Source organism: Zingiber officinale, chromosome 7B, assembly GCF_018446385.1.
Source record: "Zingiber officinale cultivar Zhangliang chromosome 7B, Zo_v1.1, whole genome shotgun sequence".
In the NCBI taxonomy this organism is placed as follows: Eukaryota; Viridiplantae; Streptophyta; class Magnoliopsida; order Zingiberales; family Zingiberaceae; genus Zingiber; species Zingiber officinale.
This window is the reverse complement of record NC_055999.1, coordinates 93,385,027-93,526,652: the sequence shown is the minus strand read 5'-3', so window position 1 is coordinate 93,526,652 and position 141,626 is coordinate 93,385,027. Positions and strand designations below refer to the sequence as shown.

The window sequence follows — 141,626 nt, the reverse complement described above, 5'->3', positions numbered from 1 at the left end:
CTCCCACCACATACGTGCATCTCCGGCAAGAGGAGGCGCACTTCACCTTCTCATGTTCGGGCCAGCTCCAGTAGCTTTCCAGTGTTTTGAACCATGCCCGAGCATCCCATGGTTCATTGCTTGAGAAATTCTCTAGCTTGACTCTCTGCCAGATCAGATAGGCTTCTCTCTGCGTTCCGGCTGCTGTCGTAGGCTGGACTGGTGGAACCTCTAAGACCACTGGTGTCGCTAAGTTAGGCTCCGGGGTGACAGTGGGAGTGTTCTGCTGACTAGCCTTTAAGGTGGCTATTTCCTGTTGCTGTTCAGCTAGCTGCTGCTGTAACTGAGCCACTAGTGCTGTAAGGTCTGGGGGAGGCACTGAACTGCCTGCCTCATGCTGGGGCTCAGTGGCTGGTGCCCTTCTAGCTGGGCGTCCTCGTGCCATTTCTAAAGACATGCAGGATATACATGACTAACACAAGCATAATAGAGAAACTATTGTTATCATGTTAACTACTATCATAAACAAGCATGCTTTAGTTATCTATAACAGAAAAGCAATAAACATACAAAGTGAGAGGTATTCTTACTTGGAAGCTGCAGGTACAATGCTGATGTGTGTGTAGGAAGTATGGAACACTGCTCTGATACCACTCTGTAACGACCCGCCTTCTACTGACTAGGCTGTGAGGCCGATCGCTACATTATGCTGTGCTAAATTACTATTGCGGAAATCTGGATTGATTAAAATTTTACTAAACTGATTACTGTAAAATCTGAACTTAATATTCTAGGTGTACCTAGGAGTTGTACACATGCTAGGGAAGATAATCTATGCCTCTCGGATGTCCTGCTAGCTGTAATCAGGCATTTCAATCGATCCATGAATCGATTGGGCTGTCGGATCGATCCAGTGATCGATCCAACTTGATACTTGCACGCGGTCGGCTGACCGATCCATAAGCTATATTGCTTCTGTATGCGGCTGGATCGGTCTACCGACCGATCCAGGAGCACACTGATCGGTCGGCTGACCGATCCAGTGGCTCACTGATCGGTCGGCTGACCGATCAGTGAGCTTCTGTATGCAGCTGGATCGGTCGCGACTGGATTGGTCAACTGACCGATCCAGTGGCACAACCCAATTCTGATCGATCTGTAGATCGATCTGGGTTTCTGATTTCGAATCAGAACCCCTGATTTCAGCACTATTTCGTGCCCAACTCATACACATCAAGTCTATAACAGCTAGAAACATTTTTAACATGTATTAGCTAACATTTTAAACATGATATCACGCATGGTTCACTAATTCATGGCATGCAAATGTACTATGTGTAGAATAATAAGGTTCTAACAGTTAACTAATTTTGCTGAAAGTTCTAATGCATAACTAAAGCTTGTTAGATCCCTAAGATCTTTTATTCCCAAGTTCCTTCCACACACATCTTCATCGCATTGTCCTCCAGCCTCCGCTAGTCCATTTTCCCTTTACCTTTATCTGCAGTATAAGGAAAAAGTATCTGTAAGCTTAAAGCTTAGTAAGAAACCAGCTACCTCACAAAACATGCACACGATGCAATTTATGTTTTGAAAACATGCTATTTGAAATACGTACAGAACATAGATAAGCATGACATAGCAAAGTTACTAAGCACAAATACTGAAACATAGCATGCATATCAAAATCTAAGCATGGAGCTAACTCATGGTATCAGTCAGGAAGAACTAAACTGAACTAAACTAAGCTGATACTGAATTAAATCCTGATCACATAGGTGACTGAGAGTTTTGAAAACTGTATACATAAGTAGATTAAAATAATAATCATGCTGCTGAGGGCCTTGGCAACTGTACGTGCTGTGCGCGCACCCCTAGCTAGACCCGGGATTGCAAGTTCCAAATCTAGTAGGGTTTACTAGGTTATCTGAACCTAGGGACGACTGTGGGAGTCCAACCCAATGGATATCTGATCCTGTACAGTGCCACTGCTGAAAATAAAATACTGAATAGCTGTACTGTTTTATTTAGCCGTTTCTATGTTATCTGAACCTAGAGCTAGGTTGTCTGAACCTAGAGGCGACTGTGGGAGCCCACCCATTGAACATCTAGTCCCATGAAAGCTGTAATAAAGCTAATTAACTGGATCAATACGTCTATACGGTATTTGACTGAGCTGAATAAATGCCCACTGAATCAAAAGTTGTCCTAATCTTTTTATCGAGCATTTGGTGTGCTCTAACTCTCCTCTCTAGTAGGGAGACCACCTCTAGGCACCCGACAACGTCTAACACCTCAACTGAAGAGGGCAAACGCGTCCGGCCCATCTAGAGGTGCTTGACTAATCCCTAAAGATGCGAGGAGGGTTAAATACACCCTAGATGTCGACAAAAATCCGAGTATAACTAATCTAAAAGCATGCATTCAAACGGAAGCTACTTATACTGCAGGTGAGGGGTTTCTTACCTCCTATTCGTAATTTCTTACGATTCTAATCGCGAGATTTTCCGAAGGAGACGATCCTTTCGACGATCTTCTCGCGTCTAAGCATTCCTCTCGCGAAGGGAAACGTCCTCGTGTCGGAGATGTCGCCGGAAGGTGTCCTTGAAGCCCTAGGAAAGGAACCCTAGGTTTCTTCTTGTGGTTGGCGCTGAGAGAAGGAGAGGGAAGGGGGCGGTGTGGCTAGGGTGAGGAGAAGGAAAAGTCACGTTAAAAAAAAATAACTCTTCACCTATTAAATTCCCTATTTATATTAAGTGGGTAATTTCAGCCCAACTCTAATATAAATTTAATTGCCTCCCTTTCCTTTCAGCACGACCCTGCTGGGTTCAACTGGTTACTAACATTATCCGTAAACCGTAGGTCTCGGGTTCAATTCCCGCTTAGGCCGTTTTCGTTTTCTATTTATTTTTGCTACTTCCGTTACTCTAAAAATTCTGTAAAAATATCCTAAAATTCCAGAAAAATCATAGAATATTTCTAAAATAGTTTTGAGAATTTTCGGGCATTACATCCGCATCCGGATCCAAAGGAGAAGAAGCCACCCTTATACAAGATGGTATAAATAGTTCATTTAATAATAAAAATCATATCATATGCTTTGAATGTAGGGAACATGGGCATTACAAGAGCAAATGCCCTAAATTGGCCAAGAAGAAGGGCCAAGTGGTACAAAAGGGCAAGGAGAAGCCCAAGGAAAATCATAGAATATTTCTAAAATAGTTTTGAGAATTTTCGGGCATTACATCCGCATCCGGATCCAAAGGAGAAGAAGCCACCCTTATACAAGATGGTATAAATAGTTCATTTAATAATAAAAATCATATCATATGCTTTGAATGTAGGGAACATGGGCATTACAAGAGCAAATGCCCTAAATTGGCCAAGAAGAAGGGCCAAGTGGTACAAAAGGGCAAGGAGAAGCCCAAGGAGACCGCTCCCGGAACAAAAATGAGCAAGGAGCACATTGTGTGCTTTTTGTGCAATCAAAAGGGACATTACTGGAGCCAATGTCCCAAGGGGAAGAAGGCGGTCAAGGCTCAAGGAGGAAGCTCAACTCAAGGGGGAGCCTCCAAGGTAAAAAGGAAGGTATCATTCATTGAGCCTATCCCCCTAAATAATGGTAAAAAGCATGATAGTTCTAACTTATATCATTTTAATGCTATTTACCATAAGAATAGAGAGTATGGTAACATTAAAGAAAAACATATGGCTCTCCATGCTAAGACTACCACACCTAGGGTTAGGAAGGTAGGTAAAAGTCTAGGCAAGAACTCTAAGGATTTTAGCTACAAGCCTAGAAACAAAAATGCTCATGGATTTAATGGAAAACCAAAAACTAAGGACTTAGTGATGGAAAATCAAGTCTTGAGGTCAAGACTTGACAAACTAGAAAAGACCTTAAAAAGGATGGAAAATATCCTTAAAGGGCCAAATGAGCAAAATCTAGGTTTAGGACAACAAGGGTCATCCAAGGGCCATAGAGGTTTGGGATACAAACCTAAAATCAAAAAGGATGTACCTACTTACCATAGGGTTCCATATAGCTATGGAACCAACCCTAAGTCTAGTGGTCAAGTAAAGAATACTAGGGAGTCATCCCTAAGAGTATTTTTGCAACAAATGTGACTAAAACTTCTAAGAAGTCTAAGAAAGTCATAAAGAAGGTCACAAGGGAAGCAATTCCTAGAGTTGACCTAGAAAATGTGACAAAGACTTCTAAGAAGCCAAACAAGGTCACTAGGAAGGTATCTAGGGAGGTTATCCCTAGTGAGTACCTAGAGCATCCAAGGAGCACCAATAGGTTTTGGGTTCCTAGGAGCATTTTCTCTACCCCATAGATGGGTTAGAGAGTGTCAACTCTAAGTGAAAGGGTAGTTAACCTAATCATGTTGAAGTTGACACTAAAGGAGCATTTTCAAGGTTATTATTAACCTTTGAAAATGAAATAGATATATCATTTACTCCTTGGAAGAGTGAAATGTGCCAAATTTTGGAAATAGTGATTTTAATCTTAATTGGCACAATTTAGGAAAATCATAAGAACTACCAAGTTAGGAGTTTGGTATGTTCTTAAGAGATTAAAGGCAATCCGGGCCTTAATTTAAAGTGCTACTCTTGTGGAAAAATAAAATATGTCAACACTTGAGGAATATGATTAATTTCAATTGGGATAAATTAATCAAGAGAATTAAAAATGTCAATTTAGACTTTGGCATTGTCTTGAAGCACTTTGGGCAATCTAGGTTAGATTTAAAATTAGCTATGGGGTTAAGAATACTTAGGTAGGTAATCTAGGTATTTTATCTATGCTAACTTGCCATGCTTTGTATTGCCCATCAAATGCCATGACATTATATTTATTTATTTGTGTTTGCATTCATGCCTTATCATGAAGATACAAAAATACCATGTCATATCATACATACATCATGTAGTTATAGGAAAATTTTCTTTTAAAAATTATTTCTTTTTGATGTATGCCATAACATTATCATACATTATGTTTATTTCCTTAAAATTAAAAACAAAAGGCATTTATAAACAAGTGATCATCAATAAGTAACATCCTTGGTGGATGTTCAACACTCAAAATGTCTAGATAGATATGTATGATCCCTAGATTAGGGCAAAACTAAAGTTTACATCTCACAAAGACCTATAAGGTGACTTGTATGTGTTTTAGTACACATTAGATATAAGTGAGATGTTAGGATGATGAACAAAACTCAAGATATTGATTTAGTGCATTCTTTTGAGTTTTAAGTTCATCAAAACACATAGTTATGTGTTTTTCCATCATTGGGAAAGCTAATGTACAAGTCATGTACACTAAGCCCAAGGAACATGATGAGATATTGGTTTTGAAAATGTTTTTAAAATGATTTTAGAAAACCTTGGTGAAGACTATCTTTTGATAGTAATCACCATTGAATAGTTAGACACAAACTTGAAGAAAACACTAAAGTTTTTGCAAGTTTTCAAGTTTGTGTCAATCTTTGAAAATATGATGTATTTTCATAGGAAACTATTTTTCCATGATAAAGAAAACCCTAAATAATGTCTACACAAATTTTCACGATTTTGGATTTTTGTAGAATTTTCTAGGGGTTTCTGAAGTTGACTGAAATGGAATTTCAGCGATTATCAGAGATCAAATCGATCGGGCGATCGATTGAGGAAGGTTCTTCCGCAAGCAGAAGCTCGCTGGATCGATTGATAATAGTTGGTATCATTTGGTCACACAAATAATAGCAGTGACTCCGATGGAGAGGATACTATTAGATGTGTCTAAGTGTATACCACTACTTGACACTAAGTCCATTAATAATATTATGCCCCTTCCGTTGGGGAAGATCACACGCTCTTAATTAACTTCATATAGTCATCCAAAAATGGAAGCCTGTTCTAGTGATCCGCAAACAAGCTCATCCGTTATGGAGGAAGGCACTCAGAGCCAACGCGCAAGCTTGTTTGCATCACTTACAAACCAGTAATGGAGACCATGGGATTTACTTAAAAATCCCTCTCCCACTTAGTTATTTATAAATGAGGAATTTTAACTATGCTAGCCTACTAAACTTGTAAACTAACATGCACACACAGCACAATATAAAAGAAATAAATAGAAAATCTAATTTTCAACTATTATGGCTTTTGTCTCTAGTTGTCCTCCGTGTGTTGTCATCCCAAGCTGCTGCCATATTTGGCCACCGCCACCGGGTCTAGCTGTCGCATCCATCTTGCTCCTAGTTCCGCTGCGCCTCTGGTCCTTAGAAGGTTCCACGCGTTGCAACATTCGATCCGCGACATAAATAGAATTTTACATTTTGATCCTATATTCCATAAAAGGAATATACATGTATCTAGATCAAAAATAAAATCCTAATAAAACTAAATACAACTCCTGTTGTATTTAAATACAATCATGCACACACATATAAATGCCCTTGACATGTCTAAGGGTCCAATCACACACATAATAACTAAAAGCCATAATAGTTGGATCCTGCATCCACAAAGTTAGCACATCCTACTATTAACCTGCCTAAATTATGTATGACATGTGCATAATTAACCTAATACCAAATACACAGAGGCAAAACCCTAGCTCTGATACCAATTGTTGGTTGCTACTCGGAAAACCTATAGGTTCCACTGTACAAAAAATTTTGTACAAAGGTCTGAACCTTTTCCTAGCTACCATGTGTTCTTTTAAATTAAATTTTGGATCGCCTGCGGAACTTAACACGTTTGATCCAAAACTTAATTTATTTGTTCTTTTAGGTTTTGACTTGGATCTCCTGCGGAACTTAACACGTTCGACCCAAGTCTCCTTAAGTTATTAATTCCATTAAATATTAATTTCTAATTGGTTCCCAATACTGACGTGGCGAGGCACATGGCCTTCTTGGATATGGGAGAAACCACCACCGACTAGACAAAACCTTTTATAGAAATCTAATATTTAATTTCCTAAAATAACTTTAGGTTAACCGAAGAGAACAATCAAATCACAAGGAAAAGAAAAAACAAAAGAACACAACATCGAAAAACATATTCGAAATTCTAGTAATCACCATTGAATAGTAATCACCATTGAATAGTTAGACACAAACTTGAAGAAAACACTAAAGTTTTTGCAAGTTTTCAAGTTTGTGTCAATCTTTGAAAATATGATGTATTTTCATAGGAAACTATTTTTCCATGATAAAGAAAACCCTAAATAATGTCTACACAAATTTTCACGATTTTGGATTTTTGTAGAATTTTCTAGGGGTTTCTGAAGTTGACTGAAATGGAATTTCAGCGATTATCAGAGATCAAATCGATCGGGCGATCGATTGAGGAAGGTTCTTCCGCGAGCAGAAGCTCGCTAGATCGATTGATAATAGTTGGTATCATTTGGTCACACAAATAATAGCAGTGACTCCGATGGAGAGGATACTATTAGATGTGTCTAAGTGTGTACCACTACTTGACACTAAGTCCATTAATAATATTATGCCCCTTCCGTTGGGGAAGATCACACGCTCTTAATTAACTTCCTATAGTCATCTAAAAATGGAAGCCTGTTCTAGTGATCCGCAAACAAGCTCATCCGTTATGGAGGAAGGCACTCAGAGCCAACGCGCAAGCTTGTTTGCATCACTTACAAACCAATAATGGAGACCATGGGATTTACTTAAAAATCCCTCTCCCACTTAGTTATTTATAAATGAGGAATTTTAACTATGCTAGCCTACTAAACTTGTAAACTAACATGCACACACAACACAATATAAAAGAAATAAATAGAAAATCTAATTTTCAACTATTATGACTTTTGTCTCTAGTTGTCCTCCGTGTGATGTCATCCCAAGCTGCTGCCATATTTGTGTTGAAAATTAAACTTTATTTTTTGTTGATAAAATTTTATGGAAATAAAATAGTGATGTGGCAAGTCTTGACTAGAGATAGGATAGGGATAGAACTTGATGAATTGATAAGAGTTCGTGGAGATAGAATTTATTTATTTATTTATTTTTTAAATATCATGATTATCTCATATTAGTGCTTATCCAATAAGCCTATAAATATGTACTTCTTTTTCATGAATGAACAAGTTGAGTTTTCTATTTTCTTCTACTCCTCTTCCACATAGAGTTATTTCTCCTCTTCCATATTTTTCTTTCTATAATTCTTTTTTCTTCTCCCATAATTTCTGTTTCCAACAAAGTGGTATCAGAGCTATGGCTAATGGAGGTATGGTTCCCTTCCAAGTTCCAGTACTCAAAGCGAGTAATTATGACAATTGGAGTATCAAGATGAAGGCGCTTCTTGGAGCTCATGATGTTTGGGAAGTTATAGAAAAAGGCTACGTTGAGCCTCGTGACGACTCGACGTTATCTTCAACTGAAAAAGACAGTCTGAGAGATTTAAGAAAGAGAGACAAGAAGGCTCTCTTCCTCATTTATCAAGCTTTAGATGAGGATGGTTTTGAGAAGATTTCAAGTGCTACTTCAGCCAAGCAAGCATGGGAAAAGCTCCAAGTCTCATATCAAGGAGAAGAAAAGGTAAAAAAGGTACGACTTCAGACATTAAGAAGTCAATTTGATGCTCTTCGTATGAAAGAAGGTGAGTTAGTATCAGATTATTTTTCTAGAGTCTCTACCATTTCCAATCAACTAAAGAGAAATGGTGAGAAACTAGAAGAAGTAACTATTATTGAGAAAATTCTTCGATCATTGGATTCAAAATTTGATAGCATTACAACCATCATCGAAGAGACCAAGGATCTACAAGTCATGACGATTGAGCAACTACTGGGTTCATTACAAGCCCATGAAGAAAAGAAGAAGATAAATGAAGAAATTACTCAACAACTCCTAAAGACGACTCTTCAACCGACAAAGAAAGATGAAAGCTCCAGTAATAATAGAAGTCAACGGGGAAGAGGTCGTGGATATGGACGAGGTCGTTCTAATGAGCAAGGATGGGTCTCCAACAACAACAATGAAAGAGGAGAAAATTCAACAAGAGGACGTGGAAGAGGGTATACAAATTCGAGGTACGATAAATCTCAAGTTAAGTGCTACAATTGTGACAAATTCGGACATTATGCAAAAGAATGTAGATCACCCAAGAATAAGGTATATGAAAGAGTAAATTATATGGAAGAAAGGAAAGAAGAAGATGGCACCCTACTGCTAGCGTATAAAGATAATGAAAGAGAAGAAGATACAATTTGGTATCTCGACACTGGTGCAAGCAATCATATGTGTGGGAAAAGAAACATGTTCGTAGAGCTTGATGAATCAGTTGGTGGTAATGTATCCTTCGGAGATGAATCAAAGATTGAGGTAAAAGGCAAAGGTAACATTCTCATCCGTTTGAAGAATGGAAAACATGAATTTATCTCAAATGTTTTCTTTGTACCAAATATGAAGAGCAACATCCTAAGCTTAGGACAACTTTTGGCAAAAGGGTATGATATTCATCTAAAAGATGGTATGCTCATCTTGAAAGATCATATTGGTTGCTTAATTGCTAAGGTGCCTATGTCAAAAAATAGAATGTTCTTACTTAATATTCAAAATGATGTCGTCAACTGTCTCAAAGCTTGTTACAAAGACATCACTTGGCTATGGCATCTTCGATTTGGACATCTGAATTTCGGAGGACTAGAACTGCTTTCAAAGAAGGAGATGGTGAGAGGACTACCTTACATCAAACATCCTGATCAAGTATGTGAAGCATGCCTACGTGGGAAGCAATTTAGAAGAGGTTTTCCAAAGGAGTCAAGTTCCAGAGCTCAAAAGCCTCTTGAACTTATACATACAGATGTTTGCGGTCCAATAAAGCCAAGTTCACTTGGTAAGAGTAATTATTTCATTCTTTTCATAGATGATTTTTCTCGGAAAACTTGGGTATACTTCTTGAAGCAAAAATCGGAGGCCTTCGGCATATTCAAGAAATTTAAAGCTACCATAGAAAAGGAGAGCGGTCTCGAGGTCAAAGCTATGCGTTCTGATCGAGGAGGAGAATTTACCTCAAAGGAGTTTCAAGAATTTTGTGAAGCCAACGGAATACGACGACCCTTGACAGTTCCAAGATCCCCTCAACAAAATGGAGTGGCGGAAAGAAAGAATCGAACCATCCTTGACATGGCAAGGAGCATTCTCAAAAGCAAGCGGCTACCAAAGGAACTTTGGGCAGAAGCGGTTGCATGTGCAGTATACTTATCCAACCGATCACCAACAAGGAGTGTGTGGGAGAAGACACCACAAGAAGCATGGAGCGGAAGGAAGCCTGGGATTTCTCATCTAAAAGTTTTTGGAAGTATAGCTCACGTTCATGTGCCTGATCAATCAAGAAGCAAATTGGATGATAAAAGTAAGAAGTTTATTTTTATTGGTTATGATGCTAACTCAAAAGGGTATAAGCTATACAATCCAGATACTGGGAAGACAATCATCAGCCGAGATGTCATATTTAATGAAGAAGAAGAATGGAATTGGGAATCTCGAAATGAAGATTATAACTTTTTCCCGTGCTTTGAAGAAGAAGATGTGGAGCAACTAAGGGTGGAGCAACCAAGGGTAGAGCAAACAAGAGAGGAGCCTACTACTCCACTAGTAACACCAACATCAAGTACTCAAGAGAATTTATCTGCATCAACTTCAAGTGAAAGAGTACCACGCTTTAGAAGCTTACGGGAAATTTATGAGGTAACTGAAAATCAAGATAATCTTACTCTATTTTGTCTCTTTGCGGATTGCGAGCCTATAGATTTCCAAGAAGCTATAAAAAGCAAAAGGTGGAAAGATGCAATGGATGAAGAAATCAAGGCGATAGAGAAGAATGACACATGGGAGTTAACAACACTTCCTAAAGGACATAAGGCGATTGGTGTGAAGTGGGTGTACAAAATAAAGAAGAATGCCAAAGGAGAAGTTGAAAGATATAAAGCAAGATTGGTAGCAAAAGGCTACAGTCAAAGATCTGGCGTTGATTATGATGAGGTATTCGCTCCCGTTGCTCGATTAGAAACTATCAGACTAATCATTGCTTTAGCAGCTCAAAATAAGTGGAAAATACATCAAATGGATGTAAAATCTGCTTTTTTAAATGGAGTTCTTGAAGAAGAAGTCTATATTCAGCAACCATCAGGTTATGAAGTTAAAGGACAAGTAGACAGAGTTCTAAAATTGAAGAAGGCTCTCTACGGGCTGAAGCAAGCACCAAGGGCATGGAATAGCCGAATAGACAAGCACCTACAAGAGAAAGACTTCATCAAATGTCCTTATGAACATGCATTATACATTCAGAGTAAGGATAAAGATGTTTTAATTGTATGCCTATATGTCGATGACTTGATCTTCACAGGAAGCAATCCAAGTATGTTTGGAGAATTTAAAGAAATGATGACTAAAGAGTTTGAAATGACTGATATTGGGCTCATGGCATACTATCTGGGCATTGAAGTGAATCAAAGGGAAGATGGAAGCTTCATCTCACAAGCAGGTTATGCAAGAGAGATATTAAAGAAGTTCAGGATGGATGATAGTAAGTCTATAAATACCCCAGTAGAATGTGGAGTCAAGCTATCAAAGCATGATGAAGAAGAAAAAGTTGATCCAACATTTTTTAAGAGTTTAGTTGGAAGTTTACGATACTTGACGTGCACAAGGCCTGATATTCTTTATGCTGTTGGACTTGTTAGTCGCTACATGGAAGATCCAACTACTACCCACCTTAAGATCGCTAAGAGAATTTTGCGCTATATCAAAGGTACGATAGATTTTGGATTACTTTATTCAACATCTAACCACTTCAAACTTGAAGGATATAGTGACAGTGATTGGGGTGGAGATATAGATGATAGAAAGAGCACTACAGGATTTGTGTTCTTTATGGGAGATACAGCTTTTACTTGGATGTCGAAAAAATAACCTATTGTCACACTTTCTACTTGTGAAGCAGAGTATGTAGCTGCGACTTCATGTGTTTGTCATGCTGTTTGGCTCAGAAATTTATTGAATGAGTTAAGTTTACCACAAGAAGAGGCAACCAAGATACGAGTTGATAACAAGTCTACAATAGCACTAGCAAAAAATCCAGTCTTCCATAATAGAAGCAAGCACATTGATACGCGCTTTCACTATATCAGAGAATGTATTACAAGAAAAGAGGTGCAAGTGGAATACATAAAGTCTCAAGATCAAGTTGCTGATATTTTTACCAAGCCACTCAAATTTGAAGACTTCATCAAAATGCGATATTTGCTTGGAGTCACAAAATCAAGTTTAAGAGGGGGTGTTGAAAATTAAACTTTATTTTTTGTTGATAAAATTTTATGGAAATAAAATAGTGATGTGGCAAGTCTTGACTAGAGATAGGATAGGGATAGAACTTGATGAATTGATAAGAGTTCGTGGAGATAGAATTTATTTATTTATTTATTTTTTAAATATCATGATTATCTCATATTAGTGCTTATCCAATAAACCTATAAATATGTACTTCTTTTTCATGAATGAACAAGTTGAGTTTTCTATTTTCTTCTACTCCTCTTCCACATAGAGTTATTTCTCCTCTTCCATATTTTTCTTTCTATAATTCTTTTTTCTTCTCCCATAATTTCTGTTTCCAACAATTTGGCCACCGCCACCGGGTCTAGCTGTCGCATCCATCTTGCTCCTAGTTCCGCTGCGCCTCTGGTCCTTAGAAGGTTCCACGCGTTGCAAAATTCGATCCGCGACATAAATAGAATTTTACATTTTGATCCTATATTCCATAAAAGGAATGTACATGTATCTAGATCAAAAATAAAATCCTAATAAAACTAAATACAACTCCTGTTGTATTTAAATACAATCATGCACACACATATAAATGCCCTTGACATGTCCAAGGGTCCAATCACACACATAATAACTAAAAGCCATAATAGTTGGATCCTGCATCCACAAAGTTAGCACATCCTACTATTAACCTGCCTAAATTATGTATGACATGTGCATAATTAACCTAATACCAAATACACAGAGGCAAAACCCTAGCTCTGATACCAATTGTTGGTTGCTACTCGGAAAACCTATAGGTTCCACTGTACAAAAAATTTTGTACAAAGGTCTGAACCTTTTCCTAGCTACCATGTGTTCTTTTAAATTAAATTTTGGATCGCCTGCGGAACTTAACACGTTTGATCCAAAACTTAATTTATTTGTTCTTTTAGGTTTTGACTTGGATCTCCTGCGGAACTTAACACGTTCGACCCAAGTCTCCTTAAGTTATTAATTCCATTAAATATTAATTTCTAATTGGTTCCCAGTACTGACGTGGCGAGGCACATGGCCTTCTTGGATATGGGAGCAACCACCACCGACTAGACAAAACCTTTTATAGGAATCTAATATTTAATTTCCTAAAATAACTTTAGGTTAACCGAAGAGAACAATCAAATCACAAGGAAAAGAAAAAACAAAAGAACACAACATCGAAAAACATATTCGAAATTCTAGTAATCACCATTGAATAGTAATCACCATTGAATAGTTGGACACAAACTTGAAGAAAACACTAAATTTTTGCAAGTTTTCAAGTTTGTGTCAATCTTTGAAAATATGATGTATTTTCATAGGAAACTATTTTTCCATGATAAAGAAAACCCTAAATAATGTCTACACAAATTTTCACGATTTTGGATTTTTGTAGAATTTTCTAGGGGTTTCTGAAGTTGACTGAAATGGAATTTCAGCGATTATCAGAGATCAAATCGATCGGGCGATCGATTGAGGAAGGTTCTTCCGCGAGCAGAAGCTCGCTGGATCGATTGATAATAGTTGGTATCATTTGGTCACACAAATAATAGCAGTGACTCCGATAGAGAGAATACTATTAGATGTGTCTAAGTGTATACCACTACTTGACACTAAGTCCATTAATAATATTATGCCCCTTCCGTTGGGGAAGATCACACGCTCTTAATTAACTTCCTATAGTCATCCAAAAATGGAAGTATGTTCTAGTGATCCGCAAACAAGCTCATCCGTTATGGAGGAAGGCACTCAGAGCAAACGCGCAAGCTTGTTTGCATCACTTACAAACCAGTAATGGAGACCATGGGATTTACTTAAAAATCCCTCTCCCACTTAGTTATTTATAAATGAGGAATTTTAACTATGCTAGCCTACTAAACTTGTAAACTAACATGCACACACAGCACAATATAAAAGAAATAAATAGAAAAATCTAATTTTCAACTATTATGGCTTTTGTCTCTAGTTGTCCTCCATGTGTTGTCATCCCAAGCTGCTGCCATATTTGGCCACCGCCACCGGGTCTAGCTGTCGCATCCATCTTGCTCCTAGTTCCGCTGCGCCTCTGGTCCTTAGAAGGTTCCACGCGTTGCAAAATTCAATCCGCGACATAAATAGAATTTTACATTTTGATCCTATATTCCATAAAAGGAATGTACATGTATCTAGATCAAAAATAAAATCCTAATAAAACTAAATACAGCTCCTGCTGTATTTAAATACAATCATGCACACACATATAAATGCCCTTGACATGTCCAAGGGTCCAATCACACACATAATAACTAAAAGCCATAATAGTTGGATCCTGCATCCACAAAGTTAGCACATCCTACTATTAACCTGCCTAAATTATGTATGACATGTGCATAATTAACCTAATACCAAATACACAGAGGCAAAACCCTAGCTCTGATACCAATTGTTGGTTGCTACTCGGAAAGCCTAGAGGTTCCACTGTACAAAAATTTTGTACAAAGGTCTGAACCTTTTCCTAGCTACCATGTGTTCTTTTAAATTAAATTTTGGATCGCCTGTGGAACTTAACACGTTTGATCCAAAACTTAATTTATTTGTTCTTTTAGGTTTTGACTTGGATCTCCTGCGGAACTTAACACGTTCGACCCAAGTCTCCTTAAGTTATTAATTCCATTAAATATTAATTTCTAATTGGTTCCCAGTACTGACGTGGCGAGGCACATGGCTTTCTTGGATATGGGAGCAACCACCACCGACTAGACAAAACCTTTTATAGAAATCTAATATTTAATTTCCTAAAATAACTTTAGGTTAACCGAAGAGAACAATCAAATCACAAGGAAAAGAAAAAACAAAAGAACACAACATCGAAAAACATATTCGAAATTCTAGTAATCACCATTGAATAGTAATCACCATTGAATAGTTAGACACAAACTTGAAAAAAACACTAAAGTTTTTGCAAGTTTTCAAGTTTGTGTCAATCTTTGAAAATATGATGTATTTTCATAGGAAACTATTTTTCCATGATAAAGAAAACCCTAAATAATGTCTACACAAATTTTCACGATTTTGGATTTTTGTAGAATTTTCTAGGGGTTTCTGAAGTTGACTGAAATGGAATTTCAGCGATTATCAGAGATCAAATCGATCGGGCGATCGATTGAGGAAGGTTCTTCCGCGAGCAGAAGCTCGCTAGATCGATTGATAATAGTTGGTATCATTTGGTCACACAAATAATAGCAGTGACTCCGATGGAGAGGATACTATTAGATGTGTCTAAGTGTATACCACTACTTGACACTAAGTCCATTAATAATATTATGCCCTTCCGTGGGGAAGATCGCACGCCTTAATTAACTTCATATAGTCATCCAAAAATGGAAGTCTGCTCTAGTGATCCGCAAACAAGCTCATCCGTTATGGAGGAAGGCACTCAGAGCCAACGCGCAAGCTTGTTTGCATCACTTACAAACCAATAATGGAGACCATGGGATTTACTTAAAAATCCCTCTCCCTCTTAGTTATTTATAAATGAGGAATTTTAACTATGCTAGCCTACTAAACTTGTAAACTAACATGCACACACAGCACAATATAAAAGAAATAAATAGAAAATCTAATTTTCAACTATTATGGCTTTTGTCTCTAGTTGTCCTCCGTTTGTTGTCATCCCAAGCTGCTGCCATATTTGGCCACCGCCACCGGGTCTAGCTGTCGCATCCATCTTGCTCCTAGTTCCGCTGCGCCTCTGGTCCTTAGAAGGTTCCACGCGTTGCAAAATTCGATCCGCGACATAAATAGAATTTTACATTTTGATCCTATATTCCATAAAAGGAATGTACATGTATCTAGATCAAAAATAAAATCCTAATAAAACTAAATACAGCTTCTGCTGTATTTAAATACAATCATGCACACACATATAAATGCCCTTGACATGTCCAAGGGTCCAATCACACACATAATAACTAAAAGTCATAATAGTTGGATCCTGCATCCACAAAGTTAGCACATCCTACTATTAACCTGCCTAAATTATGTATGACATGTGCATAATTAACCTAATACCAAATACACAGAGGCAAAACCCTAGCTCTGATACCAATTGTTGGTTGCTACTCGGAAAACCTATAGGTTCCACTGTACAAAAAATTTTGTACAAAGGTCTGAACCTTTTCCTAGCTACCATGTGTTCTTTTAAATTAAATTTTGGATCGCCTGCGGAACTTAACACGTTTGATCCAAAACTTAATTTATTTGTTCTTTTAGGTTTTGACTTGGATCTCCTGCGGAACTTAACACGTTCGACCCAAGTATCCTTAAGTTATTAATTCCATTAAATATTAATTTCCATAATTGGTTCCCAGTACTGACGTGGCGAGGCACATGAGCTTCTTGGATATGGGAGCAACCACCACCGACTAGACAAAACCTTTTATAGAAATCTAATATTTAATTTCCGAAAATAACTTTAGGATAACCAAAGAGAACAATCAAATCACAAGGAAAAGAAAAAACAAAAGAACACAACATCGAAAAACATATTCGAAATTCTAGTAATCACCATTGAATAGTAATCACCATTGAATAGTTGGACACAAACTTGAAGAAAACACTAAAGTTTTTGTAAGTTTTCAAGTTTGTGTCAATCTTTGAAAATATGATGTAATTTCATAGGAAACTATTTTTCCATGATAAAGAAAACCCTAAATAATGTCTACACAAATTTTCACGATTTTGGATTTTTGTAGAATTTTCTAGGGGTTTCTGAAGTTGACTGAAATGGAATTTCAGCGATTATCAGAGATCAAATCGATCGGGCGATCGATTGAGGAAGGTTCTTCCGCGAGCAGAAGCTCGCTAGATCGATTGATAATAGTTGGTATCATTTGGTCACACAAATAATAGCAGTGACTCCGATGGAGAGGATACTATTAGATGTGTCTAAGTGTATACCACTACTTGACACTAAGTCCATTAATAATATTATGCCCCTTCCGTTGGGGAAGATCGCACGCTCTTAATTAACTTCATATAGTCATCCAAAAATGGAAGCCTGTTCTAGTGATCCGCAAACAAGCTCATCCGTTATGGAGGAAGGCACTCAGAGCCAACGCGCAAGCTTGTTTGCATCACTTACAAACCAATAATGGAGACCATGGGATTTACTTAAAAATCCCTCTCCCTCTTAGTTATTTATAAATGAGGAATTTTAACTATGCTAGCCTACTAAACTTGTAAACTAACATGCACACACAGCACAATATAAAAGAAATAAATAGAAAATCTAATTTTCAACTATTATGGCTTTTGTCTCTAGTTGTCCTCCGTTTGTTGTCATCCCAAGCTGCTGCCATATTTGGCCACCGCCACCGGGTCTAGCTGTCGCATCCATCTTGCTCCTAGTTCCGCTGCGCCTCTGGTCCTTAGAAGGTTCCACGCGTTGCAAAATTCGATCCGCGACATAAATAGAATTTTACATTTTGATCCTATATTCCATAAAAGGAATGTACATGTATCTAGATCAAAAATAAAATCCTAATAAAACTAAATACAGTATTTAAATACAATCATGCACACACATATAAATGCCCTTGACATGTCCAAGGGTCCAATCACACACATAATAACTAAAAGTCATAATAGTTGGATCCTGCATCCACAAAGTTAGCACATCCTACTATTAACCTGCCTAAATTATGTATGACATGTGCATAATTAACCTAATACCAAATACACAGAGGCAAAACCCTAGCTCTGATACCAATTGTTGGTTGCTACTCAGAAAACATATAGGTTCCACTGTACAAAAAATTTTGTACAAAGGTCTAAACCTTTTCCTAGCTACCATGTGTTCTTTTAAATTAAATTTTGGATCGCCTGCGGAACTTAACACGTTTGATCCAAAACTTAATTTATTTGTTCTTTTAGGTTTTGACTTGGATCTCCTGCGGAACTTAACACGTTCGACCCAAGTCTCCTTAAGTTATTAATTCCATTAAATATTAATTTTTAATTGGTTCCCAGTACTGACGTGGCGAGGCACATGGCCTTCTTGGATATGGGAGCAACCACCACCGACTAGACAAAACCTTTTACAGAAATCTAATATTTAATTTCCTAAAATAACTTTAGGTTAACCGAAGAGAACAATCAAATCACAAGGAAAAGAAAAAACAAAAGAACACAACATCGAAAAACATATTCGAAATTCTAGTAATCACCATTGAATAGTAATCACCATTGAATAGTTAGACACAAACTTGAAGAAAACACTAAAGTTTTTGCAAGTTTTCAAGTTTGTGTCAATCTTTGAAAATATGATGTATTTTCATAGGAAACTATTTTTCCATGATAAAGAAAACCCTAAATAATGTCTACACAAATTTTCACGATTTTGGATTTTTGTAGAATTTTCTAGGGGTTTCTGAAGTTGACTGAAATGGAATTTCAGCGATTATCAGAGATCAAATCGATCGGGCGATCGATTGAGGAAGGTTCTTCCGCGAGCTGAAGTTTGCTAGATCGATTGATAATAGTTGGTATCATTTGGTCACACAAATAATAGCAGTGACTCCGATGGAGAGGATACTATTAGATGTGTCTAAGTGTATACCACTACTTGACACTAAGTCCATTAATAATATTATGCCCCTTCCGTTGGGGAAGATCGCACGCTCTTAATTAACTTCATATAGTCATCCAAAAATGGAAGCCTGTTCTAGTGATCCGCAAACAAGCTCATCCGTTATGGAGGAAGGCACTCAGAGCCAACGCGCAAGCTTGTTTGCATCACTTATAAACCAGTAATGGAGACCATAGGATTTACTTAAAAATCCCTCTCCCACTTAGTTATTTATAAATGAGGAATTTTAACTATGCTAGCCTACTAAACTTGTAAACTAACATGCACACACAGCACAATATAAAAGCAATAAATAGAAAATCTAATTTTCAACTATTATGGCTTTTGTCTCTAGTTGTTCTCCGTGTGTTGTCATCCCAAGCTGCTGCCATATTTGGCCACCGCCACCGGGTCTAGCTGTCGCATCCATCTTGCTCCTAGTTCCGCTGCGCCTCTGGTCCTTAGAAGGTTCCACGCGTTGCAAAATTCGATCCGCGACATAAATAGAATTTTACATTTTGATCCTATATTCCATAAAAGGAATGTACATGTATCTAGATCAAAAATAAAATCCTAATAAAACTAAATACAACTCTTATTGTATTTAAATACAATCATGCACACACATATAAATGCCCTTGACATGTCCAAGGGTCCAATCACACACATAATAACTAAAAGCCATAATAGTTGGATCCTGCATCCACAAAGTTAGCACATCCTACTATTAACCTGCCTAAATTATGTATGACATGTGCATAATTAACCTAATACCAAATACACAGGGGCAAACCCCTAGCTCTGATCCCAATTGTTGGTTGCTAATAGGTTCCACTGTACAAAAAATTTTGTACAAAGGTCTGAACCTTTTCCTAGCTACCATGTGTTCTTTTAAATTAAATTTTGGATCGCCTGCGGAACTTAACACGTTTGATCCAAAACTTAATTTATTTGTTCTTTTAGGTTTTGACTTGGATCTCCTACGGAACTTAACACGTTCGACCCAAGTATCCTTAAGTTATTAATTCCATTAAATATTAATTTCCATAATTGGTTCCCAGTACTGACGTGGCGAGGCACATGACCTTCTTGGATATGGGAGCAACCACCACCGACTAGACAAAACCTTTTATAGAAATCTAATATTTAATTTCCTAAAATAACTTTAGGTTAACCGAAGAGAACAATCAAATCACAAGGAAAAGAAAAAACAAAAGAACACAACATCGAAAAACATATTCGAAATTCTAGTAATCACCATTGAATAGTTGGACACAAACTAGAAGAAAACACTAAAGTTTTTGCAAGTTTTCAAGTTTGTGTCAATCTTTGAAAATATGATGTACTTTCATAGGAAACTATTTTTCCATGATAAAGAAAACTCTAAATAATGTCTACACAAATTTTCACGATTTTGGATTTTTGTAGAATTTTCTAGGGGTTTCTGAAGTTGACTGAAATGGAATTTCAGCAATTATCAGATATCAAATCGATCGGGCGATCGATTGAGGAAGGTTCTTCCGTGAGCAGAAGCTTGCTGGATCGATTGATAATAGTTGGTATCATTTGGTCACACAAATAATAGCAGTGACTCCGATAGAGAGGATACTATTAGATGTGTCTAAGTGTATACCACTACTTGACACTAAGTCCATTAATAATATTATGCCCTTCCGTAGGGGAAGATCACACGCTCTTAATTAACTTCCTATAGTCATCCAAAAATGGAAGTCTGTTCTAGTGGTCCGCAAACAAGCTCATCCGTTATGGAGGAAGGCACTCAGAGCAAACGCGCAAGCTTGTTTGCATCACTTACAAACCAGTAATGGAGACCATGGGATTTACTTAAAAATCCCTCTCTCACTTAGTTATTTATAAATGAGGAATTTTAACTATGCTAGCCTACTAAACTTGTAAACTAACATGCACACACAGCACAATATAAAAGAAATAAATAGAAAATCTAATTTTCAACTATTATGGCTTTTGTCTCTAGTTGTCCTCCATGTGTTGTCATCCCAAGCTGCTGCCATATTTGGCCACCGCCACCGGGTCTAGCTGTCGCATCCATCTTGCTCCTAGTTCCGCTGCGCCTCTGGTCCTTAGAAGGTTCCACGCGTTGCAAAATTCGATCCGCGACATAAATAGAATTTTACATTTTGATCCTATATTCCATAAAAGGAATGTACATGTATCTAGATCAAAAATAAAATCCTAATAAAACTAAATACAACTCTTATTGTATTTAAATACAATCATGCACACACATATAAATGCCCTTGACATGTCCAAGGGTCCAATCACACACATAATAACTAAAAGCCATAATAGTTGGATCCTGCATCCACAAAGTTAGCACATCCTACTATTAACCTGCCTAAATTATGTATGACATGTGCATAATTAACCTAATACCAAATACACAGAGGCAAAACCCTAGCTCTGATACCAATTGTTGGTTGCTACACGGAAAACCTATAGGTTCCACTGTACAAAAAATTTTGTACAAAGGTCTGAACCTTTTCCTAGCTACCATGTGTTCTTTTAAATTAAATTTTGGATCGCCTGCGGAACTTAACACGTTTGATCCAAAACTTAATTTATTTGTTCTTTTAGGTTTTGACTTGGATCTCCTGCGGAACTTAACACGTTCGACCCAAGTCTCCTTAAGTTATTAATTCCATTAAATATTAATTTCTAATTGGTTCCCAGTACTGACGTGGCGAGGCACATGGCCTTCTTGGATATGGGAGCAACCACCACCGACTAGATAAAACCTTTTATTGGAATCTAATATTTAATTTCCTAAAATAACTTTAGGTTAACCGAAGAGAACAATCAAATCACAAGGAAAAGAAAAAATAAAAAAACACAACATCGAAAAACATATTCGAAATTCTAGTAATCACCATTGAATAGTAATCACCATTGAATAGTTAGACACAAACTTGAATAAAACACTAAAGTTTTTGTAAGTTTTCAAGTTTGTGTCAATCTTTGAAAATATGATGTATTTTCATAAGAAACTATTTTTCCATGATAAAGAAAACCCTAAATAATGTCTACACAAATTTTCACGATTTTGGATTTTTGTAGAATTTTCTAGGGGTTTCTGAAGTTGACTGAAATGGAATTTCAGCGATTATCAGAGATCAAATCGATCGGGCGATCGATTGAGGAAGGTTCTTCCGCGAGCAGAAGCTCGCTAGATCGATTGATAATAGTTGGTATCATTTGGTCACACAAATAATAGCAGTGACTCCGATTGGGAGGATACTATTAGATGTGTCTAAGTGTATACCACTACTTGACACTAAGTCCATTAATAATATTATGCCCCTTCCGTTGGGGAAGATCACACGCTCTTAATTAACTTCCTATAGTCATCCAAAAATGGAAGCCTGTTCTAGTGATCCTCAAACAAGCTCATCCGTTATGGAGGAAGGCACTCAGAGCCAACGCGCAAGCTTGTTTGCATCACTTACAAACCAGTAATGGAGACCATGGGATTTACTTAAAAATCCCTCTCCCACTTAGTTATTTATAAATGAGGAATTTTAACTATGCTAGCCTACTAAACTTGTAAACTAACATGCACACACAGCACAATATAAAAGCAATAAATAGAAAATCTAATTTTCAACTATTATGGCTTTTGTCTCTAGTTGTTCTCCGTGTGTTGTCATCCCAAGCTGCTGCCATATTTGGCCACCGCCACCGGGTCTAGCTGTCGCATCCATCTTGCTCCTAGTTCCGCTGCGCCTCTGGTCCTTAGAAGGTTCCACGCGTTGCAAAATTCGATCCGCGACATAAATAGAATTTTACATTTTGATCCTATATTCCATAAAAGGAATGTACATGTATCTAGATCAAAAATAAAATCCTAATAAAACTAAATACAACTCCTGTTGTATTTAAATACAATCATGCACACACATATAAATGCCATTGACATGTCCAAGGGTCCAATCACACACATAATAACTAAAAGCCATAATAGTTGGATCCTGCATCCACAAAGTTAGCACATCCTACTATTAACCTGCCTAAATTATGTATGACATGTGCATAATTAACCTAATACCAAATACACTGAGGCAAAACCCTAGCTCTGATACCAATTGTTGGTTGCTACTCGGAAAACCTATAGGTTCCACTGTACAAAAATTTTTGTACAAAGGTCTGAACCTTTTCCTAGCTACCATGTGTTCTTTTAAATTAAATTTTGGATCGCCTGCGGAACTTAACACGTTTGATCCAAAACTTAATTTATTTGTTCTTTTAGGTTTTGTCTTGGATCTCCTGCGGAACTTAACACGTTCGACCCAAGTATCCTTAAGTTATTAATGTTGGTGCAATGAGCACCAGATGATCGAACCTGAGTTTTGATTATGGCAAAGGGCTCAAAGTTAAGTGGTGGTGTTATCTAACAAAGTTCATGGAGCTTGCAGGAAAGTCCTAAGTGATACTTAGGCAAAAGTCCTAGCTGCGGTTAGGCAGGTGAAAACCCTAGGGTGTGGTAACCCTAGGTCATAGGGGGTGGTAACCCTATGCGGAAAGTCTTGGCAGGTCGATGGCTTCAGGCAAAAGTTCTAGGGGGTGGTAACCCTAGGTGGAAAATCCTGGTGTCGCGAACCAGGTGAAAGTCTGAACTGGCCGGTGAAGCGGATGTTCAGCAGAAAGTCCGGGAGCATCGAGTGCCGAGCAAAAGTCCAGTCGATCTGGAGGATCGTACTGGCAACAGGTAAAATCTCCTGAGAGGAGTAGGTGAGGACGCGTTCCCCGTAGAGGGAACAGTAGGCGTCGGGTCGACCTAGGGTTTCCGGCTGGAAATCCGAAGTCAGACCCGGACAATCCGGAGACTGTCATAATTTCTTATTCATACTATTATTTTGTGTTAACTTTGCATTGCAGGTATCTTTGGATTAACATACTTGCAGGTACCAAAAACACAAAGAAGGACTCGGATGAACAGTGTCCGAGGCGCCTCCATGGAGCTTGGAGGCGCCTCGGGTGCGAGCCAGGAAAAGGCCAGCGCAGCAGACTGGAGGCGCCTTGAATGGAGATCAAGGCGCCTTGGACCGGAGGTTGAAGGCGCCTTGGATAGGCTGAAGGCGCCTTGAACCAGATAGAGTTCGACCAGGTCAGTGCTGATCCACGCGGGTGACTCGGCTCGTTCAAGGCGCCTTAATGAACAGTATAAGGCGCCTTGAACCCCCTTTATAAGGGGTCTCGACCAGCAGCTTCAAATATCTTCTTCCAAGTGAACTGTTTGCTACAAGCTGCCTACGAGACGATCCCGAAGTGCTGCAACGATACCTCGACACCCCGGAGCTTCAGATTTAGTCTTTTGGTGTCAGTATAATCTTTTACTGCTTTGAATTGTAATTAGTTTGTAATAGTTTTTGCGAGCTTATAGTTGTTGCCCACGGAAAGCGATCAAGGATCGCGGGCCTTCGAGTAGGAGTCGATCAAGGCTCCGAACGAAGTAAATTCTCCTGTCTTTGTGTGCTTGTTTTCTTTATTCCGCTGCGTTTTAACTCTTACGATTCCGATAATCGTTGAAAATAGCCACGAGCGCTATTCACCCCCCCCTCTAGCGCGGTCTCGATCCAACAATTAATTCCATTAAATATTAATTTCCATAATTGGTTCCCAGTACTGACGTGGCGAGGCACATGACCTTCTTGGATATGGGAGCAACCACCACCGACTAGACAAAACCTTTTATAGAAATCTAATATTTAATTTCCTAAAATAACTTTAGGTTAACCGAAGAGAACAATCAAATCACAAGGAAAAGAAAAAACAAAAGAACACAACATCGAAAAACATATTCGAAATTCTAGTAATCACCATTGAATAGTAATCACCATTGAATAGTTGGACACAAACTTGAAGAAAACACTAAAGTTTTTGCAAGTTTTCAAGTTTGTGTCAATCTTTGAAAATATGATGTACTTTCATAGGAAACTATTTTTCCATGATAAAGAAAACCCTAAATAATGTCTACACAAATTTTCACGATTTTGGATTTTTGTAGAATTTTCTAGGGGTTTCTGAAGTTGACTGAAATGGAATTTCAGCGATTATCAGAGATCAAATCGATCGGGCGATCGATTGAGGAAGGTTCTTCCGCAAGCAGAAGCTCGCTGGATCGATTGATAATAGTTGGTATCATTTGGTCACACAAATAATAGCAGTGACTCCGATAGAGAGGATACTATTAGATGTGTCTAAGTGTATACCACTACTTGACACTAAGTCCATTAATAATATTATGCCCCTTCCGTTGGGGAAGATCACACGCTCTTAATTAACTTCCTATAGTCATCCAAAAATGGAAGTCTGTTCTAGTGATCCGCAAACAAGCTCATCCGTTATGGAGGAAGGCACTCAGAGCAAACGCGCAAGCTTGTTTGCATCACTTACAAACCAGTAATGGAGACCATGGGATTTACTTAAAAATCTCTCTCCCACTTAGTTATTTATAAATGAGGAATTTTAACTATGCTAGCCTACTAAACTTGTAAACTAACATGCACACACAGCACAATATAAAAGAAATAAATAGAAAATCTAATTTTCAACTATTATGGCTTTTGTCTCTAGTTGTCCTCCATGTGTTGTCATCCCAAGCTGCTGCCATATTTGGCCACCGCCACCGGGTCTAGCTGTCGCATCCATCTTGCTCCTAGTTCCGCTGCGCCTCTGGTCCTTAGAAGGTTCCACGCGTTGCAAGATTCGATCCGCGACATAAATAGAATTTTACATTTTGATCCTATATTCCATAAAAGGAATGTACATGTATCTAGATCAAAAATAAAATCCTAATAAAACTAAATACAGCTCCTGCTGTATTTAAATACAATCATGCACACACATATAAATGCCCTTGACATGTCCAAGGGTCCAATCACACACATAATAACTAAAAGCCATAATAGTTGGATCCTGCATCCACAAAGTTAGCACATCCTACTATTAACCTGCCTAAATTATGTATGACATGTGCATAATTAACCTAATACCAAATACACAGAGGCAAAACCCTAGCTCTGATACCAATTGTTGGTTGCTACTCGGAAAACCTAGAGGTTCCACTGTACAAAAATTTTGTACAAAGGTCTGAATCTTTTCCTAGCTACCATGTGTTCTTTTAAATTAAATTTTGGATCGCCTGCGGAACTTAACACGTTTGATCCAAAACTTAATTTATTTGTTCTTTTAGGTTTTGACTTGGATCTCCTGCGGAACTTAACACGTTCGACCCAAGTCTCCTTAAGTTATTAATTCCATTAAATATTAATTTCCATAATTGGTTCCCAGTACTGACGTGGCGAGGCACATGGCCTTCTCGGATATGGGAGCAACCACCAACGACTAGACAAAACCTTTTATAGAAATCTAATATTTAATTTCCTAAAATAACTTTAGGTTAACCGAAGAGAACAATCAAATCACAAGGAAAAGAAAAAACAAAAGAACACAACATCGAAAAACATATTCGAAATTCTAGAACGTAAGCCTCTTGTATTTGGTATTATTTCCATAAATAACTAGTATGATGCGGAAAGAAAAATTACTAGTTATACCTTGTAGAATACCTCTTGATCTTCTACCGTATTCCTCTTCTAAACTCGGACGTTGTGTGGGCAACGATCTTCCGAGATGAGAAACCACCAACCACCTTCTTCTCCTCCTAGCTAGGTTCGGCCACAAAGAAAGAAGCTTCACCAAGGAAGAAAATCAAAACACCAACCAAACTCCAAGAGATGCTAGCTTCCTCTCCTTCTTCTTCTTCTTCTCCAAGTAGTATCCGGCCACCACAAGAGCTCCAAGAGAATAGAAGGGTTCGGCCACCACAAGAGGAAGAGAGGGAAAGGATGGCCGGCCACACCAAGGAACAAAAGAGGAAGAGAAATAAAATAGAGGTTGTGTCTCATGAAGGCACCCTCACCCCTTCTTTTATATTCCTTGGCCTAGGCAAATTAGGAAATTTAATTACAATAAAATTTCCTTAATTTCCTTGACATGATTTAATTGAGAAAAATAAAATAAAATTTCCCCAATTGAATTCAATTGGCCGGCCACATCATGAAGAACAAATTGGACAAGTTTCAATCAACAATTAAAACTTCCTAATTTGTTTCCGGAAATTTTAAAAAATAAAATTTCTCTTCAAAAATCTATTCATGGTTGATAAAAGGAAATTTCTATAATTTTAATTTTATCAACATGTGAATAATTTTAAAAAGAAAATAAAATATCTCACCAATCTACAAATAAGGAAAGAGTTCTAATCTCTTTCTTTAATCTTTTGTAGATCTTTTATAAGAGAGATATTTTAATTTAAATTCTCTTTAATAAATTATTTCTTCCACATAATAAAAATTAAAATTAAAATTCTTTTTTAATTTAATTTGGTCGGCCCCCACTAGCTTGGGTTCAAGCTAAGGCCGGCCACCCAATTTTATACCTAGGCCGGCCCTAGCTTGGCCGACCCCCTTTATCGTGGGTATAGAAGGTGGGTATAGTACTCTATAAATAAGAGGCTACGATAGGGACCGAGAGGAGGAATTGGTTTTGGTCTCCCGATAAAATTAAGCATCCCGTGTTCGCCCCGAACACACAACTTAATTTTATCAATAATAATTAATTCCACTAGAGAACTATTATTGAACTACCGCACCAATCCCAAATTACATTTTTGGGCTCCTTCTTATTATGAGCGTGTTAGTCTCCCTGTGTTTAAGATATCGAATGTCCACTAATTAAGTGAGTTACTGACAACTCATTTAATTAATATCTAAGTCCAAGAGTAGTACCACTCAACCTTATCGTCATGTCGGACTAAGTCCACCTGCAGGGTTTAACATGACAATCCTTATGAGCTCCTCTTGGGGACATTATCAACCTAGTATCTCTAGGACCCAGTTTCCTTCTATAATCAACAACACACTATAAGTGATATCATTTCCCAACTTATCGGGCTTATTGATTCATCGAACTAAATCTCACCCATTGATAAATTAAAGAAATAAATATCAAATATATATGCTTGTTATTATATTAGGATTAAGAGCACACACTTCCATAATAACTGAGGTTTTTGTTCGTTTATAAAGTCAGTATAAAAGAAACGACCTCAAATGGTCCTACTCAATACACTCTAAGTGTACTAGTGCAATTATACAGTCAAGATAAACTGATACCTAATTACACTACGACCTTCTAATGATTTGTTCCTTTCCATTTTGGTCGTGAGCTACTGTTTATAATTTATAAGGTACTGATAACATTATCTTCTGCATGTGACACCACATGCTATGTTATCTACAATATAAATTAACTGAACAACTACAAACAAATGTAGATAATTTGACCAAATGTGATTCAAATGTTTACAAAAGCTTAGGCTTTAAGTATACACTCCAACAATCTCCCACTTATACTAATGACTAAGCTGCCATATCTTCTACCATACATCTGATTCTCATTCCTTCCACATGCCGATCGAAAGCTTTCGCCGGAAGGGCCTTAGTGAAAGGATCTGTCAGGTTATCTGCTGATGCAATCTTGGCGATGACAATTTCTCCTCGCTTCACGATATCTCGTATCAGGTGGTACTTGCGCTCTATATGTTTACTTGCCTTATGAGCTCGTGGTTCCTTCGAGTTTGCAACTGCACCGCTAATATCACAATAAATTGTGATGATTTTGGGCAAACCAGGAATCACATCTAAGTCCATTAGAAAGTTCCTGAGCCATACTGCTTCTTTAGCTGCCTCAGAGGCTGCTACATACTCAGCTTCCATGGTTGAGTCCGAAACGCATTTCTGCTTAACACTCCTCCATGAAATGGCTCCACCTCCTAAAGTAAACACATAGCCTGATGTAGACTTACTGTTATCCCTATTTGATTGAATCCGTATAACCCACAGGGAGCAGATCGTCTGCTTGGTAAACTAGCATATAATCTCTAGTCCTTCTCAGGTACTTTAATATATGCTTTACCGCAGTCCAATGTCCTTGTCCAGGGTTACTCTGATATCTGCTGACCATGCCCACGGCAAAATAAATATCAGGTCTCGTACATAGCATTGCATACATTAGGCTTCCTACAGCCGAAGCATAAGGAACTGCTTTCATGTCCTCTATCTCTTTCGATGTCTTTGGAGACATCTCTTTAGATAGAGCTACTCCATGTCTAAAAGGTAAGAAACCTTTCTTGGAATCCTGCATGCTAAAACGAGCAAGGATTGTATCTATATATGAAGCTTGGGACAGACACAACATTCTTTTCTTACGATCCCTTATAACTTTGATCCCAAGAATGTGTGCACAATCTCCTAAGTCCTTCATATCAAATTGTTTGGACAACCATACCCTTACGTCTGATAATACTTTGACATTGTTGCCAATTAACAAAATATCATCTACGTATAGTACAAGAAATACCACCACGTTTCCGTTACACTTCTTATATACACAAGACTCATCCGGACTTTGAATAAATCCATATGATTGGATTACTTCATTAAACCGGATGTTCCAAGAACTTGAAGCTTGCTTTAGTCCATAAATGGACCGGTTGAGCTTGCACACTAGATGCTCTTTGCCTTTTTCAATGAACCCTTCTGGTTGCTTCATATGGATGTTCTCTTCAAGACTTCCATTAAGGAAAGCTGTCTTGACATCCATTTGCCAAATCTCATAATCCATATGAGCAGCAATGGATAAGAGTATCTGGATAGACTTAAGCATGGCTACCGGTGAAAAGGTCTCCTCATAATCGATTCCCTCTTTCTGAGTGTACCCTTTCGCAACAAGCCTAGCTTTGAAGGTTTCTACCTTCCCGTCTGTCCCTCTTTTCCTTTTGTAGATCCACTTGCATCCAACGGCTTTTACACCATCAGGTGGTTCTACAGGCTCCCAGACCTTATTAGAGTACATAGACTCTATTTCAGAATTCATTGCCTTTTGCCAAGATGCTGCATCTATATCTTGGAGTGCTTCGTCATATGTTCGTGGATCAGGTTCATGTTTACCCGGGATCAAGTCCGAAGACTCTCCCAAAAACATGAATCTCTCAGGTTGCTTTACAACCCTCCCACTACGACGAGGCATTGTCTGTGGTTGTGTATCATGTGTGACACATGTTGCAGTCTCTTGTGGTACTTCATCTTGTACTATTGGTACTGAAGTAGACGTGTCCTCTCTAAGTTCTTTTAAAACAACTTTGCTACTGGGCTTGTGATCCATTATATAGTCTTCTTCTAAAAACTGGGCATTGGTGCTAACAATGACCTTCTGATGTTTAGGACTATAAAATAAACCACCTTTTGTTCCTTTGGGATATCCTACAAACACGCGAACTTCTGTACGAGATTCTAACTTATCAGCATCTGGTTTCAGCACATGTGCTGGACTACCCCAAATCCGAATATGTCTTAGACTGGGTTTTCGCCCATTCCACAATTCTATGGGAGTAGAAGAAACTGATTTAGAAGGTACTAAGTTCAGAACGTATACTGCTGTTTCCAGAGCATATCCCCAAAACGAATTTGGTAATTCTGAATAACTCATCATTGATCTAACCATCTCCATAAGAGTCCTATTCCTTCGTTCTGCTACACCATTCTGTTGGGGTGTTCCAGGTGCAAACAATTGGGATTGAATCCCGGCCTCTGATAAGTAATTCCTAAACTCTCCTAAGAGGTATTCGCCACCACGATCAGATCGTAGTGTCTTGATACTTTTACCTAATCGTTTCTCCACATCAGCCTTGTATTCTTTGAACTTATCAAAGCACTCGGACTTGCGGCGCATTAGGTAAATGTATCCGTATCTTGAATAATCGTCTATGAAAGAGACAAAATATTCAAAACCTCCTCTTGCTTGGACAGACATAGGACCACACAAATCAGAGTGAACCAATTCTAACACTTCTTTGGCTCTATACCCCTTGGCCTTGAACGGCCTCTTGGTCATTTTTCCTTCTAAGCAGGATTCACAAGTTGGAAAATTTTCCAACTCTAATGAACTCAAAATCCATCGGCTATAAGCCTCTGAATCCTACTTAAGTTAATATGACCAAGCCTTAGATGCCAAAGATATGCTTGGTTCATTTCCGAAGGTTCTTTTCTCTTATTAGAATTAGAAGATGAGTTATAAATTTCCATGTTATGTTTTGTGGAAGAAATTGGATTTAAAGTATACAAATTGCCAACTAATGCACCAGAACAGATAATCTCTTTATTTCTTTTAATAACTACATCGTTACTAAAGGAAACTGAATATCCATCTAAAAACAGTTTAGAAACTGAAATTAAATTCTTTCTAAAACTGGGTACATAAAGACAATTTCTTAAAACTAAATTTCTATTTCTACTAAAAGATAAGTAGACGTCTCCCACTGCAACAGCTGCCACCTTAGTAGCATTGCCCATGTAGACAGTAATTTCTCCTTCAGATAGTCGTCGGGTTTCCTGGAACCCCTGCAAGGAATTGTAGACATGATCAGTGACTCCCGTATCTACACACCAGGTGCTGGTAGATAACACTGTTAAATATGTTTCAACAACTAGAGCATGAGATATACCTTTGTTTTGGTTCCTACGAGGAGAGTCCGCCTTCCAATGTCCTGCCTGCTTGCAGATGAAGCACTTGCCCTTGGGCTTCTTCACTCCAGCTTTAAATCCCGTACTCTGAGACTTATTCACTTTCTTTGCTGAACCGACTTGTTTCTTCTTCTTCTTTCCTTTCGGTTTAGAAGTAGAACCATTTTCAGCATAGTGAATTTGAGCATTGTGACGAAATAATCCTTCTGCTGCTTGAAGTTCTGTCAGTAGTTCCGCTAATGAATAAATCCTCTTATTCATATTATAGTTTTGGCGAAACTGTTCAAAACTTCTCGGTAGCATTTGGAGGATCATATCGATCTGGGTTTCCCCATCAATTTCTCCTCCAAGGATCTGTATTTCATTCAGATAAGCCATCATCTTTAGGATATGATCGCTTACAGGAGTACCCTCTTGCATGGTGGCTGTCATTATCTTTCTCATGGCTTCTTGCCTGGAAGCCCTATCTGATGACCAAAGAGTTCCTTGAGATTATATCATAAATCGTTGGTAAATCTTGATGTCGATGTTGCAATACATTTGACATTGAAGCCAAAATGTAACACCACGCCATCTCATCTGCTTTTACCCATTTCCTATGATATTCAATCTCCTCTTGGGTAGATTCACCAGTAGGTGCTTCAGGGCACTGCTCAGTCAGTACAAATTTATAGCTTTCAGTAAGGACAATGTCCAGTTCCTTTTCCAATCTATGTAATTAGGTCCAGTAAGTCTATTCTGTAGTAGTATGATGGGTTGAAAGTCATCCTAAGAATCACAAATAACTTTTGGTCAGAACTCTAAATTTAGAATAATATTGATTCCTCAAACAATACTATTTTAAATTAACCAACACCTCAAAACACCGTGAATTTTGTATGCCACGTTAGTGTGGACGTATACTAATTCAACATTTGTAAAAGGAGGGTTTTAACCCATTAATTTTATTATCTTGTCAACCTAACTTTTTGACAAATAAAATTAATAGTTGGTATCATTTGGTCACACAAATAATAGCAGTGACTCCGATGGGGAGGATACTATTAGATGTGTCTAAGTGTATACCACTACTTGACACTAAGTCCATTAATAAGATTATGCCCCTTCCGTTGGGGAAGATCACACGCTCTTAATTAACTTCCTATAGTCATCCAAAAATGAAAGTCTATTCTAGTGATTCGCAAACAAGCTCATCCGTTATGGAGGAAGGCACTCAGAGCCAACGCGCAAGCTTGTTTGCATCACTTACAAACCAGTAATGGAGACCATGGGATTTACTTAAAAATCCCTCTCCCACTTAGTTATTTATAAATGAGGAATTTTAATTATGCTAACCTACTAAACTTGTAAACTAACAAGCACACACAGCACAATATAAAAGAAATAAATAGAAAATCTAATTTTCAACTATTATGGCTTTTGTCTCTAGTTGTCCTCCGTGTGTTGTCATCCCAAGTTGCTGCCATATTTGGCCACCGCCATCGGGTCTAGCTGTCGCATCCATCTTGCTACTAGTTCCGCTGCGCCTCTGGTCCTTAGAAGGTTCCACGCGTTGCAAGATTCGATCCGCGACATAAATAGAATTTTACATTTTGATCCTATATTCCATAAAAGGAATGTACATGTATCTAGATCAAAAATAAAATCCTAATAAAACTAAATACAGCTCCTGCTGTATTTAAATACAATCATGCACACACATATAAATGTCCTTGGCATGTCCAAGGGTCCAATCACACACATAATAACTAAAAGCCATAATAGTTGGATCCTGCATCCATAAAGTTAGCACATCCTACTATTAACCTGCCTAAATTATGTATGACATGTGCATAATTAACCTAATACCAAATACACAGAGGCAAAACCCTAGCTCTGATACCAATTGTTGGTTGCTACTCGGAAAACCTATAGGTTCCACTGTACAAAAAATTTTGTACAAAGGTCTGAACCTTTTCCTAGCTACCATGTGTTCTTTTAAATTAAATTTTGGATCGCCTGCGGAACTTAACACGTTTGATCCAAAACTTAATTTATTTGTTCTTTTAGGTTTTGACTTGGATCTCCTGCGGAACTTAACACGTTCGACCCAAGTCTCCTTAAGTTATTAATTCCATTAAATATTAATTTCCATAATTGGTTCCCAGTACTGACGTGGCGAGGCACATGGCCTTCTTGGATATGGGAGCAACCACCATCGACTAGACAAAACCTTTTATAGAAATCTAATATTTAATTTCCTAAAATAACTTTAGGTTAACCGAAGAGAACAATCAAATCACAAGGAAAAGAAAAAATAAAAGAACACAACATCGAAAAACATATTAAAAATTCTAGAACGTAAGCCTCTTGTATTTGGTATTATTTCCATAAATAACTAGTATGATGCGGAAAGAAAAATTACTAGTTATACCTTGTAGAAAAACCTCTTGATCTTCTACCGTATTCCTCTTCTAACCTCGGACGTTGTGTGGGCAACGATCTTCCGAGATGAGAAACCACCAACCACCTTCTTCTCCTCCTAGCTAGGTTCGGCCACAAAGAAAGAAGCTTCACTAAGGAAGAAAATCAAAACACCAACCAAGCTTTAAGTGATGCTAGCTTCCTCTCCTTCTTCTTCTTCTTCTCCAAGTAGTATCCGGCCACCACAAGAGCTCCAAGAGAATAGAAGGGTTCGGCCACCACAAGAGGAAGAGAGGGAAAGGATGGCCGGCCACACCAAGGAACAAAAGAGGAAGAGAAATAAAATAGAGGTTGTGTCTCATGAAGGCACCCTCAGCCCTTCTTTTATATTCCTTGGCCTAGGCAAATTAGGAAATTTAATTACAATAAAATTTCCTTAATTTTCTTGACATGATTTAATTGAGAAAAATAAAATAAAATTTCCCCAATTGAATTCAAGTGACCGGCCACATCATGAAGAACAAATTGGACAAGTTTCAATCAACAATTAAAACTTCCTAATTTGTTTCCGAAAATTTTAAAAAATAAAATTTCTCTTCAAAAATCTCTTCATGGTTGATAAAAGGAAATTTCTATAATTTTAATTTTATCAACATGTGAATAATTTTAAAGAGAAAATAAAATATCTCACCAATCTACAAATAAGGAAAGAGATCTAATATCTTTCTTTAATCTTTTGTAGATCTTTTATAAGAGAGATATTTTAATTTAAATTCTTTTTAATAAATTATTTCTTCCACATAATAAAAATTAAAATTAAAATTCCTTTTTAATTTAATTTGGCCTTCCCCTCTAGCTTGGGTTCAAGCTAGGGCCGGCCACCCCAATTTATACCTAGGCCGGCCCTAGCTTGGTTCCCAAGCTAGCTTGGCCGGCCCCCTATTGGTGGGTATAGAAGGTGGGTATAGGTGGGTATAGTACTCTATAAATAAGAGGCTACGATAGGGACCGAGAGGAGGAATTGGTTTTGGTCTCCCGATAAAATTAAGCATCTCGTGTTCGCCCCGAACACACAACTTAATTTTATCAATAATAATTCATTCCACTAGAGAACTATTATTGAACTACCGCACCAATCCCAAATTACATTTTTGGGCTCCTTCTTATTATGAGTGTGTTAGTCTCCCTGTGTTTAAGATATCGAATGTCCACTAATTAAGTGAGTTACTGACAACTCATTTAATTAATATCTAAGTCCAAGAGTAGTACCACTCAACCTTATCGTCATGTCGGACTAAGTCCACCTGCAGGGTTTAACATGATAATCCTTATGAGCTCCTCTTGGGGACATTATCAACCTAGTATCTCTAGGACACAGTTTCCTTCTATAATCAACAACACACACTATAAGTGATATCATTTCCCAACTTATCGAGCTTATTGATTCATCGAACTAAATCTCACCCATTGATAAATTAAAGAAATAAATATCAAATATATATGCTTGTTATTATATTAGGATTAAGAGCACACACTTCCATAATAACTGAGGTTTTTGTTCCTTTATAAAGTCAGTATAAAAGAAACGACCTCAAATGGTCCTACTCAATACACTCTAAGTGTACTAGTGCAATTATACAGTCAAGATAAGCTGATACCTAATTACACTACGACCTTCTAATGATTTGTTCCTTTCCATTTTGGTCGTGAGCTACTGTTTATAATTTATAAGGTACTGATAACATTATCTTCTGCATGTGACACCACATGCTATGTTATCTACAATATAAATTAACTGAACAACTACAAACAAATGTAGATAATTTGACCAAATGTGATTCAAATGTTTACAAAAGCTTAGGCTTTCAGTATACACTCCAACAGCTAGGCAGAAGAGAAATCCTAGTGAGTGAAGCTAGGTGAAAGACCTGGTGAGTGAAGCCAGGCAGAAGAGAAGACTTGGTGAGTGAAGCCGGACAGAAGAGAAGTCCTAGTGAGTGAAGCTAGGCAGAAGGGAAGTCCTGGTGAGTGAAGCCAGGCACGGGGAAATCCAGATGGGTCAAGGTTGACCAGACATCTGGTGAAAGTCCAAGTAGGTCAAAGGAATTGACCGGATACTTGGCACTAGGAGGAAAGTCCAAGTGGGTCAAAGGGATTGACCGGGCACTTGGTGAGCGAGTTCTAGCAGGTCAAGGGTGACCAGATGCTAGGTATAATGTATCAACAGGTCACGGTTGACCGGATGTTGGTTTAGGAGGCTTTAGACTTGATTTTGGGAGAAATCATAAGCTGGATCGATCAGCCGATCGATTGGCTCATGCCCAATCGATCAGCCGATCGATTAGACGAGTCTTCGCGACAAGCTTCCTCCCAATTGATCAGTGGATCGATTGGGGCGAGTGTGCGATCGCACAAAACAGGGCTGGATCAATCAGTGAATCGATCCAGAGCCCCCAATCGATCAGTGGATCGATTGGGGAGTGCGATTTCGCACGATAAGCATTGGATCGATCAGCCGATCGATCCAAGCAATTCCTGAGAGCACAGAGGCGCTCTGGATCGATCAGCCGATCGATTGGGAGCAATCCAATCGATCGGGATCCGACCGTTGGCGTCGTATTTAGCTGCAGGCGAGCGTTTCCTTCAGAACAGCTCACACGATTCATCTCTGATCTTCACCAGCTCCTCTACAGCACTCTCTAAGCTCCAGATTGCCAGTTCTTGAAGGTTCTTGGAAGCTCTTCCAAGTCAAGAGGCGGATCAAAAGCAAGAAGAAGAAAACTAGGGTTATGGTTTTTACTTCATCTCTTGTAAGCTTTTGCTTATTCTTTACTACCCTTTCTTCTACTTGTATTGAGAGTCTTGTAGGCTTCTCCGCCTTCGGTAGTTACCGAAAAGGAGTGTTTATTAGTGGAGGTGTGTGTGTGTGTGGATCCTTGGACTAGTCACCTCTTGTGAGGTGGATACCAAGTAAAATCCATTTGTTAGCATTGTTGTATGTTGTTTCTTTGTATTTCCGCTGCACATCACTTGAAGAAACAAGCAATAACGAGCACCTAGCACGCGACGAGCTATTTACCCCCCCCTTCTAGCTACTTTTCGGTCCCAACAAAGTCAACCCTAATTAAACTAATCGCTCTCTAACCTTGCGACGAACGACTTCTCCCGTCTCCACGTCGAACCTGTAGAGGCCATAGCCAGAGGCCCAGAGAAACACCGAACACGAATTGGGAGAAAAGTATCGTGTGCAACGACGCCGTCGACTACACGCCTGCAAGCTGGGGCAACCTCACAAACGCCTCCCGAAATACCCATCTTCAGAATCAGTAGTCAGTCTTTCCTCACCGGCCGACGACCATCGCCTCCTTTTCGACTTCATCTTCCTCCTTTGCTGCCGCACTCCATAGCAATCTAAGAAGCCCAAGGACCCAAGGTAACCCTTAAGGCCTTAACCCTAAATGCTTTTTTTCCTGTTTTGAAAAAAAAAAAAGGACGAACTGGCGAAGCACTTCTAAGTTCTAACTTCTGTTTCCACTTTCCACAACTCATATTAAATAATTTTCAATAAAAAGTTATCTATATATTATTTTGTTTTCTACTATATGCTGATAATGCTTACAAAATTAAGAACTACAGCCACTAATGTGATAGTTAACTATGAGATTTTTTTTACTTTTGCAATAATTATTCATATACAAGGCTGTGCACGGTTAAAAAAGTATGGATAATTATTAAATCTCTGCTATGTTAATTAAATATATAATTTTAGAATTTTGTTTAAGTTTGGATTGTTAATTCATTTTTTATTTATTTATATTAGGAAATCATTATGTCTACAATGCATAGATTTTTTTTAAAAGAAAAGCTCCGCCCCCAGGGCGTAGCGCAGACGGTGGGCGCATGATATCTCTGGCGTAATGGCCAGGGGTCGATTCTCAGGAACTGACGACCTGGGGTTTACCCCGCCATGCGCCTATGGCCTGTGTACCTGCATGAACCTCCCTCCATATCCGTGGGGTCGGCACTAGGGGGACCGCTAAGGTAGCGGATCTACCTTTTTTAAAAGAAAAGCTCCAGAACCAGAAGAACAAAATACTGGAAATGTTACAGTTGGAGAATTTGATTTTTCACAACTACCAGCAGATCCTGGACTAAGGATTCCCATTTGTTCTTATAATGCTAACATTAGGGATCAAGTTCGAAGGATATATTTGCAAAAAGGCCCATGTCAACCTTCAGGTTATGAATTCCCAAAACGAAAATTTGGAGTAAGCCAATTTAGACGATTCAATCCTTCATGGTTTAAGGAATTTGGCGATTGGTTGGAATATAGTATAGAAAAAGATGCAGCATATTGTTTGTATTGTTATCTTATCAAGACAACTAAGGGAAAACAAGCAGGAGGAGAGACTTTTGTTAGCGAAGGATTCACAAATTGGAAGGGTAAAGATAGATTAAATATTCATGTTGGCCAACATGATAGTGAACATCATAAAGCTCGAATGAATTGTGAAGCTTTGATGAATCAAGATGAACACATCTAATCAATTTTGCATAAACAGTCAAAGCAAATGCGAAGTGATTATCGTATCCGTCTCACTGCTTCGATTGATTGTATTAGAGTTCTGTTGCGACAAGGGAATTCATTTCGGGGTCATGATGAGACTGAAGGTTCTCTTAATCCAGGTAGCTTTCTTATTCAACTGGAGTTTTTAGGTGCTCATAATAAAAAGATTAATGATGTGATATTGAAAAATGCTCCTAAAAATTGTAAGTTAACATCACCGGATATTCAGAAGGATATAGTAAAGGCTTGTGCAACTGAAATAATTAATGTTATTATCAAAGATATTGGTAATTCATTATTCTCTATTTTAGTTGATGAATCTCGTGATGTGTCAATGAAGGAGCAAATGTCAGTTGTTTTGCGCTATGTGGATAGTAGTGGACATATAAATGAGCGTTTTATTGGAATTGAACATGTTACTAGTACTACAGCACTCTCACTTAAAGCTGCTATTGATAAGATGTTCGTTAAATATAATTTGAGCATATCTAATGTGAGAGGACAAGGTTTTGATGGAGCAATTAATATGCAAGGTAAATTTAATGATCTAAAAGCACTCATTTTAAAGGAGAACCCATGTGCATTTTACATACATTGTTTTGTCCATCAGCTTCAACTAGATCTTATATGGTTGATCTTTAATTTTATACCATGCATAATTTTACAATTATAAAATTTTAAAATTAGGAAGCTCAACGGGTTATTAGGAAGGATAATCCGGTTGGACAAACTCAACGGGTTAGTTTTCATTTTGTCATTTGTGGTTTAATTATTATGTCAACTTTTATGCATCATGTTCGGTTCTATTATATATTGCTTAGTCTTTGTTGATCTTTAATTTTATACCATGCATAATTTTACAATTATAAATTTTAATTTTGTTTTACTTTATTAAATATATTATATTATTGTCTACACTCAACCAATATCCTAGCTCCGCCCCTACAAACACGAATATTTTTTAATTTATTCCGATAGTCGATAAAAAAATTTCGTACGACTAAACTGATCGCCCGAAGTTCAGTCTTACATGGTTCAATATTGTTTTTAACGGTCATTTCGTCTTATGAAATTCTTCCGCGGAAGAGATGGAAGTTCGAATTTCGAATTTTTCAAGGGCGGAATAATGACGAATTGCTAAGGCAATGGTCATTTTAAAAAGTTTAGTGGGTAATGGGAAATTGTCCTTTATATATTCCGTCATTAAATAATTTCCCTCCCATTTCTTCGCGATTTAAATTTCAAAAAATAGATACGGACCTTCGAAATAAAAAGTTTCCCAAATAGGAAACGGAGCGTCTCTCTCTCTCTCCCCGACTCTCCCTCCCGATCACTCTTTTCTGTCCCGGCGATCGCCCGGAGAAAAATTTAGGGTTTCACCGGAGGATTCCGGTGGGGATGAAGTGCCTGCTTAGATGTTTTCGTCCAGAAGGCGGCGAGGTGCGACGGAAGAACCATCTGGTTTCCAATTCGATTCCATTCGCAAACAGGGTATGACTTCGATTCACGCGATCCTTGTTTTTCTGCTATTGCAATTTTGGTCAGTCATTCCATTCGATGTGCGTGGCTTACAGGCTGATCAGGACTCCTTGGTTCCGAAGAGGCAGCTGGGAACCTTTTTCTTAGGTATTTTGCCGATTCATGTATTTGCTTTGATGTTTACAAGATTTCTTTTCATGGCTGCACTTTTACAGGCCAATCAGATTGGACTCATCGAGCTGATTTTTCTTTTTTTATTTCCATCTTTAATTTTCCTTGCAGATCATGAGTGTCCCCCTAACCAAGTACAAACACCAAGTTCAAAGGATAACGCCCCTCAGGATAGCTTACTCAGGGAACTGAAGCATGAGGTATGTGACAGTTTACATTTTTCTGTAACTGACTTGCTATTTTTTGCCTTTATCAATTCCTGAATCGTGCAAAAATCAACATAATTCAATTAGTGGAGAAATTCTTGTAATATTTTTATAAAATGGTATCTATGTTGAGAGAAATTGATAAATAAGTCATTCGGCGGGGTTTTCTCCCAATAAAGACCTAATTGGTGAGTTGGATACATTTTAAATTCAGTTTTGCCAAAGAGTGAGCAACGTAATCAAGTAATCAACCACATAAATTGTAATTCAATCACTCTCTTATATGAGCTTGGTGTAGGGCCTTGGAATTTTTTTTTTCATATTTTTAATAGATGCAAAAAAAACGACTTTTGAGGTAGCTAAATGTATTTCAATTTTTCATATTTCTGCAATTGGCAAATTTTGTAGATCTTTCCTTGTTTCTCACTTTAATTTTTCCAAGTTCTCAATTTCCATTGTTTATGTATGCCTCACTCAAAAAATTGTCAATGCTGGTAACAAGCCAGAATTTCAAAGAAAAAAAAAATGGGGGCTATATAAATGCATCAGCAGTATTTGTTGAATTTTTTTTCTACTCTTCATGTCTCATCTCAAAAAGTTACAATATTGCATTGGCAGAGAAAATTCGGCAACTTTAGACTGTAGATGTTTTATAGTCTACTGAAGTGTTGTAACTGGAACATTTGCTTTTTAATTTTTAAGAATCAGCCTACAGATATTCTCTTTTGTGAAAGCTTTAGATATTATTTTCCTCGCAGTTTCTTTACCTGCCCATTTACATTTTTAGGGACAAACTAAGCCTATGCAATTGAAAAGTAGATTCATCATTTTTAGATTGATCTTTAATTTTGTAAGTTATGCATGAAGAGATGCAATAGCTTTCAGGTATGTGTTTGGGTCTCTTGGTCTTTCTTTCCATGGACTCACTGATGCTCGCTACAATATATTTAGAGACAATATTGGGAAGAAAATAACATAAAATTGTTTTAGTTGGACAATTCATCTCTAAGAAACAAAGTGATGCACGTTTTTTTTGTCCGTGCTTATAGTTAGTTCAAGTGCTTCTGGACACTATTGAATCTAAGACTGTAAGATGATTAAACAGGCTGCATTTCTCAAGAATTGTGGTGCTCTACTGCAAACTCCTGCAGAATTTCACAAAACGTCAGGAGCAACAAATGAAGCTCCTACTGGTGATGATATATCTAGCAATTTTACCTCAAAGATTTCTGATACCCTCAATTTGGAAATTCTCTGGGATGAAAAACACGAACTTTCCAGAGATCTTGTACAGGATCAACAGAATATTTGCCTCTCACAAAGTGACTGTATCAGGTAATTGTGGTTTCTCTCGACCTTAGCTAATTCACTCTGTTATACTTTTTTTCTTTTAACTGAAACCACATGTAAATTAATCATCTTAATTGATTCCAATCATAGTTGTACAGTTGTGAGTCAACCGACAATGCAGAATTGTGAATCCTCTTCTCTTTCAGTTAGTTCAATCAAGTCTGTTGTCAATGATGAAATACAAATTGAATCAGTTGCTGAACTAAATTCTAGATGCCACACCCCAGATATCTCTCCAAGTCGATATGAATCTCATATTCAGCCACAAGCTTCTGTATGTTCATCTTTTCCAATTCCATTCAAAGTAACTAAGGAGATGGAGACACAAGCAACTGTCTATCCAACCAATTTAGGCAACTTTGCAACTGGCAAAGGTACTAAGAACGGAAACCAGCATGCATATCCAATTGCAAATCCCAGGGAAAATCTAAGATGCAAGTTGTTGATTGCAGATTCATTGGAACTATGTCAATCATGTGTTTCAGATTCCAGTGAGAAAATGCAACAAAAGCCATCCCTAACGGAGCCCGAGGAATTATCTATCACCCCCGAACTTGTCTCTCCAAGCAATGACCGAAGACAAAATGATCATGATGTTATCTACACTGATAAACATGTCTCAGGGAAGACTACAAACAATTTGGAAACACCGTATACTAATAGTAGAGACATGAAAGCATTAGTCCCAGCATGCCCAGAACAAGCAGTATCCCAATGGCTAAAATCTTCTATTGCAATTGGAGTGTGCAATGAGACGAAGGAAAACTCATACTCGACGAAGAGTTCTGATGCCGACAGGCCTATTCTGGGTTTGGTTGCAGCACACTGGAAAGACGAAGCACCTGAGCATAGATCACCAAAACAGTGGGATGGAAATGGAATTCCAAACTCCACAAACAAGTACAAAGAGGTGAGACATTTTAACCACTTAAATATCTACAATTTCTCTCCGTTTTTCCATGATTATCTTTGAAGCTTTCTGTGCTGCAGGATCAGAGAGTTAGCTGGCATGTGACACCGTTCGAAGAGAGACTAGAGAAAGCACTTTCCGACGAAAATTTCTTTCCAAACAGGTATGTCAATGCATTGCAGCGGCATATCTCAATTTGATTCTGTTATGCGTCGCCCTTGTGTGACCTTCAATGCCTTTAGAATGCAATCGATTTGCAACTACAACAAGATACTGATCATGCACATGCCTAATCATTTGTCACTTTTCTTATGGCATGGAATTCTTTCTGCTGAAACCAATTATGTTCTTGAATACCAGGAATTGTCATCATGGTAAGACACTAGAGATCGAGGATGGAGAGTTAACTGATACAGCAGCATCTTAAACCAACCAAGCTATTGTCGTTGATACTTGACTGCAATTACGATGGGCAATATCCGAGCTTGTGAATTTTGGATACATCTTTCTCATTCCAGTCTAGATTTTTGAGAAATATGTGAATCGATCATTCCTATCTTGCCGCTTGCATTGTATGTACCAAAAAAGATTTATTGTGCACATGTTCTCTTTCTAGTTGAGTGCAATACAAATTTCTTCTGGTATATTGAGTTTTTCTTTTAAATAAAATAAGATAAATGTCTCCAGATTGAACGTAGCATCTGAATTTAGGAAAGGATATATTTATTATTGCCGTATACCATTTTTTTATTTTATTAGATTTAATCTATCAAATACGTCTTTGATTTTATTTTATTTTTACCTAAATGGGCTCGATGCATTTTTCTTACAACTGCACCATTCTATTCTACAAAAAGAAAAAATAATTTAAAATTAAATTATTGGTTAATCTATTTAAATTTATTCGAAGCATAAGACAATTTAAAATCAGATAATTTTGAGTTTTATCATCGCGATAGGAGTACCATTAAAATGCATATTTAATGGAAATGAAATTTCATATTAAATTTGAAGCAAACAAATATTATCAATTTGTTGATGATCATATGAAGAATTCAAGAAATATTAAAATAGAGAGGAAATTTTAGATCAATTACCGCTCTTTATTTTTATTTCGCCGTTTATAAAAAGGAACAAGTCAAAATTTTATTTCCGTTTTCACTGGCTCCATTCAACGGTTCTGGTGATCCTGGTCCCTGATCCTGTTGTATATATTAAAGTAATGACGGCGGCTCGGACATGGTATCCGCATCCATCCATCGCCCACCACTCCCCGGCACCTTCCATCCTCCTCCTCCTCCTCCCTATCCATGGCGACGGCCGCCACCTCATCGGCCACCCGCTTCGCAACCGTCTCGTCCACCGCCGCCCTCCACGGCTTGCGGTCGCGGTCCTCCTCTACATGCCACCGAGCCTCCTTCTTCCTACCCGGGAGGCCGAGACCCATCTCGCTCATCTCCCAGAGGCGCTTCGTCGCCCCCTCGGCCCTCCTCAAGTCCGATCTGCGGGTCAAGGAGGATGGGCAGCCGGAAACCCTCGACTACCGGGTCTTCTTCCTCGACGGATCCGGGAAGAAGGTATCGCCGTGGCACGATGTTCCCTTGCACTTAGGCGACGGCGTCTACAACTTCATCGTGGAGATCCCCAAGGAGACGAGCGCGAAGATGGAAGTCGCCACCGATGAGGCGTACACGCCTATAAAGCAGGACACGAAGAAGGGCAAGCTCCGATTTTATCCGTGAGAACATTTATATATTACTAGCTTGATTCGCTTTCGATGTAGTTTTACCGATATTTCCTTCGATCGTTGAAGCCCTTCTCTTTTAAACCACAAAGTTAATAGCATCCAGGATTACTATTTAGTTGGGTGCTGGGACATTAGTTCTCTCTCCTAAGGGTTTTATCGGATAAAGATCAAAGACATGAGCTGTGCATTAAATGATCCATCAACTCGTTGAATGAGGGATTTTGTATCGATGCAGTTTGGATGAACTGTGTTGACAGTCTCCAACTCGGCTATCGTATTAATAGTTACTTTGTTCCCACAAAATTTGATCAATCATCTGAGTGATCTACCTTATGTTTATACCGAGATGGAAATTTTCATTTCCGCTTGCCACTTGCCCATGTGAGGTTTGATATTGCAGCACACAACGAGAGATCTTTATTTCTCAAAAACAGAACATTTAATGTAGCGTTTGTTCCAGCAAGCATAGCTAAATGCTCATCCTAATATCAAGTTTATATCTCTAGCTGATGGGACTATGGAAAAATCAGATAATATAAATAGTTAGTTTTTTAATTGGTTTTATAACGAATAACAAATGTGTGATTTCTGTTAGCTGATCTGATCAATTGAATTTTCATTTAAATTACAGGTACAACATAAACTGGAATTATGGGTTGCTTCCTCAGACGTGGGAAGACCCATCTTTTGCCAATGCAGAAGTTGAAGGGGCATTTGGGGATAATGATCCAGGTTAGAAGAATGCCTCTATTTCTTGCAGTTATTTGTTCAAATGTTGTAGTCTAGCAAGAGCATCATGGAATGCAACAATATCATGTCCTAATATGCTTCATTTTTCCAGTTGATATTGTAGAAATAGGTGAAAGGCGTGCTAACATTGGTGATATTCTCAAAGTGAAGCCTTTAGCAGCTTTAGCTATGATTGATGAAGGAGAGCTTGACTGGAAGATTGTTGCTATCTCTTTGGATGATCCTCGAGCTTCACTTGTCAATGATGCAGATGATGTTGAGAAACATTTCCCAGTATGATTTTTTTTGTCATAAAATAACTTTTAAATATTCAACCTTTTCATCTCATTACGAAACTGAGAACTCCAACGTATATGGTTTGTTGTCTCAAGCAATATAAACATTTATTTTGTAGAATATATATGATTATGGTAAATAATGGATTTTAAGTTTTGATTTCCTTAGTGATGGAATGGAAGGTCTTAAATCTCTTCTACTTCTGTCATTTAACTATTTGGATGTATTATTGATCATGCACTTGCCAATTCATGAGAAAGGCAACTGTTTTTCTCATTTACAAGCCAAATAAAATTTAGTGTTTGCTTAAGGTTTCCATAAATGTGCGTTCATGGCTACATTTTGAATCAATTTCTCCAGCTAAACTTACGTCTCCAAAATTCTACAGCCTACTACCTACCTGTTCACGTAATCAAAACTGCATATAACTGTGTGGAATTTTTTTTTTTAATCAGCCTACCTGGATTTTGCATTCAAAGCTACTTGTGCTTAAACGCAAATTTTGTTTCTGTTTTATGTTTTGGATTTTAAGCAAGCAATTTCAAAGTTCACTGTTAGAGATCCTAGGTTAAGATTTGTTTGCATCTGGCAGTCCCATTTTAGGTATTATTTTTAATGAGATCTGCAACAAATTGAAAATGGAGAAAAATAGGTTCTTCAGAATTTTTTGAGGATGTTTAATAAACAAATGTATTGCACATGATACAGAATGGTTAAAAGTATACATTCTACTTATGGTTTGAAAAGAATGTATGAGACGGGAGCTATAAACCTTATTTTACAGTTGTCATTAATTTTTATGAAAACTAATTTGGCATTCTCTTTGAAGTGAGCAATTAATGATTCTGATGCATGAGATGTTATTGTTTACTTTTCCTTACCAACTAATGGCTTGTTTCTTCAGGGGACCCTTACTGCTATAAGAGATTGGTTCAGAGACTATAAGATTCCAGACGGAAAGCCTGCCAATAAATTTGGTCTTGGCAATAAGGCTGCAAACAAGGTACTTCCTCTGTCACTCGCTTTCTCTCCATAAAATCCTGTATCAAAATCTGCTATCTAAATGTTTGTTGATACCTCCTGATGTCTCAATACGGCATGGTTACATGCATTCACTTTTGGGATGCTAGACAAATTTATTTTATTGAATTCTCATAGTAATGTTATTGGATCTGAAACACAACAAATACTTACCATCATGAAGGAGAATATTTTTGTGTGGGATCTGCTCTTTGGGATGACATTGCAGAATAGTGTTTTGGAAAAAAAAAAACATAGTAATTGAGCATCTAATAAAGAGAAAGCTAGTGAGAAGAAATTTTCTAGTTATTGGACTGAAACTTTCACAAACCACTCATTCAAACTTGTGATACATGAAACATTGAAGCTAGCTTGTACAATGCTGTGTTCACCCTCATGGATTTGAGAGGAAAAGAAAGGAAATCTTACTTTCTGAGGATATTTCCTTTGTTTATATTCCCCACAATTTCAGAGGAAATGTACCCTAGTCAATTCCGTTTGAAATGATTTCAAGCCAAATTGCATCTGCCCAAAACATAGCGGACATGATCTGATTCTGCAGAATCACGTCCAAAAGGCCATTTTGCCAGTCTCTGTGAGGCCAATTGGTGAAGCTCAGGTCATGAGTGGAGTTTGGGCAGTTAGTGGGTGTGAGGTGAGCAACAGGGTGAAACTTGAGTATTGGCAGGGGAGTGTTAGGTTGTAATTTTGTGAGGGAGTTCACAAGCAAGTGAGGATGCGAGATTATAATTTTCCCTCTTTTCTCCACTCCATCAAAGAAGACATTATACAAGGGGACGGTGGTAGTTTCCCATCTCTTTTCCTCTCTTCTTGTTTCCTTTGATCTCCTATCTTCTAGCTTTGCAGAGGATAAACACAGCATAAGATGCTTAAAAATTATAATTGAATGCCCTAATTTGCCGTGGTTTTACTGTATCCTGACCCAAAAAACTGTTTATGTTTGGTTAGTTCAGACATAACATTAAAGGTACATTGAACTTTATTTGTAGTTAGTTATAACGTATCATTTTCTATGGTCGATAAAAGATGATATGATCCATTTGTACAACTCAACTTATAAATATGCAAGTTTGAGCGTGTTAAATATATATAACTCAATTCTAAAGCTTAATCTCTTTGTCCTAAGAAATTTATATTTTTATGTTAAATTATACTAAACTAATAATAACTTCATTTAGCAAGTCATATCAGGCCAACTAATTCATTGAATAAGTTGTACAAATTATAAATTTTAACCTGGAACATAGGTCAATAACACAATGGGTCACAATAACCCATTTGCACACCCTTTCATTTAAAGATCCACTGTTAGTAGCAAAATGTTCAATGAACTATTTCCAAAGTGAATAAAAAAATATTAGAAGATAAATTTTAATTGTTAACTTGTATTCTTTCAAATGTTTTTTTTTTAATTTATCATATCTTTTCATTTAATTTAGTGTGTAGATATATTATCATTCTATTCAGTTCCAAATTATATAAATTGATATAATCAATTATATCATCAAGTTTACTGAGTATAATTTTATTTTTAACATAAATTCTATCATACTATTGAGCATATTGCGACTAATATAATTCTTTTTGTTGTTACGTTATATTTTAGGATTATGCATTGAAGGTTATTAGGGAGACAAATGAATCATGGGCGAAATTGATGAAAAGATCGGCTCCTGCAGGAGATCTTTCACTCGTATGATTATGATTTTTAATTATTCAAGGATAGTGAGAAGAAAGACTTGTCAGTGAATTGTTCAATTTTGTTTTTTTGGATATCTATTAATCATGCAAAACCGAAGTATGGCGTGACTCATTTGATTTATAACTAGCGAATTTGCTCGAGTCTATGATTTTTGGAGTGTCAGTAACATTCGATGAATCGTATCCTTGTGATGTTATTGTTGGTGCAACATCCCTCAGGTCAAGGTTGACCTGGTTAATCAAGCTGAGTCTTGGTTTGGGTTTAGATGTTTGACAATAAGATATTGATCGAAGAAGAGTCAAGTAGGTCAAGGTTGACCGGATACTTGACTGGGAAGTCCTAACTGGCATGTTAGGCAGATGGAAAACCCTAGTGAGTGAAGCTAGGTGAAAATCCTGGTGAGTGAAGCCAGGTGAAAGTCCTAGTGAGTGAAGCTAGGTGAAAATCCTGGTGAGTGAAGCCAGGTGAAAGTCCTAGTGAGTGAAGCTAGGTGAAAATCCTGGTGAGTGAAGCCAGGTGAAAGTCCTAGTGAGTGAAGCTAGGCAGATGGAAAATCCTGGTGAGTGAAGCCAGGTGAAAGTCCTAGTGAGTGAAGCTAGGCAGATGGAAAACCCTAGTGAGTGAAGCTAGGTGAAAGTCCTGGTGAGTGAAGCCAGGTGAAAGTCCTAGTGAGTGAAGCTAGGCAGATGGAAAACCCTAGTGAGTGAAGCTAGGCAAGGAAGGAAATCCAGATGGATCAAGAATGATCGGACATCTGGTGTTGGGAAGTCCAAGTAGGTCAAAGGATTGACTGGATACTTGGCAAGGAAGGAAGTCCAGATGGGTCAAGGTTGACCAGACATCTGGTGGAAGTCCAAGTAGGTCAAAGGATTGACTGGATACTTGGCAAGGAAGGAAGTCCAGATGGGTCAAGGTTGACCAGACATCTGGTGGAAGTCCAAGTAGGTCAATGGAGTGACCGGATACTTGGCACGACGAGTAAAAGTCCAAGTGGGTCAAAGGGAGTGACCGGACACTTGGTGGGGAGTCCTAGCAGGTCAAGGGAGTGACCAGATGCGAGGCATGATGTACCAACAGGTCAAGGTTGACCGGATGTTGGTTAGGGAGGTTTGGGACTTGGTTTTGGGCAAAAACCAAGTGCTGGATCGATCCGTGGATCGATCCAGGCTGTGGATCGATCAGTGGATCGATCCAGATTCTTCCCAGAAAGCCTCTGGCTCGGTCCGTGGATCGATCCAGAGGTCCCGATCGATCAGCCGATCGATCGGGACGATACTGCTTCGCGCGATAAGCGATGGATTGATCCGTGGATCGATCCAGGCGCGTTTCCTGAGCACAGAGGCGCTCTGGATCGATCCGTGGATCGATCCAAAGCCTCCCCGATCGATTCGGAACATTCGAATCGATCGGGATCCGACCGTTGCGTCGGGTTTAAAGCCGCAGGCGAGCGTGGTCTTCGGCATCTCTTCACGAGCTCTTCCAGATCCTCCACAGCTCTCTACAAGCACGTGATCGCCAGTTCTTGAAGGTTCTTGGAGGCTTTCCAAGTCAAGAGGCGGATCTATTGCAAGAGGAAGAAGTTAGGGTTAGGGTTTTTACTGCACATCTTGTAAGCTTTTGCTTAACTTGTATTTCCCTTTCTTCTTCTTGTATTGAGAGTGTTGTAGGGCTTCTCCGCCTTTGGTAGTTACCATAAAGGAGTGTTATTCATAGTGGAGGGTGTGTGCGTTGGTGTGGATCCTTGGATTAGTCACCTCTTGTGAGGTGGATACCAAGTAAAATCCTAGTGTTAGCGTGCTTGTGTTTGTTTCTGTATTTTCCGCTGCACATCCAAGAAGAAACAAGCAACGCCAAGCAACGAAGCGCACCGAGCGAACGCGACGAGCTATTCACCCCCCCTCTAGCTACTTTTGGTCCTAACAAGTGGTATCAGAGCAAGGCCGCTCTTCACCGGAATCATCGGAAGGGTCAAGCATATCAAGAAAAGCTAGAGGGTGAAGAAGTTGGAGCAAATTCTTCAAGTTCAAGATTTTATCAAGCTCAACTTCAAGATGCAATTCCAAGATGGACTTGGATTTGACACAAGGGTGGCTCCACCATACACTTCTACAAGTTTTGATTCTTGGAGATCAAGAATCAAAAACTTTCTTATGATGGAGATAGAGCAATGGTTTGCTCTAATGGAAGGCTTCAAAGCTCCAACGAACTCCAAGGACAAGCTTCTAAAGAAAAGCAGATGGAGCTCGGAGAAAATTCAAAGGGGCGAGGCAAATGACAAAGTGACCAAGCTTTTGGTCAACTTATTGCCTAGCCACATCTTGGCTCAAGTTGGAGAATTCGAAGATGCCAAGGAGCTTTGGAGCAAATTGGCCAAGCTTCATGAAGAGATCCCCTCCACTGTACGAGATCAAGAAGAATCCAGAGAGGGAGACTCTGTGGAGCAAGACCAAGAGGAGGATTCCGAGGTTGAGAGATGCTCAACCTCCGAAGAAGAAATCCAAGAAGCTTCATCCTCAAGGGAATGCAACGAAGGGAACAAGGAGGGAGCATACTCCTTGTTTCATATTCAAGATGATGAAGCCTCCACCTCTAGGATTGAGGGGGAGCAATCCTTGGTGACACCGGATCAAGAAGAAGGAGAAGCTTCTACATCCGGGTCAAGAGAAGAAGAGGAGGAAGAAGCTTATACCTCCACAAGTCAAGAAAAATCAAATGGAGGAGAATCAAGGTCCGATCAAGAGGAAGCTTCTACCTCCGGATCCAAAGAAAAAGATGCCACCCCTACAAGCAAAGGTATAAATATTTCAATTAATAATAAAAATCATATTATATGCTTTGAATGTAGGGAACATGGGCACTACAAGAGCAAGTGCCCTAAATTAGCCAAGAAGAAGGGCCAAGTGGCACAAAAGGGCAAGGTGAAGCCCAAGGAGACCATCCCCAACACAAAGAAGAGCAAGGAGCATATTATATGCTTCTCTTGCAATCAAAAGGGGCATTATCGTAGTCAATGCCCCAAGGGGAAGAAGATGGTCAAGGCTCAAGGAGGCATTAGTCAAGGGGGAGCCTCCAAGGTAAAGAAGAAGGTAACATTTATTGAGCCTACTCCTTTAAATTATGGTAAAAAGCATGATAGTTCTAATTTTTATCATTTTAATGCGATTTACCATAAGAATAGGAAGCATGAGGGCTTTAAGGAAAAGCATGTGGCCCTACATGCCAAAACTACTACACCTAAGGCTAGGAATGTAGGTAAAAGTCTAGGCAAGAACTCTAAGGATTGTAGATACAAGCCTAGAAACAAAAATGCTCATGGACTTAATGGAAAACCAAATTCTAAGGATTTAATGATAGAAAATCAAGTCTTGAGATCAAGACTTGATAAAATGGAAAAGACCCTAAAAAGGATGGAAAATATCCTAAAAGGGCAAAATGAGCAAAACCTAGGGCTAGGAAAGTCAAAGCCATCAAATAGCCATAGAGGTTTGGGATACAAACCAAAGGCTAAGAAGGATGTGCCTAGTTATCATAGGGTTCCATATAGTTATGGAACAAACCCTAGGTTTAGTGGTCAAGTCAAGAATACTAGGGAAGTCATCCCTAAGAGTATTTTTGCAACCAAAGTGACTAAGACTTCTAAGAAGTCTAAGAAAGTCACTAACAAGGTCACAAGGGAGGCTATCCCTAGGGTTGACCTAGAAAATGTGACCAAGGCTTCTAAGAAGCCCAACAAGGTTACTAGGAAGGTATCTAGGAAGTTATCCTAGTGAGTACCTAGAGCATCCAAGGAGCACCAATAGGTGTTGGGTTCCTAGGAGCATCTTCTACACCCATAGATGGGTTAGAGAGTGTCAACTCCAATTAGAAGGGTAGTTAACCCAACTTTGAGGAAATTGACACTCAAGGAGCATTTTCAAGGTTTTTGTTAACCTTTGAAAATGAAATGGAACTATTATTTACTCCTTGAAAGAGTAAAATGTGCCTAGTGGTGAAAATTTGATTTTAATCTTAAAAGGCACATATTGGGAAATTCATAAGAGCTACCAAGTTGGGATTTTGGTATGTTCTTAGGAAATTTAAGGCAATCCGGGCCTTAACTTTGAAGTGCTACTCTTGTGGAAAAATGAAATATGCCAACATTTGAGGATATGCTTAATTTCGACTGGCATAAATTAATCAAGGGAATTAGAAATGCCAATTTAGGCTTTGACATTTTCTTGAAGCACTTTAGGGCAATCTAGGTTTAAGTTGTAAGTTTAGCTAAGGTTTTAAGGATACTTAGATAGTTAATCTAGGTATATTTTATTTATGCTAAATCTTGCCATGATTGCTTGCCCATCATATGTCATGACATCATGTCTATTTTTGCGTTCATGTTTTATTATGAAAAATCCAAAAATACCATGTCATGACATTCATAAATAATGTAATTATAGGATATTTTCTTTTGAAAATTATTTCTTTTTGATGTATGTCATAACATTATCATGCATTAAGTTTAATTCCTTGTAATTAAGGACAAAAGGCATTTAACAACACTTATTAACAAGTGACATCCTAGGTGGGTGTCTAATATCTCCAAAATGCCTAGATAGATATGCATGATCCCTAGATTAGGGCAAAACCAAAATCTACATCTCACAAAGACCTATAAGATGACTTGTATGTGTTTTAGTGCACATTAGATACAAGTGAGATGTTAGGATGATGAACAAAACTCAAGATGTTGATTTAGTGCATTCTTTTGAGTTTTAGTTTCATCAAAACACATAGATATGTGTTTTCCCATCATTGGGAAAGCTAATGTACAAGTCATGTGCATTAAGCCCAAGGAATATGGTGGGATATTGGTTTGAAAAAGTTTTCAAAATGATTTTGGAAAACCTTGGTGAAGGCTATCTTTTGATAGTAATCACCATTGAATAGTTAGACACAAACTTAAAGAAAACACTAAAGTTTTTGCAAGTTTTCAAGTTTGTGTCAATCTTTGAAAATATGATGTATTTTCATAGAAAACTATTTTTCCTTGATAATATATGCCCTAAACAATGTCTACACGAAATTTCATAATTTTTGGATTTTTGTAGAATTTTCTAGGGGTTTCTGAAGTTGACTGAAATGGAATTTCAGCAACTATCCGATCGATCCATGGATCGATTGGAGTGCCTGAATCGATCCATGGATCGATTCAGAAGGCAAATCTCGCGAGCAGTAGCTCGCTGGATCGATCAGCCGATCGATCCAGGTAGTCTGAATCGATCAGTGGATCGATTCAGAAAGGTTCAATCGATTGGAACCCAACTCCAATCGATCCAAGTTGCTGATTTTGGCTGGGAAAGCCTGATTTCAGCACTTTGAACCTATTTTTAGTCTAGGTACTCATTCCAAACCCTTAAAATACATTTGTATACATAAAAAGGGTGTTTTCGTGTTGAAAACAAGGATGGAATGGTAAAGGAAGGCTAAGTTGAAGTTTAGGTTGAGGTTTGTTTCAAATTTTGAACATTTGAACCTCAAAACTTCTAAATCTGGGTTTCCTAAAGGTTTAGGGATTCCAAGTCATTGTTGGTGCAATGACAGAAGTTACCACCATGTCTTTAGGGGGAGGGACTCTTTAAAGACATGAAAATTATTTTTCATGAACCTTGGAAGGTGGTTAACCTTCTGTTGTGAACTTGCTCAAGGTTGAGCATTTAAACTTGAAATGGGGATAAATGGGAGTGGATATCCTCATCATTTCAAGTGGCAACTCAAGTGGTTGAAAATGCTCAAGGTTGGGTATTTGTCAACATTGAGGGAGAAGTTAAGGATAATGAAGGGTATGGGACCTTCGATATTAAGTTGATCACAATGAGTGAAATTGTGATCACGATGAGCAACTCTTCAGGGGGAGAGTCTTCAACAAATGGAGTTGTTGAAGTGTGCCCAAAATTGGAGCATAGGTTGATGTGTGTCCAAAGACGGGTTGATGTGTTTTATTAGTAGGAGGTTGATGTGTGCCAATAGGGGGAGAATGAAAGGAAGTAAGTTAGGTTTTCATTACCTAGAGGGAGTTTGCCCTCTTAGGGGGAGAATGAAAAGCTTAATTTATGGGTTCATTACCTAGTGGCATGAAGAAGGAGGCTATAGGATTAGCCTAACTTACATGTGGGATTGTAAGTGTTATTGTGGTATTGTCAAACATCAAAAAGGGGGAGATTGTTGGTGCAACATCCCTCAGGTCAAGGTTGACCTGGTTAACCAAGTTGAGTCTTGGTTTGGGTTTAGATGTTTGACAATAAGATATTGATCGAAGAAGAGTCAAGTAGGTCAAGGTTGACCGGATACTTGACTGGGAAGTCCTAACTGGCATGTTAGGCAGATGGAAAACCCTAGTGAGTGAAGCTAGGTGAAAATCCTGGTGAGTGAAGCCAGGTGAAAGTCCTAGTGAGTGAAGCTAGGTGAAAATCCTGGTGAGTGAAGCCAAGTGAAAGTCCTAGTGAGTGAAGCTAGGCAGATGGAAAATCCTGGTGAGTGAAGCCAGGTGAAAGTCCTAGTGAGTGAAGCTAGGCAGATGGAAAACCCTAGTGAGTGAAGCTAGGCGAAAGTCCTGGTGAGTGAAGCCAGGTGAAAGTCCTAGTGAGTGAAGCTAGGCAGATGGAAAACCCTAGTGAGTGAAGCTAGGCAAGGAAGGAAATCCAGATGGATCAAGAATGATCGGACATCTGGTGTTGGGAAGTCCAAGTAGGTCAAAGGATTGACTGGATACTTGGCAAGGAAGGAAGTCCAGATGGGTCAAGGTTGACCAGACATCTGGTGGAAGTCCAAGTAGGTCAAAGGATTGACTGGATACTTGGCAAGGAAGGAAGTCCAGATGGGTCAAGGTTGACCAGACATCTGGTGGAAGTCCAAGTAGGTCAATGGAGTGACCGGATACTTGGCACGACGAGTAAAAGTCCAAGTGGGTCAAAGGGAGTGACCGGACACTTGGTGGGGAGTCCTAGCAGGTCAAGGGAGTGACCAGATGCGAGGCATGATGTACCAACAGGTCAAGGTTGACCGGATGTTGGTTAGGGAGGTTTGGGACTTGGTTTTGGGCAAAACCAAGTCGGATCGATCGATGGATCGATCCGCATTCCAATGAATCAGAAGCTCGGATCGATCCGTGGATCGATCCGAGGCCTAGCATTCGCGATCGATCGGGACGATACTGCTTCGCGCGATAGCGATGGATTGATCCGTGGATCGATCCGTGGCTCCGGAATCAGGCGCTCGGATCGATCCGTGGATCGATCCAAAGCCTCCCGATCGATTCGGAACATTCGAATCGATCGGAACCGTTGCGTCGGGTTTAAAGCCGCAGGCGAGCGTGGTCTTCGGCATCTCTTCACGAGCTCTTCTCAGATTCATTCCAGCTCCTCCACAGCTCTCTACAAGCACGTGATCGCCAGTTCTTGAAGGTTCTTGGAGGCTTTCCAAGTCAAGAGGCGGATCTATTGCAAGAGGAAGAAGTTAGGGTTAGGGTTTTTACTGCACATCTTGTAAGCTTTTGCTTAACTTGTATTTCCCTTTCTTCTTCTTGTATTGAGAGTGTTGTAGGGCTTCTCCGCCTTTGGTAGTTACCATAAAGGAGTGTTATTCATAGTGGAGGGTGTGTGCGTTGGTGTGGATCCTTGGATTAGTCACCTCTTATGAGGTGGATACCAAGTAAAATCCTAGTGTTAGCGTGCTTGTGTTTGTTTCTGTATTTTCCGCTGCACATCCAAGAAGAAACAAGCAACGCCCAGCAACGAAGCGCACCGAGCGAACGCGACGAGCTATTCACCCCCCCTCTAGTTACTTTTGGTCCTAACAGTTATGTGGTCTAATTCTAATATGTTTATCAGATTAACTGCCCGCGGGAAGTAGTCTACAAAGTTGAGCGCTGGCCGAATTGAGAAGACTCGGCTTGCCAGACTTTGACTACGTGCATTATGACTTCTCGCCCATCAACTTTTTTGTGGAAATCCAGCAAGGTATCCTACGCGTTGATTTGGGGGACGACCAGTCTCACGGACATCCGCCCGAACCTGGTGGCCAAATCGCCGCCGGAGGAAGCGCAGAACGCCACCGTGTAGTCGGTCCCGCTGGTGCAATTAAACGTCGACGTCGCGTCATCCGACGCGTAGCTGTAAGCGTTCGGGCAATTGCTCTTGAAGAACATGGAGTAATTGGTCGGTCGGCAATTATTCGTTGCTCGGCAGCAGTACTCGTCGGTCCCGAACACGGTGCAGGGGCTATTGCAACCGCCGGGCGCCCTCAGCTCCTCCGGGCAGCTCGCTGTGATGTCGGCCTCGCATCGTACTGCCGGGCATCCTCCGCTGGTCGGGATCAAGTTCACTGGTACGTTGAAGCCGTCGACGAGGGAGATGTCGAAGAAGTCGAGGTTTTCAAATTGGTCGAGGGAGAACTCGACCAGTGTGACCGGCAGAGACCCGAGCTCGCGAGCTTCACACTCAAGGAGGCCGGCGCAATCGCCGGTCAGGCATCTGCCGATGCCTGTGGAGTTGAAGGAGCAGCCTGTGCGCGCCCAGATCTGTCCGCCTGTTGTTCCGGGGGCGACGTTGATGGTCCAAACCTGGCCGGGGTCAAGACGGCGGCCGCCGGCAGGGATGGCGCCGGGCCAGATGGTGTAGGTGCAGAGGTTGAGTATCTGGAAGGTGGCGGCATGGGCGAGTGAGAGGAGAGTGAAGTGGAGGATGAGAGCGGTGGTGGCAGACGAAGTCATCGCAATTACTCGAGCCAAGTACCGCGGATGGACGAACGATCCAGGAATTTAAAGATCATCACCGCGTAGCAGAATGATTGTCACTGTTGCACTTTACGTGTGAACAACGGTAGCTAATTGGTCAAAGAAAAAAAAATCATAAAAGAATAATGACGAACCGTAATTGGTAATTGTCATCAAAACCATCAAACAGCGAGAGTTCTTTTCTCAAACCACCAAGTTCATCTCGCCATAACAATTCGGAAACAAGAAACAAAACTTCCAATGGCGTTTTTAATTCCTTCGGGAGTGATTGATCGTCAATATCAGCCTCATTCTTCCATGAACTCTGCCTCCGGCTGAGAAACCTTGACCTTGAGTTTTGCAGTATCTTCTTGTGGAGCCTGGAGCAGGGGAGCAGGTGCTTTGACCAAATCAATGCTCTTCTCCAGCTCGGTGATCGCTGCGCGATGCTCCATTGCCTTTTTACCTTTGAACCTGCACAAAACAAGCGATTACGCAATCTCAGACGAGTAAGTCACTGATTAGAAGATCGATAATAGCAGAAACTGACCTCATTGCGTGGTGTCTAGCCTCCCTTGCGACTCGGATTTTGTCAATCTTCTTTATAGCCTGTAGTGTCTTCTCAGTAACATTCCTGTCATATCTTTCAGGCCTGTTGCGCTTCCTTTCCAACTCAAATGTTGAGTCCTTGAGGAAGATTACAGTTGATTAGTTAATGGATCATATTATAGTGTTTTTCATGCAAATGTTTCTCACCTTAGTCATATCCTTGCCATGCAATAGCCTGTATGCTTTTGTCCATTTAACCTTCCGAGGATTTCTCTTCATTTTGAAATTCTTATGGCACTTAGATCGACAGAACCTAAATATCTGCATCACGAGAAAGGTCACAATAAACAGAAAAGGTAGCTAGCAGAAGATGAATAACTGAGTTTTCTTTGTTTCCCATATCCTTCACATCTTCAACCTCAGTATTTAACTTACTAATTATAAGAATTTTATTGGTCATCTTCAAACACTACTACTATATACGCCCTATACAAGTCCAATAACATACAAGAAAAATAACTCCCGGACATGCAAGTCTATACCACCCAGTAACATCACTTAGACTGCACTACTCTGGCGGAAAAAAAAAAGGACTTACCTTTGCGTCATTGCGAACAAATTGAATTCCATGGCCTGGATATATGGTCGAGGAGCAGAACCAGCACTTCTCTAACCTCATTGAATATGGAACTCAACACACTATTTCCTGGATAGAAAAATAAATAGTAAATAAATAAAATAAACAAATAGCATAGAGTATCATGACCAGTCCATTATAGAAAATGAATTTTAACAGAATTGATCTAAATAACAACACCTTTATCGTGTATATATTGCAATTAGTTAGCCATGTGATAACTAGCAGAGACTATAGGTAATACATGTTTGGTTAACTTTCTCAGCCAACTACGTGAGAAATAATTATGAGATACATAAGAGAGAGAAAGAGAGAGGGAAAGAGAGAATTGGAAGAGGCTGACAAGAAAATATGCTTTCTCACATGCCACTTTTAACTAGAAGATTGAACAAACATAAGATAACAAAAATAGAGTGAAGTAATAGTGCAACAATTTTTTGACTACATGGACAAATAAAATAATGTCCAATACTTCATGCAATGCTTTATCTACTTTTCATTTGCCATGTCAATTTGATTTTCTACAGGTCCCAAGAACTCACATCTATTAGATGTTGAATTAATTTGTAGAGAATCATTTAGGGTTTTTAACAATCAATTATAGAATATTAGTTGGGCAATCAGAAAGCCATATAATTACAAGCATTTTAATTTTTGACCTCACAAGTGTCCTAATTTAAAGAGTTTTATTATGTAGTGACCCTACCAACAAAAGTACCCATGTATCAATGCAATATCTACAAATAAAATCCTCAGAAAAATTCTTACCAAATCTCTTGCCTACTAATTATATTCACAGACACATGGGATCGATGCACCATTGCTAATCAGGAACACAATTAGTGGAACTAAGTATTTAACATAGTCTTTGCTTGATTTTGGTATAAAACCTAATTGAACAAACATCCTGATCAAACCAAAAGGCGTTGGGGACCAAGAGGCACAACACCAAGCTGAACTGCTGCTTAACTAGGTTATACACTTGGATAAGGCTACAAACATCAGCTTTCAGTGCATTACTATATAAGGTTGATGAACAATTACCTCTCATGTTACCATGTCACTTGTGATTTTGAAAGAATCTGTCATGTCCAACAACAAGCTGGACTTGTTACCTAACTAGAGTGTCGGGCACTCAATCAGCCCTCAGTGCATTACGCTCCTATTTTATCATGTCACTTGTATCTGATTTTTCACTAATAATCTAACCTTTTACACCAAATAGTCTTAATAGTTTTGTTAAATCAACCCCAACAATGATCATGAAGTTCAGATAACATCTCAAATCAAACAGAAAAATAAACTAGATTTTAATAAACATAAATATTCTAATTTCCAAACCAACTATACAAACAAGATAACTTTAAACCCATGCTAGACCAATCCTTATATAACTGTCATCCATGGTTCGTCGGAACGGACGTGGAACGGCCGGAACGGGCGTTCCGGCACGGGAACGCTTACGCCGTCCCAAAGTTCTGGTAAATAACGTGCTTGCTCAGAAACGCCGTTCTCGGACGTTATAACAGTAAAAAACGGATCGGAACGGCCGGAACGGAACTGATCGGAAATGATTACCTCCGATGAATCGGAAAACGACGTTGGAGGCGCTCCGGCGTAGCCTGATGGGAAGCTGGCGCGATGTCGAAGAAGGCGGCGGCGGCGGCGACGATTTAGGGTTTCGACGCGTGAGAAGTGAGAGAAGACAGAGAAGACGCAAGTTAATGGAAATTTAGAACTTAGATTTTAATAAATAAAATTTATTTTCTAAAACTATAATCATTTTAATATATAATATAATTAAAAAAAATTAAAATTTATTTTAAATTTTTAAAAATATAAAAAATTCTATATTATCATATAAATTTATTTTCTTATTAACTATTTTTATATTATTATTAATTTGACAATTTACCAAAGGGCGCACCTAAAGATTTAAATTTACCAAAAGGAGTACGCTACTTTGACATTTATCAAATAACGCATTTGTTTAAGTGCATTTCCTATTTTACCCTCCTGACATTTGTCTTTTTCTACCGTTTTCTTTTCTTCACTATATTTCTCTCTCATCTTTTTTTTAATAGGCAGAACATATAAATAACATTAGTCAATTTTTAATAATATTTTAATACATTTGAAGAAACAAAAATAAACAATAGACACCATATTTGAACTCCTGTAATTTCAGAAATCCATTGAAACTAAAATGAGTGTAATCGGAGCTCTCTAAGTCGATAAGTGGGTTTCGGTCAAAACTCACTGATGGACCTAGAGACCTCCGATTGCACCCATTTCAGTTTCTATGGATTTCTAAAATTACAAGGAGGTCAAATATGGTGTCCATTATTTATTTCGACTTTTCATAGATGTTAACATGTAAAATCAAAGAATTGGCAAAACGCCCACGCTAGTCAAAACCCACTGATGGACTTAGGGAGCTCCGATTGAACCCATTTCAGTTCCTATGAATTTCTGATATTACAAGGAGTTCAAATATGATGTTCATTATTTATTTCAGTTTTTCATTGATGTTAACATGCAAAATTAAAAAATCGACAAAAAACTCTTCGCATCAACGCTGATATGATTCTCTGAATGCTCCACAACCACCCAATTAAAAATTTATCCTCACCGTGAGGTATCAATTATCAAATTATTCATGCTCATGGTCTCTCCCAAGATAAAAAATACTCTAAGCTTGGAAATTCAGTCAGTGTTAAGCATAGGTCGATGTTACACTTGGCGTTACGATTTGTTGAGCTGTCAAATTACTCGTCTAACAACTTCCATGAAACTATTATTTTAAAGAAAACTCCAAGTCAAGGTCAACGAATTAATGTCTACAATACACAAATATTGAAAATGAAAAAAAAATCAATTAGCCTATATAATCTCTTATGAATTAAACACAGGGAACTATTCACCAATACAATGAATTATTTTCTATAATCATTTTCAGCTTGAGAATCAAAAGGGCAAACGATATACAATTTGTGAAAAGATGAAGCAAATAAGTAGGGGAACCAAAAAGATGAAAGGAAGCGAATACATCATATCAAGCCCACGTTGGGCCTAATATAGAATGATATCAGGCCCACGTTGGGCCTAATATAGAATGATATCAGGTCCACGTTGGGTCTGATATCAGTCCATATCAGGCCCAACGTGAGGTTTTTTGCCGATTCTTTGATTTTGCATGTTAACATCAATTAAAAACCGAAATAAATAATGGACATCATATTTGAACTCCTTGCAACACCAGAAATTCATAGGAACTGAAATGAGCTCAATCGAAGCTCTCTAGGTCCATTAGTAAGTTTTGACCAAAACTCACTGATGGACCTAGAGAGCTCCGATTGAGCTCATTTTAGTTCCTATGGATTTATGATGTTGCAAAAGTTCAAATATGGTGTACATTATTTATTTCGACTTTTCATTGATGTTAATATGCAAAATCAAAGAATCGGCAAAAACCCCACGTTGGGCCTGATATGGAATGATATCAGGCCCACATTAGGCCTGATATGAAATGATATCAGGCCCACGTTGGGCCTGATATGATTCCATATCAAGCCCAACGTGGGCGTTTTTGCCGATTCTTTGATTTTACATGTTAACATCTACGAAAAACCGAAATAAATAATGGACATCATATTTAAACTCCTTGCAATTTTAGAAATCCATAGAAACTGAAATGGGTACAATCGGAGGTCTCTACGTCCATCAGTGGATTTTGACCGAAACCCACTGATCGACCTAGAGAGCTCCGATTACATTCATTTTAGTTCCAGTGGATTTCTGAAATTACAGAGAGTTCAAATATAGTGTCCATTGTTTATTTTTGCTTCTTCAAATGTATTAAAATATTATTAAAAATTGACTAATGTTATTTATATATTCTGCCTATAAAAAAAGAGAAGAGAGAAATATAGTGAAGGAAAGAAAATGATAGAAAAAGTCAAATGTCAGGAGGGTAAAATAGGAAATACACTTAAACAAGTACGTTCTTTGGTAAATGTCAAAGTAGCGTACGCCTTTTGATAAATTTAAATATTTAGGTGTGCCCTTTGGTAAATTACCGTTATTAATTTCCTAAATATATTTAATTAGATTAAATTTTAATTATTACCATTATATAGATAGTGGCGGATTTACCTTAGGACTAGGATTTTAACGGGAAGAGCACAGCAACATTCGCATATTTGTACCCACTGCCAACCTTTGTTCGCATATTTCTAAATCCGACTCGATCAAATCGACCTATGTTCTTTTTTTGGATCCACTTGAAAGTAATTAAGTAAATACTGCTATAAACAAATTTGGGTGGGCATAATTCGATTAAAACCGAAAATCCCAATTAAATTAAAAATTTAGGGTGCATTTGATTTGTACATTTTTTATTTTTATTTTTTGAAAAATACACATTTCTAAAAAAATTGTGTTTGATTTATATTTTTCATATCTATTTTTTAAAAATAGATATGAAATATTTTCTGAAAAAATAGAGAATGACGAAAAATTTTCTATTTTCTAGAAAATGTACGGAGTGCGTTTGGTTTGTACCGTTTTCATTTTCATTTTCTAGAAAACGCGCGTTTTCTAGAAAATAGAAAACGACTTTTTGTCATTCTCTGTTTTTCTAGAAAACGATAGCCAATTTTTAAGAAAACGCTCGCGAAAAACGCAAACCAAACACCGTTTTTCAGAAAATGCGCGTTTTCCAGAAAATGAAAATGGAAAACGCGTGTACCAAATGCCCCCTACGTTTTTCAGAAAATGAAAATGAAACATGCGTGAACCAAACGTATCCTTAATTTTTTTGGTTTAGTTTTTTTTTTAATGTTTCAGTCAATTTCAATTTAAATTTTTTAAAATTTGATTATTCAATTCGATTTGTAATTTTAACTCCTACAAAATCAAGTAAATCGAATCAATCGTATTATATTTAAAATATAATTTTTATGGATATAGAGTTTGAAGTTTCTAATGCTATTTAAATATTTGTGGTGGTAACATAAATTTATTGGATTGACCATGAATCATAAGTTTATATTGTAGATTATAGAAAGTGGCTTTCAATTCAAACTGCGGGTGTGGTATGGTAACAATAGAATTTCAACTGTATAATTGTCTGTTTTTTTTAAAAAAAAAAAAATATAATAACATAATTAAATTATATATTTACGTATAACAAAATTTTAATATTATACTTTGTTTTGTACTTCCGTTTTAAATTCATAATTATTTTAATAAATTAATATTTTTTTCTTTATCTCTAAATTACTATTTATAGTTGTACGAAATTAATTTAATTTATTATATAAATAATATATAATTGACCATATTACAATAAAAATCAGATCAAATCATTTTAATTTTGGATGAGAGATTTTCAAAATCAAAACCATAAAAATCGAACTAATAGAATAAAACCAAACCAAATCAGCTGATCCCAAAAGTGGGAACAAGTTTTGGATCAAATTTACCATTTAAAGTTTTAAGATCTGAAGTTCTGAACCCGAATGAACCCGAACCCGAAAATCACAATATATTAATGGATCCCTCAGCCTCAGCTCGATGTGGATACGAATCCTGATCTTCCTCCTCGATCTCGCCGGAGTACATGGGGCTTCTCAGCATAATAAGGAAGATAAAGAAGAAAGAGAAGGAGATGCGAATCCTCATGGTGTACGTAATCGCTCCCCTCTTCTCCTTCACTCCTTTTCTTCTCTTGTCGCCTTTCTCCTTGAGCTCTCTCCTCTCCTGCTGCGTTTGGTTCACAGAGGACTGGACAACTCCGGGAAGACTACCATTGTGCTGAAGATTAACGGCGAGGACACCAGCGTCATCAGCCCCACCTTGGGCTTCAACATCAAGACCATCAAGTACCAAAAGTTAGTCCTATTTTTAACCCTTCTCTTTCATCATTTTGAGTATTTCGAGTGCGTAAAATGAATAAAAATGATATCTTGGCTATAAATTCGAATCATTTTTTTTATCAAACATCTGTTCTGCCATTGGAAGAAGAGACCGAAAGAAAAATCAAATCTTGGTGATGGATCTCTATTTGGCTTTGGGCGCCTTTCAGGTACTCGCTTAACATTTGGGACGTTGGTGGTCAGAAGACTATTCGGTCCTACTGGCGTAACTACTTCGAGCAGACGGATGGCCTGGTCTGGGTCGTTGACAGCTCTGATGTCCGGAGGTTAGATGACTGCAGATTGGAGCTCGAAAATCTCTTGAAAGAAGAGGTTAAGATCAATAAAATTTATTATATGCATCTTGGGTTGGATTGTAGTTTTTATTGTCACTAATACTTGCCTATATGTTTATGTAGTTCACAACTTAAATCTTTTAATAGACAAGACATAGCTCAAAGTTTTAAGTGACTATGTTACCTTTGCTCAATATATCAAGTTGTTTAAGTTTTCTTTGGAGTTGTTGCATCCTACATTGAGGGTATAGCTTTGTGCCTATGGCTGGCATATCAATGTTAGGAGTTGTCTTATTCTTGTGTTTGACACTAATTGGTGATAGAATTGAGAGTGGATATGAATTATGATCATTTTCTTTGGTGAAAAGTTGAAATTCATTGCTGGTTAGATTAATTTATCTGACATCAGTGAATGAGATAGTAGTATTCATGTTAATTTCACATTCTAACACTAGTAGATATTAATAAGAATCATATCTGACATATTGAAGGCAAATGCATCATAATATTACACCACTGCAGCAATTACTAATTTTTTTTACTTTAAATAAAAGGGCGACTGAAGCACATAACGAATAGTTACTGAGCTGTTATCAAATGGCTTGATACTTTGGAGAGAGAGACTAGCTAATTTTGAAGGGGCTGCCTTAGCATGGAGTGCGATGAATTTTAGAGAGAAAATGATAAGAGGGTTGTAAAATATTTGATGAACTCATAATGAGTGAGTATAATCTTCAAAGGTGGTCCCAACATTCTTTTTCCCTTAATGGGTGAAAAACCACCAAGAGGATAAGTGATTTTGAATCTCTGTTAAATGGAAAACTACATAATCTAATCATGTTACCTCTCATGGATATCTCAACCATTGGAGGATCGCTTACCTAAGGCTATTTCTCTTTGTTGAAAAATCACATCTATTAATTTTTTGAGATTCTATTGATAATGTCTTTCATATCTCTGTCATCCATCATTAGTTCTGCATTGCTGTGGTAGAGGCTAAGAAAGGTAAAACTCTATTGGTGCTTATGCAAGATTATTCTGTGGGAAAACTAAAAACTGATACACCTTAAATCTATTTTCTTCATCAGTAGGTTTGTAACATAGGTATCTATATATTTTTTCTTAATTTTATTTCTGATGCCTCAGGATAAGTTAAAATTTTGTTTGTAACCAATAACTTCTCCATCTTTTTATACGTTTTGGCATTAAGCTTTTTTTTTGTGTATGTGTGTGGAAATGTACGTTTGGTTCCTTAATTGTTTTGTGGATGACAAATAGATGATTCTATATGATTTTGGCAGAGGTTAGCAGGGGCTTCTTTATTGGTCTTTGCAAATAAGCAGGATATACAAGGTGCTCTCAAGCCAGAAGACATAGTCAAGGTAAATGGCAGAATGTAAACGGCTGTGACTCCTAATCTTTTGAATCATTGATGGATCGTGAAACCCAGCCAATTTCTTGATTTAAAACATTTTTTTTCTTCATATTTTAGAATAACATATTGGGTTGATTTGTACATTATTACTTGTATTTTTGTTCATGTTAAAGCATGAACCCGTTGCTGATTGGTAACAAATGCCTTCCTGATTAGCACATTCAAATGCTCAACTTTGTTGTGCTTGTGTGTTTGAATGATCTTTACATCCTTGACATGAAATTGTCTGTGGATTCATGATATCTTTGATTGATAGATAGCTCTTTGCTTATAGTCCCTCTGGACCAACATGTGATGCAACACATAGTGAAGATAGCATTTACTTCAAACCATAGTGACTTTGTCATTGTTGCTTGAGCAAATAGTAATTGTATGCTTGCAGCGCTGCTTGATCTACTTTATTGTCGTTGTTTTTTTTATATTATGGCATATTAGTTGTATTAGATAGTTCTTCTAATTCCAGAGCAATTCTCGTCGGCTGAGAATCCGCTGCATCTCCTTATCAACCTTCAAAATTGTTATTCAATCATCTATCAGAAAAATGTGTTATTCCTATATCCTTTTACAGATTCATTCTTTTCTGTTAGGTTCTGAATTTGGATTCCATGGACAAAACAAGGCATTGGCAGATTGCTGGATGTAGTGCATATACTGGAGAAGGTTTGCTCGAGGGATTTGATTGGCTGGTGCAGGATATCGCTTCGCGGATATATGTGCTTGACTAAGAATGATATTTCAAAACCAATCACGGTTAAATGCAGCATTCACTGATCTGTATTCTCAAAATTTAACCAAACCTGAATCTGCTCTGCCTGTTGATGTGCCATCAGCATTTGGCATCTTTGGCCTTATTCCATGGATGCTGAGACTGGTTTATTATCGTCTAATACTTGAGTTTATTTTTGATAATCGACATTCTGGATGATATCACGAGCAAATTTTACTTTATCGTTGTGTCAAGCCTCTCCTCCGGATAATATCACGAGCAAGTAAAAAATAATTGTATCTTCTATTCGGTAGTGACAATGGATGGTTGAGGGTGAAACTTATGTTAATACCTTTCTGATCCGATACTAACATGACTTCTTAGGGTTCTATCTCTAGTTCCTCCCGTCCAGGTTCATTAACCAGTTGAATTAATCGATCCAACCCGATCCAATTGGTCTGTTTAGAAACATGGTCTCCAACCACACCTTTTGTTGCTGGGAAAGGGCTTTTCAAAATTCAGAATCTTAGATTTTTTTTTAAAGAAAAACGTGGTGCTTTAACATAGTTAAATAGGTGATAAAGAGCTGAGGGTCAACCACTTCTTGTGATTTAATTAACAATGTATATAAAACTCCAACTAAATTTAACTGTTCCCCTGTTTTTCCTTACAGGAATCAGATTGATCGAGCTCCGAATATTGTTGTGATTGTTTGTCGAAGCTGCAATTTCTTGGATTGCATTGTTATGGAAAGATTTATCCTTCTTCTGAGTTAATTTGTAAGAGAGAAAAAAAGGGTTCTTCTTTGAAGATTGAAGCAGAAAAAGAAAAGATTATAAACAACTTTGCAGAAGAATAACTCAAGGAATTGAGCTCCCTGTTTTTGAGCTTTCATGGCAGTTATTGACAAGTATATTGTTTCTTATGGCGGGCGGCGCCGTTTTCCTCCAAGACCTCGTCTGTCGTCTTGTCGACGAAGAGGAGGAGGAGAACAGCGTTGAGGATGGAGTTGAAGACCCACGCGCCGATGCCGTTGCACCCGCCGCCCTTAGCGAAGTGGAGGAGGAGCACGGCGAGGTCGCAGACGAGGTTGCAGCCGGTGAGCGTGGCCTGGAAGGCCAGCATCAGTAACGGTCCGCTCCGGGAGGCCGCCGGCAGCCCGACGCCGACCCAGAACCGGTGGCCGAAGACGACGGCCTGCGCCAGAGTGGAGCAGAGTATGACGACGACTTGAAACGACTGCGAGAACTCCAGCCAGAGGAAGGACATGCAGAGGCGGGCGGAGTGGCGAAAGACGCCGGCGAGGGTGCGGCGGCGACGGCGGAGGATGTGGAGGAAGGTGCGGAGGAGATGGAGGAACCGGGAGAGGTAGAAGGCGTAGGACCAGAAGAAGACGCGGCCAGAGGGGCGGGTGCCTGGCGGGAAGCAGAGGAGCCAGCGGAGCGGGGTGGTGGCGGAGCGGCCGCCCCAGGACCAGCGGGTGTCGCGGATCTCGGCGGCGACGGAGAGGAGCATGCCGAGAAAGATGGCTGCGGAGGAAAGGGACATGGCGAAGGAGTGGATGGCGAGAAGAGGGCCGAGAGGGAGGGGTTGGTGGATGCGAAGGAGGCGGAGGAGGAGGTTGAGGGAGGCGGCGGCGAGGGCGTTAAGGATTAGGAACTCTACGAGGAAGGACCAGGTGGACCCGAAGGAGTGGGCGTGGCTCCACCGGAATCCGACGATCGCCGGGTGCTCCGCAAGCCAATATGTGATTCCGGCGGCTGTTGTTGTTGCTGCTCCTCCTCCTCCTCCCCTGGTCGTGCTGATGCTCGTGGTCATGCTGCTATTGATCGCCTTCATCTCCATCGATCTTATCCTTCAAAATCCAAACCAAAATCGCAGCTTGAACGCGTACGTTCATTAGATTTCGTCAGCGTCAGAAGATGATCGATCACATATAAAGTGGCAAAGGCAAGCTTTTACCCAGCGCCCACGTCAGGATAAATATGGAGGAGCTCAATTGACTGAGAAGGTAAATGGATGATTGATCACATATAAATTACAAGAAAAATACGGTCAGCCTTATCACCATCAATGAAAAAAATAAATATGAAAGATTATTCATTCGACTTTATTAAAAATTAACTTCTATCATCTCCGTATTCACCTAACATAAATTGGCAAAGCCATTAAGAGCAAACATAATCATCTTTTACCAAATTCTGTCCTCAGAAATCAACTTAATTTTACCTCGGCACTGATCGATCACGTATAAAGATCTTAGATTTGGGAAGGAAATAATAATAATAATAATAATAATAATAATAATAATGGTCAAACTTATTTTCAACGAGAAAGGCTTCGGATTTCATGTCAGGTCATTTCATTAAGTTTTGTTATCAACATCTGAAAACGATATCAAAATTTTGCATCTGTGGTGATTTAGTTTATTTAAGCTGTTGTTTATATTTTCATAAATATAAGACGTAAAAATGAAATTATCCCTATCTAGAAAATTAACAACTCCCAGGCCACGTGACCCAAATCTTTTTTGTTTATTTTCCAATGAAAAGTCAAAGTTGGACGATGAAATTCTAGATGAAATGAAGCATGTTTGAATTTCAATGCTTTGTTTTTAATAATAATAATAATAATAATAAATTATCATTCTCATTTTTTTCCATCTTATTTACTTGTTTTTAAACACGTTTATTAATTAATGAATTGGTAGAGCCATGCTTCCCCTCTGGATGCTTCTAGAATTGATCGATGACTATTTATTTTCTAGATTTGCTGAATTGATTTATCAATTTCAAAGGAAGAAGAGTAAGGTAGATATGTTTGCATAGAATTCCTTGGCCCTTGCCCAAACTCATCTAAAAACATATGATTTGTAAAGTTCAAAACGAATTATCATATCTTTTTAAAACAATTTTGACTCTTATTACATATTTTTAGAGAGCGAAGAAAAGTAGGAAAGCAAAATAAAATATCAAAAGAATTTCCTTTTTTTTTCCTTTTTTCCTGTAGTAGGATTTGGCAAAAGTTGCTATGGATCTCCCGTGGCCTCCGTTCATTTTCCAACGTGAAATCCAAGCTTGGATGGGTCGAGAGGCAGCAACCTCCACCTCTCAAAAGGCAAAGCAAAAAAATCGATCGGGTGTGACTGACTACCCATCCAACCACTGTGTCTATGTTCTATGTGCGCCTCTTAACTTAAAGTTAATCCCACATAATTATCCAAGATGATAAGTGGTAATTACATTTGCAGCTAAGAACACCAAGTCGAACCACAAGGATGTCGAGACATAAATCTCTGAACCCTGTATCTCTCACCTCATCTACGACTTTTCCTTTCGATTATCATGATTTATCTCCCTCGTGATGATCTTAGATTGAGTGCGACAGGAGCACTGGAAGGAGCAATTTCGCATTTTGCAACCTCTTAGCTTAAAGTTGCTTTGTAAACAATGCAAAGTACATTAAATCCTACCAGAGTCGCACTATTTTATTTCATTCCATGGTAAAATCTTAGCCAGCCATAACTGCAACACCTTGTCCCAATAAAGTTAAAAGTGGTCATTTTCCCTCTGCCCTAATGCCTACCAAACCTGGGAGGAGGTTGCTGCATCAGCATCAATAACAGAGAGAGGGGCATCTTCTATCTACCAATCCAATAAAAATTGATATCATACTCAATAGCTCCTCCACATTAGATTGTAGGTCCCTACTCTTGGTTCATGTTCGGTGTCAGAGAAGTAAACAGGCCAACTTACAAGTTGTAGTTTATATTTATTTTAATTGCAAACTAAAAACAATCACTTTTACCACTTTCTAGTGATAACAGAAAATACAGCAGCCGCTCGTAATTTGCTTAATGGAAGGCTATAAAGATGTGAAAAAGGTGGAGTGGTTGAAGGATGAAATGGTAGCAATAGGAGTTGGCATAGGAGCATTATATAAAGATATGAAAAAGGTAGAGAAGTTGTAGTATAAGGTGGTAGCAATAGGTTTTGAAATAAGAGAATAGTATAAAGATAAGGTGGACAGGTGAAAGGAAGAGATGGCAGAAAGGCGATTCACTCGCCTCCAATGCCTCCATCAATCCATCTCTAGATCAACACGGAAGAGATAAATCATGAATGACTACTAGCTATTAGTGCAGATGATAAGACATGAGGGGAAGCATACTCGGACATGCCAAATTTCGACCCCAAGACCTTACCCGAGAGGACAATAGGATATAAATATAGAAAGGTGAGGAATGAGTGTTAGCATAGGAGAATTGACTGTGACTTATTTATTTTCTATGAACTGAAAAGTTGTAAACACTGCCATGGATAAATTAACATGGAAACACGGCAACGAAATCCCATAACAAGGAATCAATGGCGTTATTAACTTGACATCAAAATACGAAGCATGACAAGAAGATAAATTAGGTGACACTGGAATCCAACGCATAGAAATTAAAACGTTGGTTTATGAAACAGCTCGGTCAAATTACTCATCCAAGTAGACATTTAACGTTTGAATAAACTTTAGCACATGGTTGGGATAAGTGAACTGTAATCACTAGCTCCTCTACTTGCTGAAAATACACAAACTGAATTGAACCTGAAATCTAGAAAAATAAGGAAAATTAATGTAGAGAATATTGACTATAAAAAGGGCATAAAATAGGTGCAACAAAAAAGCCAAATTTCACCAGTTTGTTTGGGCCGATCTATCTGTATTGCCAAAACTTCAGCAATTACAAACTACCAGAATGATAATTGTTTGAGCAACACATAATGAAAAAAAATCACCCAATATTGAAGATAGTGCAGTAGTTGATTACACATAATTCTTCTGCAATGATTGTAGTTCTCATCCATGTCTCCTTTCCCCAGAACGAGAGCTACCAAAATGAAATAATTTGAAAGTTGGAGAGGCATTCCACATCCAACAACAATCTCAGACGACTGACTAGGGCGACAAGCTAACTCTACTGATTGTGGGGAAGATCATGAAACCTGAATTTAGTATTTATGGGCAAATAAAGAGAGCTAAGCTTCCAAGCTTTAAGATAGAGTTGTAGCAAGTATGCAATCTAATAAATCATACAAAGTTGCTTCAGGAAGGTGGAGCAAGAAGGGATCAGATTGGAGGGGGTGATAATTCATTATGGCATTGGGCAAGTGAGCTTCACTGATGATTGCAGTTGCAATTTATGAGAAATGCAAGTGAGGATCACCAAAGCAATCTGAATTATGATATGGTCATGATTGATCCAACTCATGAACAATGGATTTCTCCAAGCAAAGACATAATTGACCAAGTTCCAGCAAGGGCAACCATATGCAGCCTCCAATGACTGTAGGTTATGAAAGATGTGCGAAAACGAGAGGAATCGAGAGGATCTAACTTATAAGGAACAAAATTCTCTACGATCACTGTCAAACAAGAAATTTCACAAATCTAAAAAGATGGGCAGATAAGGCTAAGAAAGCAAGAACCTGGAAATGAGAAGATCCATCAAAGCTCGAGCTTGAGCTCCTCCTTCTCCTTGGTCAGGAAGTGGAGGACATACGGGGCGAGGCGGATGACGGAGACCCAGGCGCCCATGAAGGCTAGGTGAGTCCTTAGCTGCTTGTAGGCCGTGGCCTTGTCCGGGCGCCGCGGCATGTTGAACATGGCGAACTCAAGGCAAAACCCTAGCCGACGATCGAAGGTTTCAAGTGCGGTTTACTGCGTCCTTAGCTAGCGTGGAATATATATAGTGTGCCCTTTTCGGCTTAATCCATGTATCGGGTTTTGGGCTGGGCCAAGCTTCCGTCCATCGAATTTGAAGCCCAGAAATATGATGTTGATTTTGCCTTGTTTGCAAATCAAGAACTTGAAGCCCCAGAAAATTAAATTAAAAGGAATCTACATATTCAATTTTTGCAATTGCTTGCATTTTGCTCTTAAAAGGAACTCGAAAAAATTTCAAATAAAACTTAAGAGTGAATCAGAACGGAAGGTGGTGGAATTGAACATAAATACAAAGAGGGGATGCACAAGCACAATAACAGAACCATTGCCAGAAGCATATTCATTTTCTTAAACAATTCGACACACTTAGAGACGTGAATTTAACATCAAGTTGACAGGCATACAAGTAGACCAAATTATAGCCATATTACCCGTACCATCAATATTTTTTCTCCCATAACTAATTTGAATTTCTTTTGTTTACTTTGAGTCTTGCATTACTACTGCTTAAGGTGGGGGAAGCACTGATAGAGATCATTCTTGGGATGCTTTGCTTCAGCGTGCTCTCTACACTTGACTTCTGACGTAGTACACATAAAAGTCTGCATGCATACCTTGCACTGGATTCACATCAACAAGCGTATAGTTAGAAAAAGAACACCATCAGCTTATTAAATAATAAATAATGAGACTTCTACTTAAATGGTTGATAATGAAATAAGAAATTAATTCACAGATAGCAGTAGGTGAAAGGACTTCGACATTGTTGATCTCCAAAAACTGAGCATTGCTTCAAGAAATATGGTAGTAACTACACTACATCTTAAAACAAGCAAAACAAGGGTGCATTTTTTTTGTTTTAAAAAAAACATTAGCTTCATCTTTGATTTTAAGAAAAAAATGGCATGCCACAAATCATTTTAAAAGGGATGTGTAAAGGAGTTGTATCCAAGTTACATTGCAGTAGTCACATAAGCTGGGATAAGTAGTCGTTTAACAAACACGAATTTGGTTGGACAAGACAAACACAAAAGTTACCAAACATATGCATATATTGCAAGTGATTTTTCGGAAAAAATGATAGAAGCATGGAGCTTGATGAATCTTTAACCGGTGCTTTACACCTATCTTCCCTTTAGATATATTGACTCTTTGCGATTGTAACAAACATACAGTAAATAAGTAACCTCTCTTTTTCTAAAAACAATAAGTTGGAGAGTATTACTGTACTAGCAACTAGTTTGGTCAAGATGCCCAAATTGAAGATTGAAGTGATAAGAATATGGTAGTGCATAAGCAACCGCATGAACGACTTGTACAAAACAATGGATCAAGTACTAGTTGTATCTTATACTGATATTACTTACTAGATTAATTATTACACAATAAATGAAATTTGCGATAGAACTTAATACGAATATTGTAGCTGCTGCTAACAATTAAAGCTAACTTTCATAAATTTCAGGTTTGTAAAAAGCTTAGAGGTTGCATCGTAAACAAAATGCATTCAACAATTATATGACAACAACAACAACAAACACAGTTATTAACAACTACTTGGGGTCGGATACACGGATCCTTAGATATTGAACTATAAGCAAGGCTAATATCTACGGAAGATCCATGCTACACATTTAAATTACCGTCTCACGAAAAACATTGATTAAACACTCCATACGAAACTGACAACGAATTTGCACAATTTTGGCATGGATAGTCCACAAGCTTCCAAATACGCATCCACTTAATCTAATTCAGAATCAAAATCCAAGTAATTCCCTCCAACTATATCCCAAATCCTCCATACTCCAACCAGAAATCGAATGAGACAAAGGCAATCTAAAGAAAAAGAAGAGCGACAATAGAAAAATACAAGCAAAGGAAGCAAACCTGGATGGTCATAGACTTTTTGTTCGATTCCAGCTGACTCCCTGCCCAACGAAACAAAAATGATGAAGGATAAAAATAAATCAAATCCTCCGGCGACAAACAACACGGATCTGGAGTTACCCTTGGTAGGCTTATTCTTCTCCATGTTCTTCTCGCGGGCTGCCTTCGACTTCTGGCCATTACCGCCCCCCATCGCCGATCTCTTCTTCGCAGCTCTTTTTTCCTTTTTTTTTGGATCGAATCAAAGCCGATCTGTCGGCAAGGAGAGTAGAATTTGGTAGGAAAGACAAAAGCGTAGGTTGGGCGAGGGATAAGAAGAGCGGATGCAAGAGAAGGAGAAGAGACGTGTGCCGTTAAAAAACTGTGGGCGATGCGTATGGACGGCTCCGATGAAGCAATATATCGCGGCCTGGCCTTGGTTGATTTGATTAGGCTCTCATCAATGTGCGTAAGGTTCAAATTTACTTGGTCTCCCTTTTATATGTATCTAATTCATTTATTTAAACGGGTTAATAAATACATTTAATCTGACGTTCATAACATATTTTCTCAAACATATTCAAATTTTCAAAAAAAAAAAGAGTAAATATAACTAACGTTGCATGACGAATTATTAGATAAATTTTAAAAAGAATAGGTTACATTTAACATATCTTTTTCCCCCTGAATAAATATTTCCGTAGTTTGCGAGGAAATTAGAACACAAAATTAATGGAATAAAAAGCACGTAAAATAACGCCATTTTCTTAACCTTCACAACAAATATATATCTATTTTGATCAACCTTTTCAAAATACTCTCCGGGATTTTTAGGTTGTCAAAATATCCCTAAAGTTTTCAGATTCTATCATTTTATCCTCCAACCAAGACCGTTAAGTTAATCCAATTATGAAATGACAACTTTTATTCCAATAAAGTGATGCTATGATTGCCACATTATTACTCCATTACTGGATGAATATATACAACAGTTATTTAAGTTCCTAAGGGAGCATATACCTTCCAATGCTAAACTCCATTACCCTCATTCGGCAGCTTTGCGATAAACACATAGCATGAGAGTTCTTGGAACCGTCTAGCAGATATAGTGGCCAATGATCTGCATTGCATTTGTCGTATCAAGTTGTGTTTGCTCCAAACTATTTGGAATGCTGGACGAAATCAGATATGACATTTCACTGTGCATAAGACGAGCTTGAAACTCCCCCAACTATATAGTAGTTGGCAAGAAAGCAATATAATGCTTCAAAATTTCCATGTTTCTTCAGGCTATTTCTGTAACCCAACTCACTATCAATGCAATCCCACGAAGGATATGCTTAGTTGAACCTGTTCAACATTACATGCACTTTCAGAAAAGTTGCTTGCATTATCATGATTTTAGAAAAAACAAATGGCTCAAAGAATAAGGTTAGTTTCAATCAGAGCAAAGGAGAAAGAGGGATTCAATACCCTGATCGTCGTCTCAAAAATGAAATAGTTTCTCCTTTACTGGAACTTCAAATTATATCCAATTATGTCATCTGCTGCCACCATCGGCGAATGCTAAAATAATAAGGCTCAAAAAAATCCTTAATTTTCCTTTGGCTCCTTTTTGCATGTTCAAGATCTAATGTCCGGTACGCCAGAGCAATCAAATAAATAGCAGGATGTAATCTCCTGCATTTAGGTTAGCATGAACCATAAGATTACTAGTTATAGATTCTTATTAAACATCAGCTGTGGAAAGATAAAGTTCTTCTGTGATGCCAATAAGGCCAATGGATACAGTTTTCTACTTGAAGTAAACAAAGTATTACAAGTTCAATTTCCAATTTATAAAAATGTAATTCAATAAAAACGTTCAATTTCATCTAAGCATTTCTCTGCTCGTTTCAGATAACATATAAAGGAATTGATGTGTAAATAGAAATCATGTTGGAAGTTTGCATATCATATAATGCAATCTGAGGTGTAACCTACACATTTCATTCATCAATAAGAAGGAAATGGAATGACGAGAAAGAATCATTGTTAACCATAAAATCCTCACAGAAATGAAGGGTGAGATAGACACCAGTGATTTAATTACATAGTGAAGTGCATTCATAAATGAGATAAGCAGGTGCTTCATACAATTATAAAGTATGAATTGTGGTAATGACTAGTAGATGAATTATATATAAAAATATGATTCTAATTTTTTAGGTATACTCATTGTAGAAGAGATAGGAAATGAACATCTGAGAAATTATGATCTAAACAGAGTCCATGGACTTACTTTTCAGGGTGTTCAATCATACCATCCCACTGTCTTCTAGATAGGATGGTCTTTCCCTTCTTGTTCCGTCCATATGTTTCAATATACCAGCCACCAATATCATGAAGGCTACATCGAGGTTCAAACAGCCAATATCTGTAACAACATCTTGTTAATACCAAAGACAATCAGGAATACTGTGCTGCTAAACCATTACAACTAGGAAGTAATAGTTCAATATTACAGCCTTAAAGATTTTCCAATTTCAAATTCAACTAGGACCGGTCCAATACTGAGTTTGAACGTGCAATTTTGAGGCAAACTACTCCAAGAATTGTCACAATTACGGAAGATTTCTTCATTGTTGTCATCATTGTCAAGTAATTGTTGCAATTACCAATGGGTAGTAAAATAAATCTCATCCTCCACTGGCCTCTGTATAACACCATATCACTTGTAATATTTCAATCAATTTTATCATTTTATTTCAATATATGTTCACCAAATCAAGTATCAGGCACAATGCTAGATTAGAAAATAAAAAAAGCATTTGCACAAATTTGTGTTTGCGTTCAGATGATCCATCCATCTTTACATTTTGAATCTAATTTGTATTTTAGAGTTTAGATTTATAACCTTTATTATTTTCCTATATATATATATATATCTTTTTATCATTTTAAATGTTTTATCTAACTTTCTATCTTCATTCATTAGTTTTGTTCTAGGCTTAACCCAACAGGAGGGTTGATTAGCCACCTAGGCTAGTCCTACTTTACATTATTATCTTAGAAATATCCAACATCATGATGGTATGGGTCATCTAAAGATAAAAGTGATTGATATGCAAGAATCAAGTTGAGTAAAGAAATTAATGTCAAAACAATTCAAGAATCCATTTACAAAATATTGATCAAGAATGGTCACACTTGGTACAGAAATATATATCTCATCTTTTTCAATAAATAAATAAAGGCCTTTTCCAAGTCTAGCAATCTTTTAAAGTATAAGGAAAATAATTTTCATTTAATGCCTACCTGCAACTATAAATTTAAAGACAGAAAACTAGTTTTAGTAAACCTGAGTAAAAGTCCTCATGCAGTTTATGTAACAAATAGAACCATGACTAACATAATACCTACTTGCTAGGCGGTAAGCAAGCTCTACTACATCGACACTCACAAGTTAAAGCTTCATCTTGAACTTGAAACCAATGCATGTGTTTAACCTGGGATTATGAAGGCAATCTCAAAGCGCAAATTGCAGTAAATAGATCAAAGTGAGAGATGCTGAAACAGAATGAACAAAAATGACATCTGTCCTGAAAATAACCCAAAGTCAACTTGCATCTTTTACCTTTATCATACCAAGTGAATCACAAACTAATCTGCTTGATACAAATGATTTTATTTTCAATTGTTACAGATGTTTCTGCATCCTATGTGGTTCTAACATACTGTCTAAAAGTGAAGTAATGAGAAAGAAATTCTTATCTGCAAAACAGAATAAATGAACAGTACATCATGTAGGAAAATTATTGTATTAAGTTTGGTATGATGCATTAGAAAATGCAAGTGAATAATATTAGATACATGATCAACATGTAGCTGTGCACCACAAGAAAAGGATTGCTTGTATAAACAAAAGAGAAGGACAAAAGAGACTTGTTATACATGAAGCATAATAAAGTTCCAAAAAATTGCAAAATATATGCACTTAAAATAAAACAATGATATCCATGTTAAGCAGTGAAGCATAAATACTGCACTATATCCATGTTAGAGACCAAAAACCGGCCTTTCTTTTTAAACATAAAGTAGCCTTGTTGTATGATATAATTGTTTGTAAAATGTATTGTTGAATTTTAAAAATAAACTACTACAATTAAAAAAAGGCAGCCCGGTGCATGAAGCTCCCGCCATGCGGAGTACCGGGGAAGGATCCATTGTACGCAGCCTTACCCTGCATTTTGCGAGGTTGTTTCCAGGATTCGAACCCGTGACCTTTTGGTCACATAGCAACAACAATTTTAAAAATAAACTACTACAATTGCGAATACAAAAAGGATTCGAATGCTAAAGATCATTTGAACTGCTTGTCCCAAAAACTTCATCTTTTAGCAAAGGGCTCAAATTGTAAGGATGAAAGTATGTGCACAAATGTACCTGCCACATTGCATTCCTATGAAAATCCATCTAGCCTAAATTGTAATGATAATTTTTTGCATATATGCCCAAATCCAGACATGTTTAAATATTCAAGAATCCAGATAAATGGAGAGATTCCAATTTGTTGTTGAATAAACTAAAAACAATTACTATTTAGTCAAAGTCCAGCATAATATTTTCTATGTTCCTTTTTCATTTTTACCTTTTCTTTAAACAATAGAAACCAGGTTTTTATATTAGTTTCCCATTTTTTAGTTTTACCTGTCCTATGCTTACAAAATATCTTCATCAATTCTCACATTTTGACATGACTATTGGATGAAAACTCAATGGACATGGACAGGACCATTGACAGGCTTGGACAGCAATTTTTGAAGCAGAATAATACTGATGGACAAAAACTGATGTCCACTTTAAGTCAGTATTCAATCCATTTTCTACCTCAACTAAAAGGATAAATGGGAAAAAGACTGTCAATTGTTCCACCTGTGACCTTGTCTATGATTTGTTCCACTACTGGTGTGGCATAGACGTATTCAACCTGCATATTATAACCATTATAGAAATTTAATTATTTAGAAGTATAACATATTGGTATTTAAGTACACAAACTGCAGGAAAAATAAGACCAAAAAGAGGTAGCCGATGCATAAACAGGGAAAGGCACAAACCAGTAAAGTTCTATGCTTCATAATCACGTGCGTTTTAACCCCAGTTCTATTATAAACAGAGCATGAATCTTCCTCCGTGCTCGTCCCAAGTCCAGTGACTATTCCCAGTAAAGTTCTTGATCCTGAGGAATCTGACGAAGCTGAGTTTTTGGCTCCATCTGTAGGCAGAAAGATATGTATATGGTCTTCTGAATCCACTATGGGCAAGTCGATGCATTTGCATCTCTGACTTCTGTTTGCTACAGCAACTACTCTCCCAAAAATATGGAGCTCAAGGTCTTTATAAGCATCTGATTCAGACACACTGCTTTGAGCCATTTCTGTCCCAGAAATATTGGCATTCCTTGAATGAGCAACCTTCCCTTCCACGATAGACTGCTCAACATCTTCATGAGCTCCATGAACCATGGAATAATCAAAATTGGTTATTTTTTCATGGAAAATATAAGATAATTCAGGAAGTCTGTCCACCAAATTAACAATTCCAAACAAATCACGTCCTGAGACTAGCTGAAGGACCTCTGAAGTTTCATATCCAGACCTTTCTTCAGCTTCAAAACAATCAGGAAGTAGTTCAATAGACTCAATTGGTGGCCCATAATATGCCATCCGTATTGCCGAGTAGAATTCATTTTCTAGTTTATCAAAATAACTAGTGCCCGTTGCTACTCTCCTCTCCATAATAATATCATCAACGGCAAGTCTGTACCATTTTAGCCATTCCACTACGTTGGTATGTCTTGCCATCGTTAGTGAGGAGCTCTGGGAATAGATGGGTGAAGCAAATCCACACCGTTTTTGAAATGTTTGCCTTTGAGCAAGTAAATAGCTATCATAGTCAGCTCTTTTCTTAGAATCGGAAAGAATCTGCAAACAATCATAATGGACATTGAGTACCATTTTACATGTTTCAAAACAAGGTTCAACTGGATGCCGGGTAATCGTGTGTTGTACTTAATGTTTATTTCTCAAGACAACAATATAAAAGGATTATGGATAATGAAAAGCCCAAAGATATATCCGGACTGCATTAATCAGATGTTCGTCAAACGAATTAAAGAAACTAGAGACGACTAACGAGTGAAAATAGTTCATCCATTGATGTTCTGGGCTGAATCATGCTGTTCAAATTCTAACGATATGCCAAACAGACTACGATCCGCGAGAATTACCTCATAAGCGGCGAGGACGTGGAGGAAGCGATCGGAGGCGGCAGCGTCGTCAGGCGAACCCGATGCGACCATATCAGGGTGGGTTTCCTTGGCGAGCTTACGGAACGAGGCCTTAATCTCCGCAAAGGAGCTCGACTCCGGTACCCCTAGCACCTCATAGGCGCTTCCGCTGAGGAACTCGCCGGAGGCGCCAGCGTCAGCGGTGCTCAGCAGCCGCTTCCACCTTCCCCCGAGAGGAGCGGTGGAAGCGACGAGACGAAGGATCCTGCGGAGATCGAGCGCTCGGAACTCCATAGCCGTCGAAGTCGTGGTAGCCAAGCGCCGGTCATTTCATCCAGTTGGTGGCTACGCGGCAGCCATTCACTGATGGGCTTTTTGGCCCATTTGCCATTTTTTTAATCTTCTCGTAGTAAAGTTTTTATTCTAATAAAAATATATTAAACTATTATTGTGCACTTTTTCACACGTTGAACAACAATTTATTATTTATTATTTATTTTTATATTTCATTTTTCAATTTTGATTCCAGACCAATAATTTCAAAACTGATCGATATTATTAATTTATTTAGAACAGAAATAATTTGATTTAAAATATGCAAATGAAAGAATAATTAGCAATCTCATCGACACGTTAAGTGCCCCAAGGAAAAAAATATATATCAGTGGGCCCCAACCTTTTTCTACGCATTACGTAAAGTATTTGTTATCGCCTGCATCTCTTCTTCTTCTTCTCGCTGCGAGAAAAAGACAAGGCCACCGTCACCGATGGCACGCGACGCGACATCGACGTGGTCCGATCTCCTCGGCGGCGTCATCTCCGAGTCCCACCGCATCGTCGCCGCCCACTCCCGTCACTTCCTCGCCCTCTCCGTCCTCTTTCTCCTCCCTTTCTCCTCCATCCTCGTTGCTGCCCCTTCATTTTTCTTCACCTCCGCCCCCTCCACCTCCTCCCTCTTCTTCTCCCATCGCCACCGCCTCCCATCCCTTGTACCTCCTGTCCTCTTCTCTTTCGCCGCCCTATTCCTTCTCTCCGCCTCCGCTGCTATCTCCGGTAGCGCCCACCATAGCTTCTACGGCCGCCCCGTCAAGATCCTACCGGCCCTCCGCTCCCTCCCCGCCCGCCTCGCCCACCTCACCGCCACCCTCGCAGCCGCCCTACTTCCCCTCGCCACTCTCTTCCTCCTCCTCGCCTCCCTCCTCCTCCTCTCCCTCAAAGCCCTCACCTTTCTCCGCCTCCCCCCTCGCCTTTCCCCCTTTCTCTACTCCATCTTCGCTGCCTTCGCTTTCCTCGCCCTCCTCCACCTCCATCTCACCTACTTCCTCGCCGGAGTCATCGCGATTTTGGAATCGAGTTGGGGTTTTGCGCCGCTCCGCCGCAGCGCCTACCTGATAAAGGGGATGCGGCCCGCTTCCCTGTGCCTCAATCTCTTCTTCGCGGTCGCCATCGGGCTCACTCTGTGGGGCTGCGCTGTGGGAAATCCGGGGAGCATGGCGGCGGCGGCGGCGATCGCCCGCACGGTGTTCGCGACGGGGATCACGGCGGCGTTGCTGCTGTACTGGATGGTGGCGGCCGTGGTGGCGTACATGTACTGCAAGGCGCTGCATGGGGAGCTCGCCGGGGAGATCGCCGAGGAGTTCGCATGGGAGTACGTTTCCCTCCCGTTTCACGACCGCTCGGTGCCGCATGCTGTTTCGGTGATTCGCCGGTGAGATCGCAGTGGAGTTGTTGAAGAAAGTACAGTCAAAGGAAGATCTTATCGAATCTTAAAAGATCTTTATGCGTAGATTTTAAGAAGTATCTTTGTAAATTTTTTCATGATCTTTGGTTCTTTCCAGGCCTCTCAAATCAAATCACATACACTGCTGTTGTTAATCTCCGACTTCAATTTTCATTTTCATATATAATGTTTTAGCAATTAGGGTAAATCTAGTGGACTACTGTGCTAAATGCATAATGATTTTAAAGGCAACTGATTTATGGACGGACTTCAGCGTAATCAAAGTTTTATTTTAATAATAATAATTTCAAAAGTATACCGATAAAACATATGAATTATAGTCTTAAAAATATCCGGGGTTATGGTTTATGTTCAGTTGTCTCCTAAATACACCCGATTTGATGGATTCAATGAGTCCTTGCTCATAATCACCGCAGCTGAATAAAAATATTAAACTGAAAGTCTATGCAAAATGAGCAATTGAGAAAAACAATGTTGAAGATCGTGGTCGGTTAAGGGGAGATTAAATAGTTTGGTCATCTTAAATTGATTTTCTTTCTAAAATGTTGGTTGTATAATGGAATAATAATAGAAATAAAGTAAAAGAGAAATAAATTCTAACAAGATTATGTAATATGATTATGCTCCTATTCCACAATTTATTTTTAAGGTGAACGATCCCTTAATTTTTTGGTGGATTAATCTCCAGTAATCTTTAGCTAAAGCTTACTCTTTTTCGATGAAGTAAAACCTCTCACAAATTTCTCTTTCTTTTTACAAGATAGAAATTTAGATTAGAAGGAAGAGAATTAGCTTGGAAGTTTCAAGAAATGACTTGGAGTATTCTAGCAAGAATTAGTAATATCCTTCATCCCTCAAAGTTCCTTTAAATAGAGTGGAAAGAGTTGATCATATATCAACTCAATCCCTATTCACTAGTCGACTGGCAAACTCATCAGTCGACTAATGTCATCGTTGGATACAGCCAACAACTACTTCGCAGAATCAAGGACTCTACTAACGGTCACCAACGACTACTTACCAGTCAACTGGTAAAGATACCAGTCGACTGATAAAGATATCAGTCGATTGGTAAAGATATCAGTCTATTTGTCATTGCTGGCTGAGCGAACAGAATACTTTTGTTCGCTCCCAATTATCTGCCCAGTATATTGAACCAGTCGATTGGTCCCGGTTACACACTCAACTCTCATCCTATCCGGAGTCACCTTAAAGCTCTCTTCCTCGGCCTTCGTCCCTCAGACGCACTCGAGCTTGCAGCTCCTCTCTGTATTATCCTTCACGTTGCCTTGAAGTTCGCTTCCTTCTGATCCACTCCATTGTTCCTCGTCCTGTGATCTCTCGGATGCACCATCCTCCACCGATCACAAGAACCCGAGCCATAGGATCAACTTTCCCTAAATTTGGTTGCATCAAGCTTCTCATTTGTGATTTTACCGAGTCTTGCATAACTCAAACACACATATCAAACATATATAAAACCTAACTTAAACTCTTTAACATACACATCAAAATCATGATCGTACCCAATTAAACCTAGGTCAATTGCTCCTTAAAAAAAGACCATATGCAAATAATGAAGAATCATAAGACTGAATTACCTGAAATGTATGTTCCTATAAGAAATCTCGGAGCCACCCATTAATAGTAATAGAACTTTGCGTAAAGTTTTCTCTTGTAATATAAGTTACTACTTCTTGATCACTTATAGTACCTCAAACATCCGACTGTATTTTCCAACTAAAATGAAAAATAACTATCAAAATAAAATTGTACATCCAGAATAGACCTAAGAAAAATGATAAACTCAATTAATCTTATTGACTAGTCCTGGAGATGACCTAGAATAAATCTAAGAAGCCATGATCCCAGGTGAATACTTGAGACACACCCCTCTTCCAGATCTATCGTAAGAGAAATGAAAACTAAGACTTACTTTATCAGGGATCCAACGAAAACTACGAGTAACTAAAATACCTTTCAGCGGTATCAATATAGTTACATGGATCATAAATACACCAATATGATAGACTAAAAAAATCTACCGTTCCTAATAGAATAGGTAACAAAGCAATTTTACTGACTACTATTACCACCAAGAGTTGTTATGCCAAGTGCTAAAGCATGGGTATTTTAGACGCATTGAGCAAGGATGGATTAGAAGGGGAGGCTTGATGCAACACTGACGGCCTAACTGACGACCGTTATGTTGTGCATCTTTTTTTTTAGCAAGGATAGGCCAGGGATGCGTGTAAACAGATATTTTCATTTGCATATTTAAATATTAATTTTATATTTAGATGAATGTAAAATTTTTTAAAATAGAAAACCTTAGATTTCATCAAGATCTTAAACCCTATCAGTACCATACTTCACGCTGCCTCATCGATTCAGGTTTCGATCGCCTGCCTCCTCTTCGCTCCATCTCCTCCACGGATCGAACTCATCGGCTGTCTTAAATTTCATAGGAGATGTGCGGAATTGCTCTCCTTGTTTCAGGAGTCGATATCGTCGGTTGTGATCTCTGCAGGGAATCCCTCGACCCCCCATCATTCGACGACGACGAGGTGAAACTCTTATGAAATCTCTTCCTTGCTCAAACGGTGAAATCTAATCGACAAGATGGCAACTGACTTACGTTTTTTAATTTCCCCAGCCAGCTCTGGTGGTGGAGGATCTCAAAGACGCGATCGGAAGAAGAGGACCCGATAGCCTTGGCTCCAAAAAGGTTTTCCTTACATTAAAAAGTGCACAGTCTTCTCGTAAACACGGTGATATATCTGTGGACATCCTGTTTAAGTGTTACTTCCTTGCACATGCTGCCGATTGTATATACTTGTGGCTTTTAACTGGGAAAGACTTGAATTTCAGATGAAGGCCGTGTGGAGGAGGATTTGGATGTATGTATTGAGACAGATGCAAATGAAAACCTCTGTTCTAGATTTGAAGGTGTTAAAGTACGTGATCATAGTAATAGCCAATCATATGGGGAACTTTATTTCTTAGGCGCAACACTGCAGCTGAGGGGTGTAAGTCACATTATTCAGCCATTGGTGGATTCATCTGGAAATATTCTCCTCTTTAATGGTGATTACCAAATTCTTTCTGGCATGCTGATTATTTACCATTGCATTCACCATGTAAATTGTTCTTTCATGTTCTATATGATACTCTTACTTTGCTGTGGATTGCAATAAGAATGACCTCCTGATGTTACTTGTCATCTAAATGCCTATGACTTGGGACATTGGTGACAGGTCCGCAATATTGCTTGTAAGTTGTAGCCAAGCTATAATCGTGGATTTTAAAGAAGTTGAAACCTTCTTCGTTCCAAATTCAAGGGACAGATGCCAAGGACATAGAATCCATTCATTTTAAATCCTCAGTTGAATTTTCTGGACTATCATCTCCGTTAATGATAGTAAAAATTTTCTGTTGATGGCTTGACATGTTGATCAATAATTGATACTTGTAATAATGATACAGAATTTCATATAGTTACAGCTTGGATTATTGTAATATGTCATTCTTTCTGAAGGTATAGCTTGTTGGCTAGAGTCTTGGGATGACTTAACTGTAAATTGGTCAAGTGCCTAGGTTCCCTATTTTATACTCACACATATGTGTACGAATGTATGTATACTTATCCGCATATCCAAGGTAAATTGTAGAAGATTGACAATGCCTGCATTATGTTCTTAGGCTTAGTTCAAGCTTGTTGTACAGTTATTGCACTAGATATTTAATACTTGCCTGGCTACCTGGATTATTGTTATATGTGAAAAATGTTGATTCAAGTAATGTCGCTTCAAGTAATGTTGCTTTTAATTTTCCTCATCTAATGCTCCTTCAGATCTGTTTTGTGCTATATTTATTTTTTCTTTGACTCAAGATTGGTTCTTTGTTACATTTTTCATTTCCAAAGGTGAAATATTTGGTGGAATTCATGTTAGTGATGATAGAAATGATGCTGAAACTCTTTTGCATGTATTGGAAAGACATTGCTGCTGCAATGACAATGGAAAAGAAAAAGTTTGTTCATGCAGTGAGGCCAAGGTGCAACACATTTCTGAGACTATTTCGATGATCAAGGGCCCTTGGGCCTTGGTATATTGGCAGGTAGCTTAGTTATTCTGTTTTCTCTAGCATACTCTGGATGAGATTTTTTTGATGCTTTTTGTATAACTCTCTACTGAATACACTATTCACACATTTGACTCATAGAGAAAATCAAGAAGCTTGTGGTTTGGGCGAGATGTATTTGGAAGGCGAAGCCTCCTTGTTCACTGGCCTACTTTGGGTGACCCAAGACTTCTTCTATCCTCTGTATCACCAGCTTCAGCTATACGGAAGGCTTCTTGTAAGTATAATATTTTGGATTCATTACTAATTAGTTTCATAAAATTTCCTCATTGCAGATTCATAACTATTTTTATTTAAGCTAGCTGCATGTTCTCTTAGATATTTGGATCCTCTTTTCTAATTGTTTTATGGAAATATTTTGTTTATAGTTGTTGTAATATGATCTTTTCAGTTACTTTTGTTAACCTCCTTTTGTCTTTCTTATCATTGCTTATATGCTTGTAGGCACCCAAACCAGTCTAGATACTGAAGCTGAACATTCAACTACTATAGGTTCTTACTGGGAAGAACTTCCTTGTGGGATATACAGTATTCATTTTAAGGCTTTTGAGACAAGTGTGAATCTTGAGAAAAATCTTGCTGGTGAGGTTAGAAAGCACAACTGGATTGATACTTCATTAAATAAGCTAGTCAAATGGGAAAGAACATCCATAGATCCAAAGATGGAATTGTTTTCCTCCAAACATCATCAAGGTCAACCAGAGCAACTTGCTTTGCCTTCAGCCTTTCTCAAAGGAATGAATCATGCACGAGCAAGTTCAGATGTTCATAACCACATGCCAGGTTGCTAATGCTGGACAAACTGTTTCTTTTACCATTTGAAAGCATTTTTCTAGTTAAAACCTCTTGAATGCTGGTATTGGTGGTCAGGTGATGTTCAACCAGCAGAAAAAGTACTCAGTGCACTAAGAAAATCTGTGAGGCGACGGACTGTAAACAGATTCATTCAGGTAAAAGTCATAAATTATTATATTGGGATTTTCCAATAAACTCCTTGCCAAATGTTTGCTTTAACTTTTAATTTGTAGTAAGCATTCATAATTTATCTGGCTAAATTTTCTGAATCCTGTTAAATTAATTAGCATCCTTGGCTTTCTTAAGCCATTGTTTCATCTGTGCATGCCTGTGGTCCTGTGCTGTCATCTTTTTTATTTTATCTATTATGTTAATGTTGACATGATCACAATATAATTGAATAGCTGTCTAAATAAAATTGAATGATATGAATTTAACTTATCATGATTCTCATCTTGATTAATCTGTCTGGAAGCTAGCTAGATTGATTATTCAACCTTGCTGTAGAATGGGCTGAAAGGGATCCATTGTCTCTTGTTTGTCTGATGATGGAGATCAGTATGCTCATTTTTTTATAGACGCCCCAACATCAAGTTGGTTTTCCATGTGCCTTCTAGAAATTTTAGTTTGTGACCAGCCATATTTGAAAATTACAACCCTGCATGTAGAACTTGTGTTTTTAAGAAAATCTCCTAGACACCATGATTTTCTATATATATATATGGTGTTATTATATTGAGGAGTGATGTAATTTTAAATCATGATAATAAAAGTTTTCCAACAGTAGGCAACTTGTCAGAAAGACAAAATGGATGATCATGCACCTATTGCTGTTCTCTTCTCTGGTGGGCTGGATTCCATGATACTTGCAGCAATATTGGATCAATGCCTTGATCCTGGATGTAAGTTCATCTTAAACACATTTCAATGACATGCATCTTATGCGATTTCTCTTTAAATTAAATTTCATCAATTTGCCAATAATGTATCTTAGAAGTCATTGTTTCTGTGATTATGTTAGCTTGATCATTGTGCATTATTCCTGATGACATATTCATATTTGTTTCATTTGGATACATTTTTTATCATAATAAATTAGTTTTTTTTTGAACTTGTCATGAGATACTTCAATTTTGGATGTGATTGTACTAGATCATGGGTCACTTCTCTATGACATCCTTCATTCTTGGATGCGATTATGGTAGATCATGGCTCACTTTTCTATGGAACCCACACATACGTATTGTATTTTATACACTCTCAATTTGGCGATAAAATGCTTTTCTACAGATATAAATGATTTGTCAAAATAAAAGGAAACTCTAGTTGTCTTAATAGTTTTAATTGGTAGTTGATTGCTTCAAAAAAATGGGACTTTTTTCGTTCCTTTTCTAATCTTGCTAGAATAACTTCTATGGACATAGGAGTTTGTGAAATGAAAAGCCAAACACATTGCTGTGTTACCCAAATCACAGTTCAATTTGTTCACAGTATGTAAATGAGTGTGCAATGATATGTTTCTTTATAACAGAGTGCACACTGCTTTCTTTCAGTCACTTCTATAGGCTGCAATTTTCTTGCTCTATTTCATGTGTCCATATCATCCAGCATAGCTAACTATAAATATCACATACTGAACTACCTTTTACACCATATATGGAGATATTCCAGTAAGAAACTTAGGCCTTCTATGCCTGGCTTGCTATCTTCTGTGCTTTGTGTAAATTTTCAAGATTCTGATATTCTTTCAGTTCACAAGCCCCTACCTCTTTTTTTTGGCTTTTATTTGATAGAACAAATTTTCTTTTCGATTGTATCCTTTTGTTACTGCATGTTCCTGATGGAATCTTTTAACAATCTGGAAATTTCATCCAAACTAAAATGGTGAAGATCTTTTGCAACTGATTTGTATTATACACTGTAGAGTAGTATCTTAATTAACTTGGAGTCCTTTGCAATTGTCTTTTTTTATTTTTTTTTTCACTTGTGTGTGGGTGTGTACTATAGCTTCATTTCCTCTTCATAAGAATTTTAATATGTTTTTTATCTGTTTCATTAAATACTCTTTTTTTGTCAACTAAGAGTGAAGACTAACAGCTTGTTGTTATATTCTTTTGCAGACACAATTGATTTGCTAAATGTGAGTTTTGATAGCCAGCTTGCTCCTGACAGAGTTTCTGCTAGGACAGGATTGGCTGAACTTCAAAAAATTGCTCCACATAGAAGGTAATTCTCCACCAGTGTATATGTATACTGTGACTTTGTCCAAGAGAATGCATTTACAAGTCTGCTTAAAATAGTACTCTTTTGATGTTTTGATGTAAGATCAGATGTTATTTGTACATTGTCCATACAAAATGTTCATTTCAAGAAACAAACGCATGATAGGATGTTTTTTTTGGCTGGTATATGCAATTTGTGTATCTTAATCACCCTACTTGGAGAATTTTGTTTCTTTTGTCCTGTCAACTTTGAGGTCCTTCCAGAACCCTGAAATCCTTGGAACCGCAGGTACATCAATGTACATGCATTGAATCATTAAAAATCAAGATTACAGCTTGGTGACTTCTTTACTATGAAACAAACGTCACCATTTTTAATAATTAATCCATGTGCTTCGCAATGTAAGAAACCAAGAATGATTGTTAGAAACTATTCATTGTTAAAACCTGGCAACTGCCTGTTTACTTGTTTAGCTTATATAATTTCCCTTGTTCATGATATTAGTCCATTTTACCATTTTATATGGCTGTTCTTCACATTCTATCTGCTTAATGGCTGTGGATGCGCAGGATTGACCTTCAACCATTGAAATATGCCTTTTATGTACCATATCACCAGAGTTCAAAAATTTCTCCTCTACCATTATAAATCCTAATTAGCGCATGTCAATTGGAAGATTCAAATTGTTGCTCCTTTTTCCAAGAGCAATTATATATTGTTATTATTTGACTTCTTCTTCCCTTTGTCAGACAGGGTTCTGTTAGAGACTTAGAGAGAATACAAAGAGACTTATGATGTCTCTAGTTGAGGGGAGGAAAGAGGGAGAGAAAGGAATAGTGTCAAGGGAGGGAAGAAGGGAAGGAAGAGGCATTGGAGCTGTTTTGTTTGTTTTGCCTACTTAAAATGATATGAAAGAAGAGAATATAGGAGAAATGTCGAATTTAACCTTTTCATTTTGCCATTTGCAAGACTTGCAAGCTAAACTAGTAAATTAAGACTTTTCATCTCCCTCTATTTGGGCTTCCTCTGTTTTGGGCTCTTCCATTAAATGTTTTTCATATAACTGGTGATGTTTTTAGATCTAACAAATAAGGTATCTTGTGATATAAATCTGCTTATTTCTCATTCTGATTATTGGCATATTTAGATAACAGGTGGAGGCTGGTGGAGATTGATGCTATTCTCTCTGATTTGACATGTGAAGCAAAGCATTTATTATCATTGATACATCCAGCAAAGACCTACATGGTATCTCTTTCATTGATGTTGTTAAGAAATATGTTTCTTATCTTGTCCAGTTTCTCTCAACCCTCTTGTTTAGATTGTTTCCAAATCTTGTTCTTGTCGGTTCTTTTATTTTACTTATACATGAAGGTTGTTCTATTCTGTTTGGGTCATAATTAGACTTGAGTCTGTTTTAGTCAGGTTGTGGAAAGTAAAAAACTAAAAAAAGCTTATATGAGGGTTCAAAGTGATTGCTTGAGAAATTTTAGCATTGAAAATTGTTTGAGTTACTGAAAATGTTGTTTGTTTATCTCTAAGTTAATGTATTTGACAATCATGGAATGCAGTAAATCCTTGAATTTGTTATCCAAGTAGTGGAGTTGAGTGATGCAAAGTAAGGTCGTTAAAGTAATGGTTAAGTAGAGTTATGATCAAAGGAGAACTGAATTATAAACCATGTATGTTGGTGTATTATATACCTCAATGAGCAATACTTGATCATGATTAACTCAAAACTCCAAAAAAATCCTCTCTATCTCTTATTGAAGGAGGCATGTGGTTCCCTTCTCAAAATGAGCCACCTGAGATCTTTTGTTCTCTCTAAATGCTATATATATCTTATTTGTCAGTTCCCATTCTTGTCCGTAGGCAATTTGCATTCATGTTTAACATGCCATGACGATCAGAAAATGCTTTTGTAATATAACAAAGGTTTGGTTATGATGGTTGTTGTCTCAGGATCTTAATATTGGGATGGCATTATGGTTGGCTGCTGGTGGTGATGGCTGGGTGGATGGGAGGCTTTGTAATTTACAAAATAACAACCAGAGATATCGATATAAGTCATCTGCCCGGATTCTTATAGTTGGCTCTGGTGCTGATGAGCAATGTGCTGGGTATGGCAGGCATAGGACGAAGTATAGGCTTGGAGGGTATGTTTGGCATGGGATAGATGCATTTTCCTGTTCTTTCTCCAATTTCTTGATTATATATACCTTTCCTTGCATTACTTAATCTTAAACTCAACACTCTATGTACATTCTACATATACTGCTGCTAGGCATGACTTCCATTTCTGTTTGGCATGTATTGACTTTGTTCATAAAATCTTATGTAGTTAATATTTTTTTATTCTTGTGCTGAAAAGAGTTTATACCTGTGATCTATTAAACTTATAATTGATCTGTTACTTTGTTTCACTGCATGGTTCTTTGTGACTAGTTTGGATCCTCTGTCCCGAAATAACTCTATCCCCATGTCCCTTGTCGATCGGACGGTTATGACATCCTTAAGATGTGTACAGTATCCTCATGATATGCAAGACATCCTTGAGATGTAATCTGGTCCATCCGATCGGCAAGGGGACACAGGGACAGAGGTATTTTGGGACAGAGGATCCGAACTCACTTTGTGACATCCACTTCCCAAAGCATAATGCTTGCTTCTTTTTTTTTTTCTGTTTTTTTTTCTTTATACTTACTCAAATATCGCATCCAGTAATCCTTTAATGCAATTTTTTTTACATTACTTTGAGCCTTCAGTTGGGTTGCACTTCATGAAGAAATGAGATTAGATGTGCAGAGAATTTGGAAAAGGAATATGGGTAGGGATGACAGATGCATTTCTGATCGAGGAAAGGAGGTATTCTTTTTGTTCCATTAACACCAAACCTCCTATTGCACCTTTTTTGCTTATACCATTTTTCGCTTTTCAGGCTAGATTCCCATTTCTCGACGAGGATGTTATTAGAACTCTACTGGAGCTCCCTCTGTGGGATATTGCTGACCTTGATAGACCTGTTGGGATAGGTGACAAGAAGATCCTTAGAGAGGTTTGTCCTGCAATTGGAATTTACAATTCGTTTAATTGTTGTAGATTCTCTAGTATATAATAATTGTCTTGTAACTCCTGTAGGATATTCAGATAAAAGCATTTTTTTTATATGCATAATTTTAAACATTGACATATATATATATACACATTTGAAAAACAGAAGATCAATGAGAAAATATAGGCTGATTATGAAAAAGATGACTGATAGAGTCTAGTTACGAGAATATAATCTATTATGAGGCGTGTGCCAAATTGAGTGGGAAAAACAAATAGAAGGAAATAAAGGGTAACCCAGCAAGATTCTCTTGTCTACATTCGATAGAAGAGGAAAACAACGAGACAGGATGGAAGAGTGTAGGAAACATTGAATATTGATGGAAACACTAAAATCCTGCATGTTTGGGAATGACAAAAACCAAAGTACTAATTATGTTCTTTTCTCTCATTTCTTCTTTCCTCTCTTTCAAATAGATAAAATGAAGGAAACCCCTCACCTCTCCCTTCTTCTCCATTCCCAATTACTCTTCCTTTCTGTCTCTTTCTCCTACAAGCAGACACACAGAGTAGAAGCTATAGAAGATAGAAGTAGACAAAAAAAATAAAAATAAATATGTAATAAAAAGTAATTTAATTGATTTGAATATTACTAACAATCTTGCATAATGGTCAAATTAATGTAACCAGTTCCAGATAGTAGAGACATAATTTGTGTCAAGGTGTGTTGAATTTGGTTGCTTTATCTCTTCAAGGTTTCTCGGTTGCTTGGATTAGAGCAAGCTGCTGCAATGCCAAAGAGGGCCATCCAGGTGCTTTTTTTTTTTTTTTTTTTTTTTTTGTCTAGATTGACGTTAGCTTCAGCTGACCACCAATTTATTTTGCATCCAACTAAGAAATTGTGAAATCTTCCTGTACTGAACTCTTTGCAGTTTGGTTCGAGAATTGCAAGAGAATCTAATCGAAAAAACTTCGGAAGCAACCGGGCAGCAAACCAAGCTTCTGCTGGCAGTGTTGACATCCATCAGTTGATAAACTAACACTAAGTTGGAGCTTTGTTAGCTCCATCTGAGCACCGTTTGATTCTGCATCTAATTATCTCTCAAAGTTTCAGACGTTGCAAGTTCATCTCATATTGAACTCTTTACAATTTGATTCAAGAAAAACTTTGGAAGCAGCCGGGCAGCAACCCATGCTTCTGCTCGAACTGTTACAAGATCCATCACTTTGTAAAGTAACACTAAGTTCGAACTGTATGAGCTTCAGCTGAGCCCCAATTTGTATTGCATCTAGTTATCCTTTGGAGTTTTAGACACTCACTGCCATATCATCTTGTGTTGAACTCTTTACAGTTTGCTTTGAGAATCACAAGATAATAGAAGAAAATACTTCCGAAGCAATCATCTTGTGTTGTTGTCTTGAATGAATATCCTTTTCCTGATGAAATCTTGTGTAAAATATTGTCTGAGTTATCTCACAAGTATCCTGATGAATTAACCTTAGTCAAACAATTCTAGTTATTATTTTATTTTTTTGAAGTTAATATAACTTGCACACCATCTCAAGCAAACAAAGCTCTAAGGCTCTGTTTACCTGCTGAGGAAGAGAAGAAGATTTGATCCCTTCAGACCCCTTTTACATGCAAAGAGATAAGTCAATCATTTTATTTCACTTCCTTTTTCATGGTGGCAAAAAGTGAATATGTTTATCCCTAATGTCCTTCAATTTGTCCCAGGGTCAACACGAAGGGGGTAAATCATGGACGGCTATTAGCATTTGGAATAGTGACTAACACATAAGGGAGGTATTTATCTCGATTTTATCGAGATTCGAACTCCAGATTTCATGATGACAACACTTCATGTGCTAGCCACTACACTCATTCGAGGGAAGCATTTCACTTCCTTTTTCATGCTTCAAATCAGTGTCAACTGATGACCATAACATCTTCGTGGAGTTATTCTCTGCTAGGATTGTATTTTCTTAACCAAAAAGGTGAGAAAAATAAAAGAAAAAAAATTGAAGACGACGAGAAGAAACGTACATCCAACGACAAATGTAACAGTTCGTATTCAAACCAGGCCAAAAAATGCCATAGTCAATTGAACATAAGTATTTAAGATTAAATTTTACTTTTATTTATTTATTTGGCCTTTATTTTTTGTTTACCATGTTTTCCAAATAAAATATAATAAATTTAGAAAACACATCCTTTTATTCTCTCTCTCCAATTTTTTTTTTTTAAAGGTAGATTTATACCATTCTTTTCCCTTCAAAAAACAGCACAAAAGAACCATTTTGTACCTTCTGGTTCCTCACATTTCTATCCCTCGTAGGAAAGAGACTACCTGAGTTTTGATGATGGGTCTGAAATTAAACAAACTGGATCCATAAATTCTAAAGATGCACACAAACTGAAGAAATTCTCCATCTCTAGTTTACAAACAAAACCTAATAACTATCAGAACTACATCTCCTACACCTACAAATAAGCAAGCACACACATTGCTGCTACAGGTGAATTAGAATGTGAACATCATAGGTGTCACCTAAAGTACATGCCACAGCATTACATGAGTTAAGTGCGAGTTCCATATGAGTGTTAACTATTCTGCTTCATTAATGGCCTGCACATTCTCAGTATCTGTCTCATTCTTCATCTTCTTCGTCCTCAGCTTCAGCCAATTTGGTCAGCTCCTCTTGGATTATGAGCTTTATCGATGCTTTCCGGGGGTTCAGATCCACTATATAGTGCGTAGCTGATGGAGAATTGACAAAATTATAACATTGTAGAAATTGATGAAAGAGAAGGAACAGATAAGGGTTCTAAAGTACATACCAAGCAGCTTCAGAATATCTGTGAAAGTTGCCTGAAACAAACAAATAGGACGCTCAAAGTGATTAATAAGATCCAAATTCCAAAGAATTAGAAAGTTATCTGGAGATGGAAGAGAGCACAGATACATAAGATTGGTATTTACCAAAATGTGGTCCAGTAAATTTTTTTTTATTCAAAAGGTGCCCAGAGTTCATTTTTCTCCATAATAACCAAATTTACCTCCAAAAGAAGCCACAAAGTGACTTATAACTATAAATTTATCTCATATTTGGTACTGAGGCATTTCCAAACTTGTAGATGTTGAAAATGAATTTTTTGGCTCTAAGTTTTGCTGTGAATTGATTTGCAAATTACCATACAGCACATTCTTTTATCACAATGCAACCTGATTTGGAAATTTGATTGAACCACAAAAATTATATATTTAACAGATGTTCAACCTTTTTTTTCTTCTAAATTTTGAGATGAACCGATTTGCAAATCGCCTTGCACAGTCAAATAATAAATTTATTACATGTTTAGTTTTGAGACACAGACACCCCAAGTTGCACATTTCAAGTTTTCAAATGTCTACATATATCTTTTGGCCCTAAATCTAGCCATTTGTAGATCAACTCCAGCAGGTTTAGTGTCATTTTCCACCATGAACTTAATTCAAAAATCAACTTGCATTATAAAATTTACAAAATTATCTTATATTCACCTTTGACACACCTCAAGTTGAACAGTTAGGTTTTTTGATATCCAAAAATGTTCTTTTTTTTACCCAAATTCTTGTTGCAAGCTGATTTATGAATCAACTTACACGACCTGTCGAAGAAAAATTAAATCACTACCAAAGCTGTCATAGGGGAAATTAGATTTGGGTTGCCTTTTTGGTTAAAAAGAAATTTGTAAGGATGCATTTTGGTGAATACCAAGTAGAATCTGTGATCCTCCTCACTGTCTATTTGAGTGTATTTAAATATTATTGCATTGTTACCTTCGTACTGCTCCAAAGAAACAATTGAAGTGCATTTCTGGAACAATCTAAGTAATCTACATAAACAAACAATCTTAGTAGACGTAGCTCACCGTGTTAAAGTCGACTTCCTTCAGAATTTCACATATTTTCTTTCGTAATTCCTCCTTGCTTGGTTGTTGGGCTTTGGATTTTGCTTTATTATCTTTACTAACCCTTTTACCTTGATCAAAAGTGAAATGCATTTCAGAACAAATGCAAAAAAAAAAAAAAAACTAACTGTGCTAAAATCCAAAGCAAAATTCATTGAAACTTGAAGCTCCTCTAAAAACAAGGCAATTTGTAACAAAATGGATTTGCAACAGAAGTACTATCAATGATTTAAGCAAAATTTCCAGAATAGTGTTGCAATATCATTATATATAAATTCCAGCTTAAATGACATAACTCTATTTAACAGAGAAGGATAGTAAAGACAAGGGTGAAAAAAAAATGTCCTAGATCTCCTGTAGCCAGACAAATTATAATGACAACTTATGGCTAATAGATTACCAGTATCCTTTTCTTTCTTTGCTGATCTAATGTTTGACTTTTTCTTAGGTGAATCAGTCATTTTTTTCTTCCTGGAGAAGACCTTTGTACGTACATCATCAGCAACATCCTTTGTTTTGGTGTGTAAGGAAGATGATTGTCTAGTAGAATCCTTGGCAGTTGCAGCAACTAACTCTGCCTTAGAGTTGGTCCTCACAGTTTCCATACCAATAGAATCCTTCTGTTTAGAAACTCTCTTCTTCTCTTTGTTCCCCTTTTCTAGATCCTCTTTTTCATGTTCATTTTCTTTGGACATGTCATTAGTTTCATCGTCATCTTCACTCTCAGAAAGCTCAACTGATTTGCCTTTGAGAGGATCACTTTCATTGACTTCATCTCCATCGTCCATTTCTGATAAGCTTTTATCTCCTTCACTCAGAGAGGCATCATCTGTGTTCTCTTTCTGCATGTGAAAGAAAATTAATCGTCAAAGAGGACATAATCTAACTTTATCAATCACCATAACAAACCTACATGATGAAATATGAACTGAATAATAATAAAAAAATATGAAGTTTAAGTGCAAAGGGAAGGACACAGAATGATACTGCTGAATGTTAGATCCATTTTTTTCTGATACAGACCTTTCTAGACCTCTTTGAATGTGCACCTTCAATTCTCTTTGAAGAACTTCCCTTGGCTAGTCTCTTGCGTTTTCTGGATTTTGTTGATTGCTACAAAAAAAAAAAGAAGTATACAATGAGCATATGAATGAATCCCATCCATCAACATTAAGATACTAAGAAATAATCAAATAAAGCATAAGAGAGTTGTCTGATTCAGAAATAGTACTTCATTGTTAGGGTGAGGGGCAACCAAGAAGTCCAACAACTTTTCTACAAGTTCTTCCTGCAATATGTCATCCAAATAATCAATATGAGACAATCAGAAGCAAGCATAGATGAGAAGGCAATTTCACTTTAGATTAGAACCTTAGAAGTGGAAGATCAACCTACCTTTCTAGAATTGGCTTTGGAAGCCGGTAAATCAAACAGATCGCATAGATCCAACAGTGTATCTTTTACATACTTGTCAAGTTTCTCCTTCATTTTATCTCTCTGCTTTTCCTGGAGAAGATGAAATTTAGCTTGTGAGGAAAAATGAATAAAGAACTAGCACTAGGGTAAGTGCAAAACAAGTTATTCTTGAAGAAATGAGCTCTTACATCACTTTCATGCCATACAAAACCTGAAAACTGGAGAATATGATGTTTGAAATTCACTGCCTGCACTAAAATAAAACAATATCTTTCAGAAAGGCATTGGTAATGGAGACTGATGGCATCATGTCTATAGGTACAGACAACCGTAGCATATTTCCAATTATTCAAATTTGCAGCACTTACTAGGGTTACACCTTCTTTCAAGACACTCACTAGATTGAAAACATTAAGTGGAAAGCTTTGATTTAAAGCACATGAACAATACAAAGCAAGAGCAACAAAAATTCCCACAACATTCTCGTATAGACTCAAAGATACCATTCTTAAATTTGTTTAGGGATGTAAACATGGGCATTAAAAACCTCAACAGATAGTGACACTCATGTACATAAAAAAGAAAGTAACACAGAATGTACACCCTAGTCATTGTGGGAAGCTTTCAACTAATGGAGGTAAAAGGCCTGCCAAGTTACCATCTTGAGAACCTCCATAATTGAAGGTAATCTTATTGCATTGCTCAGTATCTAAAAAGAGTATCTGAGAACGTTCGTTCAGATTGATTACTGTTTAATTATACAGGTTATTAGTATCCTAAGTACCCTATACAAGCATCTATAAGAGAAGCTAAAAAATAAGAAAGCAAAGATAAGTATCCTTCTGTGTTGATTTTCTACTTCTCTAGACTCTGGTTTAGATTCTCTGTGGATATAGTAAGAGGTTGGTTTAGCCCTAGCAATGACTATTAACCTGGCAAGGTCTTCAAGAATAAGGGTGGGATGACCTATATTAGGCTGCCACCCCTTTTGGTTCATTTGTTTTTCTATGCAAGGAATCCATTTGATGAACTTCAAAAAATTTATCTAATAATAAATTTCAATTAAATGAAATATAATGTGAAAATTTTGAAAGTAAAACAATGTGTCTCACAGAAACACTCATTTAATGCAAATAGTATTGTCAAAAGGTTAATAAATTTTTTTTAGGAAAACTAAAAATATACAAAGTGAAAAATCACAACTTTATGCAAAGAACAAAGTTCAAAATAATTTCGAATAAACCAAGAAGCATAGGCATGCAATATAAATTAGCTAGCTATTCACAGCAACACTTTTGCACTCGGATTGTAGACCATTGAGGCAGCATCAAATCTTTGAAACAAACATAATCACTACAAACAAATTATAAGGCAATCAGAAAATGATACTTATGTTGCAAATAACTTAGGCTACTACTTAAGCCCTAAAAGTGCACCACGCCTGAACAAACCATAGAAGAAATTAGAAAGAATGACAAGATATTATAGAGAATAAAGAAAGCATACTCCGCACCTTTCCTCTCCTTCCAAAAAGAGTATGATGAATCAATTTAATATCATCAGGTTTCTTCCTTGCTAGCTTGTGAGCCACTGGAGTGAAGAACCACACGTGCATGAAATATCATATAGTTAGAACATACTTGAGATATGAAGGAAAAGAAAAGTAAACTGTAAGATATAAAGATGTGGCCAAAACTATAATACAATTTTGGATTTTAGATGTTAAATTATTAGAATCTTGACAACAATATTTACTTTTGGATTTTAGATGATAGCTAAAAGTTTTCTTCTTGTTTAAGGGAATAGTTAATGTATATAAAATAAATAAATTAAAATTGGTGAATAAGTATTTAATCAAGTGGTAATGGTATCCTACAAATACAATTGAGAATAATTTCTACATGCATCCTTTCAATTTGTTTTGTCTATTTTGCCAGATAAATCTAATACACCAACAAGTTGAATAATGAACATACTTCTAATTGACCAGTGAAGAGCAACAATAAAAATGTATATCATATATAAAAGGGGAAACAATGTTGCATGACAACTAAGTGAAGCATGAACAACCATCTCTAAAGGAAATTGTGTTTATCTAACAAATGTAAAGCAAAACAAATTTGACAAGGAGCAAAACAATCAATGCATAAGGAATGTTGGTTACGAAGATAAAGAACCACAATAAATGAATTGGTAACAAGACATTTAAGCATATAGACCAACTGATAAGGACAGTCATATACAAGAAGTTCCTCCAAATACGAGACAATTTCTTGGTGCAAAAAGGAAACACACAAAATCATACATAATCGGGAAAACAATGCTGCATGACAACCAATTGAAGCACAAACAACCATTTCTAAAGGGAATTGTATTTATCTAAAAAATTTAAAATAAAACAAATTTAACAATTAGCAAAATAATGAAGTCTTACAAAGTTAATGAAACAAAAAAAAAAAAATGAATTGGCAACAAGATACTTGAGCACATACTGATAAGCTCAGTCATATATAAGAAATTCCTCCGAATACGAAACAATTTCTTGATGCAAAAAGGAGAACATAACAAAATTCAAGAAAACAAAAGGTTTCCATTTTAATGTCAATATGAAACTTCTAAATTGGAATATATCATAAATAACATACCACTTGGTATATCCTTCAATGGAGTGCCACGTCCCTGTAACAAGAGATATCTCAGATATCCATTGATTAAAATAGAAACCTCAAAAGGCAAGATTAAGAGAAAAGTAAATGCATAATAAAACACCTTTTCAACTTGGAACTCCCTTGATGCCTCATTTTCAATTACTTCTACCAATCTCTCTACAGCTTTTCTTTCACGCACAGGACGTTCAATGGATGAAGAGATAGGACTATTTAGTAACTCCTTGGCTTTTGTGACACTTACACCTCCTTTTCTCTTTTTAATTTGAACCTGTGATCTTTTTCTTTTATACCCTACAGCTTCATTATCCCTGTTATCCTTCTGTTTAGTATTACCATTTTCTTCACCCTCCATATGATTTTTTGGTTCTCCCTGCTTTGGTTCTTGCTTCACGCCCTCCTCTTCTTTTTCCACTCCCTCATTTTTTTCATCCTCTGCATCTACCATTTCCACATCCTCAACCGTGATTGCTTTATCACCTTCCACAACAATCATTTTTCCATCCTCAACAGCCATTATTTTATCACCTTCCGCATCAGTCTTTTTCCCATCCTCAGATTTGGCAGTACTTGGGTCCTCAGTTCTGATACCTTCTTTTGATTCTTCTACATCATTTGATTTTGCAGTGGTAGTTGTCACACCCTTTGCTGCTTTATCACCTTCTTCCTCAACCATTTCCGTATCCTCAATAGTAGCAATTGTATCGTCAATCTCATTTTTGTCTTTTGTTTTTTTTATATCATTCTGTTTGGCCATTGTATCCACACCCTCAATTCTATTGTCATCTTTCGATTCTTCTGTAGTAATTTCTTTTCGCAGAGGTCTTGCGTCCTTAATTGTGTCGTCTTCTTTTGATTCTTCTATAATACTTTCTTTTTGCATAGGCCGTGCATCCTCAGTTATGTCGTCTTCTTTTGATTCTTCTACAGCACTGTCTTTCTGCACAGGTCTCGCATCCTTAGCTGTGTCATCTTCTTTTGATTCTTGTGAAGTACTTTCTTTTTGCACAGATCCAGAATCCTCAACCATATCATCTCCTTCCGATTCTTCTACAGTATCTTCATTTTGCACTGGTCTTGCATCCTCAATTGTGTCATCTTCTTTTGATTCTTCTGCAGAACTTTCCATTTGCAGAGGTCGTGCATCCTCAGTTATATCATTTTCTTTGGATTCTTCTATAGCTCTTTCTTTTTGCACAGGTCTTGCATCCTCAGTCGTGTCATCTTCTTTTGATTCTTCTAAGGTACTTTCTTTTTGCACAGGTCCAGAATCCTTAATCGTGTCGTCTTCTTTTGGTTCTTCTACAGTATTTTCATTTTGCACAGGTTTTGCATCGTCAATTGTGTTGTCTTCCTTTGAGTGTCTGATATCATTTTCTTTTGCAGTGTCCGTTTCTTCAATGTCCTTCTGTTCACCATTCTCCTCTACTATATTAACTGCACAGTCATTTCCCTTATCTCCAGATTTGAACACAGCATTCCTCAGATCCGGAGGACCAGATCCATTATCTATTGTGGCCTTATCCACCGTGCCACATTTAGGTTTAGTGTCCAACTCTTCAGAATCAACAGATACCAAAGTATTACCTTCAGGAGACAGAGCAGACCCACTTTCCGTCATAATTCCCCCCACTTCAGATGATGGTTTGTCTTCTGCCGTCCCAACAGGTTTAGACGCTATACTCGATCTAAATAACATGGAAAGATTGAAACTTTAATGCAGAGGAGCAATGTTATGCATCGGCAGAACGAAAACAGTTGAGTTTAGGATATGAAGAGCAAATTAAAATGCAAACAAAAACAACAATTTCTAGAGAAACCTAATTATGGAACCCTATCTCCTCCACAATTCATCACATACACGAAACGCGAGGCGGACCTAGGGTAAACCAGAAGGGGAAAGAAAAGACTAGTCTCAAACGGCCGTTTCCAAAACCCTAGCTGGATCAAACGTCATCGATCTTGTTCAAAACAATATCTAAATCATAGCAAAAACGAGGAAAACATCAAGAATAATCTGATTGAAGCCACTAGAGGAGGCACCTGAGGAAGATACTCGAGCTGAGAGCGACAAAAGTTGGGGCTTCAGAGAGCAACAGTTCAAACTCGCCCGCTACTCCTTCCCTCCCTATCCATTTGTACGAAATCTCTGCTTGTCAGCTGCAGCTGCCGCGGAGAAATAGTAATAATAATTCACTTCGGCCCCCTAAACTTATTAATAGTTTTACAAACCCTTTCAAGCTTTAAAATTATCAAAGTAGTCCTTGAAAATTCTAAAATAAAGTAGAACGAGTTTAAAATTCTAAAAATATTTTGGATTCGTTCAGCCAATCATCCATGCACCCAAGGGATCAAAATGAAATTATATTAATATATACTTTCTTTCTACACTAAAACTAATTTTTCTCTAATTATTTTTTATATAAAAAAATATCTATGATCGTGATTCTATTTAGTATCACATTTTAGATTAATAACACTGCAAATAAAAAAACTTTTATAAATATCTTGGACTTATAATATTAAAAAATATACCTTTCTCTTTTGACTATCAAATATGATATTTATTCTTATTAGTTTAATATTTAATATAAAAAATTAAATTATTTTTTTATGAGGATGAGTCATCTTTGAATTGCATCATTGCATTGGCATGACACATCCAATTTATAGGACACTAATTTATGACACCTTTATCAAGTCTAATTTATAAGCATAAGATAATAATTTACATTTAAGTTTATATAAAAAATATATATTGTCATAATTTTATAAATACTTTGGATCATGGAAATATATTTTAAACTTTTTTATTATTAGTTTTTTTAATTAAAATAATTTTATTAATTATAAATTAAATCTATTTAATTTATCTCAACAATGATTAATTGACTAAAGTTTTAATAAAAACTAAAATTAACCAACAAAAAAAAAGACAGAAGTCATGACAGAAATCGTATGAAATGAATCAATCGCCTCACACCACCATTACTGTTGGTGCAACCTTAGGTCAAGGTTGACCTGGTTGACCTGACTCGAGTTGACCTGACTCAAGTTGTGTTTTGATGTTTGACGATGTTTGACGAGAAGAGAGTTGTATTCTTGATGTTTGACAAGAATAGGTGTTTGGGAGATGCAACCTTAGGTCAAGGTCGACTGGACCGATTCGGAAAAGTCAAGCAGTAGCTTCGCAAGTATGGAGACTTGCAGGGAAAGTCCAAACAGGAGTTTGACACAAGGAAAGTCCCAAGTTCCGTGAGTGAAACCAGATTGGAAATCTGGTGAAACCCTAGGTGAAAGTCCCGTGAGTTAAGCAGGCAGGAAAATCCAGATGGATCAAGGTGATCGGACATCCGGTGTTGGGAAGTCCAAGTAGATCAAGGGAGTGATCGGATACTTGACACGAAGAGGAAAGTCCAAGTGGGTCAAAGGGATTGACCGGACACTTGGTGGGGAGTCTTAGCAGTCAAGGGAGTGACCGGATGCTAAGCATGATGTACCAATAGGTCAAGGTTGACCGGATATTACGACGCAACGACTATATTCCTTCGTGTTTTTCTTCGCAGTATAAATCTAGGTGAAGGGCTTCGTTGCTCGCTTTTTTCTTAGAACTTCTGTTCTGGTGCTCTAGAGCTTCTGCTCTTACCTGCTATCAGAGCTTTGCTGAGCTCCTCGCTGCTGAAGCTTCGCGTGAGCTTCTCGACTGGATTCTCGTCAGCTGCTGCTGGTGTGAGGTTGCTGCTTCTTCACTCCAGTCAACAAGAAAGGCAAGCAAGTGTTTCACATTGTCTTTTGCTTTCTTGTATCTGTTGTACTCCTTTCTTGTTGTTACAAGTATTGTGGCGAGGTTTCTCCACCCACAAGGAGTAGTTATTAGCCGGTTCTCCGGGAACTCATCCACCGACGGATTGGTAGGCTTCGTCCACCTTACGGACACGCCGAGGAGTAGGAGTATCATCTCCGAACCTCGTTACATCGACGCGTTGAGGTTTGATCTTCTTGTTTTCGTTTCTTGTGTTTATTTCCGCTGCGCTAACCTAATTCGTAGGAAAAAACGAGGATTTGGGGTCGGCTATTCACACCCCCCCTCTCTAGCCGCGATCATCGATCCTAACAATTACCACCCTCTCTTGCAATGAGGGTAGATTTTCTGGACCGCTTTTTGTGGTCTAGGGGATAATCCTTAAGTATCTATTGGTGGAATGTATGATCCTCATTTATAAAATAGATAGGGATTATCTAAGGACTATCCCATGGACCGCAAAAAATGGTCTCTGTCCCCACTTGCCGATCATCTTGTTCACGAGACCAGTGAGTCGCTGCCACCTCTGGTCCTCCGGTGAGCCTTCCGCACGAAGGAATGACGGCGACATTTCCTACTTGCGCTTGCCATTGATGTGATAATCGACTGCTGCTCGCCTTGGCCGCGACGATCGACCGCTACTCGCCCTCACTGCGACGAAGGAACAATCAGTTGCTGCTCGTCCTCTCTGCAGCGATCAGCCTCTACTCATGCTCGACGAACGAACGACCGTGTCTGCTTGCCCTCGCTGTTATGAAGGAATGATCGGCCGCTACTCGCCCTCGCTGAACGATCGGCCGCTGCGCGCCCTCGTTGAATGATCGGTCGTTGCTCCCCCTCTCTGCAGCGACTGGCCTCTACGCATGCTCGACGAACGAACGAACAAATGACCACAGCTGCTCGCCCTCGCTGCGACAAAGGAAAGATCAGCCGTTGCTCGCCCTCGCTTCGACAATCATCCGCTGCTCGCGCTTGACGAACGAACGAAAACAGTCGCATTCTCATGATTCTATTCCCATTTTGATGATGTGGCATGGAATCACCCGTTACCTTTTGGGCTTGTTTGGTTTTGGGTTTTCTTGGTTATCCGCTAGTGGTTATCAACGATTATGAAGTTTTTCTTAATTCTCAAACGTCAATAAATATCATCAATTTAGACATCTGAACCGGAATCATAAAATATCGGGTTGTGGGGCGGAGTCACGTTTTGATTTGTTGGGCAACTGTCCCACCCTAATTTTGTGTAAGTATCTCTAAAAATATATAAATTATAAAAATATTAAAATCTTACCCCCACTAAAAAAATAAAAATATGGACAATACTAAAAATTAAAATTACTTTTTATAAGTCAATTTTTTTTCTCTCATATCTCTCTCCCTGCAATCCACGTCCCCACTCCCCATTTGCATGTTTCCTTATAAGTACAAATGTCATGGTTGGTTTTTCATTCTTCGTGTTGGACGATAATAATTTTTGCCCCACTTGGTGTAATGGGCCTAGCTCCGCCTTTATTGGTGAGATTTTTCTCGATTCCAGAAGTTAAACAAACAAAAAAAAATCTAAAATTAACCTCTGAACAATCGGAGTATGATCGGAGCCAAGTACAATTATCGAGCAGGGTAGTGCCGAATCGATAGTGAGACAATGCTGGAGGTGATAGCAGGCGGTGCCAACAAGCGCATTGCTCTTTCACGCACGTAAGTCGTTGAGGAAGCTTCATGCATGCAAGATCAGCACGACGACCGGAGATGGCAGCAACGGACAGGCAACAAGTGACGAATGACGAGCAATGGAAACTATAGTAAAAGTGGGGGAAGACAGATGACAAAGGATTTTTTTTAACTTTGTTATTTTAATTAAAATCTTAAAAAACTAAATCAATCAACTAAATTAAATAGATTTAATCTAAAACTTAATAAAATTATCTAAAAAAATTCCAAAATAATAATAAAAAAAATAAAATATTACTTAATTTTATTTATTTATATCACTAATAATAATAATAATAATATTATTATTTTTATTAAACGGAAGATAATATGATAAAATATACTAAATTATATACTATTTTTTTTTAAAAAAAACTTGTTGTATTATTTAAATTAAATCAAATAATATTAAATTATGCTGCATTCCCCGTAATCAAGGTTATGCATAATAATCTTAAATTAAACGCACGCAAACGAATTACCAAAAGAGATTAAACAATATAACTTGGATCGAGAACCCCAATCAAACTCATCCTTACAGTATAATCGGCTGGCATGTACATTTTCAATCTCAAATATAAGAAGAAGACAGTATATTATCGAAAAGGTCAATAGCATGTTGTCATTCCTTTAGATTGTCATTGTCATGTTGATCATAGCATGTTGATCGATTTGATGGCAAATGTAAAGTTTACATGAAAGCATACCCCACGTAACCATTAATACTTCCAAAAACAAAAGCTTACCTTTCAGTTACATTTGCATTTTAAAAGCACAAGGGGAGGGGGGTTTGCAGCAATTCACCGTATCCCGTCCTCACCGCAATAATCCTATGGCAATCAAGCAGTTACTTACAACGATGTTCATTGATGCAATGAAGAGTTAGATTAAATTCAACATCTTAACTTTTATGATCGATTACATCTGTTTTAAGAAACCTTTGTAGCATGGTTAATGATCATGTTTGAAGGTGATGAGATGATACATTGACTTTGATAGGTAGTTACTCGACGAATAATAAGTTCTCGAGATCTGAAGGAAACTTTTCAACGATCCCGCGCATAGTCAGACGAGCCAATAAAGTGTCAATGACCTAAGTGCAGGGTGAAAATCCCTGACTAGGCCCTCTGACGCTCAAGTCAATTTCCTCACTCAAATGTGGAAGAAGAACAGTAATGGAAAAATGCAAGAAAGTAGGGTTTCAAATGCAGATGTTTGCGTTGCGTACCTTGTCAACGGAAAGGATTCTCCTTTTTATACCATCTTACATAACCTCCACGATCGTAAGGTGGTCTCCGATTTGTTAGAGTTTGCTAGAAGATGAGAAAAGTACAACCTAGACGTTGTACAATAATCCTCCGAGGAATCTTTTTTCTATCCCAAATGTACCTCTTTTGTCGTTTATAATCTTGGACCCTTGATGAAATACTCAGAGTGTATTGCTGCAACTGATTAATTAATGAAGAAGCTACGAGGGAATATTTCCTAACAAGTTTGTCAAGTTGTCAAAAAGTTGTCGACTACTTGTCTGTTAAATATATCTCGATTGGTTATTATGTCGATCGTATATTGAAAATATCCCATGTTGAATATATCTCGACTGATCATTAAGTCGGTCGTATATTGATAATACCTTCTGTTGAATATATCCCGACTGGTCATTAAACTGATCATATATTGAGAATACCTTCTGTTAAATATATCTTGATCGATCATTAAATTAGTCGCATATTGAGAGTACCTTTAAGCTCACTCGGGCTTTGCCCGATCGAGCGCACATAGGCAATTCTACGTTCGTTCGGCCTTCGCTTGGCTGATCGTATGCTAAGAGCTTTATAAGGCTGAGTGTCTTTAAGCTCGCTTGGGCTTTGCCCGATCGAGCGCACACAGACAAACTTATGTTCGATCAGATTTATAACCGGTCGGCCCTATCTGAGCATCCTGTTTGGGAGACGCCCGGGCATGCTTTCACGGCGATCAACAAAACCAGGTACCAAACACCACCCTACCCTAAACTTGATCGTCATCTCACCTCAACTTTAATATCCCTATCATTTTCTAAGTCCGCTCGTTATAACCCGTATCAATTAAGGACAACGGAAATTAACATAGCTCCAGTGGAGAAATAACAGCGGTCTATTGCACTTACGGCTGTCCTGGTCGTCTTAGATACGTGATACCTTAAATCAACATATCTAACAGCAGCTGCACTAGCGAAAGTTGTGTTGATTCAGCAGATCCACTGGCTCGGATCAGCACTTCCACTGCAGTGGTGACTGAAAGCTGGAGATGCATTAAGGGATCCTCTAATCATAGCTTGCCTTGGGATTGCCCTGAAGTGCTCCACATGTATTTTCTAAAGGGTTGAAATTTCCTAGAAAATATGCAGCGGATATTAATAGATGCAAAAAAAAAACCCCAAAAAACAGTATTTTCATACATTTTATCAAAAAGAGGCAAATTTGTTGCAAAAATAATATGTATGTATATACATTGTGAAGGCAACATATGGAAATTTGATACTCATACTTTCAGCTGATGCCCAAGTAGTGAATTTGTACCACGTTCCATGACTATTAGTTCACAAATGTTATGATGAATTTACACAAACGTCTAGGAGTTGCTCAGGCAGCAGTTGAGGAACTAAGCCAAAGGAGCCCAAGTTAGGAGAAGTTTAGTTGAGCTACGGTTATTAAATTAGTTCTGCCTAGGTATGGAGAATGAGATGAAGTAGTATTCAACTAGTTAGAATTGCTTGAGGTTCACAGTGTTGATCTATCTTGGGCCACAGCAAAGGGATATGGGCTGATAGTAAAAGCTTGAGTCGGGATGATTTTGGTTGGTAGTTCACAAAAGTGAACAAAAAACAGTGGCTTCAAGTGGAACAAAGTGAGGATGGAGGATGTGTCCGAGTTGGGAGTTACTTCTCTGCCCTCGTTTAAATTCTTCTACAATTCCCCAAACAATTGTGGTTGCCCCCTGTATAGGTCCTGGGAGTAAATGCCCATTCAAAGCCACCCAACCATGCATCACCTAACTAATAGATGACCCAATTGTCTTCCATTCTCACAACACCCATATATCCTGAAGGACCTAGATGTGTGCTGCTCCATGATTAGATCAACTTTCTTCTCCTAGATCACTCACTGTTCACACCAGTAGCAGTCTTTACATTGGGCATAACGACAATCCAATAATGACAAAATTCGTAGTGTTGTCTACCCATATAAATTAACAATGAATAAATTGAAGGGCAAAACATTGATGCAAAGTGAAGATGTTCTAACATTGGATATAAGACACCAAGTAGTTTGGATATCTTTCAGACTCTCTTTCTCAATAGACCCATCCAATGCATTGATTTAAATTTGAAATTTACTGAGGGGTTCTATTGAAATATACTTGTCTAGGTAGGCAAATTACACCAGTCGAAAGAGTTAATTAAAACTAGCATGCATCTCTCACTGTTTCATATATGACACAAGGATGCAATGCAGTGCATCTCCAACTGCCACAGTTAAAGTGGGCATCCATGCATTTAATACCACCCCATTCGTAACTCCATCTAAAATCTTACATGCAAAACCTATATATGTAAGGGGAAAAAACTTTTATTGTTTTGATTTCTAACTGTAAAAGGTAGTTGCCTTTACATTTATAATTGTGTGAGGAAGAGAATAAATGATTTCTGAGCATTGGTTGGAGTGCGAACATGTAACATGCACTGCCTACATACTGCACCATGATGAGGTGATGATGAACCTTCAGGTTATAATTACGTTGTCTCTCCGATGGACTTCAGTTGGTCGCATGTTAGGTTGGGAATAAATAAGGCCAACCGCCATTTTGAACAGGTTTTATTTTTTTAGCAAAAAATAATGTTCAATGCATGCATACAGACATAATAATAATAATAATAATTGTTGATACTGGCAGCGGATATATGAATGATAGAACTTTGAAGAGACATCGTTATAAGCCTCAAATTAATTTGCCTACAGACATTGTATGCCTACTGGCATGTTCTTCTATATGAAATTTAAAAAGTCTCCAAATGATCCGTGGGAATTAATCAGACCATTGCTAGCTCGTTAACAAGGCAGAAACGTGTAAAATTTGAACATTTTTCAAAGCTGTATAACAGGACATGGATATGTATTGACCAATCAAATCTTAAATGCTAAAACACACTACATTATGTATAGATAAGATACGCAGATATACAAAGCACAAGCACTACTTCGGACGAATAAATTATATACTTTTCTCCTAGTTTTTGCTGTATTTCAATTAGATGAATGTAATCTAATCTGCAAGGCTGTCATTTTAATCTCTCAAACATATAGATATTTTACACTCAGTTTGTTAAATATTATATCTTATCTAGCTACAGTTTGGGACATGTCAAGGATTAATGCATATATAACGTTGCCTTGTGCTATATTTTTTGGTCAAATTTTATACTAAACCTTTTTGATGTGCAGTTGTTTTATTTCCTACAACACGTCAATTTGTAAATCAAGTTGTGATCAACATATCTAATGTGAATATTATAGTACACACTATCAAAATAGACGCATGTCTAGTTTTCCTTCTGATTTATTAACTTAACGTGTAGTTTATTCACTATTTACATGCATGGATGGAAGACAGCTACATTTGGGTGCCCATAAGCATCGCCACAACCCATGCATTGTAACTAGGAAATGAAATCCCATGGAGAGAACCTCCATAAGATTGCTACGAGGGTCCTTTCTTTTCAGCAACATCTAATTTAGTTTTCATGTAATTTAGATCCAATTGAATCATGTGGCCAGGAAAGAGCCCTTTGTAGCAAATCCTAGACACTCCCCAGGATTTGCATTCATCACACAAACTGAAGACGCATTTTGGTATGCTCTCACTTATACCATTAACTCACTTCCCTCCATCACATTTGGCATCCATTGGCAAACTATTCTTCCATTTTCCTAAATGATTCTGCCTCTTTAATCACTCAGCTCCTTCACATTGTCAAGATTAGTCTTAGAATCTTTTTTTTTTTCTTAATTAGTATTCAAAATTAGTCTAAATCGATTCATATTCCAAGTAATATCTACATTAAGCAAGCATCTCACAAAAATAAGAACCAATGCAATCCCCCATCCATAGACAACTTTATATAATCTACTTATTGTAGTTGTTCACAAAATTGTAATATAGAGTGATAGCTCAATAGATTTAACTAAATTAAACCTTCTATAATTATTTCTTCTGTTTCTTTTGACTTTTATTAAAAAGAAAAAGAATGTGCATATGCAATTCGAAATGCAGTTGAGGAGTTAAAGCACATATATTCATGTGGGGTGGTAGGCATGTAGTCCATACATGTAGTACTCCCGCAGAGCATGTCTCTCTTCCTCACATGGAAGCTGTGAATGTGATGATCACTGAAACCCCATGTGAGTGCCTACAGAGAATTTATCGCCTGAATTAATGTCTACATATGGCAAGGTAAGCCAACTTGACAAATTATTAATACTAACAGACTCATAATTAACTCCCCAGCTGACAGTTTAGTTAATTATTTGTAGGACCACAAGAACAAGGTCCCCTTTTAAGTTGATCCCAATTTTCACCTCATGAAGGATATATCTGTGGACTAAGATAAATCTAAATATGCTAGTACTTAGGCTCCAAACACACATCACATGCTCGCCTTCAATTGGTTGATGGCCCACGGCTCATCGTACCCATGCTACATCACGTGATCCTACTGACGTGGCACCATCCATCTCCGCCCACATCAGATAATATATGACTATAATCTGCCTTTTTATTAAAAAAAATAAGATTAGGATATCATAAAGTTTTAGAATTAATCATCATTTGCACTTAATTAGTTTGTTTTAAATTGACTTCTACTCCCCTATAAAGTTCTCACACTGGTGCTTAGTTCATCACTTTGGATTCCACATTTGCCAAGATGTCCAGCAGAAGGTCCAGGATCTCAGAGGAAGAGATCAATGAGCTCGTCTCCAAGCTCCAATCTCTTCTCCCCGACAACCATCGCCGATGTCGTGGCTCAATCAGAGTAAGTTAATTGTAAACACATCGTGATCATGCAAGTAATGTAATAATATGTACTAATTAATTATCAACTGCAAAAATAGAATGCATGAGGCTTACTTACACACTGATGCAGGCTTCCGCAGCAAGTCTCCTACTCGAGACGTGCAACTATATCAAGAGCCTTCATCAAGAGGTCGACGACCTCAGCAATCAGCTCTCAGCGCTTGTGGAGACCATGGATTTCAACAGTGCCCAGGTGGAGTTGCTGCAGAGTCTCTTCCTGTCCTGATCAATCAGAATACTGAATTTAGCGGCATCTTGTTTCTAGTACAGATCTACCACATGCAAATAGTATCCCATGCAGATTGATGATCCGCACAAGTTCTATAGCTCATAAGACTATCTATATTTAATATTCTAGGCAAGTAGCTAGTACTGGTTATATCTTATATTGGCTTGTCTTCATGTACAATTTTCTGTCTTCTGGTTCATGTTGATCATCTATAGACAACTGACCAATCACTAATTAGATTAAAGCATTCTACTGTCACTGCAACTTTTGCTTGTTTATACCAATGGCATCCATCTCAGTTCACAGTCAATATAAATTACAACTGCCTCTCACATTTAATTTGACATTAAGGATCCTAAATTGTTTCATTAATAAATTATACTAATGTTCTATTCATATGTTCAATATCTAATGAATATTAATATTATCCAGTGATCACCTCATTCTGTATTGGCACTCAAATCGGTTTGACATATGGACCAATTCCTTTGAGAGTATTATGAACTTTTTCATTGACTTTAACCAAGTTATAAAGAATTATATATATGGAAAAAAGAATATAGCTGAGAATATCCAAATAAGCTGAACTTTACTGATAACTAAAATCTTAAAACAGTTAAGCCTTGAAAAATTAGATCTAAGAACATCTACCTAAGTTGTATACAGGCAGAAAAAAATACAGATGTAAAACAGTTGGAGATATTCTGAAGGAAAATACAGAACCAACAAATTGTTCCAGGTTATATATACTAAGTGTGATAGTGAATTGGAAGTTTCAAAAAGGAAATAAGATAGAATTTTAAATTTATAGTTTAGAGAAGCAAATTGTTTTAATCAGAGAGTTATAATACAATGGAGAAAGGTTATTGTGGGGGTAATTGTGTAGAAAAAAGGAAGAATAAAACAATGAATGAAAAAGAATAACACTTAAAACAACTACTATATATATATATATATATAAAAGATAAATTTTATGAACAATTCTTTTTGAAGGGTACATGCAGAGGCATGGTATTTATCACATCGTAATGTGAGAAACTTGATATATCTCACTGAGACATTCAAAGCATACATCGTTCAATGATGATATTAGATTCATATAACCAAATCAAAATATTTGTGAATCACCACTTCTTGACATTGTTAAATTCAAATGCAAGCTCATAATGTTCCACCGCAGTATGAAAATTGTCATTTGCCTCCATTGTTCCCCTATAATCTTCACCTCATAGACCAAACAAAGTATGATCGTACCAAATTTGTCAACCATCAAATCACTAAACTTATCTAATCTTATATCCCTGCACAACATCTAGCTTATTAAGACACGCCATTGTATAGAAGAAATGCTGAAAAGAAAGTAACCTTACTGATAGAAAGAAGTCAAATCATTGTTCCCATCTATGGTGTTGATTACACATTTACAAGAGAAAAATCATGATTATAAAAACAAAACACCCAAAGAATATCTCCCGAGGTTAAATTTTCTCCATGTTCTAGATTACTCACATTCATATGAAATTATACCATAATTCAATAAACCAACAAGGTTGAACAATAATGACATCTATTTTGAGAAATTGGTATTCAGTCTTCAACTAGAGTGATATCACAATGTGGAAAAGATTTACTATTCATATGGAAGAGGAATCAGATTAATGCTTAGTTGGCACACTAGGCCCATTCCAGAGATTCCTTTGCCCAAGAAGATAATAAACGGATTATAATGTACCAAAGTATGTAAATTCTCTCATTTGCTTCAGTGAAACAGAGAAGGTCTCTGGGTTGAACTACCACATTCCCCAGTTTTAAATGGACATAAAACATAAAATCCCGTGATGTGGGAAAATTGAGGTCAAACAGATGCTTGCTACAGCCGGAAAAACATTCTTAATGATGGGCAATCTCTCAGCATGTTATAGCTTTAAAACTGATAGAAAAAAGTTGCTTCCGGCCTCCAGGACCAGAAGGAAGTGTATTTAGAAAGTGATGATGAAAGCAACTAGAATTATCTTAAGCAATTACGTGTCGGTTTCTACTTTCTAGATGGTCAATGGTCATGCACCCGATTAACAATTTTTTTCCCCCTCTCAAGGGGACCATTTCTCACTTCAACTAGGAATGCATAACCACAAGACAACCACCAGAGCCTGTCACAAACTGATTCGTGACAGAAAAAGACCACCCCATTTGCCATCAGAATTCAGAGACTTACAAAATACCACTAAAGATTAAACTGCAAATCTTCCAAAAACTCGAATCCAACAAATACATTACCAAAAAGGCTCTTTAGGGCAGCTAGCTTCCATGTCCATGCGTCTAGTTAACGATCAAGCTGAGGAGCAAAAACCCTAGAACACCGAAAAATCCTTTCAGAAAAACGATTCTGAATCATCTGACGGCTCAAAGAAAGCAGCTGGAGGACCGTCGAGGGCGCGAAAAAGGAGCCCTCAGGCGTTTGGGAACACGAGTCGTCCTATTCTCACGATCTCATCTCTCATCTCTGGTCGAAGGCGATAGCGGATTGCCCATGCATATCAAAAGTAAATACCTTTAACTCCTATATTTTCTATTAAATTATATTTAAAAAATAACACTTAAAAAAATAAAAATTATAAAAGATAATTATCTACCTATATTTTTATAATTTTTATAATATTAAGAGGAAAAAATATATATTAAATTAATGTAACCTCTATATATATATATATATATATATATATTAAAGAGGAACAAATATATATTAAATTAATGTAACCTATATATATATATATATATATATATATATATATTTTGATCCTGTCTGAGTGCTGAGTCGATGAACGTTGGGTACGTGGCGCTCCCGGTGATGACGTATAGCCCTTCGACTGCTGTGAACCTCCGGCGAGAACCTACAAGCACAGAACCGAGCCGGGAAGGGGTTCCCGGCAACGACCCTCCGACGCTCAAGTCAACTCCGGCGGAAAGAGAGAAAGATGAGAATGAATACTGTAGCTACAGTAACGTAGAATGCATACCTCCATTGAAGCATGGGAGTCCTTATATAGGGCTCTCGGGGGGAAGCGTGGATGCATCCCAAAGCGTGCAAGCTCCTCAAAGCATACTTGGAATGATCGTGTCAGAAAAGCGTGCCTGGCGCCATGCCGCAATCGTCCGGGCATATCTCTGACGTGACAGTGAAAACTTCCGCCGTACGATTCTCTGTCTGGTCCAACCACCAACCATGCTGTCTGTCGGCGACACACGTCTCAAGAAGGATATCCTAAGCTGCTCCCTTTGTCCCCTTCCGTGCCTTGTCCATTTCCAGCCGAGCGAAAGAGTCACTCGGCCCCGTAGGGCTCGGACTTGAAGGCGTGGCAGACCGAGTGAGAATGCTTCCTTGGTTGAGCTGCAGTTCAGCCGAGCGGACATGCCGCTCGGCAAGGCAATTTCTCTGTACTTGGCAACTTGTGAGCGTCGGAAACCTGACTCGCGGTCGAGCTGTCTTCACACCACCCTTGGCGCGATCCTGGCCGAGCGGCCATAAGACTTCTCCAGGCCGGGCGGCCATAAGGCCTCTCTGATCGGCTGAACCCGTAGGTTGACCCCCCTGACCTTAACCTCCACGTGTCGTTGATCCTCACCCATGCGGGTCCCCCTGTGCTTACCGCCAGATCACATGCCTCCCCCTCAAGTCTAGTCGAAGGAGGCCTCAAGTCCGACTGACTGGACCATTAGCCTGGTAATCTGACAGCAGCTCTACCGAAAATGCTTAACCGCTTGGGGACCCTAGAAGGGAATCCTGCCGCTCGGCAGTACATTCTTTGGAACTTAGGCGAGTTTTGGTTTGCCACCATCTGCCTCGCCGATCAAACGACGATCAATGCTGACGTCTTTAAGATTTCCTCGGGATTCGCCTAAATCCTCACCATTGAGGGCGAGCACGCGGCCATGCCTCAGTAATGAAGCCCATTAAATGTGCCCCTATGAGCGAGCGATGCGTGGCGCTGCCGCCGACACCACGCGATCGGGTTGTCAAGGCTGATGCGACTCTTGCCCTTTTGAATTCCACGGCCGGATCTGGTTCTCGGGCCCTGTGCCCTGAATCCAACGGCTCGAAGTACTTGAGCCCAACCTTTATAATGCTCTTATCGCCTTCCCTCGCCGCTGCTTACGTCCGTGCTTTTGGGCTTCTACTCACGTTTGGTGCTCTAGCGACTTCGTTCTTCAGCATTCCGGTGACCCCTTGTTCCCTTCTTCGATCACCTTGTTCTGTGTAAGGCTTCTTTGCCCCTCGCCTTTCCGTTCTTTTGCTATGATTGATTGCCCATCATATGCCATAACATCATATTTTGCATTCATATCATTATAAAAAATATCATATGTCATACATGCATCATATAGCTATAGTATATTTTTTTTAATTATTCATTTTAATGTATGTCATAAATTATCATGTATTATTTTAATTTTTTGCAATTAAGGACAATGACATTAGTTATCAAATGACATCCTAGGTAGATGATCACAATTTAAATGCCTAGATAGATATGTATGAACTCTTAGATTAGAGAAAACCAATATCTACATCTCACAAAGACCATAAGTTGACTTGTAGATGTTTTAGTGAACATTAGATATAAGTGAGATGTAAGGAGGATGAACAAAACTCAAGATATTAATTTAGTGCATCTTTTTGAGTTTTAATCTCATCAAAACACATAGATTATGTGTTATCTAATCATTGGGAAAGCTAGTGTACAAGTCATGTGCATTTAGCCTAAGGAACATGGTTAGAAATTAATTTTAAAAATCATTTCAAAATACTTTTGGAAAACCTTGGCAAATGTTATCTTTTGATAATAATCACCATTGTATAGTTAGATATACATTAGGAAGAAACATTGAAGTTTTTAATAGTTTCAAGTTTTGTGTCAATCTTTAAACATGGGATGTATTTTCATAGAAAACTATTTTTCCATGATAGTATATGACTTAAATAATGTCTATACAAAATTTTATGATTTTTGGAAAATCTTAGAATTATTTAGGTATTTTTGAAATTCAGCCAAAAGTTGATTTCAGAAAAATCAAAAATCCAATCGATCAACTTGGGGAGTTCAATCTATCGGTCGATCGATTGAACTGGCTTCCTGCGAGTAGAAGCTTGCGGAATCGATCGGTTGATCGATTGACCCCTGCCTGGATCGATCGGTTGATCGATTCAAGTGCTTTTCCATGAATAGAGGCTTGCTGAATCGATGAATTGAAAGACTTCAATTGATTGAGTGTCAACTTTAATTGATCGGAAAAAGCTGATTTTGGCTGTGTTGTCTAATTTCAGTCCATTAAGTAATGTTTATTCGTGTTAACCATTCCTAACCCTAAGAAATTCATTTATAAATATTTAAGGGTAGTTTTCTTGATTAAAATAAGAATGTAATGGTTAAAGAAACTAATTTGAAGTTTAGTTTCAAAGTTCAATTTTTAACCTCAAAACTTCAAATTTTAGATTTCTTAAAAGTTTAAGAATTCTAAGTTATTATTGGTGCAATTACAGAAGTTTAGAGTATATTTTGAGGGGGAGCTATTCCTTAAAGACATGATTTTGATTTTATTACAAAACAATAAAACAATGGAAGATTGGAAACCTTCATTGTGATGAATGCTCAAGGTTGAGTACCGGAAAATAATGGAAAATTGATATCTTTATTGTAGAGTGTGAATGCTCTAGGATGAGCATTGTTTAATGGGTTAATGCTCAAGGGTGAGCATTGGACAAAAAGAAGGGTATGAGACCTTCATTGTAATGTTATGAATAACAAGTGAGGTTGTAAACAATATGTGGATAACTCTTTAAGAGAATAGTTTTTGATGTGGGCCAAAGGAGGAGAATGTAGGGTTTAAATTAGACCTTCATTATCCAAAAGAATAGATTGCCCTCTTGGAAAGGAGGAGAATGAAGGAAACACTCATTCATGTTTTAGCATAAAGAAAAGTTGAGGTTATGGAATTGACCTAACTTAAACATATTGTCAAACATAAAAAGGGAAGAGATTATTGGTGTAATTTCTCCTGGGTCAAGGTTGATCAGGTTGACTAAGTATGAATTGACTCAAGCTTGAGTCTTGATGTTTGAGTTTAGATATTTTACAATATATGGATATTGCAGGTGCAATTGTCCATATAGGAGACTAACGATCAAAGATTGACCAGAAGAGTCAAGTAAGTTAAGGTTACATGACAAGGAAGTCCTAACTAGAGGTTAGACAAGGGCAAGTCCAATGGGAAGATTGGTAGAAGAAGAAAATCCAAGTGGGTCAGTGTTGATCAGACACTTGGTGTAAAATTCCTAGTGAGTGAAGCTAGGCAACTGTAAAGTCTTGGTGAGTGAAGTCAGATAATTGAAAAGCCCTAATGAGTGAAGCTAGGTGGATGGGAAAAGTCCTGGTGAGTGAAGCTAGGTGAAAAGCCTCATGAGTAAAGCTAGGCAGTGAGAAAGTCCTGGTGAGGGAAGCCAGGCTGTTGGGAAGTCGTAGTGAGTGAAGATAGGTAGTGAGAAAGTCCTGATGAGTGAAGCCAGATAGTTGGTGATAGGATTCTTAGATCAAGAGATAAATATTTGGTTGAATCATACATAAGATAAATGTAGAAATATTTGTCAGAATGGAAGTACGGATGTGCCACATCTCTTATGAAAGAGTTGGATCCTATTTGGTTTAGTCATGAACCAATTTGATTTAGCCATGAACCAACTTGATTTAGTTATGAACCAAACTAAGGGGTCAATAGGCTAATTTTTGGTTAAGGCATAATGAGTTGGATTGAGCTTTCTAATCCAACTCATTAAATAAGACTATATATTGATATGGTTAAGAGAGAATTAACACATAATTCATTATTGAGTTGATTAGGTTTTAGAAATCTAAACCTAATACCTCTCTCTCACTCTCCCTCTCTCTTGCCACCGACCACAATAAGAGGGTCTTCTCACTACAAGAAAAAAGCTAATAGACAACGCTTTTAAAGCGTTGTCTTTGTGCCTGAAAAAGTGTTGTTAAAGGCACTGTTGTTAAAAGTCTGCTCAACGACAACGCTTTTAAAGCGTTGTCGTTTGTAGCGAAGACAACGCTTTTGCAACACTATTACAACGCTTAAAAAGCGTTGTTGTTTTTTTACAAAGACAATACTTTTTGCAACGCTTTAAAAGCGTTGTCGTTTTAAAGAAAAAAATAAAAAAAAATTATTTAAAAATCATTATTTTTATATTTACGAAACTATTATTTTTCTTTTACCATGTCTAGATTCGAATTTTACATATAATCAACTCAGCTAATGATTTCAAACTCATACCAAAATAATAGAATTCTGACATTATAAAAGTATTCCTAAACGAAGTGTATAAATACAACACTACTTGCTTTTACAAAATGCTAATAGTAGTACACTGCAAAGTTTGAGGAGAAATATAGGCATTAAACAGCAAGAACAACCATTTGATAGCCAACCGATAATGGTTACATGTTTAGAAACACTCGATTTGAAGCCTTTTAAAGCTCTTTTATACTCGGCCTCATGGTTGGATCAAGTACCTAAAAGAACTCGAACATCAAAATCAGTACATAAGATGAAAAATAGTACCATGAATAAAAAACCATCAACTTGAATTGAGTCCATAAATGACACATGGAGTACTCAGAATTTCTTAATTTCATGGAATAAATTCATCACATCAATAGGAAACTAAGCGCGATAAGCTACAGAGATTAAACTCTTAGTTGTGATAATTCTACTTTGTCTTCCTCTTTGATCACTCCACTCTCATAACTTCAGAATCAACCTAAAATGGAGTCATTGTTAATGTGATACCAAACAGTAATTTCAGGACATCATAAATTATTAATTGAACTTGAACTGGATTATATAAAGCATTGCATCACAGAAATAGGATGAAACTCGTAGGAATTCTTAGTAGTTAATATAATGGAAGAGACATTTAATCAAACACTTGATGGGCATGAGTCAATGAAATCATAATGTGTGCAAATTGAAACATAGGATGTCAAATTAATACAAGCACTTAATATTCACATAAAACATTACTCAATATGAAAGACAACATGAAGAAAAACATAGAACGAAACCTAAAGCATGAAATGAAATCTACATGAAGCTCTAAAATAGCAAAGACTCAATCAGCTAACCTATCAGCATCCAAAGGGTTTTCCTATGAACGATAGCAATTACAGCAACAAGTAGGAAGAGGAAAATGATTCCTTTGGTGAAATGAAGAACATTACATTGTATGGTGTTTTGGAACATTTTATGGTGTTTTGGAACATTTTTTCTTGCAGAAGAACAGGGAGATGAAATGAATAAAAAGAATAGCAATCTTATTAATTGGCACAACTTGAACTCTTGGTTCTGGGAATGTTCCTAGTGAAACAATTTCTTATCTTGTGATCATATTGTTGGAATTTATGTTATCACATACTCATTGTTAGTTGCATGGCTAGAGTTCTCTTCTGTTTGCATTTATGTTCTGATATATCAAGATTAGGTCAATGCATGTTTTTAAATTTCAAGAAACATGATAGGTATGAACATTACTTACTAGCCCAACAAGGGATCGTATGTATTGGTCAATCCTTTATGAATGCTAAATGATGCATGACAAACAGATTGATCTTACCCTGTAACCTCTATATGTTGCTTGGATTTTGATTGCTGAAATGTGGGCATAGTTGGGAACAGTTCTTGGTTTTCTTGCAGGCAATTTCGATTGTTGAGCCTTCTTGGGGAGCACTTGTTGCACTCTATGTTGTTGGTGTTGCTCATTTTGAACATCCTCCAGTATTCGCTCAATTATGTTTTGTTGTCTATGCATTTTGAATAAAGGAACCATTGTCATCATGGTTGGATTTGCTAAATCCCCACTTTTTCTTCTCTCTTTTTTGCAAACAGAAGCTTAGGCTAACTCACTTCATGTTCAATGTTGTCCCTCTCCTGTTCAGTGATTCGATGTAGATCCACATAATCTTTCCAATGCTTAGTGATGAAGTGTTCCAATTCTGAAATACTTTCAAGCTAAAAATAAGAAAATTGTCAAAACATTTATCAAATATGATAGAGATTTCACGTATCCAGAGAATATCAAAGCAAGAGACTCTGCAGCTGATGTACCGTCTTAATTGCAGCTTTTTCAAATGGAGGTTTCTCCAAGGGTTTGCACAAAATGAAGGATGCCAAGAGCGCAACCAATTTGGCCTGTCAAAGCCAATGACAAGCCAAAAAAATGTACTGTTATAACATGGTGCCATTAAAATCTTATGAATTACATGTATCATTGTAGCAGTTTTTAGCGTATGTTGAATTGTTCTCAATTGAAACAAACTCACAAACTGTAAAACTCTGAAACAGAACAAACTTGGAATTCTTTACTGTTGAGAAATAGCAATTACAATTTAAGATATGCATAGCCCAGAGTGAAGCAAGAAGAAAAACTCCCATGAATATTCAAATGAATGCAAGGAACACTAACACGTCAATAGGAAGAAGAAAATTAAGATAGTTTCAATCCAATAACCAACCTCGTCGTAGCCAAAAGAGAGAGCTGTCGCACGGGTAGCTTCCCTATAATCTTCGGTTCTGTCCCTACTCTTAGCCATCACATAACCTTATACCACCTAATCTCTACCTGCTCATCAACGGTTGGAAGCGGTTCGCAGGAGAAACACTGCTTGCTGGGCTTCTGCTCAACCCGAATGGAGAGGAGGCCTACGGTGATGCTTCGACCTTTGATCAGCCCAAGACAAGAGGAGGTCGTAGATCGATGTGGCTTCTGCTCAACCCGAGAGGGGAGGAGACCGCAGGCGCTATCCTTGTAAAAAACAGGGAAGATCCCGGAAGTAGATCCAGGCGGCAGTGTGCTGACTGTAGTGAGCAGAAGCGTCGGTGATCAGCAGGGAGGAGGCCGCAAGCACTTGCTTAGATCCTTGTGCCGAACCAGGAGAGATCGAGGAAAGAGATTGTCACTGACCTGGGATGCGCCGGAGATCGAGTCCGTAGGCAGTGTGAAAGGCTGCGGCGGGTGGCGGTGATCGGCCAGGGTCAATCTCGTCTATGTTGCGTCGGAGAAGTGACGCCGCGGGTGGGGACAACGTTCCCCCTTTCTCATGTGAGGTCGGAGGCGTCTATACGACAAGTGATCGAATTCCCCTTTCTGGCATGAGGCTGCACTGGGGTGCCGGTCGGACAGCCGCAGCACGGTGGAGGAGCGGTTTCCGATCGGAATCGAAACGCATGCCAAGGAAAGGAGGGGCATAAAAGAAAATGAGCGATTGCTAAAACATCACATCGAGCGCCGCCGAGGTAGCAGCAGCAACCCTTTAAGGAGGCGGCGGAGGAAGAGGAGGAGGAAGGGGTGGCGATGGGCGTGCCAAGGTAGTGGCGCTGCCTCCTAGGGTCAGGCGGAGGGTGAGGGCGCTGGTGGTGGCCGCCGTTGGGAAGGTTGTTGGGCGTCTTCATCGCCGGGGAAATCCACCACCGCACTTCCCGATTCTTGAGAGGGGTCGTGCGGCAGTGAAGAGAAGAAAGAGCTGCCGGTCGGTGGTGAGGAAGAAGAGACGGCCGGCGGTGGGAGGTCGCGTGCCCTAGCCGCGCGAGAGGAGATGTCGCGAACAGAAAGGAATCACTAGTACTGTTAGGACCAAAAGTAGCTAGAGGGGGGGTGAATAGCTCGTCGCGTGCCCGTTGTTCAGCGTTGCTTGTTTCTTCGAAGATGTGCAGCGGAAAATACAGAAACAAATCACACAACGCTAACACGGTTGGTTTACTTGGTATCCACCTCACAAGAGGTGACTAGTCCAAGGATCCACACCAACACACACACCCTCCACTAAATAAAACTCTCTTTTATGGTAACTACCAAGGGCGGAGAAGCCCTACAAGACTCAATACAAGAAGAAGAAAGGGTAGTAAAGAAATACAAGCTTACAAGCTTACAATGAGTGCACAAACCCTAACCCTAGTTTCTTCTTCTTGCTTTGATCCGCCTCTTGACTTGGAAGAGCCTCCAAGAACCTTCAAGAACTGGAGATCTCAAGCTTGAGAAGAGCTATGGAGGAGCTGGTGAAGATCTGAGATGAATCGGTGAAGAAGTGCCGAAGACAACGCTCGCCTGCGGCTCAAATACGACTCAACGGTCGGATCCCGATCGATTCGATTTTTCCCAATCGATCGGGGAGGCTTTGGATCGATCCAGAGCGCCTCTGTGCTCTGGAAAAGCGCCTGGATCGATCCACAGATCGATCCAGCGCTTATCGCGCGAAGCAGCAGCGTCCCAATCGATCCACTGATCGATTGAGACCTCTGGATCGATCCACTGATCGATCCAGAAGCTTTCTGTCCGCTGGTAAAGATCTGGATCGATCCACTGATCGATCCAGCACTTGGTTTTTGCCCAAAACCAAGTCCCAAACCTCCCAAACCAACATCCGGTTAACCTTAACCTGTTGGTACGTCATGCCTAGCATCTAGTCACTCCCTTGACCTGCTAGGACTCCCTCACCAAGTGTCCGGTCAATCCCTTTGACCCACTTGGACTTTTCTTTCATGCCAAGTATCCGGTCACTCTCTTGACCTACTTGGACTTTTACCTAGCTTCACTCACTAGGGTTTTCAATCTGCCTAGCTTCACTCACTAGGACTTTCACCTGGCTTCACTCACCAGGATTTCCAATCTGCCTAGTTTCACTCACTAGGACTTTCACCTGGCTTCACTCACCAGGATTTCCATACTGTCTAGCTTCACTCACTAGGACTTTCACCTGGCTTCACTCACCAGGGTTTCCTTCCAGTCAGGTATACCTACTTGACTCTTCTTCATTCACACTGATCAGTCCCTGATCAGAATCTCCCCATACGAACAAACTATGACCAAGACTCAAGCTTGGTCAAACCAGTCAACCTTGACCTAAGGGATATTACACCAACAATCTCCCCCTTTTTGATGTTTGACAATACCTTTAAGTTTGGACCATTCTGAGTTAAGCTACTCCCATAGCCTTAACTCCATTCATGCCAAAGTATGAATGTTGGTTCCCTTCATTCTCCCCCTATGACCTCCCCCATAGGTAATGAAGGCCTAACTTAAACCACACATTCTCCCCCTATTGGCACACATCAACCCATCTCTGAGCACACATAAACTCGTGCCTCAATTTTGGACACACTTCAACAAATGCTCCATTGTTGTTGGACATAAAACTCTCCCCCTGAAGAGTTGCTCATCGTTGTTCACAACGTCACTCGTTGTGACCAACACGATAATGAAGGTCCCATACCCTTCATTTATCCTTAACCCTACATTCTTCCTCAATGTAGGTAAATGCTCATCCTTGAGCATTATTCACTTAACGGAAGGTTAACCACCTTCCAAGGTTTATGAAAAATAATTTTCATGCCTTTAAAGAGTCCCTCCCCCTAAAGACATGGTGGTAACTTCTGTCATTGCACCAACAATGACTTGGAATCCCTAAAACTTTAGGAAACTCTATTGTAGAAGTTTTGAGGTTCAAATATTCAAAATCTGAAACAAACCTCAACCTAAACTTCAACTTAGCCTTCCTTAACCAATCCATCCTTGTTTTCACATGAAAACACCCTTTTTGTGTATACAAATGTATTTTTAGGGGGTTTGGAATGGTTACCTGGACTAAAATAGGTTTCAAGATGCTGAAATCAGGCTTACCCAGCCAAAATCAGCAACTTGGATCGATTGGAGTTGGGTTCCAATCGATTGAACCTGTCTGAATCGATCCACTGATCGATTCAGACTTCCTGGATCGATCGGCTGATCGATCCAGCAAGCTTCTGCTCGCGGGAGACTTGCCTTCTGAATCGATCCACGGATCGATTCAGGCACTCCAATCGATCCATGGATCGATCGGAGCTCTGATAGTTGCTGAATTTAAAATCAGCCAACTTCAGAAATCCCTAGAAAATTCTACAAAAATCCAAAAATCATGAAATTTCGTCTAAGCATTATTTAGGGCATATACTATCAAGGAAAAATAGTTTTCTATGAAAATACTTCATATTTTCAAAGATTGACACAAACTTGAAACCTTGCAAAAACTTTAGTATTTTCTTCAAGTTTGTGTCTAACTATTCAATGGTGAGTACTATCAAAAGATAGCCTTCACCAAGGTTTTCCAACATCTTTTTAAAAACCTTTTAACACTAATATCCCATCATGTTCCTTGGGCTGAATGCACATGACTTGTACATTAGCTTTCCCAATGATGGGAAAACACATAACTATGTGTTTTGATGAACTTAAAATTCAAAAGAATGCATTAAATTGACATATTGAGTTTTGTTCATCATCCTAACATCTCACTTGTATCTAATGTGCACTAAAACACATACAAGTCATCTTATAGGTCTTGTGAGATGTGAGATTATGGTTTCGCCCTAATGTAGGGATCATGCATATCTATCTAGGCATTTTAGAGCTATTAGACATCCACCTAGGATGTCACTTGTTAATAAGTGTTATTAAATGCCATTTGTCCTTAATTACAAGGACTTAAATTTAATGCATGATAATGTTATGGCATACATCAAAAGGAACTAATTTTTCAAAAGAAAATATCCTATAACTACATGATGTATGAATGTCATGACATGATATTTTTGGATTTTTCATAATAACACATGAATGCACAAATAAAACATGATGTCATGACATATAATGGGCAACCAAACATGGCAAGATTTAGCATAATTAAAAATATACCTAGATTATCTATCTAAGTATCCTTAGCTAATCCTTAAGCATAAACCCTAGATTGCCCAATTTCCTTAAGAAAATGCCAAAACCCAACTTGACATTTCTTTAATCTCTTGAATTAATTATGCCAATTTAAAATTTAAAACATTTCTCAAATATTGGCATATTTCATTTTCCCATAAGAGTAATCACATAAATCAAGGCTCGGATTGCCTTAAATTTTCAAGAGAATACCAAAAACCCAACTTGGTATTTCTCAAGGTTTTCCCAATTTGTGCCATTTTAAGATAAAATCAATTTTTCCACCAATAGACACGTTTTACTCTTTCAAGGAGTAAACTTTAATTTCATTCCATTTTCAAAGGTTAACAAAAACCTTGAAAATGCTCCTTGAGTGTCAATTTCCTCAAAGTTGGGTTAACTACCCTTCTAATCGGAGTTGACACTCTCTAACCCATATATGAGGTAGAGAAGATGCTCCTAGGAACCCAAAACCTATTGGTGCTCCTTGGATGCTCTAGGTACTCACTAGGGATAACTTCCCTAGATACCTTCCTAGTGATCTTGTTTGGCTTCTTAGAAGCCTTGGTCACTCTTTCTAGGTCAACTCTAGGGATAGCCTCCCTTGTGACCTTGTTAGTGACTTTCTTAGACTTCTTAGAAGTCTTAGTCACTTTGGTTGCAAAGATACTTCTAGGGATATCTTCCCTTGTCTCCTTGACTTGACCTCTAAACTTAGGGTTTGTTCCATAACTATATGGAACCCTATGGTGAGAGGGCACATCCTTCTTAGCCTTTGGTTTGTATCCCAAACCTCTATGGCCATTGGATGACTTTTGTGCTCCTAGACCTAGGCTATGCTCGTTTTTCCCTTTTAGGATATTTTCCATTCGTTTTAGGGTCTTTTCCATTTTATCAAGTCTTGACCTCAAGACTTGATTTTCTATCATTAAATCCTTAGGTTTTGGTCCATGAGCATTTTTGTTCTTGGGCATGTATCTATTATCCTTAGTGTTCCCGCCCAAGTGTCTATCTACCTTCCTAACCTTAGGTTGGGTAGTTTTGGCATGTAGGGCCACATGTTTTTCCTTAAAGCCCTCATGCTTTCTATTCTTATGGTAAATTTCATTAAAATGATAAAAATTAGAACTATCATGCTTTTTACCATAATGTAAAGGGGTAGACTCAATAAAAGTTACCTTCCTCTTTACCTTAGAGGCTCCCACTTGACTTGAGCTTCCTCCTTGAGCCTTGACCATCTTCTTCCCCTTAGGGCATTAACTCCGGTAATGCCCCTTTTGATTGCAAGAGAAGCACACAATGTACTCCTTGCTCTTCTTTGTTCCGGGGATAGTCTCCTTTGGCTTCTCCTTGCCCTTTGGTGCCACTTGGCCCTTCTTCTTGGCCAATTTAGGGCACTTGCTTTTGTAGTGCCTATGTTCCCTACATTCAAAGCATATAATATGATTTTTATTATTAATTGAAATATTTATACCTTTGCTTGTAGGGGTGGCATCTTTTCCTTTGGATCCGGAGGTGGAAGCTTCCTCTTGATCGGACCTTGATTCCCCTTCATTTGATTTTTCTTGACTTGTGGAGGTAGAATCTTCTTCCTCCTCTTCGTCTCTTGACCCGGATGTGGAGGATTCTCCTTCTTCTTGATCCGGGGTCAATGAAGATTGCTCCCCCTCAATCCTAGAGGTGGAGGCTTCTCCTTCTTCTTCATCCTCTTGTACATGAAACAAGGAATATACTACTTCCTTGCTCTTTTGATTGCATTCCTTTGAGGATGAAGCTTCCTCTTGGACTTCTTCTTCGGAAGTTGAGCATCTCTCAACTTCGGAGTCCTCCTCTTGATCTTGATCCATTGAGTCGCCCTCTTTGGATTCCTCTTGGCTCGGTACAGTGGAGGGGATCTCATGGATTAATGCCAACTTGCTCCAAAGCTCCTTGGCATCCTTGAATTCTCCAACTTGAGCCAAAATATTGCTTGGCAATAAGTTGACCAAAAGCTTGGTCACTTTATCGTTTGCCTTGCTCCTTTGAACTTGCTCTTGACTCCATTTGCTTTTCTTGAGAGGCTTGCCCTTGGAGTTTGTTGGAGCTTCAAATCCTTCCATGAGAGCAAACCATTGCTCTATCTCCATCATCAAGAAATTTTCGATTCTTGATCTCCAAGAATCGAAGCTTGTGGATGTGTATGGTGGAGCCACCCTTGTGTCAAATCCAAGTCCATCTTGGAATTGCATCTTGAAGTTGAGCCTTTTGATTTCTTTGATTTTGATGAATTTGCTCCAACTTCTTCACCCTCTAGCTTTCCTTGTTATGCTTGACCCTTCCGGCGATGATTCCGGTGAAGAGCAACCTTGCTCTGATACCACTTGTTAGGACCAAAAGTAGCTAGAGGGGGGTGAATAGCTCGTCGCGTGCCCGTTGTTCGGCGTTGCTTGTTTCTTCGAAGATGTGCAGCGGAAAATACAGAAACAAATCACACAACGCTAACACGGTTGGTTTACTTGGTATCCACCTCACAAGAGGTGACTAGTCCAAGGATCCACACCAACACACACACCCTCCACTAAATAAAACTCTCCTTTATGGTAACTACCAAGGGCGGAGAAGCCCTACAAGACTCAATACAAGAAGAAGAAAGGGTAGTAAAGAAATACAAGCTTACAATGAGTGCACAAACCCTAACCCTAGTTTCTTCTTCTTGCTTTGATCCGCCTCTTGACTTGGAAGAGCCTCCAAGAACCTTCAAGAACTAGCGATCTCGAGCTTGAGAAGAGCTGTGGAGGAGCTGGTGAAGATCTGAGATGAATCGGTGAAGAAGTGCCGAAGACAACGCTCGCCTGCGGCTCAAATACGACTCAACGGTCGGATCCCGATCGATTCAATTTTTCCCAATCGATCGGGGAGGCTTTGGATCGATCCACGGATCGATCCAGAGTGCCTCTGTGCTATGGAAAAGCGCCTGGATTGATTCACGGATCGATCCAGCGCTTATCGCGCGAAGCAGCAGCATCCCAATCGATCCACTGATCGATTGAGACCTCTGGATCGATCCACTGATCGATCCAGAAGCTTTCTGTCCGCTGGTAAAGATCTGGATCGATCCACTGATCGATCCAGCACTTGGTTTTTGCCCAAAACCAAGTCCCAAACCTCCCAAACCAACATCCGGTTAACCTTAACCTGTTGGTACGTCATGCCTAGCATCTAGTCACTCCCTTGACCTGCTAGGACTCCCTCACCAAGTGTCCGGTCAATCCCTTTGACCCACTTGGACTTTTCTTTCATGCCAAGTATCCGGTCACTCTCTTGACCTACTTGGACTTTTACCTAGCTTCACTCACTAGGGTTTTCAATCTGCCTAGCTTCACTCACTAGGACTTTCACCTGGCTTCACTCACCAGGATTTCCAATCTGCCTAGTTTCACTCACTAGGACTTTCACCTGGCTTCACTCACCAGGATTTCCATACTGTCTAGCTTCACTCACTAGGACTTTCACCTGGCTTCACTCACCAGGGTTTCCTTCCAGTCAGGTATACCTACTTGACTCTTCTTCATTCACACTGATCAGTCCCTGATCAGAATCTCCCCATACGAACAACTGCACCTGCATTGTCCATGTGTCTACATATATTGTCAAACATCGAAACTATGACCAAGACTCAAGCTTGGTCAAACCAGTCAATCTTGACCTAAGGGATATTGCACCAACAAGTACTGTGTCGTCGCATGGGTAAAAGGAAACGAAGTTTTCTCCTCCTTTAATCTGGGTCGTCCATATTGTGATGAAGATGGATGAAGATCCAGCCGTCAGATCTTGAGATAAGCGGTCTAGATCACTTAAGATTGAGATGATAACTTGACAGTAGACAACGCTTTTTAAAAATCGTTGTCGTAGACACTAAAAAAAAGACTAATAGACAACGCTTTTTACGAAGCGTTGTCTTTGACCCGTAAAAATCACTAATAGACAACGCTTTTTAAAAAAGCGTTGTCTATTAATAAGAAAATAATGAAATAGACAATGCTTTTCACTAAAAGCGTTGTTTTAAAAAAATAGACAACGCTTTTTATAAAAAGCGTTGTCGTTTAAGTGTTGTAGAATCCTAATTTTCTTGTAGTGTCTCTTGTTGCCGTGAGCCACCCAAAGGAAAAAGATCTTCCTTTTGCTTCTTTTTTTCTTCCTCTTCTTGATCCTTCTCGTTCGCCTGTGGCTAGTACCTTTCGAAGGCAAAGCTTGTTCTCTTGGAGTTGTCTTGAAGAACTCGATGTGGATATAAATAGAGGTGATGTTCAATAATGTCGCAAAAAGGTTGATGCCCTTCTTGTTACAGGTTATCGTAAGGTATACCTAGAATAATTATTATTCGATTTAATTTTACTTTATGACCTTGTCTACGCGATTGAATCTTGTATGCATGTGGTATGTATGATATAATAAATTAGTTTATTTATTTACCGTTAAATCTTTCGCTGTGCATGTTTACGAAATGTATTTTTAGCACACACCGCATCGGGAATATCTCAACAGTTGGGAAGTTCTAGTGAGTGAAGCTAGGCAGTGAGGAAGTTATGGTGAGTGAAGCTAGGCAGTAGAAATTCAAGTGGGACAAAGTTGACTAGACATCTGGTGATGGAAGTCCAAGTGTGTCATGGATAACCAGACACTTAGCATGAGACGGTAAGTCCAACTAGGTTAAGGATGACCAGACACTTGGCACGAGGAGAAAAGTCCAAGTGGGTCAAAGGGTTAATCGAAGACTTGGTGACAAAGTCCTAACAGGTTAAGGTTGACTAGATGCTAGGCAATAAGGAGTCCCAACAAATCAAGGTTGACCGGATGTTGGGCATGAGAACCATAGACTTGAGCTAAGCAAGTTAGGGTTGGTCAATCAATCAGGTCATCGATTGAACCAGAGCCCAATCGATCGATTGGGAGAGTGTTGTGAACAAAGGTAGCCCAATTAATCAACTAATTGATTGGCAGCCATTCTCGCAAGCATAGAAAGGTTCCGAATCGATCAGCTGATCGATTGATTGATTGGGCTGGGTTTTCTCGCGAGATCATGAGGTAGCCGGAATCGATTGATCAATCGATTCCGGATCTTCTACAAGAGCACAGAGGCACTTTGAATTGATCGATTGAGATATGACCATTACACAAGTTGCGAGTTTTGGACGGTTGTGATTACTCGATCTGACGTTGCAATCGATTGAGAACATACCCAATCGATTAGGAGCCCTAAAAGTACAGATATAAAGGTGACGACGAGTTCAAATTCGATATCTCTTCTCCATAACTCTTCACCGATTTTTATCCACCATTATCATCGATTCTTGAAGCTTCTTGGAGACAAGTGTTGTTGTACTTCCAATGTTCAAGAGGTGATTACAAGCTATAAGAGATCAAACAAGAAGATGTTTTATTGTATTTTATATGCATTTACTTCTTGTTTTGAGTTATATTCTTATGTGAGCTTGTACGAGGTTTCTCCACCTCCGGATTGTCCCGAGAATGAGTTATTTTCATAGTGAAAAGTGTGTGGATTCTTGGATTAGTCACCTTATATTGAGGTGGATACCAAGTAAATTCTTTGTGTTAGCATTGAGAAGTTCGCTTTGAGTATTTTCGCTGTAAAATATCATCATCGACTAAGTGAGTGAGCTATTCACCCCCCTCTAGTTTCAGAGTATCTCAACAATTATAAGTGTGTTTGCTCACACCCCTGAGTCCCAGGCTCTCGAGCCGCTCGACTGCGTTATAAGCGAGCTTGTTTCCGTGCCCATATTCTAAATTCTCAAGCCGTTCGGCTGAGTTCTAAGCGAACTTACTTTCGCACCAAAGTCTTAGACTCTCGAGTCGCTTGATCGAGTTATAAGTGAGCTTGCTGATCTCACGCCCAAGTCCTAGATTCTCGAGTAGTCTGGCCGAGTTATAAGCGAGCTTGCTCTCCTGCCTATATTCCAAACTCTCGTGCCATTTGATTGAGTCATAAGCGAGCTTACTCTCGTGCCCAAGCCCTAAACTCTTGTGTCAATCGACCAAGTTATAAGTGCATGAGCTTTCTCTTGCACTCATATTCCAGTCTCTCATGTCATTCAGGCAAGTCATAAGTGTACTTGCTCACACGCCTAAGTCCCAGACTCTCGAGCTACTCGATTAGTTATAAGCGAGTTTGTTCTCATGCCTAAGTCCCAGACTCTTGAGATGCTTGGCTGAGTTATAAGCGAGCTTGCTTTCGTACCTATATTCCAGACTTTCTTGTCGTTCGACCAAATTATAAGCAAGCTTGTTTTCGTGCCCAAATCTCAGACGTTCGTGCCGATCAACTGGGTTATAAGCGAATTTACTTTTGCACATAAATTTTAGACTCTCGAGCTGCTCGGATAATAATAAAGATAAAGATATTAAAATAAATACGGGGACATATAAAAACTGAGACTCTCGAGCTGCTCGGATAATAATAAAGATAAAGATATTAAAATAAATACGGGGACATACAAAAACTGATAATATAAAAAAAATAAAAAAAAAAAAAATAGTGTTTATTGAAGAGAAGCTCTAAGGGAATATTAAGATAGATGGAATTGATATATAAGATTCAAAATAAGAACATTAAAAAATTAAAAATATATTTCAAGAAATGTGTTTAAGATGTCATATAGTTAAGGGATTAATAAATCTGTGAGATTAAAGAAAACTTAATTAATAATATTAAAAAATTATTTAAATATTAGAAAATGATATAATAGGACATCATCGAATCCGATGTTTGTCGTGTAATCAGTCTGGGTAAAGATTGTATTATTATTATTATTATTATTATATTTTGATTCTGTCCGATAGTCGAGGTGACGGAAGTTGGGATGTGACATTTCGGTTGATCATGTATTGACTCCTCGAGATCCTGCAACCACAGCTGTGTCAGTGCCGAATCAAGGAAGAGGTCCCGGCGATGACCCTCCGACGCTCAAGTCAATCACCGGCGATGTGTGGAAGCAAAGCAAAGTAGCGAATAGTAGCGGCAACAGTAGATTATCGCATGCATCCGCTGAAGCTTGAACTCCCCTTTATATATGGCTCCTGTAGCGCGCGTGCATGCTTTCAAGGTATGCACGCTTCTTGAAGTTTTCCCTGAAAAGATGTATCAGTAAAATGTCCCTGACACAATACCTTAATGAGCCGAGCATATTTCTGAAATGATAGTAGAAGTTTCTATTGTACGATCCTCTGTCTGAACCAGTCGCCGATCATGCCGCCTGTCAGCAGCACATGCTCTCAAAAAGATAATATCCAGCTAGCAATGTCTTTTACTGGGCCGAGCGAATAGCCGCTCGGCTCGGATGAGTGTGTTATCTGGTCGAGCGGGGAGGCCGCTCGACCGGCGCTTCCGTTGTCTTGAGAAAATCGCTCGGTCGCCCTTCTATTTCTGCATAGCTCGGTCGTAAATCCGTTGTGTTCTTGTAGCTCTATATAAGGCCGAGCGGGGAAGTCGTTCGGCGTGCTCTTACAAATACCTAGCAGTCTTTTTGAGCGTCGGAAGCTCGGAACCTCGCCGATCTGTTATGATTTCGGATCGGGCCTTCCTTATCCCGATCGGACGAGCGTGCTACCCGATCGACTAGTGGTCTAAGGACGTTTGACCGTCATGACTGCCCCCACTATGGCATTGATCTCCACCATGACAACGTGATGAGACCTCCCCCCTTATCACCGCATCATGTTTATTTCAATATTATTATAATAATTTTAAATAAATATTCTCCTTATCTTTCCCAATCTCCTTTCACAGAAACAACACTTTATAACTTTCATAAAAAAAAAAAAATATTTAAGATACCACTATGCACTCCTAAATTAACTTCCAAGTACTCCAACAATATTGAAAACTCACTATACCCCTCAAACTTCAACTCTCATTCATACTAATGCTCTGCCTTTGGCCTTGGCAGCAAAATAAATTAACGGATGAATTGTACAGGATATCAGCAGCTACAAGTACCATGATTTTGTGGGGAAAAACTCCTCCCAATCTTAGCACTTGGCGGTCGGCTACCTCCTGGATGGGTTATGAGGGACGCCTGGGTACAACTAAGATTTTGTGATCTGAAATCTGAATACTGATCATGGGAGAATTTTTACATCTTGCTTTATCAACTTTCCTTGTGCATTGATTATTGGTGCAGTTCTGGACATGGTGAATGATGACATATCTGTATAGGCCAAACCAAGATAAGGCCTGGATGAATTATTTTAAGCTTCTTTGCATGCAATGTAATGGCTCTATGATGTGAAGTCAATGCCTAATCATGCTTGATCAACGAAATAAAAAAATTGATGGTGAGTTATCAGAACGTTATCCAAAGTACTATCAGGGGGACTGAAAGTGGTGCTTTCATGGCTGTTGGTGCTATCCAAAATATCAAGCCTGAATGGTTATTCTAATACAATGATAGATTTAAAATGTGATAGTTTAGGAAATCATTTCCGTTTTATTAAACATAATATTACTTGTCGATTAGAAAGCCGAACAGCAAGCAAGATAAGACGGACGAATGACAAGCTTGGACTACTCAAACATGGACTAGTTAGGGAGGATGAGGACAAACCGTGGTGGTTAAATGCGATTAGGTAGGTTGAATAATTTGACGGATGGATTATATTATTGTAGATTTGGATGTTGATGGGTCAATATATTAAGGTGAATGAATGTACTCAGAAAGTTAGAATGCCCACCAAAGTATTATGATCAAAGCTTTGTCTCAAGGGGGGAATTAAGAGGATTGTTGCCATTGGAAGGAAAGGAGAGACAGAGACTAGTTATAGTTAAGGCTACTAAATAACTTAATCCCTTACATAACTATAGATGTGAGACTATAATTTTTTCAGGAACCTCAGAAACTCTTCTTCTCCTCTTGTCTCCTTTCTTCTCCCTTCTCCCTGGCTGTTTTGTAAACTCTTTTTGCAGTAGTCATTGCTTATTTTGAAAATTTCCAACATGAACAGAAGGACAACAGACCTAAAAGTAGTGAACAGGTGGAGCAGATGAGTCAGGCGAAATGAACAACCGAGCAAATTAAGCAGCTGGACAAACGAACCAAATAGGCATTGGGTGGACTAGCTAGGAAGATGAATAGAATGGGCCACGCTGATCTTTGTCATGCTGCTGCTATATTAGCTGGCTGGTGCCACACCGTGCCATGCATCAGCTACCTATTCTTTACTTGCAGCTGCTCAATTATGCATTGCCTGATTGCCATCTACATCAACATAAAGTCGGATCCTAGATTTCCCACTAAATCTAGAAGCATTATTAACCCGCAACCCAATTCATAAAATGTAAACACAACCAAAAGAATCTATAGGGATGGAAAGAAAGAATTTATGTTCTAAAATTGTAAGAAGCTCTTTCTCCTTTACTCTTCTGAGGCATGTAATTGAGTTACTATATATTGTTTTTTTACTCGGTTGATGGATACAACAAAGCCTTCAAACTTTCTTCAATTTTGTTTCTTTTCCTTGGACTAATTAAAAGGGTAAATAAGTAGCTAGCGAGGACAAATTAATTCAAGTAGACACATTGAGCACGGAAGCAAACTAAAACGCTCACTTCCTTGTCAGTTTCCTCCCTCCGATCCATCCTCTACTTTTCTGTCATTATCCATCAACTCCCTGCAATTTACAGAGCAATGGAGGAGATCTCTTGCACCGGAAAAATGCATGGTTGGATCAGTCTTTGCAGCTGCTTTCCATCGTACGCAGGCCTCTTAACTCCCCACAGCTAGCTCTTACCAATCACCCATCTCATCATCACACATATATATATTTTTATATTTATATAAATACGTACCTTTTTTTTAGATATTAATAATAATAATAAATTTTGATGAGGTGAGTTATGTTGTTATGTCAATCTCTATAATTCGAAGAAGAAAAATGAGGGGAAAAGACCATTAAAAGTGTGTTTGGCGGATTGTATCCTCTGCTCGAGTTGAAGAGGAGTTAATGGTAGAAAAGTATAAAGGAAGTTATTGCATACCTAATCACTCTATTGAATGCAGCCTATTTATGGAGGAAGATTAGGTTTGAGCTTCGAGGAGCAGATCAATTTGGCAATTGGTTTTGTATTGAAATCTACGCTATTCTTCAATATGTTTTGATATATAATATCCTAGTCAATTAACACGAGCGTGGATATATGCATGGTACAACTTTAATTTTATACAAAACCATATATCTGTAGAAGAAGTGTCCCTTAAGAATCCATTGAGATAATTAAGACCATTAGACATGGTTGTGAGCCTCAAATTTGTGTGTAATTGTATTCTTTAATGAGTGTCGTATGCGCCAGGGATGAAGAACAAGGCATTTAACTTGAATGTGCGCAGTGGTGTACAATTTGCTTCTTCAATGCGTGCAATGGTCTGCAGTGTGTTTTTTCAATTCGATCTTCATTTCGATGTTTATAACTAGGTGACGAATGTATAATGATGATCTGCTCCGTGAATGCTTGTTTCATTTGCACATTATGCATGACCCCATCGTTTCAATCAACAGAGCAATAATAATAATACTAATAATCTCTTTTCCCATTCAATCACCGGTCTAATTTTGATAATAATTATTCTGGAATACTTTTACTTTGAGCAGAATGATCTGATCGAGTGAGAAGGCCGTGGAACATGTGGATGAGCAAGATGATATATGGAGGAGACAGAGACAAAGATGATAAAGAGAAAGGCAGCTGTGCGTGGGGGGGCCTTGCCGATTATATTGATAGGTATCACCAATCACGGTTGCTTTGCTTTTAGCTGCATGCATGCCCTAGCTAGGCCTCAGTGAATAAGCTAAGCTAAGTTGACACATTTTGCTGGGTTGGGAGATAGATTTGAACCACCAGCAGCAGCACCAGCAGCAGCAGCAGCTCCAGCCTCCTGCAGCAAACTAACTCCAAGTGGGGGCGGAGCAAAAGATGTCTCTCCCTATCGTCTTAGGGAGGGGCTGGTCCAGGTTGAGGTGGAATTGGTTGGACCATCAATTCGGCCGAATTAACCACTACGACATCAATGCGGGTCATGTGCACCTTACCACAACCGGTCCAGGCATTAGGCCGGCGAGGAAAGACACTGCCAACGCAGACGCTTATATATAATTCCCAAGGTAGGTGACCATCGAACTCCCTTCCCTGCCACTGCTACAAATCCTTCGAGAACGGGAGGAGGCTAGGAGTATGAGGTGAGAGAGAGAGAGAGAGAGAGAGAGAGAGAGAGAGCGACAAGGATTAATTGGAGATGATGAAGAGGCATCTGGTGGTGCTGAGGAGGTACGAGCCGGCGGGGAGGGTCCATGGCGGCGGCGGGAGGAAGCAGGGGGGGAAGGTCAGGTACGCGGAGTGCAGGAAGAATCACGCGGCCGCCACCGGCGGCTACGCCGTCGACGGCTGCGGCGAGTTCATTGCTAGCGTGGGCGAGGGAGCGGAAGCCGAGCTCCGCTGCGCCGCCTGCGGGTGCCACAGGAGTTTCCACCGGAGGGAGGTGGTTCGCGTCGAGGCGGCGGACGCGGCGGAGGAGGAGGAGGAGGACTGCGATTGCAGGAGCACAACCGCTCTTCATTAGCCCTTAATTAATTAATTTGCCTAATTTGGATAAGTGATTATTATTATTATTATTATTATTATTATTATTATTATTATTAGGTTTGGGATGGTGATTTTGATAATATTCTTGTGTAATTGAAAGTTTGAATTATGGATTTGGTTGCAAAATATATATCTATAAAATATTTTATAAGGATGTAATTTGATGAAAAAATATTCTGAGAAATTTCGATTTCAAATACTGCATGCTTTGTCTCTTTTTTCCTACAAATTGTGTTTTGAGTTTTAGATTTGTCAAAAATTTCTGCATGATGTTGTTCTTTTACTTTGCCATTGCTAATTTTGATGGAGTTTTATTGATTTTAAGATTCTTTTTGGGACATTTGGACAAAAAAACAAAAGAGTACAGTAGGGTGGAATAGAATTTAGTGGAGCGTGAACGTTGAGAAAGTGATCCTAATAGTAAGATTTTAACTTTCCTTCTTCCTTCTTATTTATTATATTCAAATTTATATTCATCCTATATCATATTCTATCCATCATCTTATTATTATTTATCATATTTTTTTTAAAAAAAATAAATTACTTTAATGGACTTATATATTCTTCCACGTCTCATGCTTCTTCGATTGTATGAGTATTTTTTATGAAAAAGAAGATGAAATATGTGTTAATGATTAAATAAAGAGATAAACTAAATTTCTTTTTCAAGACAAAAAGTATGTTAAATTTTTTTTCATTTTAAATAAAAAATAAAAAATATATATATATTAAGTATCGGATAGGATATGAGTAAGATTTTACTATATCCAACTTTATATTCATATCTACGAATATCAATATCTGATTATTATAATCAAATTTAAAACTTTTCTTCATATTTTCCTTCCATCGAGTCGAGTCGGATGTCAGATTTTCTGTCAGATTTTGGAGGAATTGTCATTCCTGTCGGAAGAGTAGACTCTGTTTACTCTAACAGATTGGAAAGGGCTTCCACGGAAAGCACAAAAAGAACAAATGGGAAAAAAAAAATTAATGTATATAATAATTCCGCCCCGCATGTACACCTAATTAAATTAAAAAAAAAGGAAAACATCTTTAAAAAGAAAGTCTGGTTTGTCACTCTTCCATCTTCATTGTCAACCTCATAATCGATTGATTTGAGTGTTCATCCTTTCAACTAGGATGTGTTTTTGTGGGTACTTTCCTAATTTATTTTTAGTGTTGATGAAAAATTTTTACAGCACTAAATTTGTCATTTAAGATTAATTAGGCCAGAGACTTGAATACCTAATACCAATTAAAAAAAATACTCACGCTATGACACGACGCCTAATCTTGAATCGACTCGTCACATCTTTTCTTCATCAACTTTGTCTTGCTTAGACATTGCCTGCCCGATGCCAGGTAAACAAAGACATTGACTTTGAAAATTTTATTTTCCTTAGTTTTGTACCATATTCGTCTCTCCGCTAGTGAGGTAAATGCTAAACACAAAGGAATGGAAGAAAATTGGAATAAATCTAATACGTGATTAAATTTAAATTAAATAGTTTTTAAGGCCCTGAAAAGAATATTAACTTTCCAAATAGCAGTAGATATTAATATTATTAGACTTCGATTTGAATTTGCATTCCAATAGTGTCGCTTAATTATCTGGTTCCACTCGATCCGAGTCATGTCAATTGTCAAGGCACTGTCAAGCCAGCTATATAATTTACATATTGTTATTTAAACAAAATTATTAAGGAAATATAATTTCAAGGGCTTTTATTCTATATTACAGAATATAACAGGGGAAAATAATTTATTATATTATTTCTAATGAATAATATAGTTTTGTTATTTTAAAAAATATATATTTAAAGTTTGATGTAATAAAGAGTTTTGCAATTATCGGATTTCGCATCGTACCTTGTCGGATTTTAGGCGGATTCTGCTGGACATCCTCCACCCGCCAACGCCCCGCATTTCCGTGGTTTCGGTGGTCGGACCGGTACGAAGGAAGGATAAGGTTCCAAGGAGTGACCGTGTGGACCGCGAAGCGGAGGAAGAAGACTCAAGCTCCGGACTTGAAATCGAAATCGCTGGCAAACAGTAGGTTCTCACGATCTCCTGATTCCTCTACTGCTTTACTCCTCTCCAGCACAGTCAATCGATCCCTGCAAATTTGTAGCCCTAGTTCTGGTCAACTTATTGGCTTCGTTTGATTGCTAAGTTTTTGTCGCGGTGAAGTCAGGAAATTTAGAGATTTAACTTATCAGTCTGGTCGATGATTGAAATGCAACAGCGGTCATAACTCTACATCTGATGCATGTTTAGGGATCCAAGTCTGGTGTTTTACAAATTTCTCCTCCTCATGGACCTTACTCTTGAATGAAAGATGTGAAAAGTTCCTCTTTTTATGATTCTAATGTGTTGGTGGCTCAGCTTAAACTAAATATGTAGTTGAATGTGAAGATGTTATCACTAGCTCCGTATGTACTGCCTTATGTGTATATTCAGAATGCAAGTCATAGAAAAAATGGGTGCATCTAAAACATGTTTTTAGAAGCATGAGATGAGAGAATCATAACCTTGTGCACATATATATAAATGTACTCTGCCAAATTTTATTGTAGCTGGATGAGTACAAGCAATTTGAGTTTAATCAAGGCTGAGTTTTGATATGTTCAGTTCGTCTGAAGCGACCCTTGTTCAGTCAAGTTACCTTATCAGGCTATTGAGTTTGGTTCAGGTGGGATGCACTTTGGCTTAGATGGGATTTGGTTTGTCCCTGATGGACAATGTTGGAGGTGAGCAAGGATAGCGTGCTAAGGGGAGACTTATAGAACATGGATCCTTTTGGTCTCTCGCGCTCTTTTGGAAGCTACTAACACTCGATAGATGCTGAAGTGGTGCTCTTCAAGTCCTCTGCAAACGCTATCAAAAATCCATGACGGTACTATAGTGCCGCCGTATCTGTAGTTATGGTTATGAGTTCCAGCCTATGCCCTTAACCCATGTATTTCCTGATTTGGTCCATCTACCACCTATTTTACTGTGGTTGGATTACTGTGTGGACAAGTTTGATCTATACACATATCGACCATCCAAAGTAGTTGGTTAATAGGGTTGCTTATCTCCTATCACACTGCCTATTAAGCATTATAACTTTTTTTTCCACTAAGGAGATGTTAGGTACGTGACTAATGATGTTTCTTGTTATTATCATTGTTAGCCTTACTCATCCCGGTTGTATATTATTAACTTTCTCATGTTTTCTTGTAACATGTAGGACATAGGAGAGACAGCTATTGATTATACTGCAAAACATGTTGGTTGCCTTTTCTTCTATCCATGTTTGCTATATCTGCTCCTCGGAACCAATTGGAAGGAAGCATTTTTGTATCCAATGTAAGTGATATCACGAAATCTTAATACTTAGGCTTCTACAAACAATTACTCTGTGTCATTTGACTTTATAATCACACAAAAGAGCAGCCCAACCTTGATCGAAGAACACTTTTGTCTCAGCTTCTCAGGAAACTTTGCTTACCAGGAGGATTACTGCGATCTCCAGTGGGACCACATTGGTTTCTGGCCTAATATACAACACCCTTGCATTACCTATACGGGCAGAAGATGATAACAATCAAAATGATCCAAAGGACGAGGGAGACAATGGGGCTTTTGGCACTATCAAGTCGATATTTGACCCCGACGAAAAAACAAAGACTGGAAAGTTATTGCCAAAGGCTTACTTGAAGGATGCAAGGGAAGTCGTGAAGACCCTTCGGGAGTCGCTGGAGGAGGATGTGAAAGATGCTTCTAAATTCAGAAGGAGCGCAGATGCAGCAAAGGAGTCAATCAGACAATATTTGAGTAACTGGAAGGGACAATCGACAGTCGTAGCTGAGGTATGCCAGCTTCACTCGGCTTTGGAGTTAAGAGTATCATGATATTCACCAAATGCAGAACTTTTACCATCCAATATTTTTTTTCATCTGCTGCTTCCTATTGTCATGTGATCTACTAGATCATTAGATAACAGTTAACGAAATGCCTATCAAATTAAATATAAAGTTATTTCAGCCACTTCATTTTACTAAGAATAACAATCATAACTCTAGAAGTTATTTTGAAAGAGGTAAATCTTAAC

At 38.2% G+C, this 141,626-nt stretch overlaps 15 protein-coding genes and 1 long non-coding RNA gene across 30 annotated transcripts in view; 8 read left to right on the top strand and 8 right to left on the bottom strand.

The window, feature by feature from the left end:
• The first annotated feature begins 39,764 nt into the window (after positions 1-39,764).
• On the top strand, positions 39,765-43,241 carry LOC122006314 (protein JASON-like). 3 transcript variants are annotated; one of them, XM_042561772.1, is made up of 8 exons: positions 39,767-39,972; positions 40,056-40,107; positions 40,243-40,331; positions 41,443-41,672; positions 41,778-42,061; positions 42,140-42,597; positions 42,678-42,760; positions 42,958-43,241. In XM_042561772.1, the coding sequence occupies exons 1-8, from the start codon at positions 39,880-39,882 to the stop codon at positions 43,022-43,024; spliced, it is 1,356 nt and encodes a 451-aa protein (XP_042417706.1). In that variant the 5' UTR covers positions 39,767-39,879; the 3' UTR covers positions 43,025-43,241. The 3 variants fall into 3 exon arrangements, with proteins under 3 accessions (XP_042417707.1, XP_042417706.1, XP_042417705.1); XM_042561773.1 differs by having other exon boundaries at positions 39,765-39,972; positions 41,901-42,597; XM_042561771.1 differs by having other exon boundaries at positions 41,778-42,597.
• A 592-nt stretch (positions 43,242-43,833) lies between these two features.
• Positions 43,834-48,253, top strand: LOC122006313 (soluble inorganic pyrophosphatase 6, chloroplastic-like). The gene is made up of 5 exons (XM_042561770.1): positions 43,834-44,335; positions 44,976-45,076; positions 45,186-45,367; positions 46,275-46,373; positions 48,018-48,253. The coding sequence occupies exons 1-5, from the start codon at positions 43,908-43,910 to the stop codon at positions 48,108-48,110; spliced, it is 903 nt and encodes a 300-aa protein (XP_042417704.1). The 5' UTR covers positions 43,834-43,907; the 3' UTR covers positions 48,111-48,253.
• A 7,699-nt stretch (positions 48,254-55,952) lies between these two features.
• On the bottom strand, positions 55,953-57,160 carry LOC122006311 (thaumatin-like protein 1). Its single transcript, XM_042561768.1, has 2 exons — positions 57,018-57,160; positions 55,953-56,942 (listed from the first exon to the last, which is right to left on the bottom strand). The coding sequence occupies exon 2, from the start codon at positions 56,857-56,859 to the stop codon at positions 56,113-56,115; it is 747 nt and encodes a 248-aa protein (XP_042417702.1). The 5' UTR covers positions 56,860-56,942; positions 57,018-57,160; the 3' UTR covers positions 55,953-56,112.
• Positions 56,999-59,773, bottom strand: LOC122006312 (probable ribosome biogenesis protein RLP24). Its single transcript, XM_042561769.1, has 5 exons — positions 59,627-59,773; positions 58,010-58,117; positions 57,619-57,732; positions 57,413-57,549; positions 56,999-57,336 (listed from the first exon to the last, which is right to left on the bottom strand). Exons 2-5 carry the CDS (start codon positions 58,088-58,090, stop codon positions 57,171-57,173), a joined length of 498 nt encoding a protein of 165 aa, XP_042417703.1. The 5' UTR covers positions 58,091-58,117; positions 59,627-59,773; the 3' UTR covers positions 56,999-57,170.
• A 3,825-nt stretch (positions 59,774-63,598) lies between these two features.
• LOC122006308 (ADP-ribosylation factor-like protein 2) lies at positions 63,599-66,606 on the top strand. Its single transcript, XM_042561763.1, has 5 exons — positions 63,599-63,736; positions 63,832-63,942; positions 64,137-64,299; positions 65,564-65,644; positions 66,285-66,606. The coding sequence occupies exons 1-5, from the start codon at positions 63,672-63,674 to the stop codon at positions 66,420-66,422; spliced, it is 558 nt and encodes a 185-aa protein (XP_042417697.1). The 5' UTR covers positions 63,599-63,671; the 3' UTR covers positions 66,423-66,606.
• Positions 66,607-67,179: 573 nt separating this feature from the next.
• On the bottom strand, positions 67,180-68,401 carry LOC122006307 (elongation of fatty acids protein 3-like). Its single transcript, XM_042561762.1, has one exon. The coding sequence runs from the start codon at positions 68,246-68,248 to the stop codon at positions 67,304-67,306; it is 945 nt and encodes a 314-aa protein (XP_042417696.1). The 5' UTR covers positions 68,249-68,401; the 3' UTR covers positions 67,180-67,303.
• A 2,356-nt stretch (positions 68,402-70,757) lies between these two features.
• LOC122006310 (mitochondrial import receptor subunit TOM6 homolog) lies at positions 70,758-72,110 on the bottom strand. Of its 4 annotated transcripts, none has more exons than XM_042561766.1 (2): positions 71,881-72,110; positions 70,758-71,397 (listed from the first exon to the last, which is right to left on the bottom strand). In XM_042561766.1, exon 1 carries the CDS (start codon positions 72,056-72,058, stop codon positions 71,900-71,902), a length of 159 nt encoding a protein of 52 aa, XP_042417700.1. In that variant the 5' UTR covers positions 72,059-72,110; the 3' UTR covers positions 70,758-71,397; positions 71,881-71,899. The 4 variants fall into 4 exon arrangements, with proteins under 4 accessions (XP_042417700.1, XP_042417698.1, XP_042417699.1 ...); XM_042561764.1 differs by having other exon boundaries at positions 70,758-71,006; XM_042561765.1 differs by having other exon boundaries at positions 70,758-70,999.
• Positions 72,111-72,419: 309 nt separating this feature from the next.
• Positions 72,420-74,336, bottom strand: LOC122006306 (uncharacterized protein At2g23090-like). The gene is made up of 3 exons (XM_042561761.1): positions 74,129-74,336; positions 74,009-74,049; positions 72,420-72,738 (listed from the first exon to the last, which is right to left on the bottom strand). The coding sequence occupies exons 1-3, from the start codon at positions 74,199-74,201 to the stop codon at positions 72,619-72,621; spliced, it is 234 nt and encodes a 77-aa protein (XP_042417695.1). The 5' UTR covers positions 74,202-74,336; the 3' UTR covers positions 72,420-72,618.
• Positions 74,337-74,885: 549 nt separating this feature from the next.
• Positions 74,886-80,619, bottom strand: LOC122006303. 6 transcript variants are annotated; one of them, XM_042561754.1, is made up of 6 exons: positions 80,259-80,611; positions 79,087-79,953; positions 77,390-77,475; positions 76,269-76,403; positions 75,461-75,667; positions 74,886-75,337 (listed from the first exon to the last, which is right to left on the bottom strand). In XM_042561754.1, exons 1-5 carry the CDS (start codon positions 80,550-80,552, stop codon positions 75,523-75,525), a joined length of 1,527 nt encoding a protein of 508 aa, XP_042417688.1. In that variant the 5' UTR covers positions 80,553-80,611; the 3' UTR covers positions 74,886-75,337; positions 75,461-75,522. The 6 variants fall into 6 exon arrangements, with proteins under 6 accessions (XP_042417688.1, XP_042417689.1, XP_042417693.1 ...); XM_042561755.1 differs by lacking the exon at positions 74,886-75,337 and having other exon boundaries at positions 75,615-75,667; positions 77,430-77,475; positions 80,259-80,616; XM_042561757.1 differs by lacking the exons at positions 74,886-75,337; positions 75,461-75,667 and adding an exon at positions 78,857-78,956 and having other exon boundaries at positions 76,359-76,403; positions 80,259-80,619.
• Positions 80,620-80,927: 308 nt separating this feature from the next.
• Positions 80,928-82,133, top strand: LOC122006305. Its single transcript, XM_042561760.1, has one exon. It carries the CDS (start codon positions 81,026-81,028, stop codon positions 81,968-81,970), a length of 945 nt encoding a protein of 314 aa, XP_042417694.1. The 5' UTR covers positions 80,928-81,025; the 3' UTR covers positions 81,971-82,133.
• Positions 82,134-84,331: 2,198 nt separating this feature from the next.
• Positions 84,332-93,611, top strand: LOC122006302 (asparagine synthetase domain-containing protein 1-like). Its single transcript, XM_042561753.1, has 15 exons — positions 84,332-84,566; positions 84,656-84,770; positions 84,871-85,086; positions 85,925-86,118; positions 86,224-86,359; positions 86,587-86,925; positions 87,013-87,092; positions 87,725-87,839; positions 89,058-89,163; positions 90,315-90,408; positions 91,123-91,316; positions 91,926-92,025; positions 92,099-92,215; positions 92,967-93,023; positions 93,144-93,611. Exons 1-15 carry the CDS (start codon positions 84,471-84,473, stop codon positions 93,249-93,251), a joined length of 2,067 nt encoding a protein of 688 aa, XP_042417687.1. The 5' UTR covers positions 84,332-84,470; the 3' UTR covers positions 93,252-93,611.
• Positions 93,612-94,584: 973 nt separating this feature from the next.
• LOC122006301 (uncharacterized protein YGR130C-like) lies at positions 94,585-102,418 on the bottom strand. The gene is made up of 12 exons (XM_042561752.1): positions 102,289-102,418; positions 100,349-101,933; positions 100,225-100,258; positions 99,093-99,169; positions 97,768-97,827; positions 97,559-97,669; positions 97,395-97,451; positions 97,187-97,276; positions 96,564-97,005; positions 96,125-96,234; positions 95,051-95,081; positions 94,585-94,970 (listed from the first exon to the last, which is right to left on the bottom strand). The coding sequence occupies exons 2-12, from the start codon at positions 101,864-101,866 to the stop codon at positions 94,861-94,863; spliced, it is 2,640 nt and encodes an 879-aa protein (XP_042417686.1). The 5' UTR covers positions 101,867-101,933; positions 102,289-102,418; the 3' UTR covers positions 94,585-94,860.
• Positions 102,419-106,353: 3,935 nt separating this feature from the next.
• On the bottom strand, positions 106,354-114,630 carry LOC122006300. Of its 2 annotated transcripts, XR_006118672.1 has the most exons (4): positions 114,378-114,630; positions 111,930-112,093; positions 107,907-108,131; positions 106,354-106,587 (listed from the first exon to the last, which is right to left on the bottom strand). It is a non-coding gene; the product is annotated as an uncharacterized LOC122006300 (long non-coding RNA). The 2 variants fall into 2 exon arrangements; XR_006118671.1 differs by lacking the exon at positions 106,354-106,587 and having other exon boundaries at positions 107,827-108,131.
• On the top strand, positions 111,680-112,352 carry LOC122006299 (transcription factor ILI5-like). Its single transcript, XM_042561751.1, has 2 exons — positions 111,680-111,830; positions 111,942-112,352. Exons 1-2 carry the CDS (start codon positions 111,723-111,725, stop codon positions 112,095-112,097), a joined length of 264 nt encoding a protein of 87 aa, XP_042417685.1. The 5' UTR covers positions 111,680-111,722; the 3' UTR covers positions 112,098-112,352.
• A 22,124-nt stretch (positions 114,631-136,754) lies between the features above and the next one.
• LOC122003937 (mini zinc finger protein 2-like) lies at positions 136,755-137,724 on the top strand. Its single transcript, XM_042558901.1, has one exon. It carries the CDS (start codon positions 137,181-137,183, stop codon positions 137,502-137,504), a length of 324 nt encoding a protein of 107 aa, XP_042414835.1. The 5' UTR covers positions 136,755-137,180; the 3' UTR covers positions 137,505-137,724.
• Positions 137,725-139,424: 1,700 nt separating this feature from the next.
• The window catches only part of LOC122006297 (photosystem II D1 precursor processing protein PSB27-H2, chloroplastic-like), a 2,675-nt gene continuing 473 nt past the window's right edge, over positions 139,425-141,626 (top strand). The window contains exons 1-3 of one of the 4 annotated variants that reach the window (XM_042561746.1): positions 139,425-139,582; positions 140,763-140,881; positions 141,002-141,384. In XM_042561746.1, the coding sequence (XP_042417680.1) occupies positions 140,800-140,881; positions 141,002-141,384 (465 nt within the window). In that variant the 5' untranslated portion in view covers positions 139,425-139,582; positions 140,763-140,799. Of the gene's footprint in view, positions 139,587-139,608; positions 140,666-140,762; positions 140,882-141,001; positions 141,385-141,626 lie in introns of those variants that run through there. The other 3 variants (XM_042561747.1, XM_042561748.1, XM_042561749.1) reach the window with 3 other exon arrangements.

Bases quoted from the DNA above. Each gene is read 5' to 3' on its own strand.
- LOC122006308 (XM_042561763.1), top strand. From the start codon at position 63,672: ATGGGGCTTCTCAGCATAATAAGGAAGATAAAGAAGAAAGAGAAGGAG. The intron at 63,737-63,831 runs GTACGTAATCGC...TTTGGTTCACAG, and splicing joins GAGATGCGAATCCTCATGGT to AGGACTGGACAACTCCGGGA. The intron at 65,645-66,284 runs GTAAATGGCAGA...CTTTTCTGTTAG, and splicing joins AGCCAGAAGACATAGTCAAG to GTTCTGAATTTGGATTCCAT.
- LOC122006314 (XM_042561771.1), top strand. From the start codon at position 39,880: ATGAAGTGCCTGCTTAGATGTTTTCGTCCAGAAGGCGGCGAGGTGCGA. The intron at 41,673-41,777 runs GTAATTGTGGTT...TTCCAATCATAG, and splicing joins TCACAAAGTGACTGTATCAG to TTGTACAGTTGTGAGTCAAC. The intron at 42,598-42,677 runs GTGAGACATTTT...TCTGTGCTGCAG, and splicing joins CCACAAACAAGTACAAAGAG to GATCAGAGAGTTAGCTGGCA.
- LOC122006313 (XM_042561770.1), top strand. From the start codon at position 43,908: ATGGCGACGGCCGCCACCTCATCGGCCACCCGCTTCGCAACCGTCTCG. The intron at 45,077-45,185 runs GTTAGAAGAATG...TCATTTTTCCAG, and splicing joins ATTTGGGGATAATGATCCAG to TTGATATTGTAGAAATAGGT. The intron at 46,374-48,017 runs GTACTTCCTCTG...GTTATATTTTAG, and splicing joins GCAATAAGGCTGCAAACAAG to GATTATGCATTGAAGGTTAT.
- LOC122003937 (XM_042558901.1), top strand. From the start codon at position 137,181: ATGATGAAGAGGCATCTGGTGGTGCTGAGGAGGTACGAGCCGGCGGGG.
- LOC122006303 (XM_042561754.1), bottom strand. From the start codon at position 80,552: ATGGAGTTCCGAGCGCTCGATCTCCGCAGGATCCTTCGTCTCGTCGCT. The intron at 79,954-80,258 runs GTAATTCTCGCG...GATTGTTTGCAG, and splicing joins ACGTCCTCGCCGCTTATGAG to ATTCTTTCCGATTCTAAGAA. The intron at 77,476-79,086 runs GTTTGTGCCTTT...TCATAATCCCAG, and splicing joins TGAAGCATAGAACTTTACTG to GTTAAACACATGCATTGGTT.
- LOC122006301 (XM_042561752.1), bottom strand. From the start codon at position 101,866: ATGACGGAAAGTGGGTCTGCTCTGTCTCCTGAAGGTAATACTTTGGTA. The intron at 97,828-99,092 runs GTGCGGAGTATG...ATTTTAGTGCAG, and splicing joins TTTTTGGAAGGAGAGGAAAG to GCAGTGAATTTCAAACATCA. The intron at 97,277-97,394 runs GTACTATTTCTG...TTTTTTTTGTAG, and splicing joins CCCCTCACCCTAACAATGAA to CAATCAACAAAATCCAGAAA.
- LOC122006299 (XM_042561751.1), top strand. From the start codon at position 111,723: ATGTCCAGCAGAAGGTCCAGGATCTCAGAGGAAGAGATCAATGAGCTC. The intron at 111,831-111,941 runs GTAAGTTAATTG...ACACTGATGCAG, and splicing joins GATGTCGTGGCTCAATCAGA to GCTTCCGCAGCAAGTCTCCT.
- LOC122006305 (XM_042561760.1), top strand. From the start codon at position 81,026: ATGGCACGCGACGCGACATCGACGTGGTCCGATCTCCTCGGCGGCGTC.
- LOC122006302 (XM_042561753.1), top strand. From the start codon at position 84,471: ATGTGCGGAATTGCTCTCCTTGTTTCAGGAGTCGATATCGTCGGTTGT. The intron at 86,926-87,012 runs GTTGCTAATGCT...ATTGGTGGTCAG, and splicing joins TGTTCATAACCACATGCCAG to GTGATGTTCAACCAGCAGAA. The intron at 91,317-91,925 runs GTATGTTTGGCA...TTGAGCCTTCAG, and splicing joins ACGAAGTATAGGCTTGGAGG to TTGGGTTGCACTTCATGAAG.
- LOC122006311 (XM_042561768.1), bottom strand. From the start codon at position 56,859: ATGACTTCGTCTGCCACCACCGCTCTCATCCTCCACTTCACTCTCCTC.
- LOC122006306 (XM_042561761.1), bottom strand. From the start codon at position 74,201: ATGGGGGGCGGTAATGGCCAGAAGTCGAAGGCAGCCCGCGAGAAGAAC. The intron at 74,050-74,128 runs GTAACTCCAGAT...TTCGTTGGGCAG, and splicing joins GAAGAATAAGCCTACCAAGG to GGAGTCAGCTGGAATCGAAC. The intron at 72,739-74,008 runs GTTTGCTTCCTT...ATGTGAATCCAG, and splicing joins AAAAGTCTATGACCATCCAG to TGCAAGGTATGCATGCAGAC.
- LOC122006310 (XM_042561766.1), bottom strand. From the start codon at position 72,058: ATGTTCAACATGCCGCGGCGCCCGGACAAGGCCACGGCCTACAAGCAG.
- LOC122006307 (XM_042561762.1), bottom strand. From the start codon at position 68,248: ATGGAGATGAAGGCGATCAATAGCAGCATGACCACGAGCATCAGCACG.
- LOC122006312 (XM_042561769.1), bottom strand. From the start codon at position 58,090: ATGAGGTTAGAGAAGTGCTGGTTCTGCTCCTCGACCATATATCCAGGC. The intron at 57,550-57,618 runs GTGAGAAACATT...ATCTTCCTCAAG, and splicing joins ATGGCAAGGATATGACTAAG to GACTCAACATTTGAGTTGGA. The intron at 57,337-57,412 runs GTCAGTTTCTGC...TGTTTTGTGCAG, and splicing joins GCTAGACACCACGCAATGAG to GTTCAAAGGTAAAAAGGCAA.